We start from the raw sequence: 122,972 nt of genomic DNA on the forward strand, positions 1-122,972 counted from the left end.
GAGGAGAACAGGGAATGTGGAAAGGACAAGAGCTGGCAACTCCCCCCCTAAATTTCCATCCCTTCAATAACAATCTGTGACGCCTGGCAGTAAACGTATTGCATTGCCATTGCCTGTGTGCCTAGACTCGAGCAAATGGTGGCCAAGAGCCGTATCGGGTGAGAGTTGATGCGTAGGCAAAAGTCAGTTCACCATATGCAAATACGACGCTCAACAGCAGAGACCCTTGGCCAAGGAGAGAATCAGCAAATCTGCATTTTGCCTGCAGCCTGAACCTCTAAAGTCATACAAATACTGTACACACCAATGTGCTGTGTTCAGAAGCGGCTCCAACTATTGTCCCACTCTTTCCAACAGAAAGCAAACAGATATATATATATATGTATATTAATAATATCGTAACATCTTTGAGCTCTACAGGAAAAAGAGAATGGGTTCCCATTCTGAAATAATAGGAACGTTCTTGGGATGGCACACCTGCAATCCTTGAAGTCTGCTCGCTGTCTCTCTCTCTCTCTTTCTCTTAGTTTGAGTATGTTTTCAGGCCAAAAGAGCAAGTAGGAGTATGGCAAAAACTGAAGGGTGACTGGTACTTAAAAAGGAGGATGATCCATTTCATCGAGCCAAGAAGCGGGGCTTGTTGGAAAGTCCGGATAACCCACGCTGCTTCCAGTAGAAATATCAGAGGTTGGGCCCCCAGCCATAGCTCTGAGCGTCTGGCTCACTCCCTGCCCTCCATGTGCTATGATTCCTAAATTATTGTCCATTGTATAATCCAGGCCATTTAGCAAAGGAGTGTGTGATGGAAGGGACGATATGGAGGCCGGAGACTGTGGGATTCCATAGGGGCTTCCATCCCTCAAGTCCTGATAGGATTGTCCTGACCCGTCTATGGCAAAGGTGCCATTCATGAGTGGTCCACCAGCCACCTCACTTGCGTTGCTGTAAATTCTATTGTTGTGGCCAAGCTCCGACAGTATTTGGTCTTCTGTAGAGGAAGCAAGGAAGACAAGATTTTAGCTGCAACGGTACTAAGGAACATATCATGCATTTACCATGCAGAGAGAAGGGAAACATATTTTATCAATTATTGAGTGTAGGTTGACTCCCCTAAAAGTAAAGCGCCCTTAAATCCATTAAAAGTTGACAAACACTTAATTGTACATTAGAGTATGGCTTCAGTATGCAAGGCTGCCAAGATGAAGGGATTCAGTGGACAAGTTTCCATGACTCTAATCACAAGACTCTCTGGAAAAGTCAATAATGCTGGGAAAAGTGGAAGGCAGTAGGAAAAGAGGAAGACCTAAAACGAGATGGCTTGTCTCAATAAAAAGCCACACCCTCCAGTTTGCAAGATCTGAGCAAATCTGTTAATGATAGGACGTTTTGGACGTATTTCATTCATGGGGGCGCCACAGGTTGGAGGCAACTTGACGGCACATAACACACAATCACCTTGGATGGAGCTGGGCGAATCACGTGACTGACTTTCACAGGATGTTGGGCTAGCTCTGGGTAGAGTGAGCAGGGCCCAGAGGAAATTTTGGTCTGAGGGGCCTGTAAGAGCTCTCAGCTATGTTAGCCTTCACTTAGAATTGCTGCCATGTGTATTTATTCTGACAGCCATGCCTTATCATTAATTTCAATTTACAGCCACATTCTTACAGAGCTTCTATACAGCACTGACACCCATATCCACTATCCCACTCTAACCAGCAGAGAATTAGAAGCTGCAGGCGTAAAGAAGATGTCAGTGCATGGAGCCCAGCATAAAAATGTCACACCATAGACCACAGCTGTACAAAGTGTGAAATGTAAAATAATTGAATCACAAGCCTTATATGAAATAGGGTTGCTATATTTTTTCTTGCCTCTTCATTAGAAGGGGGGCAGCAGAGTAGCTCTCCTAGCTTTCAAAACACCCTTCAAAACAAACCCTCTGTAGTATGCCAAAACAAGATTCGTTGCATTCGTCTGCGATTACACTATTGTGCTATTCTGCAACAGCTGAACAAAAAGGGGAACACTTAAAAAAATGTGTTGGTATTTCTCTCCCAGAAGTGTTTGCCTTGATTTCTGCTCTGTATCTAGCTGCCTCTTCTGTGTTCCCCCAGCAAGCAGCCACCATATTTATTTACGTACAGTGGGAAAGACTGCCTTCCCTGATGGCACATGTGCGCAAGAGTTGCCTGTCAATTTTTGAAACCCTGTAACTTTGATGGCTCATTGCATATTAATAAGCCAGTTAGGTCAAGGCCCATAGAATATTTGTGCATTTTAACAAAAAAAAAACTAGCTGCAATGTGCAAAAAAAAAAAAAAGAGGTCACAAATCCCAATTCTTCAAGGTGATTGAAACATCAATTTGGCCATTTTGCATCCAACTTTTCTGAAGTCTAAAAAAATCATTCCATTCACTCAGTAGATTCTCTGTGCTGCATTGCAGACTTATGGAACAAAGTGTCTTGATTTTATGATGAACACAATTCTCGAGCATTATAACAATAGCCTGCTAAAAAACTAATATGCCTTAACTATGTAATTAAACCTGTAGATATTCAAATAAATCACGCTGCTTCCACAAGCAGTGGCCGTGTGATTCTCTTCTGAGCACCAATAGCTGGGGACTGCACAAGAGGGAGCCCCTTTAAAAATGTGTGCATCTCTTTGCAGGGGGGGTGGATTCTGCCCCTGCTTTGCATTCCTCACCAAACAACTCAGTGGAGGGATTTTAACTTTTGTGGAAGCATCTATGTCATCCCAGCTGCTTAATTCACACTGCTTGGAAGCAAACCAATTGGGGAGGGGGAATATAAGGGAGAGGAGGGTCAGATGTCCCACATTTAATCTTACAAACCACACAGATTTCCAGGGTTGGCCTATGCTTGTCACCACTGACCATCATAGAAAACAGAGATGCTAGCAGTGCCACTGTGGCCAGTGTAAGCTGTGAAATGTGCAGGGTGCCAAGGTCCTCCACACATACTGTTGAAATCTTCGTGGTGCCAGTGGCACATTGTGGCTAGAATGCTGAACTAGGACCTGAAAGACCACAGGTTCAGATCTACTCTTTGCAATGAAACTCGCTGGGTAATCTAGGTGAGCCTGATCTCGTCAGATCTCAGAAGCTAAGCAGGGTCAGCCTTGGTTAGTAATTGGATGGGAGACTTCCAACGAAGCCCTGGGTTGCAGAGGCAGGCAATGGCAAACCACCTCTGTTAGTCTCTTGCCATGAAAACCCCGATTGGAGGGCCCCTCACACACACAATCTAGGGACAGTTGCACTATCTCAGCCTAACTTCACACTGTTGTGGGGATAAAATAGAGGAAGGGAATGAACTAAGCATACCTCCCATAGCTCCTTGGAGAAGGACAGGATAGAAATGTGCTAAATGAATCAATAAAACCAGAAAGCATCCAGGTTGTCACTTAAATGGCCAAGAGGTCATCCATTAACCCTCACTTCTTATGCTCACTGTTTATATAAAACCAGGCAGCTCCAAGATTACACATCCTACAGGTGCTGCCTGTGTGCTCATTTCCAAAGCCACTCAGCCACATTTTCATCGAGCAACCTGATGATTAGAATGGTTTATCAAGACCGCAAATAGCAACCCTATGACAAATGATTCAGAGAACTATTTGCCATATGCATGGGGCTATCTGGTACAATACACAGAGTAAGGGGCAGGAAAGCAGAGTTCTGGATTTCTCTCCCCTCCACTGCATACAGAAATCACTTGTGACTTGGAGTATATGCATCTGCATGCAATTATATTGCCCTGTCCACGATCTTTCTACCCTATTCTTTCAGCGAAGGATAGATTGTGCATATAGACTGGAGCAACTGTGTGCAAACTGGCCCTAGCACAGGAGATAGTCTACATTCAACAGGGGAAACAAACTCAGGCACAAACCTAATTTTGCACATACAGTGCAAAAGGCCCTATGCAGACTTGCACTGTGCGGACTGGGACCAGAGTATCTATGGGACCATCTCTCCCCATATACTCCCCAGAGGACACTCTGATCAGGGGACAAACAGCTGTTGATGGTCCCTGGCCCCAAGGAGGCCTGCTTAGCCTCAACTAGAGCCAGGGCCTTTTCGGTCCTGGCTCCCACCTGGTGGAACGCTCTGTCTGCTGAAATCAGGACCCGGCAGGACTTACTATCTTTTCGCCGGGCCTGCAGGACAGAGTTGTTCCACCAGGTATATGGCTGAGGCTGAGCCTCCGCCAGCCTGGGAAAAAGGGGTGTATAAAAGCCTCCCTGTGAAGGCTGTCCACCATCTTGTTTTAAATGTGTTGTTCTTAATGAACATGAATTTTTTATTGCATTTTAATTGTATTTTTAATATGTTGTTATCTGCCCTGAGCCCACTTGCGGGGAGGGCGGAATACAAATTTGAAATAAATAAATAAAATAAAGCGTGAACATAGAAAATGACAGATGCAGACCTAAATATCTGAGCAGGAACCTACTTGAAAGAGCCCTAGTCATTGCCCTGTGAAGGAAAAATGGAAGGTCTAGCATTAGCACTTCCCATTCCCACTCCAGCCTACCTCGGTAGCTCAGCTCACTATCACTAACCCCACAGTCCTCGGCCGAACTCTCTTTTTCATGCTTGCTGCCACCTCTGTTTCTCTTGACACTCTTGTAGAACTGCCCCCAGCGGTGTCGCCCAGCATCTTTCTTCAGACGTTTCTCTTTGGCCCTTCTGTTTTGAAACCAGACCTATAACCAAAGGGAGAATTTTTAAAAGGTTATAGTACAACCAATGTACTATCCAAGGATCACCTTCTACATGTAGAATCAAAGAATCTTAGCATGGCTTATGGGGCACACAGCTGAGTTCTAGGAAGCCTGGAGTCCAAGCCCTGTTTTGATCATAGACTGATCAGGTGGCTGTGAACAGATTGGGAAATTCAGTGACAGTTTTAAAGACTAACACAGTTTATTTCAGCATACACTTCTGTGAGTCAGAGCTCAATTCATCGGATGCCTACAGCATACATTCGTAGGAGATAAAATTATAATTAGTTACAAACAACAGAGGTGCCACTGGCCTTCTGTTTGGCTTTGCTGTAACAAGCTAATATGGAATGATGAAGAGGACAGTATTTGTTTGTTTGAAAATCAAATAATAAAGACGAACAATCTAAAAGTCTTAAATGCATAAAATTAATAACAAAGCAATATGTAAATGGAAATTTTTGTATTAAAAAGACATTATCTCTTAGCCCACTTTTCCTCATCTCAGAAAAGGGGGTAATAGCAACTTCTCTATATAAGTAGAAAAGAGCAAGAGTCCAATAGCACCAAATGAATGAATGAATGAATGAATTTATTTGCAGTCAGAGACCATAACAATGGCTATATATCCTTAGCAATCAATATAATAATTAAATCTAGCATAAAAATGTAAAGGACATAGAAAAATACATTTAGCATTTAAAATCTTATCTTAAAATGTGTATAGTTCTCTGGGAACCGCAGTAATTCTAATCAATAGCACCTATAAGACTAACAAAATATGTGGTAGGGTATGAGCTTTCGTGAGCCCCAACTCACTTCTTCACAAAAGCTCATACCATACCCTACCAAATTTTGTTAGTCTTATAACAATTTTTGTTAATCTTATAGGTGCTACTGGACTCTTGCTCTTTTCTACTTCTACAGACAGACAAACACGGCTACCCATCTTGATCTATTTCCCTATATAAGTTATTGATTGGTAGTAATGGGATTGTAGGCACGAGAAGGAAGTCAAACCCAAGACATAGTGACATATGACCAATCAGCCTTCCAAGATAAACCTAAATATTATCCTCAAAGACTCACAGTGTTGTATGATTCAATCAAAGCCATTTCATACCTTCCTGAAGAGTTTAATGAAATCCTAAAGCTTCTACATACTCAAAGAACTGTACTTGATAGTTACTATAATGATGACCATAGGGGGAAAAATTAAGGGGAACATAGTGATACCCAATGAGTAGGGGCGGGGGGAAAGAACCCTTGGAGCTTCTATTGAAGCTTGCTTATAGACCCATTCAGGATTCTTTATGTATAGCCATCCGAAGTACACCTAAATCATAATGGATTCTGTCCTCGGAATTCTTCATGACTAGAAGCTTTGCAAGAGCCATTTATCTTTGTTCTGATGCGAATTTCCGGAATAGATGCACAAGATTCTTGAAAGATACATAACTGGAATTTACCACATTTCTGATCCTTGTAAGACGAGCGGCATGCCTTGCCTCACAGTAACTACTGATGATAAAGGAGCCCTGACCACTTTTACATTTATTCTCTCTCACGTCATGGATCCATACCTGCTTCTGGTATACAGTAATGTGTTTTCTGATGTCCATTGACCCTATAAAATACAGTATAATGGGATTTTAACCCGTAAGAAAAAGAGGTTCTGTTGGGGATCCATCTCTGGCGTGACCTCAGCTAGTAGCAGGTCAAGACAGAGAGGTGGGATCCCTTCTCGTGAAGCTGCTTTATATTGGGTCAGACTATTGGTTTAACAAGGTCAGTACTGTCTACTCTGGGAGTGGCTCTCCAGGTTTCAGGGAGAAGCTGTTCACCACCTACCACTTGATCCTTTTACGGGACATGCTGGGAATTGCACCTGGACGTCCTACATGCAAAACAGGTGTTCTGCTACTGAGCCATGGTTCCATCCTCTCTGCAAACTCAACCCAGACATTTGACTCATTTTAGGGACTTGTGCCCCATCAAAAAATCTATTCCCTATCCAAGGTTTGAGTTGTACCCGTTTGCCTCTCCCCTAATTAAAAAAACCTGGATATTTTATATACCCCCTTGGATAGATATTAGAGGCACAAGCAATTAATGCCATAAATCCTCTGTTTCAAGAGAGTCAATATTGGGCCAACTGGCTCACCTGCACGACCCGCATGTCCAATCCAGTCTCAGAGGACAGCTGCTCCCGAACGTGCCTGGCTGGCTTGGGGGAGTTTTTATAGGCATTTTTCAATGTTTCCAACTGTTTGGCTGTAATGGTGGTTCGGGGCCTCTTTGCTCCAGCTTCCGAATCATCTGTAAGAGAAGCTTCCTATTATTTTGGAACACAGGGCATGAAGCAAACATGCAGAAAGGACAGCAGGTAAATGTTGCGGGTTTTGAAAGCCTGCAAGAATGAACACAAAGAACTAACCCCATACAAGTGGAGACTGGGGGGCTTTGTCATTTGTACTTTTAAAGGTCACTTTGCATATGTGGTTCTGAAAGTGGCACAAAGACATCAGCAAACCACAGCAACTATACAGGTATCCTTAGCAGGGTGTCCTGACTGGCCCCATGTTGGGTGTCTGTACCCAGGTTTGGGCTACATAGTGTCTGAAATCGCCTTTCATATGTAATTACTGCTAGGGCTGGTAAATGAGGGTTTGAAGTTACCTGTGTTTGACATTGGTGTTCATTTGCTTTAGTCATCATTTTTATAGGTAGAGGGTACAGGAAATACTCACTGGGTTGGATCCAGACCAAATTTTCCAGTGGCAGAATGCAACTTCCCTGCCTCCCACCTCCCACCGCAGTCCATTGATCTCTATGAAAAGCTACTCTTTGGGGATGGCGGACCCAGAGGAATGGGGAGGGGCCTGCAGCAGGAAAGCAGAGTCAGCCAAAACTGCCAGTTAGGTCTGGATCCCACCCAATGGCTCCCTCACTCTAACAGAAACATAAGGAAAGATCACCCCCTCAGACACAGCTTTGAGAAACGCTGTTTAGTTGGCAACACATCTATGAAAATTTGACTTGCAGGACTGCTCTGCATTCTCCACATTTCCCCCACTCCTATTCCACTGTTGATTTTATTTACAAAGCAATTTCTGTGCAAATATATCCACTCTAAACCTTCTGTTCATAGTGTTCCATTGCAATTTAATCTTTCCTGGAGGAAAGATGGGGTAAAAAGTAATAAATAAAAGTGTACGGGTTCTGTTCCCTGGAAGCATACAAAAATGTTGTGGTTGTCTCTTATTCTTTTGCAATCAACAAAGGAGTATTAAGGAGACTACCTGGAAAAGGCATTTTGCTAATTTCTGCTTAGGAAGACAAACTCTGAAACTTGTAACTATCTGCACTCTCCTTTTAATGGTCGTTTTTTGGAATGGAGCTATATATTAGTAATTTGGTGCCAAATCACACATTATTTTGATTGTACAGCTTGCAGAGGCACAAGTGTGCACATTGTAAGTCCTTGTGTAAAAAAGAAAAGCAGGGCATGCCTTTAATAAATAAACATTCAAGTTCCTTGCACCTCATTTGCACCCAACAAAATTAACATTTGAAATGAGATTTTTCACTGCTTGTTAGATCTGCACGTCTTATTTATTAGGATAGTTCATCTGCTCCCTTGAAATTAAATCAAAAGATGCATCCGCCTACCTTCGAATCCAATTCATTCACCAATAACTATGGATAGAGGATTCAAGAACTTCCTTTGAGGGCAGCAATAGTTTTATCATCAAATAGGGTTGAAGTTGCCAGATTGGAATCTATTTTCCTTCTAATTCTTAAAATTGGTAACAGGCTTAGCAGCCATTCTAACAGCACTTATTGCTTGCACTGCAAGCCTTTCGAACTGGCCTGAGTGCACTTTATGTATACGTAGGAAGGAAGCGCAAAAACACAAAAGGAAGCACAAAAGCCAATGTAGCACAAATAGCTCTCTGCCGTGTATGAGCTGGATCCCAACTAAATTTTGCACTAATGGAAAGCACTTCTGGAGCGTCCTGCATTCCATCTCTTGCTACAGCCCATTGATCACCCTGAAATGCGGCTCATAGGGGGACAGGACCTTCAGGAAGGGAATGAGGGGCAGCTCAGGGGATCTACAGCAGAAGGGAATTGACAAAAATTGCCCCATTGCCAAAAATTTAAAAGAGATCCGAGCCACTGTTTGTCGCCTTGCTGCATAGGCAATGCCTCCTTTCCCTTCTTCTCATCCATAGACAGAAGCACTTCTCCCTGCATTCTAGAATTCCGTACCTCTTTCTGCACAGCTCTGTAGGCTGCATTCTTTCACGGCACCAAAGCTATCGATAGCACAGAGTCAATAACAGAAATTAAGCAATATTCAATCCATGATCTCCCCCGCCTTGCCTCTCCCCACCAATCCCCCTCCTCACAAATAGGCATTGCATCACCCTAGCCAAATTGATTAGGTCAAAATAGAGTCCTTAATTAATGAGAAGTCAGGGCTTGTCAACATGAAATCCATTAAAGACCAGTTCAGTTTTAATTTCAGTCAGGCACCGTTTGGCAGTCTCTGTGGATTCATTAGCGTTTGGTGATCTATAGCCGCTTTCTGTCTCACTTCCCTCAACCCACCCCCAATTCTGGGTTTTTCACCTCCAGTAAATATTGGCATTTTAGACCTCCAGATGAAAAATGGGAGACTCTTTGGGTTAAGGGCTAGATTAAGCTGATGTGCAAGAGGCGACTCTGTTGCCTCCGGTGCAGCAGAGCCTAGAGTTGCTTTTGGCTCCTGACGTTTCTCCGTCTTAAACTGAAGAAAGATGGCAAGGATCCTTACAGCTCATTACCAGTTCCCAGAGAATTCTTGAGACGCATTCAAGGGGAAACTGCTGAAAATCTGACCAAGGTTCTAGGCACCAGCAGGATCAGTCAGAGGTCCAGGCCTGTTTCACGCCTATATCCAGGCCTGAAGCCAGACAGGAAAGGTAGTTAACTTCATCCAGAAAACCCCAGAGTTCTCCCACCACACCACATCCTCATGTGTCAACTACGGTCTTCAGGTTGCTGCCTACTGGCTGTTCCCCCATTTGTGGCAGACCTTCCGGTATCAACCAGAGCCTGTTCCTTTTTCAATGTGTGAAAAGGGCTCCCGGAGGAGCTGAGAAGGGCACAGTCCTTGGGAGCATTCACGAAGCTCTGCAACGCCATTTTATTTTCCAGGGTTTTTAATGGGGTATAAACTACAGGTATCTGGGGGGTGGGCAGTATCAGGGGTTTTATTCTAATAATTTTAAACTGTTAATATTTTAACTGTGGTGTGTAAGCCATCCTGAGGTACAAAGAAAGGTGAGATAGAAATATTTTAATAAATAAATGAGGGGAGGGGTAGAATTCCCACATAATTCTTCCTTCTCTTTCACAATTTGCCCAAGCTTGTCTCCTCATGTTTCCCCACCACCTGTATTTTTTCATAATATACAATCATGTCAGCAGGTGGTATATTCATTCAAGAATTAATATTCCCAACTAGTCTATTTACCACTGATATTATGACCCTTTTTTTACAACTGGCAAAAAAATCTGCTTCATGTGTTCACTAGGTATTTTAAAAATGGTTTAAAAGAATGCATGAGGAAGTAAATTACGTGAGGCACAATGAGTGTGGCCAGCCTGTAACTGGCAACCAGTGGGACTCTGAGGGGAGGACACCCTGGAAATGTTATGTCACTTCCAGGGAAAACCAGGAAATGATGTCATTTGTCTCTAGGATCACTAGAAACTCTATCATCACCAACAGCGATTTTTAAAATTTATTTTTCTCTCTCCTGCTGACAGAGCAGTAGTGGGCGGTCACGAACCCCCAAAATATATTTGATCTGTGAAGTATCAGATCTTGGCAGGATCAGGGTCCACCAATTATAGATCTAATCCAGAAGTGGGGTGAAACCTTGTAGCGTGTTCATTCCAGAGGGCAAAACTGGGGAAATTGTACAATTAGACAGGAAATATAAGGCAGGCAGTTTTGAATGGAAGGTAGAGGGGCTGGGGCTGAACTGAAAGAAAACATGACATGCAAGATTTAGGTAACATGACAGAATTCAAGGTAGATAGAGTATAACAATAGAATTTACAGTTTAGAGAGACATTTCCTTATATGGTCCAGTGTTAAGGAACTGGTAATTTGTGGACTTGCCCTAAGATCACATGACCTCAGTTCAGTTGCTCTTCATAAAAGCTGTTTTCGGCCATTCCTCATTCTAGTGGTCTTTATCTATCGACCCAGAAATGTTAGAGAGTAATGGCCCAAGCGTCATTGCTCTGGCCCCGCACCAACATGTAAAACAGGCCCTGTATATATATACACACACAATCCCATCCTACATACATGAGGAGGGTTCTCAACACTGCCCCAGAAAATGCTGGGAGATTTGGGGAGCAGTGCCTGGGGAGGGAAGAGTTTTGGAAAGATTTGATGTCACTTCCAAGTGACACTCTAGGCTGCCTCCCCGTCCTAGGATTGCCGGGCCCCCTGAAAATAGGGAGTGGTGAGGTGCTGGGCGATGTGTGGGTGCCAATTCTCTTTTTCTGCATGCCTGCAAAGCACACAGACCCCCCCCCCCCCGACATCATTTCCAGTTTAAACTGGAAGCTACAGCATCTCAGCAGGCCCAAAACATAAGAGTTTTTGCTATGTTTCTGGCCAATTCTTGGAGAACGGTCCAGTTGAGACACCATAGTTTACAATTGTGGAGCTCCTCCATTCACCTTCTTCTCCACCCCCTGACCTCTCATGAGTTAGGTGAACACTGGATGGGGCTAAAGCTGGGGGCAGTGGATCCCCTGCCATGGTGAGAGACCCAACAGCCCTACCCCCTAGTGTCTATGTTCTTTACTTAGAGTGTTGCTATGTGAAGGCCATTTTTTTAAATTCCTCAAATTCTCAGGTTGGTAAATGGGAGGCCTACACATGACTAACCGTACAATCCTATGAAGAGCTACTCCCATATAAACCAGCTGATTGCAATGAGTTTAGGCTGGGGTAACTCCACATAGGATTGCATTGTAACACGTATGTGTGAGATGTCATGAGTCATGAAAAAAGTTGATTTCTGAAATTATAATATATATATAAACCCTATAATATTATTCTTGAGGGCCAAGCCCCCATGAACACTTCAGTGCTCAAGCCCTGGAAGGATTTGGAAGAAAATGTTGGGACAGCGACCAAAGTTATGTCAGAAAAAGTGTACATTACGTCATTCAAACAAGCTTTATGCTCAGCAAAAATTTGGCAATGGCAACCCAAGCTGTTCCTCTTTCTCAGAGATGTCAAAATACCATCAGGCACCAGTTTGTGTCTGGAGGGCATTTACAGTCGAAGAGCAGGGCAGCTTGACTTTGTTCCAAAAATATAGCCAACACTCGCTACAACTTCAGGGATCAGAGGCAACATGGGGGTTCCAGGTGAGATCTCCACACCTACATCGTTATACAATGCTCCATGCTCACAAACTCAGCAAGCTCAAGACCAAACCACCGCGAGGCACAGGGAGACATACCAACCTGGCACCATCTCATAGTTTAGATTAATAGCTTTGCATCTTGGGATGTCTGAAATTTGCAGGGATGTATCTAACTAACCACTCCCATAAAGGCAAATCAAGACCTCATTCCCAGAGAACTCTTCTCTAGAAATGGCCATGAACCGGAATACGAACCAAAAAAACCCTCATGAACCTGCTTGGTTCGTGGTTCGCGAACCAGTGGTTCATGGAAGCTCGTTTCCACGAACTTCCACTAACTGGTCTAATGGTTTGTTTGGTTCATTTTAAACACCAATGCCCCTTTCCCTGCTGCTGCAAAGTGGCAGGGAAAGGGGCATTTAAACCCGTGGATCAGCTGCTTGTTCAGGAGATCCCCGACAAGCAGCTGATCATTTAAACAGCGGGGCTTGGCTGCCTGGCCAAGAGTTCCCAGCCGACCAGCCAAACTCTGCCCACAGTTTAAATGGCCGTTTCCCTACCGCTTGGAGCGGCAGGGAAATGACCATTTAAACTGTGGGCGGGGCTTGGCTGGCCAGTCGGAAACTCCATTTCCCCGCTGCTGGGAGCAGCCATTTAAACAGCCCCGCTGTTTAAATTTAAACAAGCAGCTGATCCACGGGTTTAAATGCCCCTTTCCCTGCCACTGCTAAGTGGTTGGAAAAGGGCATTTAAACCCCATGAACCATAAACTGGTTTGTGAACTTGCCCCAGTTTGTGGAAGTTTGTGGTTCCTGGTTTGTGAAAACGCCACAAACCACGAACAGCATGGTTTGGTTTTTTCATGGTTTGTGCCCACCTCTACTCTTCTCCTGGCTCACAAATAAGTTTCCCCCAAAGGGCCTAGTTCACAAAAATTCTTCCTAGCCCACCTGCACACACAGACTTTCACAAGTTATTTCTGAAAGGCATTTCCACCTGTCTTTCAGTTAACAAAATCCTTTTGGGTAGTTTAAGGTAGTTCTGACTCATCACAGGCAAACCAGAGTCACCAATCTGAATGATCTGATTACATAAAAAATATATCCCATTCATTTTTTGCGAACACCTGAATCTGCTTTATCCTGAACCAAACCCTTGGTCTATCAAGGTCAGTATTGTCGATTCTTACTGGCAGTGGCTCTCCAGTGGTGGAAATCTTATACATCCTCTGGTTTATTTTTTGTTTTTACTGGGAAAGCTGGGAACCAAACCTAGACCTTTTTGCATGCAAAACAGATACTCTACCACTGAGCCATGGCCTCTCCTGTGTGACTGGTATATTTTGTATACAGTGCTGGCATCTTTTTCCTTAGTACCTACCATTCTGCTTGGCTGTCTCATAATCCTCCTTGCACACCAGGCGCCCGTCTTCCATGAGGTAGAACTCGTCACCTGTGGCCAACTGGCGGTTGCAGATAATGCAAGCAAAGCAGTGTAGATGATACACAAAGTCCTGGGCTTTCCTGACCACCTGGGTGGGTGGGATCCCCTGCTGGCACGCTGTGCATTTCGTACCAAAACGCCTGCAAAGCAAGAGGACAAGAGACAGAGCTGGATACCTGGGGCAAGAAGGCACGGAACAGTGGAACATGGTCTTGGATGCAAAGTTCAGCTTCTGAGAATTTCAACTTTCATTTAAAAATAAAAGATGCTAGCCCTTACAACTATAAAAGTAAGCTTGAAAGTGTGTGGTATGTTGAAAGCTCTGAAGTCAGGGAAGTTCCTGAATAAGCTTTATGAGGTTGAAGGCAGGGTTGCCAAACTCAAGGTAGGGCACGGAGTTCAGCCAAAATGACAACTGATCTCCAGATTATAGAGATCAGTTCCCCTGGAGAAAATAGCTGCTTTGGAGGGCAACATCTATGGTATACCATTGATTCTAGGTGAAATCCCTCCGCAAAATCCCCACTACACATCCACTGCCCCCCAAAATAGCTGCTTCAGAGGGGAAACTCTATGGTATACCATCTGTTCTGGCCTCATGCCACATCTATTTCTCTCCAGGGTTCTGCGTACTTGGTCAAAAAAACCCTGATTCATCTCCAAACTGCTTCCCAGACATTTTTTGTATTCTGCATGCAAGATGAAAGGCTGCATCCGCTGCAGAATCAACCCCCGCCCCATGGTGGGGGAGGTGCGGTTTTTCTCCCTGTGCACATACTCCAATTCCCCTCCCCCCCAAGAGAAGTCAAACTACTTTTTTGAAGTGCAGAATGCTTTCTTCGGTATAAGGGCTGGCCCTTCCCTTTCGCCCTCCCCTTTATCCCCCTGCATCCTGAGTGGTTGAACAGCAACCAATCCAGTTTTTTCTTTTACATTTTTTTAAAAACAACAGTGTTGCAATGTCGCAACTTTGGCACATTAAAAAAAAAAAACCTTGCACATTTCTTCAGTCAATCGGCTGCAATATAGCTAACAGAAATTTTATGAACGGACTAAAAAGTGTGTTCTGTGTGCACACTAACCTCAGAAGTAAAAAGTAAATCCTTAAAAAAATTAAACAGCAATGATGCAAGGTTGCTCCAATTTTTTTTTTTTTTAAATAAACCTTGCAAGTTTCCTCAGCAGATCTGCTGAGCAAACTGACCTGTCTTCAACCAATCAAGTAACAAAAATGACCTGTCCTTAGCTGATAAACTGATGAAACAGAAAGCCTGAAGCATAAACAGGGCATTTTTCTAGTGCAGAAAAAATAGACACTGCTTCGGTTCGAGTCCCTCACGTCCTGAATTACAGAGGCCTACAGTGGATCTGATCCTTATGCATCAAATATCAAGAAAACCCGGTGTAAGAGTACATGATGAAAACATCTCGTTGAAACTGAGGTTTCTGTTCCCTTCGGAGCCCCTTGAACCTCCCAAAGTTAAGCAAAAGCAGAATACATTACACCTTTTTTTAAAAAAAGGAAAAAATATGCAAAATAAGAATTATGCAAATACAGAACACAGAATCCAGTGTTTCCTATATTGCCTGGAGACAGATTTTTAAGTTGGAAGGGGCCTGGAGCGTCCCCGCTCTGCCTGCCTACAGCCAAACAACAGTAAAGAGTGATTCACCATCATTAGCAAGAGAGGCCAGAAGAGTTTTTTGGAGGTGGCCAGCCCTCAAAACTGGCAGAAAGCGCTGTGGAGGAAGGGGCAGAGTTTAAAACAGCAATCAACCCAATTATGCATGACATTTCACACCCCAGGGCTTTATCTTCTTCACTGGGAAGAGCCTCGCCTAATGCATCAGAGGAAGCGCTGGTTTTAATGGCCCTTTTAACTCCAGCCTGTGCCACTGCCCCCAAACGAACAGTCAGTGTTTAGTTATAGTTGTAATCTCGCTTTCCAGCTCAAAAAGAAAAGCCTTTCAAAGCAACCCGTATCAATTAAAATTCTGCAGACCAGGCTGCCGACCAATGCTGCATATAAACACGCATCAGACTCCAGGCCCAGCTCTCCAGTTTATGGACTGCATGGCTGAGCATGCAGGGGAAGGGAAGTGGAAGGAAAGCAGAGCCACCAGGTACATTGCTAGTGAGTATTTCAACCCCACTGAGGCCACAGTTACCTTTCTTTGCTAGTCATATTCCTGCTGTGAGATAGGAGGTGTGCGCATTCCGTATTTCATCCCCATTAATTCTAAAAAATTAACTGTGGCTCCTGCTGGGATGACATGTCTAAGGTTGGCAGTTCCAGGTTGGGAAATACCTGGGAAATACCTGGAAATACCAGGGGCCGGAGCTCAGCACATACTAATGCTATGTCTTTGTGAACTTGTATCTATTTACCCTACGGGATCGTTTATGGAAATGTTCCTGATATGACTGTACTAATCTCACACTGTGTAAGCTGCCTTGAGTCTCAGTGAGATAGGCAGACTATATATGACATAAATAAAATAAATAAATAAATATAAAATGCCATAGAATTTGCCCTCCAAAACAGCCATTTTCTCCAGCGGAACTGATGTCTGTAGTCTTGTGATCAATTGTAATTCTGGGAGCTCTCCAGGCCCCACCTAAAGGTTGCCGATATCCAAGCAGAGAGAGTAACACGGTACACACCCACAGAGTCAAACAACAATTCCCGTGTAAACTTACTAATGAGCGTTATGTACACAATGAAACTTATCAATGCTGTAATTTAATGAATATTTATATATTTTTACCACGGACAATAAAGGCTAACGGAATTATATGACTGTCACCCCATTGGAACAATCATTCATATAGGTGTTGTGTTTAAAGAACCCCATACTTGAGTATACATAAAGTACTTTTGCTAAAGTGCTACTGTGAACATAAATATAATCAAAGTGCAAGTGCATATACATCAATTAGCACCTGTGAAGCCAGCATGTACCAGTATAGAAAAAGTCCAACAATTCAAGGGTCAGAAGCACTCAATATCCACACCATGGGTGATAGTCCAAAACGCTGTCTCAATTGAAAGCCATTTCAAGTGACTGTGAAAGAATAATCTCCTTAATTTTGGTTCTGCTCTGACAGGTTGTCTAGATCATTATTGGTCCTGTTTCAATTCATATCTTTGTCAAAGAATACACAGACAAGAATTCATTTGTAGCAATTTCTTATAGCACGGCCATGCATATCATTTACAGAGGTATCACTCACATATACTGTAATAATAGTACCTCGAACCATGCATCTGCTATATGGGCGTGTGTGCAAACATGACCAGGGAAGCACACATGTCCTCGAATATTTTTAAAGCATGCGTCTGGGGAAATTGGACTCCTGCTTCATTTTGCTGCTGCAGACTAACCCAGCTACCCATCTGGAATGATGCTTTCCTTCATAGAGCAAGTGGATGATATGTGTCAGTGCTAAAGTCAGCAGGCTTTCGTATCAAGCACAGCACAGTGCGACACCATAGCAACATAAACACTGGTGGAATGCTGTGGCTGTGCAACAAACTAGTGTACTCTATATCGGAGAGGGAAACTACACGAGACGCCCAGGTGTGTGTTGGGTCCCACAAGGTTCCCTGGGAAGTGTAGTCTTAAAAAGAACAGCTACTCAATGCGATTCTCGACCAGCAAAAGAGAGAGAGAGAGAATCTGTGATGTGATTCTCTGCCTAGGAGAAGAGTAGAGGGATTCTCTCTCTCAAAAAAAGCTGCCCTGGATTTCCTGCCTCCTGTTATGTCCCATCCCATACCACCACCACCACCCCATTCCCTGAGATCCCAGAGGAAAACCTGAGCTGAGGCTTTTTGAAAGAGAGAGAGAGAGAGAGAGAGAGAGAGAGAGAGAGAGAGAGAGAGAGAGAGAGAGAGAATCCCTCCCGTCGCTCTTCTCCCAGCAGAGAATTGCATCGAATGGCTGTTCTTTGTAAAACTACACTACCCAGGGAAACTTGCAGGATCTGATATGTGAAGAACACCTATCTGGCATCCCGTGTAGCTTGGCTCACAGCAGTTCCAATGCAGGAGGTGACCACGTGTGGCCTGAAGGGGCCACAGTAGCTACCGCACCTGCAGCTGCCTGTCTCCACCTCTGCTCAGGTTTCCAGCACTGCACCGAATCTCACATGGACGAAAGGCAGCCACACACATTGTCCTGGTTCCAAAGAATGCCTTGTAGCCTCCCTCACCAGATTGGATTGCTTCAGGCTCACAGCTATAAACCACAAACAGCCACTAGTTTCCCACCAGCTTCCTAATACCTCTGGGAGTTACTGGTAGCCTTTGTCACCCCTTTTTCATTTTTCAAATGTATATAAAAATGTATCAAGCATACCCCTTTTTTAAAAAAAATTAAAAATAAGGTGTGAATCAATCTTGAAAGCTGCCTCTAGTGCAAGAGCGCCCTAGACACCCTTGTGAGCATGATTTCTGGCTGGCATGCAATCCGCAATGTCCTTCTCTTTTCCCATCAGAGATGGACTCTGTTCCTATACTCTGGGACTGCATATACCCATAAAGTCATGTTAATGCAACATTAAGGAGTCACATCTATTTTAAGCGCCGGAAAAGCAGAGTCAGAATGCTATAATTCAGCTGCACCGCGCTTTGATTTTATGTCCTGCCCTGCAAAACCTAAACTGAAGATAATTAAGCTGCAAAGACAGGAAAAGAGAGCATAAAAGCAATGGGTGCAAATGCTTCACTCAGTTCTTGTGTTATCATGAGAATGCTGGCTAGCAGCACAATTCAGTAGAATGCGAACTAGTAATTTACTTCCCATTTACAAAGTATGTACCCCCAAATGGTTATGTTATTCAGGGCCTCTCCACAATCACCACTTATGCATGAAGGAGTGTTGTAGCTAATATGCCTTTATCAAAATCCGTGGGATATATAAGTGTGTGTGTGTGTGCGCGCGCGCGCGCACGCGTGTACACACGCATGTATTTAAATATAAATACTAGGGCTGCTTGTTCCCATCCTGCAGTGGCTCTTGAAATCACCCTGTGATGAGATCCATAGAGAATGCAGTCCTGTGAGATGATTCCATGTGTATTTTTGGGCAGCTGCATCCTAAGACCCCCAGTATCAGCTGTGTTTACCAGCAGCATATCACCAGATACACTGGCATATCTTCAGGATAAAGCAGAGCAACTTGGAAATACGCCAAAGTAGCATTTAGTCATCATCCTATGCAAAGGTTTTTTTGAGGAGGAATGTTCCAGAATGGCATTCTGGCAGCTCTAGAATCTCCCCACATGATTCCTTCCTCCGGCCCTGTAGGCTCTGCAGAGGAGGTTTAGCTGCTTTGAGTTCATTCTGCTTTTTTCATTCCTCTGTGAGAGAGAGAGAGAGAGAGAGAGAGAGAGAGAGAGAGAGAGAGAGAGAGAGAGAGAGAGAGAGAATGAGCAGAGGAGGTTAAGCTGCTTTGAGTTCATTTTGCTTTCATTTCATTCAGGGTTTTCTGTGTATGTGTGTGCTGCTTTGAGTTCATTCTGTTTTATTTTCATTTGGGGATGGGTGGGTGGGTCTCTGTGTGTATGTGTACTGCTTTGAGTTCATTCTGCTTTCTTTTCATGGGGGTGGGTGGGGCTGTGCATGTGTGCATGTGCGCGCGCACGTGCTACTTTCATTCTTTTGTTGACTGAAGTTGACATTGTTATGGTTCCCATGGCTTTTGAATGCAGATTGGTTCTGTGTTAGTTAAATACATCAGTTACGGTCATTTGTATTAGTTAAAATATCAGTTATGGTTATTCCAGTTTTTATGCTAGGAAAGGATAGCTGTGTCCAAGACACAGAATGCTTTCATCAATATATTCATCAGCATATCGGTGGTCTTATGTCTTCATAGCTGTAACTCAAATGGTTCTCCCCACCCTCAGCTGATTAACGTCACTGAAATTGCAGTGGACATATGGGTGTTAAGGAAGTTTTTATGAATATTGTTTGTCTGGGACATTGGAATATTTATGAACGTTTCACAACATCACAGCAGCTTAACCATTGGTAAGGTAGAGTTGGCAGGCAATTAAAAAAAGCCATTTTAAACTAAGTATACATCTAATACAGCTAAAGCTGAGTATCTAATTTTAAATTATTCCAGTAAAGCAAAACTCTCCCTGAAAATTTGAAAATTCAATATTCATTAGATTAGGAATTTCAGACTGTGTAATTTTGAGAAAGAATTTTGGATTTTTTTTTCTACGCTGGCAGAGAGAATCTGTTAGAATTTAGATTTGTGAGATGGGTTTTGGATTTTTAGAGGCCCCCTCCTTCTTGCCTATTTTAAAATATGATTCCAAAGAAATGAAATGTTTGGAAAAGGGAATGGAAGATTTCACTTTTTGTAGAGGATACAGAAAGGAAACAAACCCTTTCTCATAATTGTGTAATTTTCCAATTTTACTAACATTTATCTTGTCGTAATGCATTGTGCTGGATTCCAGGAAGTTGTGTCACTTCCAGGAAGCGATGTCACTTCCAGGAATGATGTCACTTCTGGGAGCGATGTTATCACACGTTTCCGGGAGCATGCGCACACTTCGCATGCACACATGTGATAATAGAGAGTTCCACCACCTCTTTTCCCAGAAAAAGCCCTGATCCTATGCCCTTTCAAGTCAGGATTTAAGAGGGGGCTATGAAGGACTACCTCCACCCATATGAACTTACCTGTGATCTTTCACTGTTCTGCACATCCTCTTTGACTAAAGTGAGAGAGGAGTGGAGTGGGACACACAGAAGATGAGGCCTTTTCACTATTACACCCCTATCACTGAACTTGCATCTCTCAAGTGGTTTGCCAGGCTTCCTCCCATCTTGTCTTTGCACGCCTGCTAATACATTTTTTGTTTCTTCAGAAGGCATTTCAGGGCAGGCAAACCTCTGTGCAGCTGCTGATGGCTGCTTGTAATGGGTGGGGCATTTATTCCTCGTTACTTTGGCTGCTGTTTAATTGTGCAGCCATTTGATCTTATTTTTGAGGTAGGTTGTTTTATTATTTTAGGTGCCAGGGCTTTAAACAGTTTATAAACTGCAGTTATCTCGTGGGAGTGGTGGTTTTTTGTTATTGGTTTTAAATTCTGATGTTTTGTTGGTTTTAAATTATGGTGTTCTTAGTTATGATTTGTAAGATGTCTTAAGCTACAAGGAAAGGTAGGATATAAATCTATTAATGAATAAATAAAATAAATTATGTAATTGTGATGTATCATATTGTCTGTTTTGATACTTGCCTTGAGTACTGGGTATATAACAGAAAGGTGAGGGGGTATAATAAGCATTCTAAAATAAATACAAATTCAAGAATTGCATGGCTAGACTAGACCGAAGGTTCCATCTAGTCCAGAATATGGTTTCCAAACAGCAGCCAGCCATATGTCTCCGGGAAGCTCAGAAGATAATGGCTAATTGCCTCTTGTTGATCCCTAGCACCCTGTTAATCAACGGAACTCTATACCACTTCCATACATGAAAGGTGCGTTTCCATGGGTAATCGCTGTTGATACACTTTTCCTCCAAGAACATACTCGTCTCCCCAGCTACCACACAAAACAGCAGCTAAAAAGGGGAATTCTGATTGCCCGGTGGCTGGGAAACCTTAGCCGGTGCTGGCGTCTCTTATTACCGAGCGAAAACACAAATTGTGCCATGTAGTAAGCCAATGCCATCATGCTAACCTGTTTTTAGCTTTTCAGATATGCTTTACATGATCTGCTGTGCTTAGGAAACAAGCCCTTGAACAATTTCAGCCCTGCTTATATCAAGGGGTTAGTAAGTGGCTGAAGAGTGATTAATATACAGAGAGCTCCTGAATAATTGGGAGACGTGAGCTTGGTATCGCCTCAATAAACCTCTGCAAAGTTTAGTTTTCCAGAGGCAGACAGTGTGAAAAAAACGGGGTCAGAGTAAGGTCCTTCCTGTCCTTTCTAATTACTAGCATGTTTTTATGGCCAAACATGTACAAATGGGCTACAGAGACAGCCCCCCCAATGGGGCAAATAGAGCCCCCTTGGAGCCAGTTTGGTTGGCAAAACAGCATAGAGAGAAGGCTGAGGCCCCTATCCATCCCTTCTGATGATGTCCTAGCTTACTGCACCAAAATCCAACCCCTTCCTGTGATGTCACTTTCAGGACACTCCCCAAAACCCACATCTGAAGTCACTTCAATGTATCATGGTTGCAGTTCTCAAACATCTGACGTTTATTCTATGTGGCACTTACATTAAGCAAGTTTGGCCACCCCTGTGCTAGAGCATCCCCAGTAATGCACTGGTTTCAATTCCAGGAACACACAGAGTGATGTCATTAAGTTGCTGGCAAACCCCTTCCTCCAGCAAGCTAAGTCTCCTACTGGTTGCCCTGGGGGACCTGACAACCTAAGCCATATACATGTGTGTAGAGGGGGAGAAGGTATGAGCATGCTGGCTGCACCCATATTATGTATCTATTCATGAGCACAACATCTATGCACACAGGAAACATCCATTCACTACATTTCATCCCTTTGATCAAGAATACTGCTTTTTCAAATGTTCTCAATCATGATAATGGTGCCTACATGCTTACACTTCCTACATGCATAGACGCTGTGCTCACAAGCCAGTAAGCAGGTCCAGTGCACTCATGTCCATTTCTCCTCTACACATGTTGAATTGATAGAAAGTTAGCATGCCAAAATCATAAAGAATGCACAAGGTTAGAGAGTCTCTATCAAACTATCCGGTGACTTGTCTCCAGCTGTGATTGGCTTCTTGTCAAGTCCTCCAGTTTTCCAGACAGATCCATGTCAATTCCTTGAGTCTGAGTGTGTCTGGATCAGGCCATAATACCCAAATATGGATATGAAATGTTCTTCAAGGTTCCTGTGGTCTGGGGCCAACAACTCTTAAAACAATTGACAATAGGTGCTGCTGCTGCATAGAGCAGAAAACAGCAGAAATCTGCTTATCACTTATGGACTAGGGATGCTCGAACAACCCGCCAAATCGCTTCACATCCTGTTCTCTGGCCATAAAGAGGGAGCTGATTTTTCAATGATGGTTTGCACGCTCATCGATTCACTCGTGGCTCTTTGGCAGGTTGTTCGACTGTATTCCTTCCTAACTATGCACAACTAGGTTTTCACACATGCGTGCTCTCACACAGCCTGATTGAGTTCTACTACCCACCCCCACCATCCTTGCTGCATAACAATCTGATCAGCAGGCAATTGTATAAATAGACAAAGCACACATAAATCATATAAATCAGTCATAAATAAAAACTGTGTTAAAAGAAAATCATACTCATTGAGTTTTGTCTAATTAGTCCCTAGTGATAACAATGGCTGCTGGTAGGTTTGAATTGGCAGTGTCTTTGCACATGTGCAGTTTTACAAAAACCTGATGCAAAAAGTTCATCAGAGATTCGCAGCTCTGATCAGCACCTTTGAATACAGTAAGTCTGGCTGTCCAACACACTCATGCCAAAATTCGCAGAATCTCTGTTATGGACCTGAAAAGGGCTCTGAACACTCCACAGCCCCAGGCAGATCACTAAACTAAACAGCCCCAGGCAGATCACTAAACTAAATACCGGCATATGGCTTTGGCCATTACTTCCCTGCTCGAGCTTCTGAGACCCTGACATCTCTTCAGCCCTGGACAAGATGGCTGCCTCTTTATTAGTGCTACCTCCAACCTGACTCTGCTGCCTACTCTTCTTATCTCTTTTCTAGCCACCTCTCTTGACCAAGTATTTGCATCCTAGTTGCCAACCTCCATGTGGTGGCTGGAAATTTCCAGGAATTACAACTGATCTCCAGGCCACAGAGATCAGTTTCCCTGGAGAAAACAGCTGCTTTGGAAGGTGGACTCTATGGCATTATACCCCATTAAGGTCTCTCCTCTCCCCAAATTCCACCCTCCCCAGGCTCCCCCCCCCCAAATCTCCAGGAATTTCCCAACTCAGAACTGGCAACCCAAGTCCCCAAGACTGTTTCCCAAACCTTTCCCCCTGACTCAGACCCTATGCACTCCCCCACCTGGTAGCCAAGTAACCTTCTACCAGAATGCTTCAAGCGCCATGATTACCCTTTAATAATCTTTTTGCCCCTCTGTGAAAAATGTCCTGCTCTTGGGAGTGGAAAAAAACCCATGTTCTTTAATGGCATCTGTCAAGAGTCTAACAACCGTCAGGAAATGTGGCTAAGTAAACACACCATTTGTTATTGTGGGCAGCCGCGGCAATTGCTGGACATCAGATCAATCAGTTTTTAAAAGGCAAATTAATAAAAGGGTATGTGGCGGCATCAACACATTAAACATGGGAAATTAATTCCGTTCCCTCCCATAATGAATGCCCCTGTGAGTGAAATAGCAGCCGCTCAGGAGAATTGTCAGCTACAGCCCGAATCCTGCAGCATCTGGCAGCCACAGGGTTTGCCGGGGATTGTGGTGTAATAGAACAGTGAACATGAAACAGGCCTCATCATATGTTTTGGGGTTTTTTAGTAGTACACTTAGGATATTGCACTTAAATAATGTTTGCAAATGGGTGTCTCCATGCAAGAAACCAGGAGGGGCTGGGAATGCCCAGTAACAAAAGCCAGATTTGCTCTAACTAGTATGTGAATGATTTGGGGGGCAATAGTTGCTTAAAGGCCATGTCAGAGCTTTTTTAAAATGTGCAAGCAGACACAACATATACAGTTCCAGGAAGTGGGGAAACGCGCTATTCCAGAGAACATTTGTGCAGTTCCAAAATCTGAGTCATGCATTACCATGTCCTAAGTGATTGATAATAATGTGAAAAGTCAAGCAAGCCATCAGGGCTCATCTATAACCCCAGGCTCTCTATCAAGCATCCCCAGTGGAGACCCAAAGTGGTTTACGACATCACTCTCCCCACCTCCAACTTATGCTCACAACAACAACCTGGTGAGGTGAGTTAGCTTGAGAAAGAGAGACTCGCCCATAGTCATCTGGTAAGGTTTCAAGGGAGAGTGGGAATTTAAATCTGATCCTCCCAGGTCACTAACCATTGCGCTATGCTTGCTCTTTCTGTTCCCCCCGCCCGCAAATCCAATAATGATTGCATATCCCTGTGTAGTTCCAAATTTTCCTTTTTAAAAAAACAAACACCCTTGTCTTAAGCCAAATAGCACTTCTTCCTCACCAAAATCCCTGCACGGGCTTTCCCCTCCTGTCTGCATCCCAAACTTCGTATCATTACCTTAATGTCAGGGCTGGTTTATGACATGCTGAGGCCTTAAACTATGTTCGGTTTAAAGGGCACCATAACTCCCACAGTGCACTTCAAAAAAAAATTAGAGGTACTTCATAATCTATAGCCCCAGGGCTAATTTCGAGGGGGAACGCGCAGGAACGCAGTTCCGACAGTTCCCCAAAGAGGTCACAAGTCAGGTGGCCCCGCCCACCTGACTCCCAGCCATTTTGGGCCCGTTTCAGCCTGGAATGGGGCTGAAATGGCCCGGATCGGGCCTCTGACGGGTGGTGGATCAGTCTCTCACTCAGCAGCGGCCCGATCCTGACCATTTGGGACCCCTTTTCGGCCATTTTCAGCCCCCCTTTTCCATTTTGGGCCCAATTTCGGCCCTGAATGGCCAGGATTGGGTCCAAAACAGCCAGGATAGGTGATGCCAGGGGGTATGGCATATGCAAATCAGTCATGCTAATGACACACTTCCAGTGATGGCAAGGGGCATGGGCAAATGCTAGTGAGTTATGCGAATGAGTTATGTTAATGAGTTCCTCCAGCTTTTTTTCTATGAAATGACCCCTGTATAGCCCTAAACAGTAGCTTACTTAGTATATGCATGAAGCCTGCTCTGCTTAAAGCTCTCTGATATCTTACCCTCCCCTTCCTTTTTATTTCCCATAAACCAATTGGTGTTGCTCATTAATTTCACATCTCTGGTACTACAACATGGAGATTCCAACCATCTCCTGCTATGACTATCCATTCTCCCCCCCATGAATCCATCTCCCATGTGAACACTTCTGGGGTAACACATCATGTTCCTCCACTCCCAAACAGCCTTTCTATGAAACTGAAGCCCCCCACACACACACACACACTTCTGTCCCTCCCCTCCCTCCCGTCTTTCCTTTCCTTCCGTCTATTGACTGTCCACCTCATCTAAGCTTCTCAGGATAGGGATTGGTCTTTAGTTCCGGAGAAGTGCCAACCCCAATGGTGATATAATAAATAATAATTAACCACAATTGGGAAGAATAGTAGTTCTAGAACCGTGAGTTAGCTTGTAGTAGCGCATAACAATTGTAGCTCATCTTGGAGCACCAGCTCACCACCACAAGATTGCTATGAATGAAATGGAAAGCAAGTGTCTGTCCTGACTTTACCCTCAAACAATCTGATCAACTGCAAGTGTGGAGTATGTGGCTGTCCTGGTGGAATTTCTAGCCATCCGATGCTAAAGCCTCCCCCCACCCCCGCCCCAGGTCACAGCAGAGGCTAAAAAACACACATTAAAGGCACAGAGGGGAAATTCACAGCGGAACTGAATTCTAGAGAATCTGTCAGTTGATCATCTGCCAGCAAAACCACATTAGCTGTCCAAGGACAGTTGCTGAGGAACCATGTGCAGTAATGGGAAGAGAGGAGTGCTACAATTAGGGTTGCCAACTACAGCTTGATAAATTCTTGGAAATTTGAGGACAGTGCCTGGGGAGGGGAGGGTGCTCAGCAGGTATGTGATGCCAAGAATTCCTCTAGTGGAACTGACCTCTGTAGGGAGATCAGTTGTAACTCCAGAAGAACTACAGGCCCACTAGAAGGATGGCCATTGGTACAATCTGAATAGAATCTCTGCAGTGTCCAAAAGACAGAAGCCAGCCTTCCTACCTACGGAACCAGAGTAGTATTTTAACTATAAGCTTTATGGATCAAGGATCTTGGGTTTGGCTTAGTCTGCAAAGCACTGTGTATATGGGCGTTACGGCACCCCAAAGCACCTCTACATACTCAATCATCTTCTAGCATGGACAAAAACCATGGATAATGCTGTCTGTCTGTCTGTCTGTCTGTCTGTCTGTCTGTCTGTCTGTCTGTCTGTCTGTCTGTCTGTCTGTCTGTCTACTATGTTTTTAGCCTGCCCTCCCCACAAGCAGGCTCAGGGCGAGGTACAACATTGATTAAAATACAACATAAAAACAATAATCACAGCATAAAAACAACAATCAATAAAACCATTCCAAATTAAGCAATTTAAGAGGCAGGGAGTAAATGGGCTGTGGTCAGAACCATGGTAATGAGTGTCACAAGGTCAAAGATCAGCCTTTGCCTCTTACCAAATGATGTCTAGCAAAAATAGCCATTTGGCACTGCAGTGGGGGACAAACATATGGTTGGGAAAGGATATGCCCTCTATCCCTGACATCGTACGCCAGCCTCCTCCAACAGGCTAATGGGCACAAACTGCATTCTATGGGGTCCCTGCAATACAGAAAGCCTCACACACTACACACACACACACACACACACACACACACACACACACACCAGTTTGGTATAGTGGTTAAGAGTGTGGGACTCTAATCTGGAGAACCGGATTTGATTCCTCACTCCTCCACTTGAAGCCAGCCGGGTGACCTTGGATCAGTCATAGCTTCTAGGAGCTCTCTCAGCCTCATCCACCTCACAGGGTGATTGTTGTTGTGGGGATAATAATAACATACTTTGTAAACCGCTCTGAGTGGGTGTTAAGTCATCCTGAAGGGCGGTATATAAATCGAATGTTGTTATTATTATCATGATCATAATGACTGGGTTAGCTACAGAGGGAGGCCGCAGCTTAGAGGATGCTGACAGTCCTGTGTTCGGTCTCTGGCATCTCCAAGGCTGAACCGGGTCAAAGATCTCTGTCTAAAAGAGAGAGAAAGATAGGTTGCCACTTGGGGCTCTGGTAAGGTAGCTTCATACAGTCCATGCATGCCTATATTAAATAATACTTTTGCCCACATCCTAATTTTCTGGACCGGTTTGTATCATGCAGACAGCACAACTGTCTTGGAAAACCATTGCTTTAGCAGCAACCAGGGGGAAAAAAATGCAGATCCTTTATTCACTTGCTTCTTTCTCTACCAGCTGGGATTCTTTATTGCCCTGGCCTCATACGCTCTGCCACATCCGCTTGTGCTGAAACCTGTGAAGCACTTTGTCTGATTCATCCCTGCCACATGACTCATTGCCAAAGGTGACAGTGGCCTGACCAGGAAAGGAAAGAGCCAGGAAGTGAGTTTAGCATTCTCGTAGCTTGACGACGAAAGTATCAGTGATCACATGGGCCTGTATGGATATGCCTCATCGCAATGCCTTAATAGCGAATTTAGCATAGCTGGTTTCTACTTTGGGTTTCCCAGGGAAAAAAAAAAGCATTCAATGAGATCCTACAGTGCAGCACAAAAATATATGGGTTAAGCTGCAATGAATTCCTCTAGTCCGATCCTCTTGTAATAGTAATAACATGTCAATTTTACACTGACCTTCTGGACAAGTTAGCTGGACAGCTGTGGGCAAAGTCAGTGTTATTACCCCCATGATACAGCTGGGAAGCTGGGGCTCAGAGGAGTGGCTTACTCAAGGCTCCCTGGTGATTTCATGGCAGTAGTGAGCTGAGTGCTGCCTCGCACATCAATTACTTAACCATTAAGTTACCAGATTTGTTTGCGTGTACAGAAAGGCCAAATGGAGTTTATGGGAAAGAGACAAAGAAAGACACAGTTATGCAGTAGGAATGTCCTGAAGAGTCTGGAGTTGGCGATTGCCATTCAGTGCCAAGGCAAATGCCCTCCTGCCTAGGGCAGCACAGACTGTGCCCATAAACCACCCCAAAGTTAAGTATGCAAACTCTGATGTATCAAATGTTGTCCATCTCTGTTATAAGACTTCACTGAGACTATATAAGATAATACTAAGGCATCCACACCAAAGTAACTATGATGTCATAGTTACCTTGTGTTTCAGAAAGGTTTCATCTCTGTATTCAGCTTTATGCTTGTTTTGAAATTTTTTGCTACTGTACCCTATTGTATCTGTACATGGGAATATACTAACTGCAGATCCTATTGTATTTTGCTCAAGGAATGTCCTAGGTGTTGATTATATTATATTTATGTAATCTGTCTTGGGTCTCAGTGAGAAAGGAGGACTGAGGGGGCCTCAGATGCTCCGTTAATGAGTTAGGAACCATAGACTTTACCATTATAGACTCATCACTATGTTGAACTGGATTCCTGCTAATGCTATGTCCTTGTGAACTTGTATCTATTTACCCTATGGCATTGTTTATGAAAATGTTCTTGATATTAACTGTACTAATCTCACACTGTGTAATCCTCCTTGAGTCTCAGTGAGAAAGGCGGACTATAAATGACATACATACATACATACAATTAATCCAGTTGCTAATTCCCCTGCAATAAAGAAGCAAAAGGACCACTCCTTGCAAAGATCCCAAGGCAGCTATTTCCCCTATCATTATTATGTGTGTGTGTGGGGGGGGGGGGTTCATTACACCCACAAATGCTTTTAAAATAGGCTGCTTTTCCACAATATAATCTTGAATATAATCAAGAGCAGACCTTTGAACTTGGCTATATATCTTCCCCCACTTCCTCCCCTTGTGAGCTCCTAGATGAATGTGCAAAACAGCAATCCTAGGACAAGCAGTCTGATCTGTTAAATAACTTTATACATAATTTTAATGCCATCTGTCTAATTGCCAAAGGCTGACCCTGCCCTCATATCTGCAGATAAACAAATTTGGGCAACGGGGCCAGCCACAGGTACCAATTACAATTCTGCATAAAAATCTTGATTATGTGCACTTATAAGACTCGATCAATTTTAGCAGGAGAAAGTTAAGCAAGCGCTTAATTTTCCTACAGATGTCAAAAGGTTCTTAGAGTGCTTAATGTTGTCTGGGCCAGGTCTTTTGTTTGTTTTAGTTTTTATTTTTTTTTATTTTTTTTAATAAAAGTTTATTAAAACTGTAAAGCAACTATAAACTGTTAAACAATAAGCACACAAAATTTAAAAACATGCATAAAGTCAAAGCAAGTAATAAGTAACACTTAAATATACAAAGATTTATAACTCACAAGAAGTCTATGTTAATAATGAGTAGTAATTATACTAAGTAATGCTTATTACAGTATAAGGAATTATAGTTGATCTAGTAAAGAGAAGGAATTCTTACAAAGTACACCAGATACTCTATGAAACTAAGAAATATTTTATATATTTGCATATGTATGAAAAAATTTTAGGCCGGGTACGGAGCTGTTATATTCCAGATATTCAAAAAATGGATACCATTTCTCCATAAAATTAGTTGTTCTTGGGAAGTGTTCTACTTGATAGATTTTATCATACAACTTTTCTGATATATAATGATCCCAATAAGGTTATCCCCAATTGAGGGGATAGCCTTAGATTTCCAAAGTGTAGCTATTGCACGCTTTGCAGCTACCAGTAAGGTGGTTATTAGGTTTCTCTTTAGCGTGGGAATATGGGTCTGCCAATTATCCCATTGATCTAACGGGATAATTTCTGGTGCCAGAGGAATTTCATATCCTGTTATTTTCCAGATTTCCTTTAGCACTTCTTTCCAAAAGTTTCTATATGCTGGCACCTCCACCAGCAGTGTTCAAAATCTCCTTCTTCTCCACAATCTCTCCAGCAATTAGGGGAGGATGAGGAAGAGATCAGGGATATTTTCTTTGGTGTTATATACCATCTGTTAACTATTTTGTAGGTTTGCATCTTAGTGACAATTGACTTTGAGGTATAGGCACTGGAAGACCAATTTTCCCCCCATCTTTCTGTAGACTGCTCTATTTGACAATCCTTGTTCCATTGGGCTTGAAATTTCCATAATTTATGTTTTTGGATGGACAGCATTATATTGTAAATTTTGGATAACAAACCTTTTTTATGAAGATAAGGAGAGTCTAATAGGCATCCAAACTCTGTTTTGGGGGAAGTAATTATTTTTGATAAATTGATGTGATCAGCCAAATTTTGTAATTGGAAGTACCTAAACCAGTGGATTTTATGATTCATGATATTCTCTATTTCCGATTTTTCTGCTAATCCTTTATGTGTGGTTATATCCATTAATAAAGTTATTTTTTCTCAGTTCCAAAATTCTGAAAAGGATTTATCATGACTCTGAGGTAACCAATGTTGGTGCGTGAATGTAGAATATCTTGATATCGCTGGAACTAGGTACTTTCTATTTGTGTCCCATATTCTCAGTAGGGAAGCTAAATAATTGGTTTTTTGAATTTTCTTAGGACGGTCTATTGAACGTTTCCAAATTATATCACTTATGGTATATTTTCCCAAGACAGGTTGAAATATTTTATCCCAAATTGGGGGATTTGCTTGATTGAGAAGATGTAGTACATTAGCCAATCTAGCTGCAGTATGATAGTCGTAAAGGTCTAGATATTTAAGACCTCCGTTCGGCACGTTTCTGGCGCAGTATTTCAAAGGCAATTCTCAGCCTTTTGTTTTCCCAGAGAAATTTGTTTAGCATACTTTGCCATTGGTGTAATTGTTTTCTTGGAATATCAATTGGAATGGTCCTCAACAGGTAGAGTATTTTGGGAAAGCAAATGACAGTTCTTAAAAAGTTTAATTTGTTTCATTATTTCTGTGTGATTCAGTTTAATGAGTGAGCTGATGTTGGATGAAATGTTTACTCCTAAATAGTGAATTTGCTTCAAGGCTATTTGATATTTGTAATTTTTTGAGATTTGTTTACACATTGTTTTATCCAAATTAATTGGGAGAATATGAGATTTTGTGATATTGACTTTCAGGCCTGCAATGTTTCCAAATTCTGTTAGTAGTTGCTGTAGATGGTATAAGGATGAGTGTGGATCTGTAAGATACAGTAACATGTCGTCAACGAACATGATAATTTTAAAAGAGGAGGCCCAATATCGATACCTCTTGTAAGTTGGTGGTTCCTAATTGTTTTAATATTTATATCATGCCATTTTGTTTAAAAATAAATACTGGAAGCATATAAAACTGTTAAAACAGGTAACAGCTGTTCAATCTGTCCCTGTTATTTGTAAGTCTTTAACTCAGAGTCTCTCTACACAAGATATCTGACACATTAAGAACACGTGTTGGGAGATGCAATGGTAGCTGGGAAGGGTAGTTTAAAAAGACAGAGCTGGCAGCAGAGCAAAGGCTTTGCTATACACTGGAGCAGTGTGAAGGGGCTGTGAAATGCCAGGAGGGAAACTTCAGCCCGTTATAACCTCTCCAGGTCCAAGCCTGTCTCTGGAAGGCAGCTCCAGCCCATTTCCATTCCTCACTGCCCTCTGATTGCAATCCCACACAGTTTCAGACTGGAGAGGTGAAATTGACAGAACCTCTGGGGCAGTGAAGATGAAATTAACAAACCCTCTGAGGAGCTGTCTCTTAAAACTATGCTTCTCAGCTAACATTGTGTCTTCCTACACTTGACGAACATGCGCCAAGGCGAGCGACTCTAAGTTAAAGGCCTTATTCAAAGTTTTCAGCTGACACCAGCAGAACTCTAAAGAAGGAAGTGTCTGCAGTACAGGAGACAGCAAGTTCCAAAGGGCAGGGGCAGCTACTGAGAAAGCCCATTAATCTGTCACATTAACACACACCTTTCCATCACTGAATGCTCACAAGCTGATTTAAATGTTAAATGAAATATTTTTAGCAAAATTTTCTAAAAGATGGAGTGCCCACCAATTTGATCTTAGGCCCAGAAAATACATATGAAGCCAACAGAAGCAAGAGAGAGAGAGAACAACCTATATAAGGAAGGAAATACAAGCATCTGACTCCTTTTTCACACACCATGGAGGCAATGAAAGACAACTACCACCTCCATCCCCTGTCAATCATTCAGATTCCAAACTATTAGAATGCAGGGTCAGTCTTACTTATGGAGCACGTGAGTAGAGTGCATTCTTCCCATTTCACTTTATTCCTCTGTAAATAAAGGGAAGTAGAAAATTCAGGGAAAGGGGCTAGAATGTCACTGATGACCAGCCCTCCCAGCTGGTCCAACCCTCCTGCTACCATCTCAAAGAGTTCCCCAGTGTTGTGCCCATGCGGACCCCATGGTGCCCACCACCAAATTTCCTGCGCCCCTCCATCTCACTGGATCAGCCTTCAGAAGATCCCAGGAGGCATTAGCTTTGGATCTGCACTAGAGAGCTCCCATTTGGAAATAGCTCCCCCTGGATCATAGGACGCTTAACTTGATGCCTCTCAAACTTTTATCATTCCTCTCCATGATGGACTGCTCCTTGTTGCCGCTCCATAGTGTGCCCACTATGTTTTCTCAAAACTCCAGAAGTGCCCACATGCTCAGCGAGGATAGCATAGAATATCTTGCCCACAACCAAATCAATGTGCCATAAGCAGAGAGAATTAAGAAGGAACACCTGTGCCATGTGGATCTGGAGGGCATAAAACTTATGCCCATGAAGTGTTCCAAGTGACTTTCAATGCACTTTAAACAGCAGCATAGAACAAGATAAAAACAATATCCATATATTATCTCGGCTCTCATATTCTATTAAGATAATGATTTATGGTGATTTTATTGTAGTGATCCTATATGTACATACTGCTGTAGGCTGCTTTAAATTGTGGGCATGCGTGTTATAAGTTCTGAGCTTGAGACCTTGGGTCAAATGAGCCAATAAATAAAGGAAATAAGTAAATCCTCAAGGGCATTGCCAGTCAACAGCTTCAGCACAAAATATAGAAATCCTCTGCAACTAATTCCTAAAACCAACTAACCCCTCCCGACTAACTCCTGAGTCAAAAAGACTTCATATATATCCCAAAGGCCCACCTAGCCAGCAAAGGCTCGTAGCCTTTGGAAAATAAAAACAAACCTGGGGCCTGGCAGGACTCTTTTAGGAGTTCAACAAAGAGGGTGCCACGACGGAAAATGCCCTGCTTCTTGTCATCAAAAGTCCAGCCTCCAAACACAGCTACCTTGGGTGATTTCAATGTATTAGCAGGGTGGGCAGGAGACATATTGTATCTACCCAGCTGATTCTAGCAACAAATTATATCAGGTTTTGTCCAACAGAACACAAATACTCACAAGTCCCAGAACAACCTGCAAATGCTTTGGAAAGACCCACTTGGGGAAAGGAAAAAGTAACAAAGCAAGCTCTTCGGTTTCCTCCAAGAGGTCTCCTCTTTCAAAGCTGAAGGGTTAAAATTCTGCATCAAGCTCAGCTCCTCACAAAACAACAAAGCTAAATCCAGTTCAATGGGGCACCAAACAAGCCTGAAACGGCAGCTTTTTGGGGTTGGGCCTTAATGTGGGACTTACTCTGGCCTGTTGCCACCAAAGAGACGTCTCTGCTGAGCCAATCTTGTGATTTCCTGCTTTGACAAGAGTTTGGTAACAGTACATGACATCATGGCCTATATCAGTGCCTGTGAATGCCACAGTACCCACTAGGGTTGCCAGGTCCCTCTGTCCTCCTGGTGGGAGGTGGGAGACCCAACACCTACCTGGCTCATTGTGGGTGCACTCCCGGTCCCTGCAATGACATCACTTCTGGGAAGTGAAGTCATCATGCGGGCCGTGGCCACCCCCAGGAATACTCCTGCACTCCACCGGGGGGGGGGGGGTTGAATCGGGCTGCTGCGGAGCATGACAATGCTCCTGCATTCTGCAGTGGCCCAATGCGGGCCTATTCATGACCGAATTGTCCCAGATTGGGACCGAATCAGCCTGAAATGGGCTGCTGTGGAGTGCAGGAGCGCTCCCACGCTCCGCAGCGGCCCAATCAGGCCAGACCTCTATGAACTACATCTTTCTATAATAGAGACTAGAATGCAAAATCCGTTTCAAGAATGATCCACAAGCCAGGGTGGGTGGATGGAAGATTTTATTTCTGTCTGCTTCCATTCATAGGCGTCCCCTGTAACTTCCTCCTGGATCCTATATTCCTATATAACATGTTCTGTTCTTCCAATATCAAAAAGAGTCCAGTAGCACCTTTAAGACTAACCAATTTTATTTTAGCATAAGCTTTCGAGAATCAAGTTCTCTTCGTCAGATGCCTGATACAGAGACTGGTCTCTGTATCAGGCATCTGACGAAGAGAACTTGATTCTCGAAAGCTTATGCTAAAATAAAATTGGTTAGTCTTAAAGGTGCTACTGGACTCTTTTTGATTTTGCTACCACAGACTAACACGGCTAACTTCTCTGCATCTGTTCTTCCAATGGAATGCTCTTCCATGGGCGGGGGGAGGAATACAACTGTGGCACTGTGGAATTGATTCTTACCCTGCTGAGCAACGCTCACACAGGAGTCATTACTTCTTTTTTAAAACCTGCTTATGTAATGCCATTAGAGAGGTTTTAAATAAAAGCAAACACCCATTTCTGCAGGTTAGATCAAACGGCCGTTTCCCCTGCTTCCACCCCTTGTCTCCAGAGAGATCCAAACAGCTGGCAAAACGAGGAGGATATTAACTGCTAGATTAAAACGCTCATTAATGCCAGTAAAGGGGCACTGGGGAGTGGTCTACAGGGAGAAAATATTATCTATGGCAGTTCTCAGAATACTGTTCTATTGGGAGTCTTAAAGACTGCCTAAGATCTTTAGTGCCAGCACTCGTCTGCCCTTCGGGGGCTTCGAAAATGAGATACAGACAAAAGGGGATTCCTCAAGTTTGCCATTATTTTGGGCTTTCCTACATCAAGACCGTCATTGCTGGAGCTTTCCCTAGGGTTGCATCCCTAAGGGCCAGTTCTCACATTGTTTTGAGATATGGTTACAGCTGAGGGGGAAAATTCATAATAAGTCTTCAGTAATTTTTTTCTTGGATATGGAACACGGCAATTTTTTCCCTGTGTATAATGACGTGAAATGTACACAGTAATCTACCCCCCAGAAGACTCAGATGAGAATCAGCCTTCTGCAGGCAGGCACAAATAAATGAAAGTGATTCTGCTGCTGTCGAAACACACATCAATTTTTGTTTATTTCACGGGAGTTCTAAACAAACAAACAAAATCCCGATACTCCAGATTTTCAGAATGATGCTTGATACATTAGAAAGGGGAGGCAGCTATAGGCCAGTACCTGTACCCTAACACCCCCTAATCCCTAGAGTAATTTTAAAAACTGGGGTGTTTCATAAGGCAAAGGCTGAAAACACATACAAGTAAAGATACACCTGCTTCTTTAAAAAAAAAACTGGAAAGCCTGCCTGACTCAAAAGATAGGGCAGTACTGGAGACGTAGCCAGGGCTGTGTGACATTTTAAATACATGCAATGTAAAATATGAGGCACAAATGGCAACAGCCGACTCCGATCACAGGTGAAAAATCCACTGTCATCACTCTTTAGTTATTTATTCATTTTTATGTAGAACATGTCTGTGTCACCTTTCCACCCAACTTATTGTCCCCAAGGCAGCGAACAATCAAAATCATTAAAACAGCGTTTAGAAATTCATATTATAAAACCAATTAAAAACAACAATTAAACAAAACACAGAAACATGCACAGGAAGGAGGGTCAGTGAGGGAATGCCAAAAGAAACCAGCTGGCAGAAGTCAATACTCGTGGGGGGAAGATTAATCTCCCCAGGGAAGGAATTCCATAATTTTGATGCCATGACTAAGACGGGACTTTCTTGGGTTGCCACCCATCAGATGGCAAGGGCACCCAAATAAGGGCCACTGAAGATGCCCACAGTGATCAGGTAGGTTCATATGACAGTAGGCAGTCCTTTAAACATTACACAGTTTGCTCCTTGTTGCCCAAGGTCTATAAGTGAGTAGATCAGAAGAATGGGGCCTGCCTAGACATCTAGGAAAAGCAAACCCTTCCCAAGAGAAGAGGTCAAGGGCTGTCCCACTGATTGCTAGCACTGACAACACAAGAGGGAAGCCAAGCCAACCACCCTTGTGTCCCACCAATTAGAAAGAATTAGCTATGAGTTGCCACTCCGTCAGTCAGGCCTCTGAGATTGTGAGGGGGTCATGGAGGAACTTATCCGGGCAACTGCCTATCATTCTCTGTACAGGCTTTCCCCCTGTTTTGAGAACCATTGCCAAATACATGCCCCTTATTCAGTTGCATTAGCCATTGCTAGGGAATACTGCAGGCCCATCACAAATGCTTCTTTTAAACTGGAAGCTGGTCCTGGTTCCTTCTGTCTTAGGGGTGACAGGTCTCCCACTATAGTGGAAGAAGTCCCATGGGCAGCTGCCACCCTCCACAGTTGCCTGGTAGGCTGATGGAAGAAAACATAAAGAAAAAATGATGTCGATGCATGACATACTTTTTTTAAAAAAAAATTATTTTTTATTTTTAAAAAAAAAAATTTGATGCATGACATACTTTTGAGGGCAAACCCAGAAGTGGTGTCATGTTGCTCTAAGATTTAGCAGGAACTCTATGGTAAAAACAAAGAGTTTCTGCTGAATCCTAGAGCAACATGACATCACTTCCAAGTTCACCCTGGAACTGACATTACACCACTAATGCAACAGCACCCCCCCATTTACTTGCTCCCCTAGGCTTCTGCTGGGTGCCAGCCACTTGTTGGCTACTCTAGCCTTACTGCCTTAAATTTAATTTAATTAAAGAATTTCTACCCAATGAACGCATTAACCCATGAAACTGGTTTATCAAGATCATTACTGGCAGCTCAGATTGGCAGCCACTATCCAATGTCTCAGGTGGAAGTCCTTCTCATCACCTACTTACTACCTGATCCGTTTAACTAGAGATGTCGGGGATTGAACCTGGGACCTTCTGCATGCAGAGTAGGTGCTCTGTCCCTGAGCTACAGCCTCTCCTTAAAAGAACTGCTCCGCAACAAATGTACAGCTGTTTGCATACCTACGTGTTGCATCCAAATGTTACATTTTAGTTGTAGGGTTAGATCAGGAGACTGAGAAATGCCATGCGTGAAGTGACCCCTTTGGGTAGCCAGCCACATGATCTGACCCATAGAAGCAGTTTTAAAAAAGTATTGCTTCCAATAGTGCTTCCAATTCATACTGAATGTGGTACTGGTTTGCAGGCAAATTTTGATGTTTCATAGCAAATGTATGTTGGGCAACAGGCAAAAATCTAAGGAAGAAACCTGTCTCAGAAAACAGCAGGGCAATCAACAGTAAGCATTAATGTGGATTCCTTCTGCCCTTTTGCATGGATCAGAACAGATGTGCTTTGATGCAGGCAAGGCAGATTAAATCAGACAAAGCTATAGTCCAATTTTGGTTTTAAAACCGCACTAAGGGAGAGGGAGGACGTATTAGAGATTTGGACCTCTAAGAAGGTAAAATTCCCACAAATAGCATTCATTCGGTAGGGAACTCTAAAGCAGTACTTGGCTTTCCTAGTGAACAATCTTAGAAATCCTACCAGGTTGAAGAAAAAACGTTCAAGTATTTCCCACAAAATAGTTTGGTGGGAATGCTGTAAGGAGATTAAGCCCTGGGCGCAAAAGAACCACATTTCCCAGAGGTTGTTTAGAAGATGGCATGATGGTTAAATCAATTTCAGGCCCAAAATAGAGGCCACAGATAAAGCCTTTACTTGCATAAGCCCTCTGTGTGCTTCCCCCTCACAGGTCAATCATTTAATTAATCAAATTAATTAATTTAAAGCATACGTATCCCATCTTTCCACTCTGGAGTAAGTCTAGCTTCCAAATATTAAAAAATCAATAAATTAATTAAAATTTAAATGTACTTGTGCCGTGATGATCCTAGGCCTAAGGCTGAAGAATGAGGGGCCTGGAGGCCTCAAGTAAGCCTCTCTTCCACAAAGGCCTGAGGCCTTTGTGTAAATTTTCCAATAGGCCTACTGTATCCAAGCTCCTTGCAAGAATTATGATTGGACTGGGGGAAATCAAAAGGGAAAGCAGAAGCCAATCACTGGTGAAAAGTAGAGATTTGACAGAAAGCAATAAAGAGGGGGTTGTCTGGGGGCTGGGTGGGTGCTCTTGGCCCTCTCTAGTAAAGCCCTAGAACCAGAGTGGTGGCAGTCAGTTAAGGTCCTTGCCTGCTCTAGGCAAGAGAAAAGGAGGAGGTGTGTGGGGAGGGAGAGGTCCCTGGAAGGGACGTCCCACCTGTGGCAAACCTGCATGGTTCCACCTCTTTCTGCCTCAACCATTTGAGAGCCAGTGTGGTGTAATGGTTAGGGTGTTAGGCTAGGATCTGGGAGACCCAAGTTTGAATCCCCACTTTGTAACTGCGTGACCTTAGGACAGAGACACATACTCTCTCTCAGCCTGACCTACCTCATAGGTTGGATGTTGAGAGGATAAAATGGAGATGTTGTGAGCTGGTTTGAGTTGAGAAGAGCAAGATGTAAATAAACAAATAAATAAATAAATGACATGCCAATAGCTTATTGTAGGGTTGCCAGCCACAATTTGGGAGTGAGGACAGGCACTCTGTTGTCACAGCAGCGCACAACATTATTATTTCCAATGAAAAACTGGAATTGACATCATGACATCAGGGGTGATGCTCTACGATTTGCCCAGAGAGTTGCCCCCAACATCATGATGTCACTTCCAGTTTTTCTCAGTAGTGACATCACTCACTGGAATGCCAACAGCATACCTCCCAATTCTCCCCCCCCCCACTTCCTGGCCACATTTTCCACCCGACTAGCCTTTGAAGCACCAGCAGGGAAGAGAAGGAATTGCCAGGAGACTATAGCACTATAATGGGAGAACTCCCCGCCCCACCATGGCTATTGTAGTGCTGATATGTTAATATTCCATGCAAATATGGCCTTGCCCATTTCAAGTGCATTTAAACATGATGGAGTACTTACGCAAAGCTTACATGGGATTTAGACATCCTGTATGAATCACACCTAAGCCTGTGGAGTGCTCTGAAAGGTCAAATGACTCATCTTCCATTTGTGCAGGTGTTGGGTGAACAGGCATTCCGGGTTTCATATGGTGGAGGGCAGAAGCTTATTGCTCAGGAGGGGAAAAAATATTCCATGTGTACAGAGTACAGTAAGCCTTTTCATAGGGGCAGATGATTGATGCTTATGCACCAGGTCACTGAGGCCTTCTTGGTGCAGATCTGTTATGGCCAGAAGCAAACTGCCCTCTTCCAAAGCCTGCCTGTTGCTGTTTGTTCTCCTATTTAGTGTATCCCTTGAGCCAATGACCAATGTCAGGTAAACACTGCCTGCCACATTGAAATGGGTGGAGTGCAATGGGAATAGGAAGTGAAGGCTCAGTTTCACTAGCATCTCCCTATGTCCCATCCCTATGGTTTCTGATGAGACCCAGGTGGTTTTCACATGTACTTTCCCCTGAACGGGAGCTACCGCTTTCCAGGAGCGGCAGCTGGGAGTATTTCCTAACTGACCCAGATGCAGGGGTGGGACCAGGGCTTTTTTTCAGCAGGAACACGGTGGAACGGAGTTCTGGCACCTCTTAAAAATGGTCATATGGCCGGTGGCTCCGCCCCCTGATCTCCAGACAGAGGGGAGTTTAGATTGCTCTCCGCACCGCTGAGCGGCGCAGAGGGCAATCTAAACTCCCCTCTGTCTGGAGATAAGGGGGTCGTGCCACTGGCCGTGTGACCATTTTCGCCGAGGGCAATTTAAACTTTAAAAAACTCCCCCTTTGTTCCAGCTGACCCAAAGTGACATCATTGTGAAGTCTTGAGTTCCACCACTGAGTTCCACCACCTCTTTTCCCAGAAAAAAAGCCCTGGGTGGGGCTAATCCCACAGGTCTTTCCCACAGCATGTGAACCTCCTCTCCCAGCAGAGTGCTGATTCTGTGACTGATGCACACATAATCAGCAGCCCCTGGCCACGTGACTGCATCATTTAAAATAAGTGTCTTTCTCCCACCTGCAGCGGAACCTTTCAGAAAGCTGCAGCTCTTTTGCAGTCAGAAGAATGTGTCAGTAACGCTTTAGAGACATAATGTTAAAAGGGAGTGGGAGAGAGCAACTAAAGCCGGTATTACCTGTGAGTTAAGAGGGGCCAAGATACAAAATAGGAAAGATTTTTTAAAATTAAACCTGCTTCAGAGGATGAACCAGGGTGCAAGCTTAGAGCAGAACTACACGAGAGGACTACTAGAGTTCTACACGTGTTCGCTTACCTCAAGATTTGATGGGAAGTGTAGCATGCAATGGAAATTTCAAAAAAAAAAAAGGAAAAAGAAAAAAGAAAAAACACTTCCATCTCTTTACTCACACCACAATACTACTGGATTTTTGGATAAATAAGTTCAGTTAAACAAGGCACAGCAGATAAGGTGCCTGGCCACTGCTAGCGCAGCTATGGGCGGGATCCAGGCAAAGAGGTCAGCAGACAGGGCACCCGGAGCATTGCTGCATCTCCCCCCTGCTCGCCCAGCCCCCACAGAGCGCCACTGAGCTATGCAGCTCTGGGTCATGCAGCACGGCTTCAGGTAGGGGCGAAGCGAGTGGGGGGAGATGCAGCAATGCTCCAGGCACCCTGTCTGCTGACCTCTTCACCCTGCCCCCGCCCGAAGCCGCGCTAGCAGCTAGCAGCAGCCAGGCACCCTATCTGCTGTGCAAGGAAGGTGGGTAGGAGAGGGGCACCCAAACCCCCCCCACACACACACACACAGTGGATGGGAAGGGGGGGCACCCAGCAAGAGCCCAATGCCTGCACTCCCCTCCCTGCCGCTTTGTAAATGTTAAACTTAAAGCTACAAGGACACCTACACTTCCTACACTTTACATCAAACCTTGAGGAAAGCAGACACGTGTAGAACTTTAGTAACTCGTCTCATGTAGTTCTGCTCTTAGGAACTACACATGCAGAATGATACATCTGATGGAAGATATTGAAATCTAAACTACAAAGAGAGAACAGTTAAGTATTATCACAAAACAATGTTGTTTAACTGAACTTATTTATCCAAAAATCCAGTAGTATTGTGGTGTGAATAAAGAGATGGAAGTGTTTTTTCTTTTTTCCTTTTCCTTTTTTTTTTTGAAATTTTCATTGCATGCTAAAGAGATCCTTCTTAGTTAAAAATAAAACTTTCAAATTGAGAAGCAGCTTGCCTTTTCAACTGGCCAAGTGGCTACATTGGAAATATCCCAAAAAAATGGCTGTGTGTGCAGTTCTCCCCACTGGCTTGGCTGTATCTCTATTGGACTAAAACTACCAAGGACAAAAACAGCCATTTCCATTAGAAAGCATTCCCAGCACCCTCTCCTGGCTGGTCTTAAGATTAAATATGAGGTGCGCCACAAAGACGAAAAATGCCAGAAGAGTAGCTCTTGGCACCACATAGTTTAAGAACTAGTACTAAGGCTCCATCTACATATTACAAAGTCTTTGCGTTTAGTGGGGAACAACACAAGAATTTTACATCACTCATGCTATGGGCATTTTCTGACTCCTGGACCACACTGGCTCATCTCAGCTTGCAACCAAAGCAGGCAGGGAGAAAGCAGATCTATCTTCTCCTTGCTGCAATTCTCATCTCTGCAAACCTCCCCTGGAGCTGCTATTGGCTCCATTATGAAGGCTATAAGTAGCCATGTAAGTAACGTGGTATTTGCAAGGAAGCCAACAGCGGCTTCAAGGGCAGCCTCTATTCAGTCAACTTTGTATATCAAGGTCTGAACTGTTTATTTTGACTGGCAGCAGCAGGTCTCCAGGGACTCAGGTAGAGGTCTTTCACATCATCTACTGCCTGGTCCTTTTAGCTGGACATGTCACAGATCAAACCTAGGATCTTCTGTATGCAAAGCCGATGCTCTACCACTAGGCCACAGCTCCCCCACCAGCAAATATGTCTGAAGAACTAAGCATTTATAATTAACAAAGGGCATCTCCCCAGTATATATCTGAGAATGTGTCACCCCCCGCCCCACTGCCCCAGTCCAGTTCTTCCTGATGAATACTGCATCATTCAAAATCTTCCATCCTCTCTGACCAACAGAAGCCGTCTCAATGAAACAGACAGCCCGGTTCCTGATTTGTGCCTTTTATTCCCTGGGCCTGACAGGACATAGGCTGTTTACCAAACTAACTGGGTCACTGCGTTACTTGGAGCTGATCCCAGAAAGGCTGTGCCCTTGTTCTCTCCAACCTGTGCCGTGCCTAGATCTCCACCCCCCACCCCGCCAAATGAGGCAAAGCAGCTGCAAGGAACAGATCAGGTTTTGATTAGAAGAAATATTCAGTCAAAAGGGATTTATTTCTAATGCAAAACAGCTTGCAGGGATTGCTGGATGCGGGAGGGTGCCTTAGGTTAAGCCGCAGCACAGCTCTCTCTCTCTGTGGGAGGGGTGTTTGCACTAGCAGTTCTGCCCCCACTTTGAATGCTGGAGCTATGGCTTGTCAATTTCCCTTCCCCTGGAGGGTCTGCACTTCCGGATGGCTAGTTGGATGCATCAGAAGGGGACCTTCAAGAGCTCGGTTCACTTGGGCAAATTCCTGCCTCTTTCCTAAATTTCCTCTCTAGCCAAACAGCTTAGTGCAGTCCACACACACACATACCACATCTTATCTTCACAACAACAGCATTGTAAGTTAGATTAGGCTTTAAGAGAATGACTGGCCCAAGATCTCCATACAAACTCATCTTATGGAGACACACTAACCACTACACCATATGGGCCCTCAGTTCAGCATTCAGCTCTTTAAAAAGAATAAAAGGGTAGGTATTTTTTTAAAACTTGGGGAATTGTGAGGAAAATAATTTGGACACTACAATATCCAGTGGCTCACTAATGAGTAAAACCTCATCCTGGTTTCTTCTGTTCTGAACAGTGAATGCAAAAGTACTGAGACAATTGCCAAACAACCCGGGGGGGGCGGGGGGGGCGGGGAAGGGACTTTCCTTCCTGCTTCATTTTGTTTCATTGTAGAGGTACAGGTAGTCCCCTGTGCAAGCGCTGAGTCATGACTGACCCATGGGGGGATGTCGCATCACAACGTTTTCTTGGCAGACTTTTTTACAGGGTGGTTTGCCATTGCCTTCCCCAGTCATCTACACTTTACCCCCAGGAAGCTGGGTACTCATTTTACCAACCTTGGAAGGATGGAAGGCTGAGTCAACCTTGAGCCGGCTACCTGAACCTGGCTTCCGCCAGGATCGAACTCAGGTCATCGTGAGCAAAGCTTAGCCTGCAGTACTGCAGCTTACCACTCTGCGCCACGGGGCTCTTGTATGCATTAACAAATAAGGTAAAAGGTAAAACTTGCATACTTAGCTCCTGATTTAACTGCATTAAAAAATAAAATTAGTAAATGAATTAAATAACTTTGATTTAAATATGTTAGGGTCCCAGGGACAGTAGAAATGGTTGGCTAGAGGGTCCTTGCCAAAGACACCCTTCACCGAAAGTAGCTTCTGAGCATGCACAGAAGCTCATTTTGCATTATGAATTGATTTAGATTTCGTTTTAAAAAACACTTTGTTTCAAGGGCACACTTCAGCGATGCTCATAATTACTAACTTATAGTAACTCCCAAATTGAACTAAAGGCAGTTTGCCTCTCTGAGATTGTGCCACAAAGAGAAAAAAAAGGTTTAAGTGAAATTTATTGCAAAATGAAAATTAAAAACACTTCATCTTTTTGAATCTTCAAAGCATTTTATATCAGTTATCCTTATCACAATCCTGTAAGGTAGGTGCATATTCTCATCACAGATTGAAGTCCCCTACTGGGAGGATCTATTCCACTAGCAGTGGCGCTTGCAGGAGAGGATTTCACCCCATTAGTTCGGGCTGCCAACAGACTGGAGAAAAAACGTCCTTCCACTTTAATAGAGACAGTGAAATCCTAAGCAGAGTTACTTCAGTCTAAACCCATTGGAATAAATGGGCTTAGACTGGAGTAACTCTGCTTAGGATTTCACTGTTAATTAAGGTGAAGCTTTTCATGCAACAGAGGTAAACAACACCATGTGGTAAACAACATCCCATCGAGCTTTTGTTAATGGGGCAAGATGTGTTTCTTTTCCTCCATATTGGTGGCAGCCTTACTGTTAGGGGAACAAATCCACAGGATCCAGCCCTGTGAGGAGGTAATATTTGAACATTTGGCTTCCCTGCTTATGTCCTTAGCCTCTGACCAGGCCGTTCATTTACAGCACAATCCTAAGCAGAGTTACTCCAGTCTCAGCCCATTGAAATCAATGGGCTGAGACTGGAGTAACTCTCTTTAGGAGAAAAGGGATCTGTTCTGGCGGCAGCAACATCTCCTTTCCAAGGAGGTGGGATCGGGGGGGTGATGTTTTTCAGGAGCTGCTGGGCGACCCCTCCAGTGTCCCACCTACTTCCTGCACCTACTTGAAGAAGTCTTCCTTGCAATACACGCTGCCAGCTCTGGAGAAGCAACGGTCTGCTAGCTGCATTTGGCAGTCTGCACACTTGAGGCAGGAGCTGTGCCAGTGGCGGTCGAGGACTTTCAGGATGAACTTATCCAGGATGTGCTGGTTGCAGCCGGCACATTGGGGGATCTCTGGCAGAGGAAGAGAAAGAACAACACCGTCAGCAAAAAAAGCCTCCCCTCCTCCCCTCCCCACTGCAGAACAAGAAAAGACTGCCAAGAGCAAGCACATTTCACCTGAAGGGATAACAGGAAGCAAAATGGGGTTCTTGCTGCAATTTTGGAAATTTTCCATGCAACACTAAGTCCAACGTGCAGGAAACAGCACAGCAAAGAAAGAAGGTGTCGTGTTGTTCCAGGGATTGTGCAACGCTGCCTGCATTGACCCTGCGATCTTGTCCTCTAGCCACATGAATTAGTGTATAGCAGGACAGTTGCCATCAGGCTCACAGCAACCAATAGTGGAGATCAGCTCTGGCACAGAATCCCATTGCTGGGTTTCGCATGGGAATCCGCTCCTGTGACCTACAGGAATCAGCATCTCTTGTACTGAATTGAAGCATCCAAGCTCTTAAAAAAATCTTTAAGGGCCAGTTCGTGCCTGTATCAGAGTCAAGAAGGCAAGCATTTCTGAGTGTGGCTTCACTATGCAGCTACAAAGGGACTCACCAATTTACTATTAGATATGTATATAAGCAGGGGACCCACCAAAGATTTGCAGGAGACCAACACGGCCTTATACCCCATCCAGCACGGATCTCATTCCCCCCCTGCCACTATTTCCTCTTTCCCTTCCCTGAAAGCTATCAGAGCCTCTCCCTTTTTCCTACTTCCTTCTCTCCTTCCCACCCACCAGCCAACCTGCCTTTATTTGTCCCCTTGCCTTCAGCTGAAAGCTTCCCTCTCCCTGGCAGTTTTATATATATATATATAAAACTGCCAGGGAGAGGGCTGAGACTGGCAGTTTTTTATATATATATATTTATATATATATATAAAAAGATTTCAGATTTTTCTGCAAAGCTAGAAATTTTTCAGGTTTATAGAAAGATCTGTCTTGTCTGTTCATGGCCACAGTCTCTGGATTTAAGTATCCACAGATTTGACCATGCTGGGAATTAAATATATTGATGTACACTGAAGGAAATTTGTGCCATAAAATATATAATCTGACCCAATTTTATCTGAGCTTATCCAAATAAGATAAACGCATCCTTCCCAATATCTTTTTACCTCAAAAGATACATGACAGAAGTTAATTTCTGTTGAAAAGTATCCTAAATATAAAGAGCTTTCTCGAGTCAGCTACCCCTTTCATATAAAAGGCCATTCTCCTCACCTCACGAGATACAGGACTGAAACATGCCCATTTTATGTGGAGATTTTCATTACCATCAAAAGTATAAATACTGGTCTGATTTTAGTGGACCTTGCCCAAAATCAGATGCCCCCACATTCACCCATTCCTAATCATTTTTGTTTGCCTTACAAATTTTAAGATTTAATCAAGGAAGGGCCGTGGAACATGCGACTGGCAATGCAGATGATCGCAGGTTCGATTTCTGGCATCTCCAGTTGAAAAGATACTTCTGCTTGATACCTTGGAGAGCTCCTGTCAGTCTGAGTAGACAATATTGATTCGGTATAAGGGAGCTTCATGTATCAACAATACCATTTTGTGTGCCGATATACCTTGACACATAAAAAAGACCACCTGACATAATTTTAGGGCTTCACATGTACGTTTTTTACACAAAAGACCCTTGTTCAAGCAACTGTGAAAGCCTTTAAATAATATTTAAGTAAATATCCTACCCACTACGGGAAGCCTTTGTTGATCGAAGAAGGCCCTTGCTTTTTGGTCATTTTTAAACATGCGTCAGCAATGAAATCAATGAAATAGCTATCCTGTTTTATCTAAAATAGATCTGGCAAACATTTCAGCTATTACTGTAACAGTGGAACATACAGGTAGCCCTAATAAGTTTTATTCATTAAACATCCCAATGCATTATTCATGTATACTTCACATTAAAATAAGCTCGAGAGCCACCAAAATGAGGTCTTCATTTGCCATGCTGAACGCACATCGAATGCATGACACATCATCTTCACAGAATCATGAAACTGATGCATTATTCCCAAGGTTACCCATCTGCTCGCCACACTCTTCACTTTCCACAATGTAGTTGAGGTGTAAGAAAAATGTTCTCAAGCAATGACTGGGTTTCGCTCTTCTCCGAACAGAAGGGAACTATTTTGCATCTGTTAGCTCCATGCCATTGAGTTGGGAGGGAAGGGATTAGACAGATCCATGGAAGAGAGGTCTGTCAGTGGCTAGAAGCCAAGGTGACTAAGGAGAACCTCCATATTCAGAGGCAGTAAACCTCTGAAGACCAGTGACAGAAGGCCACATCAGGGGAAGGCCTCAGCTTTTATGTCCTATTGCTGACCAGAGCAACTGGTCAGCCATTGCATGAGACAGAACGTTCATCTGGATGGACCACTGGTCTAATCCAGCAGGGCCCATCATATGTTCTTATGGGAACTGGTGGATGGCTGCCTTGATCCAAAAACCCACAAGTTAAATGGATGAGTTGAAGCTTCAGCTGTAAAATGGCAAAGAGCTGTCTTTATCTGATTCCGCACACATTGGATAATGCACTTTCAATGCACTTTATCAATCGTTTGAGGTGGATTTTTTGTTCCGCACATGAAAAAATCCGTTCCAAATGATCTATAAAGAGGATTGGAAGTACATTATCCAACGTGGCTGCCCTGGGATAATCTCACTTGGATTTGTAGATTTTTATGCATCAAACAGGATCAAGCATCAGCAGTGTTGCTATCATACATTCATTCATGGACCTGACGTAGACCAGACAAATTTGTCAGATGTGGTTCCTCTTGTGCTGCACCCAAAGAAGCATAAATTTTTAAAGGTGGCAAAATGTCTTCACCTTTGCTGTTCATGAAAAGGAGGCAATAGAAGCACAACCAGTAAATTCATGAAAAGCAGGAACGACTTTGCCCAGAGAGGAGGATGTAACTATAACGATTTCAGTTGTTAAGTACGGAGGCAGAAACCAGCACATTGATGGACACCCTATAGCCACTACAGCTGCAATCCTAAGAACACTTTCCTGGGAGTAAGCCCACCTAAATAAAATGGGACTCGCTTCTAAGTAGACCTGCTGAGAATTGCACCATTTGTCCCTTTTTGCCACCTTGCAGAGAAGTTTTAATATTCATTTTTAAGTTTAGTGCAGAGAAGTTTCAATATTCATTTTTAAGTTTATTAAGTGTGAGTGAGTGAGTGAGTGAGTGAGTGAGTGAGTGAGTGAGTGAGTGAGTGAGTGAGTGAGTGAGTGAGTGAGACAGACAGACAGACAGACAGACAGACAGAGAGAAACACTTTCCCATCAATTAACAACATAGCTTTCCTTGCATTCTTTTATGCCCAAAGATTCCTACATTTTAAGGTGGCAAGACTTTTCATTGTTGATGGTTATTTTTCCCAAGCACTTTGCTGGTAGCTCTTTCAGGTCCCCCAAACCTTTCTTTCAGGCCCACAGTTCTGCTTCATCTCCCCCACCCCTTCCAATTCCATGCCTAATAGGTTTGCTATTGTTACAGAGCACCCAATGTATGAATTTTGGTATGGTGGTGAACTTCTTGGACTCAGTATGCGCAACTTCTTGAGATGTTTGTGGAAGGGAGTATGAGTTTGCAAAAGCTCCATGTATCAGGATGAAAGTAAGTTACATTGTGTACTAGTATTATCACTCTTGGGTGGATTGAAGCAGAAGACGAGAGGAAGGTACAACTTTCTTACCAGTACTCCCTCCCGTCATTTGCCAGCTTACTTTCACCCCTGCTTGGCATAAAGGTGCCTTTCAGTGGTATATGGCTTTCCAGTAGCGGGGAAGGACTGTGGCTCAGTGGAAGGGTCTCTGTTTAGCATGCAGAAATCTCCATTTAAAAGGACCAGATAGGAGGTGATGGGAAAGACCTCTACCTAAGATTCTAGCGAGCCACTGCCGGCCTGAGTAGACAATACGGACATTGATGGGCCGAGGGTCCGATCCAGCATAAGGAAGCTTCATGCATGTTCATGTGCGAGGCACCAAACCAGGAAAAGCAAAGTCAGAACTTGGCTGGTGGGTAAAGAACTGAGCCAAGGCAGAATCCGTGGGGCCAGATAGAGCCAGCATCAAATTTGGTGAATTAGAGCCTGGCAGAATGAGGCTGGTTGCAAGCAGTGTGGCAGAATGTGGTTATTTGCTGGCTTTCCAGCCATGGCAAAATACACTTACACTAAAGGAGAACCCTGGTTGGGTGGCTGCTGACTATATAAGCAGTGTGACCGTAGACAGAATGGGGAGAGCTGAGTGTTCATCTCTATTTCTGCCTATAGTTCCAAATAATGGAAGGTGTTGTAAAAGTCTGCCGTGGGTGGGGGGGCGGGGGGAGATTACCCAGTAAAAGCAATGCACATAAATCCTTATGTACATGCCTTGGAAAGATTGATTGCTGAAGAAGCAGCTCATGGAGCAGGTATGGTGTAATCTCCCGAGCAATGTTTATGCATCACGACCATCTTTATTTCCTCTCCTCTGGGTTTCTCTGTGCGAGAAGAAGATGGACGAACAGTAAACAGCCAGGATTTGTTGCCTTTTTTATGCCACCACAAATCCTCAGGATGGCCGAGAAAGGCTTCTCGGAAGCAAGAGCGATGGAATCTATTGTATCCAAATCCAAATGAAACAGCCAAGCTGATTGGCTTATTTATTGGAAAGATTCTATTGCAGGAGACAGAACAATGGTTTTCAGGACAGCTGAAGATGCTGTGAAAGAGCCACACTTGCCTGTGCTGTGTGGGCACGATGGCCTCTGCTTGCAGGTTTTGCAGTGCTTCAAAAACCTGCAAAAGCCGTTTTACTAAATGTGCAAGCAGGACAAAGGAAATGAATGAGTCTGTCATAAAGAAAAAAATGAGCTCAACTGGATCAGAACTATGGTCCATCTAGTCCAGCATTCTGCTTTCCAGATGTTTAATGGAGTTCATCTGACCCTTGCAGACTCGGTTAAGAGCCTAGGGGTTATACTGGATCCAGCGCTACTACTAGAAAAACAAGTTAAGGCAGCCGCAAAAAATGCTGACTACAATCTCACTCTAGCCTGGAAGATGGCTTCTTACCTTGACACGGCCGACCTGGCCACCTGGATCCATGCGGTGGTAACATCAAAACTTGACTATTATAATGCACTATATATTGGTCTCCCATCTAAGTTAACTAGGAGGCTCCAATTGGTGTAAAATGCTGTGGCTCGATGGTTAGCAGGAGCATGAACATCACTCCCATCCTACAGTCACTCCATTGGCTTCCTATCAGTTACCGTGCTCAGTTCAAGGTACTGGTTATTACATACAAAGCTCTTCACGGCCTTGGCCCGACATACCTACGGGACCACCTCCCTCCCTATGTTCCTCCACGGCAGCTTCACTCATCTGAAGAGGGTCTCTTGCAGGTGCCAGCCTGCACATGGGCAAAATCAACTGCAGCCCGTACATGGGCTTTCTCTGTGGTGGCCCCTACCCTGTGGAATGGCCTGCTTGAGGGGGTCAGGAGAGCACCCACTCTCCTGGCTTTCCGCAAATGATACAAAACTAATGATTCAAAAAGGCTTTTTACTCAGATAGGAGGGAAGTATTGTAGGAAGGGGGTCTCAGGTGCTACGCTAGTGAGTTAGGGACCATGGACTTCACCACTATGTTGCCTTGCATAGTATCTGATGCTTTGAATATTATCTGTTGCTTCATGTTATCTAATGTCAGTCCTAGAATTGATGATGTTCTGTTTCAGCAATTCTTCAACTTTGTATTGGATCCTTGCTAATGCTATATCTTTGTAAAATCCTATGACATTGTTTATCAAAATGTCCTTGACACTGTATGGAAATGTCCTTGATACTGATTGTACTAATCTCACACTATGTAATCCGCCTTCAGTCTCAGTGAGAAAGGCAGATGATAAAATATGTAAATAAATAAATACAAATGTCCCTGGAAGGCCCACACAGGCCAAAGCCTCCCCAGGTTCTTGCCCCACAACAAGTGGCACTGAAAGTTATACTGCCGCCAAAGAAGGCAAATAAGAAATGCCCATGGGAAACTGCCTTGTACCACGTCAGACCTGCTACCAAGTCCCACTAGCACCATATTGTCTCCACTGACTGCCAGCATCAAGGTGCATCAATTAAGAGATGTCCAGGACAGAACCTGGAAAACTGATGTTTCTCTACTGGGCCATGGCTGCCTGGAAGCTCCAGCACCATGAATGGGAGATGTTCTGCGTGTGGAAGGAGGGAGGGTCAAAAGGCTGTGTTCCCATCTAGGGAGACCGAATGCTTGAAAGGGAGTGTTTGGATAAGCATGCCCCAGTCATATGGGCAAATTTTCACCTAACTCAGCCCATTTTAAGATACATGCCGCCCTACTGGGTGGGTTAGCCATTGACAATGAATGAAGATGAACAGGGTAATCCAAGTCTGCTGGTAACATGCCTGGGTTGGGAGGAGGAGGCTGAAGTAAGAGTAGGGATTTGAATGCCGCTCAGAAAAAGAGAAAAAGAGTATCTGGAGGAATTTTTTTTTACCCTTGAAGCTCAAATGTGAATATCTGAACATCTGGATACAGAAAGTGGAGGAGTGGCTCGAATGTGAGCGAGCATTCACATTGCACGACGGATTGAAGCAAGAAATACTTCAAAGCATCAAGTACAGAAGGGCCCTGAGGATTTTAGAACTAGCTGGTGAGAAGCAATATTGGGAGGCTGCAGAGACATGCTGTTATTTTTGGAGGGGGCTGATGCTGTCGTAATGCCAAAAGTTGGAAGAATGAGGTCCATTGGGTCTAAATCCAGCTCTCAACAGCAGTCAGGCAGCAGCCTCCAGGAAGCCACACATTTGCTCTGCTGGGAACTGGCCTGTTTCCCTCTTGGATCCCCTCAAACTGGATTTACAACTTGCACAATGTCAATTTATTCATTACAGAATACACGGGGTTCGGTCTGGGATCCCCACCCTGTGTCAGACTTGAGTTGTGGGTTCTCCTCAATTCCTGAGCATGCAGCACCCAACTCAGGTCAGGACCAGGGCTTCAGCCCTCCTCCCTTGTGTCATTTTCCCAACCAGAAATAATTCCTGGGGAGCTATTCTAGGAAACCACACGTTCCTTGGGATACATGAATTGCCCCAAAAGGCCAAACAGAGCCATCCCAGGATTGTTGCAGATTGGGAAAATTGCCCAGGGGCGGTGGGGGGGGGGGAGATGCCCCTTTTCCCTGCCACTCACACCTGTGTTTTTTTTTCTTTTTAGATTATACTTCTTAATTGAATAGATAGCCTTTGTGCTGCTTGGTGTAAGTACCAGTTTGTACATTCAGCAACATCAAGGAGTGAACCGTGTCACTTCTGGAGCATACCACTTCAGGCTGCAGGAAGGGGGTTCCGTCTCCTCTCAAGAAGACGCACCCTGAACAAAACAAACTTGGATTGTAAGAGAAAGTATTCCGCCTACTCTGATCCTTAAGATGTCTTTTTTTCCTACGTGCAGGCTATTTTTTTTTGCCTATGAGGAAAGTTTTGCCACTTTCCTCATAGGCATGGCAATTTTCAGAATGGAGATGTTTCCTTATGGGGGGGTCTCAGTAGCTCCACACCCCCCAGTCAATAGAATTGCAAGTTTTATCTGCTGAGTACATTTTTTTATTCCACCTGCCTTTCAAGGACCTCAAAACAGGCACATATAATTCTCCCTTTCTCTGGTTTAAAAACAGCCTTGTGAGGTAGGTTAGACCAAGAGAAAGTGATCAGAATCATCCAGTGAGTTTCATGGCACAGTAGAGATTTGAGCACCGATCTCCCAGATCCTGGTTGGACACACTAACCACTACACTATATAGGGCCAAGCTACAAGTGACGCCTGACACAGGTTGGACACTTGTCAGCTTCCCTCAAGTTTTGATGGGAAACGTAGGCATCCTGGTCTTGCAGCTTGGCTCTCTGACTGCTGTCCAATGGACTTTTCAACTGTCACTTGTCCAACATTCCGCCAAGCTGCCTACATTTTCCCATCAAAACTTGAGGGAAGCTGACAAGTGTCCAAGTGTGTCATTTGTCACTTGTAGTTTGGCCCTGTACTGGCTGTCCAGTCCTCAGTTGGGCAAACCCAACCATTATCAGTGCAGAGTTTCTTAATCTGGCTTACCTGGCTGCCCCATGTGACATAAAGACACAGCCAACCAAAAAGGTATAAATGCCCTTCTACGTGAACAGCAAAAGGCTGGAATCAAGAGGACTCAATGCTAAATCTATATGCCCGCTTTGTCTTTTTAAATAGAATTGTCTTTCACGTAAATGCCTGATGGGTCCGCTCACACATTTGCCATCATACGTCTGGCAAACAGCTTTTGTTTATCTAATTTATTTTAACAAAATTATTTCATATAACACAAGTAATGTTAATGGAATTATACAGTGTGACCAGATTACGGCTGAGTGCTTTACAACAACAAATGTCTCCACTTCACCTCTGTGCTTACAGTCTTCTATATGTTTTTTTTTTAATATAACTATGTGTACTCTCTGCATTTGTCTTCCAGCAGCAGACAGTTAACCAGCACAATACGGAATTAAATTAGGGCTGCTACTTAATTGACTAGCTACAAATTCACCCCCTAGGTTTCTTATCCAGCGCCTTCCTGCTCGTCTTTCCCAGACTTGCCTAGAGTAATTCAGGGTCAGCGAATGCACGGCCCGACAAGAAGAGACTGGGTGAATCAGGTCAACTTGCTGTAGGAAACTGAGGATCTGTTGAACTTGGGGAGAATAACAATATGTACAGGCAACCAGCTTTTTTCAAGAGCACATGAAACTGCCTTATGCCGAATCAAACCATCAAGGACAGTTTAGCCTACTCAGAGCGGGACCACAAGTGACGCCTGACACAGGTTGGACACTTGTCAGCTTCCCTCAAGTTTTGATGGGAAATGTAGGCAGCTTGGCGGAATGTTGGACAAGTGACAGTTGAAAAGTCCATTGGACAGCAGTCAGAGAGTCAAGCTGCAAGACCAGGATGCCTACATTTCCCATCAAAACTTGAGGGGAGCTGACTAGTGTCCAACCTGTGTCAGGCGTCACTTGTGGTCCCACTCTCAGACTGCCAGTGGCTCTCCAGTGTCTCACATCATGGACTGCCTGGTCCTTCTAAACTGGAGATGCCACCTCAATAATCTCTACCCTACCTCTTACTAAAATCGCACTAGTCCTGTCCCTTCAGATACTTTGAGTGAAAGTATTTTTGTGGAGCAGAGGAAGGAATAGTTTTGTGCACCTTGAATTGAACAGGACATTTCCCTGAAAGGAGAACTGGGACAACCCTACTTGGGAATTTCAAGAGAAGACAAAAGAACTTTGGTAACATTTGCAAAATTTCCCCTTGGAGCTTTGCACGGGTCTCCCAGGTTTATACTATAAATCACACACATTACAAATATTCCTTTTAAAAAGTAGAAGTGCAGCTTTTTCAGATTTGGTAGATGGCAGTTTTTATAGTTTCTCTGTGTTTGGTGTTTTTACATCCGTCTCCCGTTCAGTAGTGCAGGGAAAATATGAAATCTTACCTTAAAATGTTAAAAGTGTAATAGATTAATGGTTGCCAAGATTCTTGGAACTGACTAGGACTATGGGAGGTGCCTGGATCAGGCACCGTATGCATCTTTAAGATCAGAACATCGTGCGTACTTTGCTCCTGAAACTTCAAAGTGTCTCATTGATCTCCAGAATGGCTGAGGAAATGGACAGGACTCTGTTCCAAAATCCAAACCCGTAACAAAACCAGTTTCTGTTGGTGGCAGGGGAGAATGTGTCTACCAAACACAGTAAATTGATTGCATGAACTATGCAGCTGATATATACTTGCTGGGGAAATCAAGACTCTTTCCTCAAGAAACCACGTCAGTTGCTGTTTATAAGCACTGAAAGGCACTAACCTCCTTGGGAAAATGTGATTCCTTAACACTGCTACAACCCAGTCAGAGCACCAGTGTGTGTGTATGATGTGCCATCAAGTTGCTTCCAACTTATGGAGACCCTATGAATCTCCAAAACATCCGATCATTCATAACTTTGCTCAGGTCTTGCAAAATGAAGCCTCTGGCTTCCTTTATGGAGTCAGTCCATCTTGTTTTAGGTCTCCCTCTTTTCCTGCAACCTCCCACTTTTCCTAGCACTGTTGCCTTTTCCAATGAATTTTGTCTTCTCATGATGTGACCAAAGTACAATAGCCTCCATTTTGTCACTTTTGCTTCTAGGGAGAGTTCAGGCTTGATTTGATCTAGAACCTGCTTATTTGTTTTTGTGGGCGTGCCATGATGATATCCACAAAATTCTCCTCCAACACCACATTTTGAATTGATCAGTTTTCTTCCTGTCAGCTTTCTTCACTATCCAACTTTCACATCCATACATAGCAATGGGGAATACCATATTGTGGATTATCTCGTTCTTGGTCCCCAGCGACACATCCTTATCCTCGAGGATCTTTTCTAGTTCCCTCATGGTGCCCTTCCAAGTCTCAACCCTCTTCTGCACAGATCATTTTCACCAGTTCAGTTCCCATACTGCAGCATTTTTTGGTGACCATCTGCACACTATTTGCCACCATGAGTAGTCACTCTGGCTACTATGTGGCTTTTCTGCCGCTTTCCTGGAAGCACTTATACCCCGACTTTTAAAAAAAAATCAATTTCCCAGCCTGCTGTTTCCCCTTGCACACTCTTTATCCCATCTTTTAGTGTTCCACTCTCTTCTGCTCACCCTCATCCTCTGCCAGTCCACTTCACTGTGATTGGCCATTCATTGCATATGCAAAAAAGAAAGGAAGGAAGGAAGGAAGGAAGGAAGGAAGGAAGGAAGGAAGGAAGGAAGGAAGGAAGGAAGGAAGGAAGGAAGGAAGGAAGGAAGGAAGGAAGGAAGGAAGGAAGGAAGGAAAGGGCTGGCGCTGTGATGCCACTTATGACAGCATCAGCAATGGAAGTGCCAACACTCATCAATTCCAATGCATTTTGACACAGTGTAGACTAAAAAGAACGGCATCTCAATGACCAAACACGAGAGGTGCAAAAGACCCCAGACAAGCCAATTCCACACCTGTCCATTTGACATTTGTCCCCAGTGCAGAAGGGGCTTCTATCTCCATCTGATTTCTGGGTTACAGTCTCCTAGTTAACCATTGAACCAAGGAATCAAAAATCTTCAATAATTTCAATTGCTTCATTGCTAACCTTAAAACTGTGTAGTTCCTCTGTGGTCATTACTTTTGGCTTTGCCACTTTCTCCCTTAGCCTTCATCAGTAGTTGTTTCAAGTCTTCCCTATTTTCTGCCAGTAACGTGGTATCATCGGCATATCTCATTTTGTTAATGTTCCTTCCACCAATTTTCACTCCACCTTCATCTAAATCTAATCCAGTTTTCCTTATCATATTTTCTGCATATAGATTGAGGGGAAATCAATAGTAAGTGCTATATGAAACTGCGTTCCATACCACAAGGGCCTGTTGGCTAATGCCCATGCCATCACCTATGACAAATTGGCATAATATCCCCTCCTTCCACTTCCTCCAATTTATGAACATGTTTGAAATGTAAATATTTTAAAGAACTTTTAATGAGGCTTTAGCAATCCACTCATCTTGCTTGTTAAAAATCAACAGTAGCATACACCCTAGCAAATTAACCATACAATAACACTTCTCCATTTCATCAACCTTTTCTTTCTCCCATTTTACACAACACTGGAGAACATCTGTCTTCTGTTGCATTCGTGGAAGAGGGTTCCTTCTATGGTACAGTACTTTGGCCAATTACATGTGTAGCACTAACACAATTAGGGTTGCCAAAAGGCCTGGAGAAAAAATCCTGTCCCTTTAACAAAGGCTTAATGCTGGAAATGGGCAGTGGAAGATTTTCATGGCATGGAGGTTAAAAAAAATATCTCCTGGTAAATAACATTACATTAAGCCTCTATTAGGGGATAACACTTTTTTTCTCCAGGCCTCTTGGTAACCTGTGCAGAGATGAGTAACTCCACCAGATATCACAAGGGGAATGCCCATAGGCCTCCCATGGGGAGTAATGGCCTGCTGTGCTCTGAGATGGGGGGAGTTAAAGGGCTGGAGAATCCACTTCTTCATGCACATCTCTGTGCAGATGCAGAATTTCATGTGCATCTTAAGAGTTTTTTGAAGCCTTCAGTCGGGGCCACATTAAGGTACTGGCAACCTCTGGGAAGGTAAGTGGGTCCCCTTGCTTTTCCAAGTTTCCAATTGCTTTTTCTTGCATTAAAAAAAAATCTTCCATGCAGTTGCCAATTCCCTTCTAGGTATGGCAAATTTAACAGAATTAGGATACCGAAGATGATTTTTTTAAAACTCTGTGTTCCACTGATCACATCAAATGTTTGACTGTTGTTTCTCAAAATGGCCCCAGCCCAGATCTGAAGCAATTCTGATGCAGAATTTAACATCTGGTATTGAGATACCCACCCTGACCTGGATGGCCCAAGCTAGCCTGAACTCATCAGATCTTCGAAGCTAAGCAGGGATGGCACTGGCTGGCACTTGGATGGGAGACCACCAAGGAAGTCCAGGGTCGCTGTGCAGAGGCAGGCAATGGCAATCCACCTCTGTGAGACTCTTGTCACCATAAGCCAGATGCAGCTTGATGGTGCTTTATACACTTTTTACACACATAGACACACACACACACATATTGAAATATTCACAGTCATTGATGTATTGTCGAAGGCTTTCACGGCCGGAGAACGATGGTTGTTGGGGGTTTTCCGGGCTGTATTGCCGTGGTCTTGGCATTGTAGTTCCTGACGTTTCGCCAGCAGCTGTGGCTGGCATCTTCAGAGGTGTAGCACCAAAAGACAGAGATCTCTCAGTGAGAGATCTCTGTCTTTTGGTGCTACACCTCTGAAGATGCCAGCCACAGCTGCTGGCGAAACGTCAGGAACTACAATGCCAAGACCACGGCAATACAGCCCGGAAAACCCCCAACAACCATCATTCACAGTCATTGTTTAAACAATTGTCATCATTGTGTAGTGGTTTGAGTGCTGGACTAGGGTCTGGGAGATCTGAATCTCCATTCTGTCATGGAAGCTCACTGGTTGATCTGGGGCCAGTCACCCCTACTCAGCCTAACCTGCCCCACAAGGTGGTTGTTATGAGGATGAAATGGAGAAGGGGCAAATGTTGTAAGTTACTTTGAATCCCCATTGGGGAGAAAAGCAGGGTATAAATGAAATAATTAAATAAGTAAGTAAATAGCCATGAAAACATGCACCAGTCTCTGAGAAAATATATAATTAGAAGTGTTGTGGAGTGAATAGATAGCCCACCTAATAGCTGGGCTTCCTCACATTCTAGCCACTACACCCTTTTGTTACAAATTATTTAAGCTATCTTTATAACAATTAGGGCTAGGAAAGTGGACATGTCATTCCTTCTGCCCTGACAGGGCACCCTCAATTCCTCTGTCCTGGCCCGCTGAGGGAACATGACAAGAGCTCCAGTGCCATTTGTGTGTTTTTTCTAGGGCAAGGGTCCCCAACCTTTTTGACCCTCTGGGCATCTTTGGAATACTGACACAGGGTGGTGGGGGAAACCACAAAATGGCTTCCACAGGAGGTTAAGCTAACCACAAAATGGCTGCCACAAGGAGACAGAGCCACACACACAGAGGAAACCCAAGTGCAGGGAGAAAGAGGGTAACTAAAAATACCTGGGAAAGAGAGGTGAGAGAGAATAAATCAAACACTGTGGTGGCAGCTGCCTCTGAAACAATATTATTTTAATCTGCACAGCCGATCAGGTCTTCAGTGGCCAATCAGAAGCCCTGCTGGATTAGAGTTCCACTTGGACCTACCCACTTTCTAAAAGCACTTGGTGGGCGGCAAGAAAGGTATTGGTGGCTGCTGGTCTAGGGAAGCATAGCCTCAGTTCAGTCAGCCACACTCATTGCCACAGCTTTACCAGCAGCTACCGGCCACCGTGGTGCACCTTGGCCAGAGCTCTATACTTATCAAATCTGTAGTAAGCAGACAGCCACAAAGTCAGAGCACCAAGAAGTCTGGGCTGGGCTCAGCCCACCCTGCCTCTGTGGTATAACTGTGGCTGCAGAGCAACTGGTCATGCTTCCTCCCACCCAGCAGATGTATGCAAGGCTGCTCCTCCCTCCGTTCATGGGGAAGGAGCAGAACTGGGAGTGGTGGAAGTGCTGCTGCTAGGGGGGCTTACTACAGATTTTGATCAGGCTGCCACCTCTGGATTGGGAAATTTCTGAAGATTTGGGGGCATTGCCTGGGGAGGACAAGTGAGGTCAGCAACAACGTGATGTCATACTGTTTATCTTCTGAAGCTGTCGTTTTTCTGATCTCTGTGGTCTGAAGATCAGCTGTAATTCTGGGAGAACTCCAGGTCCTATTTGGAGGTTAGCAACCCTATTGTCACCTGGAAAACGCAGTTCTGACTGTGCATGGTGAAGCACATATCTTTCCTGAATGTTGGAAGCAACATAAGGACATTCTCATATATGTTGGGGGCGGGGGAGAGAGACTGGGCATGTTACTAATGCAGGATCGAAACTAACACTAGATTTTGGGCGAGGGGGGGCAGAATTCCCCTCCTACACTGAGAGAATCTCCTCATAGCTCATAAAAAGTTACAAATAGGCCAATTCCAGTCAGAACCCTGACAACTGTATTTTGCCATACAATCCTCTAAAAGATGGTCCATATCACCATTATCTTTCCACTTGGTTTTTCTGTGCTTCTGTGAACTGACTCCATCCCAAAGCATTGTGCCTGAGGTGATATGAAAGCTCCATCTGTGAGGTTATGTCTATGGTGGTCCATTCACACATGCAAGTTATAGTTATCAAGTAACTGCCATGACTGTCTGAAGGCACGGAACCAGCAATAAGCTCAGTGATGAATACGAGCAGGAGGCGCCTCCCCCACCGCCATTGTTGCTGCCCTTTTTCACCTTTGCATTTATTGGGGGCTGTTTTCCAGGGACCACCAGTGCAGGAAAAAGAAGAGAGCATCAAAATACACAAACCAGACAGTTCACCCTTTATGACAAACAGGCAGAGCAGGAGCAGATCCCCTTCTGCACCGATTGTGTTTTCCCCTAGAGGGAATCGTGGATACAGTACTTTCCAATAACTCTTTTTCAACGCTTGTCTATCTTACCAAAGCAATAAAAGCCTAATTACGTTACGCATCATCCTTGGTGCTCCCCCCCTCACATCTGTCCCAGCCCTGTAGACCAGATGTGTGCTGAGAGTCCCATGCTCGGAATTTAATTCCCAGGAACGTGGGGATTAATTCCGATTTCAATTCTGATCAGGACATTGAGGTAGACATGGGCAGGGGCAAGGAAAATGTGTTGCAGGTTATTTATTTATTACATTACATTTCTAGTTAGGCCCCAATTGTCACTGAATCAAAAATATATGAAAGGAACAATTCAATGAAATTCTGAAATAGAAAATAGGTAAAATTTATCAACTTCTGCATGCAAAAGTTTTTGAGTAACGTATGAATCTTCAGGAATGATGCCTAATGAAGAATTCTGGATAACTCAAAAGCTTGCTTCCCCTTGCGCTAGGAGACATCCGTGATCTTTTCAAATGCATCTCATCGTCTCCATGTAGAAGTGCCGGCAGCTTTTTATACACTAACCTGAAATTCTTGAGTCAATGTATTCTTTGCCATTCGTTTCCGATAAGTAAATTTCCCCCACTCCCGTTTCACAAATGTGAACTGGTTATCTGATGGTTTCCCCCAACCTATGAGTGCACTCTCTCCCCTCCTCTTTCTCTTTCATACTTATACACGCAGAAAGACATTTACTGCTACATGGGTAGCTGAATTTGCTTTCAGTGACCACAAATCTGATTAGATTACCAGCTAATGGACCTACTCCTTTAACCCCAAGTCAATGTCTTGCAAAGATGTGAGAAGCTAACTCTGCTGGAAGGATAGTCCCTCCAAGATTCACTGAACGTGAAAAATAACATTCTCCTTTTCAGTTCTCTTTCCATTAGTGAACTTCCCATTGAAGCTTACGGCATTTTTTCATATGTTATATCTACATATACCAGGTGACAGCCATAGGGTTCAGAGGCATGACCAGGCAACCAGTGGGAGATGGGGGGGCAGGGACATGGGGTGCACCATCAGTGCTGTTGCGATGTCACTTCTGGGGAAAACTAGATGTTGGGTGTTAGAATTAAGGCTGCCAGCCTCCAGGTGGGGCTTGTAGTTCTCCTGGAATTACAACTGGTCTCCGAGTCCAGACTATGGAGAGCATTTCCCCTGGAGAAAATGGCTGATCCGGAGGGTGAATTCTATAGCACTATACTCTGCCAAGATCCCACCTTCAAACTTACCCTCCCCCCAACTCTACCCCCAAATCTCCAGGAATTTCCCAACTCAGGGCTGGCAACTCTAGTTATAATGGAAAGTTAGGAAGATTTTCCAACAAAGATTTTATCCCAAGTGCTTGTTCAGGAACTGAACAGGTTTATTTACATATATACAGTTTGGACCTAGAGGCTCTAACTACAACAACAACTCTGGTTCTTCTTCCCAGCCACTAGCAGGGGGCAGATGGCCTTTCCTTTAACCTTTAAACCTTTCTTTACTGTATCATCTTGTGTAATTTTTAACCATGCTGTCCTGATACATCAGAAAAGGGCTCTTATGAGTACAGAATCACTGCAACAACCTTTATTGGTATCACATCCATATTAATGACAAAAGCACTCTGCCCAAACACAATTCGGTCTACAGATACATAACTCACCTCATAGACACAAAATACAAAAATTTAGCTACAGTTTCGATCTCCTTTTGGTTCTGAATAGCCTGTAGGAAAATGATTTTACATTCATCAGAATGTAAAGTAAGGACCAGTAAAGATGTCAACCAACATTCCAAGTTCCAAACATTCCAGCCTGGTGGATGCTGGGCAGGATTTTGCACTTAAGTATACCCTGTGCTAGCACTGCAAGGGCTGCTCTAAATGTATGAGGTCTTTGAACAAGAGACTATAGCCATGGCCTATACGGTCTTCCATATATCTCCTTGGAGAGCCTGCAGCATCAGCTGAAGCCCCTACCCATCAAACCGAGCCTTTCCCCCACACTCCATACAATTGCAGAGGCAATGAGATTACTTGCATCTGCTCAGCCACGGCTTTGGCTATGCTGTGAGTGGGGGTGCATGTCCTTTTGCAACCACACAAGATATGGAGACCAACTGGGTTTGCTGGCAGCCGGCAGCAGCTCCAGCCTAGCAGGGCTCCACAGATCCATTCCCAGGCAGCTGCCTTAACCAGTAATGCTAGTCATGGAAGGTCACAGTGAGCCCCTAAATCTGGTGTGGGCCTCGGCTGGTAACCAGCAGAAAGGAGACAAGGTGGAGACCACTAGGTCATTTTCAACCAAAAAAACTCAGGATCCAAATATGCCTGGTAGTCCTACCTATTGTAACTATATGATAATGTTTCTGTCCAAATAATACACTTTTTTTACTACAGATTTTTTTAAACCTCCAACTTTTATTTTTTCCTAACTTTCAGATGGCAAAAATTAACATACATGTGCTAAGGTAGCATAGGATGCAGCAGTATTCAATTCTCTCTCAAGTACTGGATATATTTGCCATTTTTCTTACAGAACATTAACAATGCAGTCCTAAGAACATATTCCTAGGAACAGGTGGCACTGCATAGACTTGGGTAGGAATCTGTTTAGACCTGCTTAGGATTGCAGTCTAAGACATTTATATTTTTTAATTCCATAAATAAGACAAATAGTACAATTTTATATGTTAAGTGACTTATAAATGATGCATTTTATTTTGTAAATCAGTAAAATAAGTTTAGATTTGATAGAAAAAAATATTGCATGTATTTCACATTTTCTAGGGTGGGAATCCCAGTTTTTGCCTCTTGGCTTCAAACTTTCCAGAAATTTTACATCTCTACTCGTGATTGTTTTCAGTGTCCTCCTCTGCACAGTTACACCTTTCTAAGTCCATCAGTGGATTTAGGAGGATGTAAGTCTGCTTAGGGTAGCCCTATTTGCTTTCCCAGTTCAGCAGGGGATTGAGGAATTGGGGGGGGGAGGTATCTTGCAAATATGGCAATCCATAAATAGACAGCTGTGGCCACATATATCCAGCTGTTGGAGGGGGAAAAAATCTCCTCACACTTGGAGGAAGACACGCAGTGCTCTCCTAAGCAGAGTTTAACTCTTCTGTATCCATTGAAGCCCAGTGCAAATATATTGTCTGTCTGCATGAATGTGTTGTTGTTGTATAGAAAGCATGTAAACAGTTACAGTAGGGTCCAGCTTGTTCCTGAAAGCTTCTATAAACACAAAATATATGGCCCTCCATTAAGTGGTCCACTGCTATAAACCAGGAGAAAGAGAGGGGGAGAGAAACTCTGCTCTACCCATAGAACAGAGTTGGTACTCCACCCAAGCCATCCCTGGAGTGGCATATTGATGGCCCTGATACACAGGAGAGACCAAGCTGGCCCCCAAGTGCCAATGGGGCAGGAGGAGGTGATAGGCGTGCATTGCTTATGGAGGCAAAATCCCTTGAGCCAGCCCTGCCGTTGAGAGCTTTGAGATCAGGGCCCTATTTCCCCAGAGCACCTGTGTATTTCAATAGGAAATGTGTGTGCCATAATTAATGCAGGCTTGGGCCCAATAAACATTTTATTGCCCTGACTGAATTGAGACTGCTTCGGCTCCTGCAGTGTCATTGAGTTATGCAGCTTTTCCTAATAAGTGGCAATGAAAACTTTATAGCATCCCTGCCATTGCAGATTTTGTTTATGCTACTGATTTTAGTCCTTTTTTAAAAAAAGAAAGAAAGAAAATAAAACCCTGCTCTGTTTTCTCCTTGAAGTGCATTAGTTACTATGGAAACTGTGATGTCAGTCAAGCAGGCAGAGCTTCAGGACACCCAAAAGCGCTGACGGAAGCAAGGAGAGGTTGTGCCTCATCTGCACTTAAGGAATCTGACCTCTGCTTGCCTGCAGGAAGTTGTCATCGGCATGACAGGAAATGATGCACATTGAAGACACATGATGGTGATTTGTTGAGTTCTGCCATAAGAATTATATCAGAAAATTAGGGCTCCAATGTCACCTGTTCAATCACATCCCACAGAGCTTCTATTAAGGGGATAGGACATATTTTCTCCAATTATTGGCAACCCTAACCTATGTCAAATAAAAAACAGAGACAGCAGCCACTAAAATACACAGGTTATGAGGCTTACCAACAGGCCTGGAGAAATATGTCCTGTCCCTTTTACTGGAGACTTACAGAGATGCTCTTTACCTCCATGCTATGAAAAGCTTCAACCTCCAATTTCCATATGTTAAGCCTCTATTAAAGGAACAGTACATTTTTCTACTGGCTCGCTGGCAACCGTATTCATAGGTCCACAGCAAAATCCAAAAAGGGGGGGGAAAGGCAAGTAATACTTATTTTGGTTGATCTTAATGAACAAAACAGTATGCAAGCTCTTAAGTTCTCCAGAACTCTTTAGCAGACTGGATTTTAAATGGGGGCAGGGGGATTAAGATGTTAAAGGTAAATTATCTTAAGGTCTTTGGCAAGCATCCTGCACAGAATTCTGAACAGGGTTTCATTTCACAGATAAAACGATCTTGGCTGGATTCAGTGTCAGGTTGGAACTTTGATCTTTGAGGAACAAGCAAAAATGGATTCATTCAACAGAGAATATTAAAAAGTAGTTAATGAAAAGTCTATTTAAAATACAAAGTTGTCACAATTTGAACATAAGCCCATGGCACCTGCCGACCTTCAGGTGGAGCCTGGAGTTCTCCCAGAATTACAGCTGATCTCTAGGCAGCAGAGGTCAGTTCTCCTGGAGAAAATGGCTGCTTTGGAAGGTAGACTTCATGGCCTTAGACCCTAATGAAGTCTCTCCCTTCGCCAAACCCTGCCCTCCCCAAGCGCCATCTCCAAATCTCCAGGAATTTCCCAACCCAGAGTTGGCAACCTTACACCTTAAATACTTGGGGAGGGGGGAGCAGACTCCTATTTATTTTTCCTGCCAATACAGCTGAGTGGAATTATGACTGTAACTTAAGCGCATCAAACATTCTTGCAAATCAAGCTTTTTACTGGGTACCTAAAAGCTAAGCACGTAGCTGCCTGACAAATATATCTGGGAAAGTTATTCCAAAGTCTGATGCCACCACAAGAAAAAAGCCCCAGCTCAATAGCCCCCTCCCCTACATGCACACAGATACCTCAGAAGAAGACTGCTCTAGAATAAAATCTTCTCAGAGCAGAACTACAAGTGACAAAAGGCACAGGTTAGACACTTGTCAGCTTCCCTCAAGTTTTGGTGGGAAATGTAGGCAGCTTGGCGGAATGTTGGACAAGTGACAGTTGAAAAGTCCATTGGACAGCAGTCAGAGAGCCAAGCTGCAAGACCAGGATGCCTACATTTCCCACCAAAACTTGAGGGAAGCCGACAAGTGTCCAACCTGTGCCTTTTGTCACTTGTAGTTCCACTCTCAGAAGATCTAGACAGTCAGGCGGATTTATATGGGAAGAAGTGGTCCTTTAGACAGTCACACTGCAGTTCATTTATGGCTTTAAAAGTAAAAAAACCCTGTCCTTTGAATCAAGCCCAGAATTCATGGCCCGAGTAAATCCCTAAACTCTGTTGAGATGCTTCACTGGGCGTTTTCTGGGATGTTGTAGAAGGAATCAACTATGCTTTTTGTAAGCAGCCCCATGTACAGCACATTGCAATAATCTAGGACAACAGTGGCCTAGTCCACTCAGAAAAGACCCCAGTCAGTGAGCCAAGAGAGTAGGTGAAAAGTGGTTTGAGCTATGGATTCCACTTGGGTATCCATCCGTAAGACCCCACCTAAGTACACCCTAAACTGCAAATCAAATGTTTTCAGGGCATGCACGCTGGCCATAGCACAGGGGTTAAGTGGCTGGGTTGCGAATCAGCACTCTGCTGGTTCAAATCTCACGACTGCCATGAGCTCTACAGGTGGCCTTGGGTAAGCCACTCCTCGCAGCCCAGCTCCCCAGCTGTATTGTGGGGATAACAACAACCCAGACTTTGTTCATTGCTCTGATATGGCACTAATCCATCCAGAAGGAGAGTATATATGCACACTGTTGTTATTATTATAAGACAGGCTGAATACCTACTCCCTGGTCTAATTTGCCAACAGCCCTTCCTCCTCATCTGGGCTGAGCTTTAGTTTACCAAACCACATCCAGCCCATTACTGACTCCAGACACAGGCTGAAATATCCAGTAGATGGAAAGGAGAAAATAAATGGGTTTCATCTGCATACTGACAGCCCCTCTAGTCCCACTGGGACAGAATGTTCTCTTGAAGAGACGCACGCCATCAACTTAACCCTGCCAGCCAGTCCATCACAACTAATATTATTAGCCCAGGCAGGTGGTGGGACTGCTCCTCTCCAAGAACCCGATCAATATCCTCAGGCTGCCATGGCAAAATGACTAAATGGGACAAGGGACCAACATGGACTTGCATTGCAACCACTGTGGCCTCTGAGCTGAAATATTTTCCAAATAAATCACCAAGGTGTTGAAAGAGGAGGATCCAATGCTGTCTCTCTCCTCAGGTTTCAGAGGGGGACAAACCAAAGAGTTAGAAAGATAGAGAGGTCAGGGCACTCTGTTTACTGTTCTGACTGTCCTTTAATATGCAGATTGCTGTTCTCAAGATTTCCTCCTCCTGACTTCCTCCCTCTCACTCCTTCTCTTCCTGGCTTTGTTCCAGGCAACACCTCTCTCCTTCTCCTCCCTCCATCTTGGCAGCATGGATGCAGGCCTTGCCCTGCTATCCATGCCCATCCTTAGACTAGTTAGGTAGTTAGGATCTGTCTCTCCTCCTTTCCTATCAGAGTATGGAGTTCCTGCAATAAAGAACTCTCACTTCTTTTCTAAATATATGCTTTTATTATTTTCATTCCTACACACACACCAGCCAGCAGAACGAGCTCACAACCACCTATAGTCACGCTTCCTATACCACACAATAGACTCTGCTAACGGCCCAAACATGGAATCCTTTAATTAGTTATCTGGGGCCTACATAACGATTTTTTTATCATAAGGGAAATCAAAGGCATTATACAACCTGTATGCTGGTCCAGTGATAATTCCATCCCCAAATCTCCAAGAAATTCCCAGTCTGGAACTGGCCACCCTGGGGTTGATATGGATCTGGAAGAAGACTTCTGAGGTGACTGCCCAGCTTAGCTACTTTATTGTCTTCTTTCCACCGCCTTGGAGAAAGGGGGCGCTTATCAGAGGGCTTTTCCCAGGACTTATTGAATGGGTCAGCAGATACTAGGAAATGAACAAGCATTATACTCTGATTATAAATCCATGGTATACAGATAATCACCTATGTAATGTTTGGAATACAGTCGTATGCAGAGAAAGCATTGTACAAGTATAATAACTATAAACCCCGACACAGTTGTATGCACTGCCCAAACTGCTTCAAACTGACAATTTGCACAAGGACCAGAGTCCAGGGACGGCCGCCACAAGGCAATCCGTCATTCATCACTGCAATTCCACCCGTGCCACTCGAGTTAAGAGTCTGTCAGCGCTTCCGTTATGAAGAGGTTCATAATTCAACCTTAAAAATGTCACCCCTGGCTGAAGATCAAAAGATGGGAGCAATTAAAAGATGGTTGGGTTTAAATCAGAGTTGTTATCTGTGTTAGGGGGGGGGGCTTCCCCTCCTTTAAAAAAAATTCAAATCCTTTAAAAATTATCTTGCTCATATTTTCTTGCATTTACATTTGTTTTGTATTATTTCTTGGAGTATGGAGTGAAAGACATAAGCAACAAAACATGAACTCTGTTCATTTGAGGAAAATAAAATAGCAGGCATCACGAGAATACCGAGACAGAGAATGCAAAATGAAGATCCGTACCACTGGGGCTAGGAAGCTGCTGTTTGGTGGACAGCAATGCAATCCTGAGTCAAGTTACACCCTTCCAATCCCACTGAAGTAAATGGGCTTAAAATGGGGTAACTATGCTTAAGATAGCACTGCAGTTCTATCAATAGCTGCTAGCTAATAATAACATTCGATAATAATAACATTTGATTTATATACCGCCCTTCAGGACAACTGAATACCCACTCAGAGCGGTTTACAAAATATGTTATTATTATCCCCCCCAACAACAATCACTCTGTGAGGTGAGTGGGACTGAGAGAGCTCCAGAGAGCTGTGACTGACCCAAGGTCACCCAGCTGGCTTCAAGTGGAGGAGTGGGGAATCAAACCCACCTCTCCAGATTAGAGTCCTGTCGCTCTTAACCACTACATCAAATTGGCTCTAAAATGAACCTCTATGTGCAGAAGCAGTATACCTTTAAATATCTAATTCCTGGTGACAAGCAACAAGGGAGGGTTGGGATCTTCATGTTCTACTTGCAAACTTCAAGAGAAAATCTAAACAGCCAACATTAGAAATACACCATTGGATTCCTTGAATCTTCTGCACCAATTGCAATTCTTAGATTCTTTTCTATTTACAATCAGAATAATGATCTTTCCCTTCTAGTTAAAAATAATATACCTTTCATATAGTTACTGGCTTGATTACAAACATGGTAGTTTTTATTCCTAACAGCAATAGAAAGGATACATATACATCTCCTGTTGAAGTAAACCATGCTTCTGATGAAGTGAGCTCTGATTCATGAAATCTCATGCCAGAATAAATGTGTTTGTCTTTAACGTTTAATCTCTGTGTTTAATCTTGCTGCTGTGTGCTAACATAGTTTATTCCTCTGGGATTGTTATCCAGCAAACACTCTTTCTAAAAATCCCAAAACTGCATCACTGGTTGATCTGTTTTTACTCATCTCATTGTATTGTTTTTAAAATTTTGTAATGTATCTTGAGACTCAGTGAGAAAGGTTGACTGTAAATGAAATCAAGCAAACAAACCAAGCTAGATTAGCAAAACAAAGAAACCGTATCCTTGTCAAAGAGCTACAATTCTTTTGGGCTGCATCTTTTCACACGCTGCTTCCCCACACAGTCACCTTCATTTTATAATGATCATGCAAAGAATCTCATCGATTCCAAAAGAAGCCTTGTTTATTTGCATCATAATGATGCCATAATTCACCAGACAGCCTGCCTGCCTTGCCTCTGTGACATTGCATTTGCCTTTGAAAATGCACAAAAAACCCACAATGATGATCCAACCTGCTGATCGGCCACATATTAACTGCTCTGCATCTGTCTCACATAGGATCTCATCAAGTGCATGAGTCCACAGGCTTCTTTGTGTAATATTCCACAGCCTGTTAGCAGGTGGTGACAGAATGGGCTTTTAAATGAAAGGTTTACTACGTGCAGCACCCAGAGAGAGGAAGGTAAAGGGTTACAAAAACTACCCAAAGGGAGAAAGATTAATGGGCTGCTCCCCCTCTCTGTGATTGGCCAGTGAGAAGACAACAATTGGTGCTGACAGAATTTTGAAAGGAGTTGAAGTTTGGAGTCTGACAAGAAGGGTCAGACTAGTAACCCTCTGTGTGAGGAATAAGGGAAAGTTTGCCCTAACTGGGACAGCTTTAGGTTGTAAGAAGAATTTAGTTAAAGTACTTAAGTGTGAAAGCTAGTACAGATTTACACAGACAAGATAGAACTGGGGGAGGGGTGTTGTTGGCAGAGGAAGTAGGTAGTGGAAGGAGACTCTCTTTCAGCCAAATGAACAGGGTTATGTCTTTTGGAGAAGAATAATTCCTGCCCAGGATCTATAAAGGTGGTTTTGGCCCTGAGGAGGACCCTAGGTCTGGTGTAAAGGGAAAAGAGTGCTGTATTGAAGTCAGAACACCTAAGCTGTAAAGAGAAATCTATGAAGGAACCTTGTTAAAGTAACCTAATTCTGAAATTACCAACGTCTAACTTTTAAAATCTGTAACAACAAACTAAGTTTAAGAAGACTATTGTGCCTATTGCTTGTGAAGTTTCTGTTCTACAAGCCTAAATTACCTCAGCTTTTCTTTCCCTTTCTACTATTTACCAACCCTGCTGGTTTAACAAACTTGCTGTTTCCTTTTGAACTTTACGCTGTCTCTAGTGCCATTTCATTTTAAAGATGCTTCTCCCCTACCAAATATTCGGGCTGGGATATAACCCCAAAATATATGTGTGTTAGAGTGTGGGACAAAAAGACCTTTAAATTATACACAGAGACATGCTACCAGAAGCTGCCCAGCCACAGCAAGCAATCTTGACCATTTTGGAGGGAAAGCTACCTCACAATAGGGGAGTGATTAGGGCTTAAGTCATACAGGCTTTCCAACAGCACACCTCTAAAGGCTGTTGAGGCATCTGGAGCCTTCAGGGCCAGTCTCACAGTGTTAGGTTATGTGGACTGTGTTCTGGGTTTTTGATTTTTTTCTTTATGGACCAGCACAGCCAACAACTTATTTGACTCATGAAGGCAGGGTTGTTTGTCTTAGAGTCAGCATATACATACTTTCCTGTCTGGAGCTTAAAATGTGATACCTGCCGGAGATTCCATGAAAATTCACCTTGAAACTATTTTTCGAATGTTCAGCGCTATTATTAATTTGGGTACATGTAGCTTTAGAGGGTAACATTGACAAAAGAAAGGTAACACATAAAAACAACCTAACAATTATCTAACAGGATAAAAACCAAAGGATAAAAACCCAGCCAGATCTGCCAAAACAGTTTACATAAGTATTGCAGTCAAGTTTCAACCGACTTATGGCAACCCCAGCAGGGGGCTTTCAAAAAGCAGAGGGGGGTTTGCCATTGCCTTCTTCTGCAGAGCAGCCCTGATATTTCCTGATGGTCTCCCATTCAAGTTCTGACAGGGGCTGACCCTGCTTAGCTTTCAAGATATGACAAGATCAAGCTATACCATGCTGCCTTCCCATCCACAAAACAGTTTACCCTTTCATCAAATGTCCTCTGGAATAAAAACATCGTACATGCCTTCTTGAATGCTGCAAGTGAGGGCACCCTCCTCCAAGAGATTGGTTCCACTATTGAAGAGGCCATGACCTCACTCTTGCCAAATAGATAATATAATCATATATGGGGTCAGAGGGTGGGGACAACAGAGAGACAGCAACGGAAATAAGAGAAATAAGAGAGGAATGCACACCAGCTCCATTGCCCAGGCTTGGCTTTGTTTGCACAAAGGAGTCAGAGAAATAAGAGGAGAGGCACTGCAAAGTGAGCCGCCCATCACGTGTGCAACCTGGCTCCAGATCCCATGGTCAGAGCTATCATGTTCTGCTTGGCCTTCCAAGCCTCTCTCAAGACCACACATAAATCCTCCTGGTCCTGACCATACCGATCTCCTTCTCATCATTCCTTCTTCCTTGCCAGGGCAACGCTGAATCCTCCCCTGACTCAGATATGGAATTTAGAATGAGGTGTGCAAATGGAGCCCCTTTGCGCAAAACTGTTTACATAGACGTCGCCCTCTAAATATGAAGATCTTTCTTAACACTGTATAATGGGGGCTGTCATACAGAAATCGAAATGTAGCCGATCACAATGTGTATTACGTGTTATCACCCCCTTGCTTTTACCGAGTTAGCCTTTGTAACCACTTTCAGCATCATGGTACGTCATGCCTTAGGCAGGTTTTTTTTTTCTTGCATCGTTTTCCATTCCCTTCATTCTACTCCAAATGCATTGACTATTTTATGCTGTCTGTTTGCACTGTTTTTTATATGTTGAAATCCGCCTGGGGTCTCAGCTAGAAATGCAGGCTATAAATAAATGAATAACAAAAAAAAGTCTCCCGATTTCCATGATAACAGCATACAGTGTTGTGCAGTGGTTAGCATGTTGGGCTAGGATTGTGTTAAAATCCCTGCTTGCCCTAAAATTTACCGAGTCACCTTGGGGCAGATATTCTCTCTCTGCCTAGCCTACCTCACAAGGTTGTTGCAAGGATAAAATGGAAGTGGGGAGAAACATGCATGCCACCCTTGCAGGAACAGTAGAATAAAACTGCATTACTGGCATAAATAAGATGCCATCTGCAGACACAAGCATTAGTCATTCACTAGAGTGAATAAAATGGTACAAGCTCTGCGTCTCAGTAAGCATTTGGTATGCCCCCCAACCATCTTTCCAATCACTTGTGATTATTCTTTAGGACAACATCTCCAGAGTTTTTAAAAAGTCAAATTGAGAAGCGGGTTGTGTATCATTTAAAAAAACCTGAATCAGATTTTTAAATATTGGAATTAAAATTAGTTGGATTAGGAAATCAAGCCAATAGTTGCTTAATCTGAAGAAGTGGCACATTTCTATCTGTGACCTCACCATTCCCACTGAGAGCTGCTGTAGCATAGTGGTTAAGCAAGTGGGTTGCAAGTCAGCTCACTACTGGTTCGAATCCCATGACTGTCATGAGTTCAGCAGGTGGCCTTGGGTAAGCCACTCCTGTCAGCCCAACTCCTCACCTGTATTGTGGGGAAAATAATAACACCAACTTTGTTCACTGCTCTGTATGAGCACTAATCTGTCCAAAGAGCAGTGGAGTTATCAAATTGAGAGGAAATTCTCCCCCTCACCCACATTTCAGAGCAATTCCAGAAAATGTGCCCTATTGACAGACAATTAACATTCCCTCTTGCTGAGCAAATAATGGGCTGTGAGTGATCCTGAAGTGAGGGTTGTGTGTCTGTTATTGTAAACATGAATGGGGTGTGAATGGAGGACAAGATAGAGAACAAGGGCAAGCTTTAGATCCCTTCTCCTCTATGCGCTGGTGTTTCATGAAAACAGAACCCCACCCCACCCTTCCAGCTACCAACCCACAGGATCACGAGAGGAGCAGTTGCCTATCTTTCCTCCTATGGGGGCTTGTAGCAGGTGGAGGAAGGATTTTTATCAGGGGGCTGCTGCAGCTGTTCAGTGCTTTTACATGAAATTACAGACACCAAGAGACCTCAGAGCTCGAAGCAGCACTTCTCTCTTTACACTTTGGCCTTTTTCAGGTGAGTCAGGAACTTGCCAACTGTACATTTTGAGAGTAGGCACTGCCTGCAGCCCTCTTGCTGCATGTGGTTGCCATGTTGTTTGAAAAGAGCAATGCATGCGTGTACTGCTTCCCTGTACATGCTACATGAAACCATGGTTTTAAGACTAAAGTGGGACTTCTGGTTAGAAATCCATATCTCAGATAAGCTCCAAAAGTGATATTGTTGTTATATACTTGCCTTCTTGGCATCCACTACATAATCATTAGCAGACTCTAGTGTTTCTGTAACGTGGTTACTGATTCCCTGATGTGAGATCTATGAGATAAAACCAGTGTCTATAACTTTACCCATCTTCTACTCCTAAACAAATGAACAAAAATTTATTTATTTATTTCATTACATGTGTACCCCACTCTCCCTGTATGCAGGCTCAGAGCTTAGTCAAGAGCACATTAAACCTTTGGTTTGGTGGTGGTTCCTTATTGTTTTGGTGTTTAAGATATACATCGTAGAAACACTTGGCTGTCTATCTGTGAGCTTATCTGGGAAACCATAGTTTTTCAGGGGGTGTGATTCATGTGTACTAAAGTTGAAAATCCTTCCAGACAACATTTGTGATCATACATATTGGGAGGATCCATGGATGGTTGCCAGCCCTCCCATTTGCCTGGACCGCAATGTCTGAAAAGGTCTAGAGAGTTAATCTAATCCTTCCTCGTCACTAATCAAGGTGGTCCCTAGGAGGCTACTGGACCCGAATCTTGTTCCTCATCACTGAAAGTCTCATCCAGTTTAGCACATGTGTATTTGCCGCTGGAAGGGCATGGAGCCTGCCTTTATCCCTCCTCCAGTATGCCTGTAATGCAGGTAGGCTGCTGTTGAGTGGGATAGTGACTGCAAAACCTTGGCCTGAGCATCTGCTTCTATCCCTCTGCCCCATTTCTGCAGCCCTGCCTGCCCACCAGTGAGTACAAGCAAAGTATTTCCTCCTGCCCTCTGCATGCATGCGGGCAGCTTGAAGCTGCAAAGAAAGAAAAGCCTCTTCTTTCCTGCCCAGATGGTATAATTCCCTCCTGCCTGCCTAGCATGCCCAGATCCTCAGAGAACAGCATAGCATAGGCAAACAGGATACAGAATCAAAGTCCTGCTACAGCTACTTAGATGGAAAATGAATCGGCGGGAAGGGGAAACTGAACAAAAAACACCAGTTAAGAAAATACCACCACCCCTTCTCCCCAATAGCTGCACATTCCCTCTTTCCCTTCATTGTGTCAATCTCTCCTACTTTCCTCTGCCCTGGAAATCAAAATCAGACTATAAGTCAACAGAACACACGTCAGATCAGAAAAAAACCCACTTATTCCTGGATTAGGAGATAGCGTTGTTCTGATCCAGATCATATATATGACTGGATCTGATTCTGTTGGATGGAATCGAGCTACACACCTCTAATTTCCATGTGCCCAAAAGGAACTGCAACATGCTGCTTTTGGACCATTTTATCTTGAGCTTTGCTATTAATCTCTTCTACACATAAGCAGGGAAACTTCTTTCTTTACTCCCTTCACTGAAACTCAAAATACCTCCCCTCTCCTTTGAATGGCTGCAGAGTGGGAGAAAGTCAAGTCCATTCCTTGAGGCTCAGTTCTGCACAAGCATTGGTCAAATGCGCCATGCATTCATGAAGAGGAGATGTCACATCGTCACCCTTTGGCGCAACTCCCATTCATTTCAGCAAGGATTGTGCCACAGAAGGTCTTGGTGGAGTGTGCCCATGTTAAATACTGTCATGGGAATTTACCCTATCAATTCTTTCCTTGTTGAAATGGCACTAAAGTCCAAAATGCCCTTTTAAAACTTATCAGAGAAGAAACATTTTAAAATGTATTTATCATCCCCTGATGTGATTTAAAGTCCTTAGTTTTAAAGTAGACTACTGACAACCTTTCAGCAGAATCCAAATTAAGGGTTCCCCCCACCCACCCGAAGGTAGGTGTCCTTGTATGACATAACAAAAATTCTCATCTTCAAACCCCTGACTTTGAACCTTTGCCAGAATGGCTGATTGTGTGGATAACTGGCAAGGTGTAGCAGTGTTAATCTGTTGAAGCAAAATAAAAGTTCAGATATCTGAAGAAGCAAGCTGTATGACTCATGAAAGCCTCATACTGAAATAAATGTGGTTAGTCTTTAAGATGCCACTGGATTTTTGTGTGGGTAATTAACAGCCAGGACAGGTCTTCAACCAGTTACATAGATAGAAATATTTTGATGATGATAAAGGAAATTGGGCTACCCTCCGTCCACGCATAACAGCACTCTCCACCCCTCAGTTTTGCTGATGCAGCAGAGTATATATATTTTCAATAAATCATTTTTCAGATCAACAACATTAATTGCAGGCAGTTTAATACATAAGCAAAAGCTATTGCGCGTATTTTAAATAAAATAACTTTCAGCATTAATAACATTTAAAAAATAAGTGCCAAGTGCAGGTCAGAAATCTGAGAGGCAGCCAAAAAGATGTTTTGCGTTTTGCTGAGAGCAAAATGCAGCCTGCAGAGCCCCACCCCCAGCTTTCTATGTCCCCAAAACAGTAAAAGGGCTTTAAAAAAAACAAAACTTTAGAAAGAGGGTCTGTAATAGCCCAGAGAGAATCCATGTCCCAAAGCCCCTCCCTACATGCAATCCATCAGTCAGCTCAAACTTGCCCCAGTGGAGAACCAGGCAGGCACCACAGCTACAGTAACAAACTGAAGACAATACCAGATGCATCACTGCATTTATCACAGCAATTTAAAACTGGGATCCAGCAGCACCTCAAAGACTAACGGAATTTATTCCAGCAGAAGCTTTCCTAAGTCATTTGCATCTGAGAAAATTCCAAAATCCTGTGCCAGAATAAATTTTGTTGGTCTTTAAGCTACCACTGGACTCTTGTTTTACTTTCTCTGAAGACTGGCGCCCCTTGACCATTGTACCTGTACATTACAGGTAAGATTTCCTTAAAGCAAAAGGTGGGGAGGTGGGACTTCCCAGCATGGAAATGCTGGTCTTTCCCTTTCAATCAGAGTCCGAAGAAGCCATGTCAAAGACAACCGAAAACTGTCTGTAACAAGAATTATGGAGCTATACATAATATAGTTTTGCTCTCAGAACTGGGCCAAGCATGAAAAGTAATTAAAATGTGGTTTGAAGAGAGCGAGAGAGAAAATCTTGTAAACCCAGGTATATAACAGAAATACCCTCAACATTTAATCTTCAATCCCCAAAGTGGGCATAGTGTTCCCATCTCCGCAGTCACACAAGAAGTAGAAATTCTATAAGGCTTGGGGATCTCAGACTGTCCCCTGCATTTGTTCCACTACCCTTTTTGCACCTTCCTTTTTAACAAAATTATAAATCCAAACTTGTTCAAAGTTGGTAATAATACTTTTGCATTTACCCTTTAGTGAGAGAAATTGCTCCTGGGTTAGGATTCCGACTGGATCTCTTGAAGAATGACTTATCCCCAGTTTCTTGGAGAGAGACCCCAGGGTAATTAGACCATTTGCTGTGGCACAGATAAAGAAGTGCTATCAATGATGCAACAGAGTGTGATTCGTTATGTGATAAGAGTGTAACTTGTTATCAGCACTTTTGTGCTAGGAAGGATATGGACTCAAATTCCACTCTAACATAGTTTATTGGCATTGGGCTGGTGAAGAGTTCTTGAAAACTCAAAAGCTTATATACTGTGTTGTGTTATTTTGGTTGGACTTCATAAAAAGTCCAACCAAAATGGGGGAGGATTTTTTCATAGACCAACTTGTCTACCCTTGTTTTTGTTGTTGTTGTTGTTGTTGTTGTGCTGCTGTTATTGTTATTATTATTAGTGTTGTTGCTGTTGTTGTCATCGTTGTCATTGGACTGGCAGTTCCCTTCTACAAGATAGCAGTATTGGTGTACTCCACAAACCTATTGTAATGATTAATAGAAGAGAAAATTCTATATACAATATATATAAAAATATAAAATAAGACCTCAAGAGTGGGAGTCTGAGTTTGAAAAATTGAAGATTTTTTTTATTTTTTCCCCTGAATTATAATTATCTTCCAAAAGAACATCAACTGTTCTTAAACTTAATTATTTAGGGGGCTCATGAAAAAAAAATTATTGTCTAAAGTTAAAAGACTCGGGGATGTGGGTTATGTAATATTTTCAGCAGCTTTTTTAATTGGATTGTTTTCAAAAGATGAGATGATCTCTTTTGCAGGACTAAATTTGTGCAGGGCAAAAGCACACCAGCCTTTCAGGTATATTGAATTCTTAACTACTACGGTGAAATTCTACCTAACTGAAAACCTGAATTCAGTTAAAAGATTTCTCCTCTTCTTTCTGCCTCGCATTCTCTGTTGCTTAGAACAAAAAGAAACGAAAAGAACACCAAGTGCTGAATAAACTGTTATACATCATTTTGCTTTACTTATTCATGACAATTGGTTGTTCTAAGAGAGTCAGATTGTCTGTGAATAGATGAGAATTAGGATGTTGTTGCGGGGTGCAGGTCAACAAAATGTTTTCTCAAATAAAATTAGAAGGTATGAATTTCAAGCAAGTGAGGCGGGCTGGCGAAAGAAATCTGAATGCCTAAATACGAATATCAATGAAGACGATCAACACGCTCAAATCAGCAAAAATTGCAAGCACTACAAATAACAACGTGGAGCCCCGATTCGGGGCCAAATCCTGTTTGATTTCAGTGTTTCGCAGTTAAACATGTGTTCAAACCCCTGGTATTAATATTGGTAGGACTTTCAAGTGCTTCATTTCGGCTGAATCACGTCCTAAATTCAAAGAACATTCATGTTCAGAGAGGTAAAATTAGGCGAATTACCATATTTGTAGGCAGATTAAAATAAAGGGATGTGATTTTAAAACGGTCGATCTGGTACCTATTTTTATTATTTCTGCGCTTACCCTGCTTTTGCATTTCCCCCTGTTTAAGCAAGGGAATTGCTCGATTTTTGCAAGGGAAATATTCTATTGTCACGGCAATTCTCTGTAATTAATGGAAACCCGATTAGGGGGCTGGTGGTGGAAAGTTAAGTGTCCAGGACCAAAATTAGAAAATGCTACTGGTGGGGGAAGCAGGTCGTGTACGCACCAGAAGTACAGATACCTCTTGGGGGGAACCCCAAACGCATCTGTTTCCATGTTGCCCCACCTCCAAAAATATCTTCTTTGTTCTTGCATTAAATGGAACGATAAGAAGAAAAAAATTCCTTGAAAAACTGGAGCCGCACAGCGATTCTGGAGGGTTTTGCTGACCGAATTGAATTAGGAAGCCCCGATAAGGGGAAGGGATCGATGGGCTTAGACTAGAGACGTTCTGCCCAGGACTGCACTGTGAGTCCAAGTAGGGCTGTGGGGTTGGAAAGACTAAAGCCACCTCTTGGCCGCTCCTCCACAGTCAAAGGTAAAGCAAATCAAGCTGATTGTTCCTCTTTTAGGCTGTCAATGTGTAGGCTTCCGGGTGACGCAGAGATCCCGGAGCTCTTGCCTATTTCGCTTCATCAAGGCTGGCCTCTCCACTCTATTTATTTTTTACCTATCATTCTCCGGTGCCTTGCGTTATAAACATGACTCTGCCGAACCCAAAGAATGAGAGCTGTTTAATAGGCAGGGAGATGCATCTTTTACCGGGCCTGATAGACTCGGAGGTGCCTGCTGAAGAGCTCTGTGAGACTCAAAAGCCGTGTTCTCCTATTCCAGCCAAATTGTAACGGTAAAACACAGCAATCGCCCGCTTGCTGCGAGTAACAATGTCCAGAGCCCACCTGGCTTGGCCTTGCGCTTTTCCCTTTTGCGTTCAGCGTGGGAGAAAGGCTTATAAGCTGCGGCCCCGATTCCTAGCACTCCCGACGGTTTGCTAGTCTGCTCAGGCCAGTCCCCAGTGATGCCAAGCACAGCCCTCCAAGACGCACACCCACCCGGGGGCAGAAATACGATGCATTGAATGAGGAGGAGGAAGAGAAAGGGCAGACTTTTCCTTCCTCGGATGTAATGCAATTAGAGGGGAGCTGGAGAGATCCCCGAGGATCCCTAGCGGGGAATCTGCGGGGGGAGGGGGAGCAGATTCCCAAAGAGAGATTGATCCAGAAGAGACGACACTCACGGGTCGGACTCCAGACTTGCCAGGAAAGATAGCAGGGGAGCGCCCTGGGCATCTCCAGCACCACCGCCCAAACCAAGCAGGAGCCGTTTCTTTACCGCAAAATTCTCTCTCTCTGGTCCCAGCCGGAGGCGGGCGGGAGGAAAAAAACCGTGCGAGATTTTAGGGGAAGGGAAGGAGATGCCATTGCAAGATATTTTAAAAGGCACGGGATATTTGGGGGCATCAGACATTAGGCGTTCCAAAGAAGCAAACCCCAAAGGTCGCTAGCTTTTGTGGGTCCCCATGACAGCTTTGATAGGAAATGGTTTCGCGGGAAGACTTCGGGGATGGAAAAGTCCAGGGCAAGGGAGAGAACCAGAAGGGGTCCGAAATGTGGGTTTGCTTTCGCCGAGGGCCTTTGGCTAGCCAAGCCCTCCGTCCGGGCGCAAACGACACGAACGGATCTGGGAGGGCGAGTTTCCCAAAGGCGCGATCCGGCTTGTTTCCTACACACGGCAGCTGTGAACACCGGATAGACTAAGGGCGCCTTTCTCCACCGAGAGAACCGGGCAGCATCCCGCGGGGAACTCCTTCGTGGAGGAGGAAGAAGAAGAGCCGAGGAATGTTGCGCTTTAGGCGCTCGTTTGCGGCAAGATTGTCCCGTCCACACGGGAAAATCCAGCCCCGAATGGCCGCGATTGGAGTTAAGCTGAAGTTGTCGATAGAATGCTAAGCCAACCCTACTCGCTGTGTCCAGCGACAACCGATCGCTCACGGTCCCCTCGATTCTCTGCTAAAATACGCGCACGTTCGGGCATGCAGACCCGAGCCATTCCCCCCTCCGCAGCCTCAGGCACAAAACCTTTCCACCCAGAGGTTTCCTCCCTCGCTGGGAATCTGCATTTACCCAGCACAGCCGGCGCAAACCCAGTGACCACCAACGGGATCCACACAAGGAAATGCACATCTCATTGTAATCCAAATCAAGTACACCTCGGGGGGGGGAGTATATACCGGGAGACAAAAATCGCTTCCCCCCCCCTTCACTTTTAAACCATTTCCCACTTCGGTTTCCTCATTCTCTCTGCAGTTTTTGCTCGAATGTTTCCACGATCAGTGACAATTTAACTCCTTTTGAGTCTATGGCAAGCAAACAGAAACCGACTCAACAAGGTTAACCTTAAAGACTAACCAGAATTGATTCCCGCGTCAGTGCTGGCGGACTAGGGGCCCACTTCATCACGTGCAATGAATAACGACCCGGCTGCGACTCGGAGTCGACCAGTATGGATTGCAGAGCTCTCCCTGCGCTCGAAACGGGCTCCATAAATCAGGGGCATAATATTAGAATAGGTAATCAATGTCGCATATTAATGAGCGCGAAAAATCAAGCTCAGAAAAAGTTCTGGCGCCGCATACCGAAGCGGATTATAACAACGTCGGTAGTGGTTTGCTCATAAAAAGGTGAGGTTGTAAACCAGGTTTAGAAGAGCCAGGGTTTTTTGTTTTTTAAAGGAAAGTGTAACAGGCGGGTCGAGATAGAGAAAGGGGAAGGTGGGCTGCGCTGGTTGAGGAGGAGGATTTTAGAACACCTGGAAATTGTTAGAACACCTGCCAGCCCGCAACCAAACCGGAGCAGAGCGAAGAAAAGGAAAGAAGGGGGCGTCTGGAAGGAAAAGGCCCCGGCGCCGATCCAGCTGGAAGCGGCTTTCCGGGTCTGGGGAGGGTAGACGGGTTGCCAGAGCTGTTTCTAAAAAAGTGGATTGGGTGCTGATTTCAAAACCCAGGCACCCCCGCCTAGCAGCCCCGTTTCCCAGTCTAAAAGAGAGAAAAGGGCCGAGCGTGGGGCACACGGCAATCCTAGGTTTACTCAGAGAAGAAAGTCCCGTTGAGTTCAGTGGGGCTTATTCCCTCGTTAGATTTGCAGCCGCAAAAGGGTAATTTCCCACCCTGACTGCCTTTGAGAAGGCTGTGGGGAGGGTAGGCAGGGAAAGAATTACCCCCTCCCCAGGCACACACGGCATGGAAAGAGATGGAGCCAGGCAAGAGGGGAGAAGCTGCTCGGCCAGCTCTCCAGAGCCTCTTGCTGCTCCGTGGCTTGGAGATCTTGGGTTAAGGAGGGCGAGTTTTGCGGGAATTCTTGGGCTATCGAATTCGCAGGAGAATCCGCATTGGGGCTGGGAAACGGAGACAATGGAAGAGTGAACAGGACACGCACGCCAAATCTTCTATTTTGTCAATTATCTCTCGCCATTTTCGCCAGTTTTTCACTACTTTAGTGAAACCCACTATTTCCAAAACTAACGTGGAAGGAAGGAAGAAACTTAGCTCTTGTTGGGTTCAGATTCGGTTTTCTAGATGCGGAATTCGGAGGAGAAACACAACAGGGCCACGGTCGTCGCGGCTCAAAAAGAAGCCGCCGTTTGGTGACGCCAAATCCGCGGACAACGTGAAGGGTCGTGAATGTAATTCGATTTAGGCCTGTTCATTTGGGGACTGAATTCAAGCAGTTCCGTTTTAACAGGGGTGCGGCGTGCGGAGCAGGGCCGAGGGAGCCGAGCGCTCTACGGAAGGTTCCACCCGCGCCTTTCCCTGCGGCGGTCCTCTGAAATTGACAAAAAACTCTTCGGGCCAAACGCTCGGGCAAGAGTTGCCCGCAAAGGTGTCTCCATTGTCTCTCCTGTTTGCCTTTTGCGGAGGAGGAAGGTGCAGTCTCTTAAGCCTAAACTCCTCGCCGGCAGGGAAGCGACAAAAACGAGCTTCCGAAAAGCCCCTTTGTTGTCGTTAAAAGCAAGCAAGCCGAAGAGGTTGCATTTAATATTATGCATGTGGACCCTTTAAAAATCCTCTGTTTTTCGACTTTGGAAGGGATAGGGAAGTGGGAAAGCAAACATTGGGGGTGGGGGTGGGGGGTGTTTTGGGGTTCGGGGCTGCTGCGGAAGCCTCTGGGCATCCACGGCATGTTAAGAGGCATGTGCTAAAGGAGCCGCCACGTTTCAAAACCAAAAAGAGAAAGGCCGAATCTATAGGATCAAAATGAGAGCCTTCCGGGCCTTCGTTTTCAGGAGGGAATAATGGGGTCGAGCGGCCGGTGGAGCAAGAAGTCCCGGTTCGGCATTTTAGGGCGAGCAGAGGTGAAAGAAAGAAAGAAAGAAAGAAAGAAAGAAAGAAAGAAAGAAAGAAAGAAAGAAAGAAAGAAAGAAAGAAAGAAAGAAAGAAAGAAAGAAAGAAAGAAAGAAAACGTGGAGCTGTTTAGAACCGAACAAAGATTTGAGCCCAAACGCTTAGGTGCCGAGACACAGGCAAGGTTTGCTAGACAAAAGAGGGAGCGGAATCCCCGGCGATCTCAATGAATCCCTGCGCCCTTCTCTGCCTCGGCCGCCGGCCTTTGCCTTCCCGCTCGCAGGACTGGCACTTGCCAAATCTGCGAGGCAATCCTTTTCGTGGGCCAGTCCGACTCCGGCCGGGAGAGCCCGGGAGTGCCCCCCGCCCCGCCCCGTGTTCTTCAAATCTGTCGAGAGAGCGGTAAACGGGTAGATAGAAAGATGGAAAGATGCTCTGGGGTGGCAAGAAAGGCCGGGGAAATGTGGGAATCCGCACACACTGGCGGCTGGATAATTGGAATTTAACGGACTTTCTGAGTTATATTCTAGGCCTAATTGAATTAAACCAATTGACTCTCCATTATAAATACTCCAGCAGTGACCCGGGCTATAAATTTGGGGCAGGCGGTTTGCGGCAAGTTCCTGATCTGCGTTTCCGCAGTCAGTGCGCGTTTCTTTCCGGACTGGGCCGAGCCCGGGTGGCAGAAAAGCCGAAGGGAGGGGCAGAAAGTGGCATTCCCAGGGGGGCGTGGAGGCCCCTCGGGAGAGAAAGGCGGTGCTCGCTGGGGCTAGAGAGGGAGGTCGGCGAGGGGAAAAGACCCAACCGAGGTTGGGAAGAAACTCAGACTCAGAACTTCCCAACTCAGGTTGGGAAGAAACTCAGACCCGTTCGGCCCCGTTCGGCCCAAGTCGGCAACTCGTCGCCTGTGCGTTTAGCGGGCAGCTGTGTCACTAAACGTTTTGAGGCCGGTGGTCGCATTCGCACGTTACAGTTTTAGGTATCTGGTTAATTAACACCTCTTAACCTTGGCACGTGTGAAAACGGTTTGTCAAAAGGAAGGGCCGTCCCCGTGTCTGTTTGCCTGAGATCCCGAGGATGGTAGGGCAGTGCCTACCGGAGACCTAAATCTAGACGGCCTCGGGACCTACCTGTGATGGGCATTTTCATCGGGAAGGAAGCTTCGTGGCACCCCCGGGGCCTGGCCTCCGAGCAGAGCCGCTGGATCCAAGGCTGTCGGAACGAGTCCGGCAGCCTGATCCTGGGCAGGTTTCCTCGGAGGCAAGGCCCATACGTGTGTGTGCCGCCTGACCATCCCAGGCTCAGACCTCCAGGCGCGTCTCTTGTTTAAATGTTGTGGTTTGTAAGAGAAAATACGGATCCATGCGGATGGCAGGGATACTTGAAGGGGAATTAATCCCTTTGCTTTCCATGAGATTTCCGACTTCCTCCCAGGATCGCTCCCCTTCGATCTGGTCTGTGGGATGGAGGCCAGGAAATCAGCCGTGTGGATTCGACCCCGGGTTAAAACCGGAGCTCTCTAGTCTCACCGGGTTTAGGGGCTGGCTCTGGGATTTCCTCCCTGGATGGGGGGCGAGGGATTAAGGCTAACCACAAAGCCTCTGGAACGCTTCCTCGGGTAGGTCGCAAGGAGCGTAGAAGGTCAACCTATTCCATTTCGGCCCAGCCAAACTCGTCGAGGCTGCGCTGCTCTCCCCGCCGAACTATCCGTGAAATCTTGGGAGTAAGCCCCATTGAACGCCGTGGGGCTTGATTCTGAGTAAACAGGCGCAGGATGGCAATGCCCGAAGCTCCTTTACCAGCCCACCCAAATCCGTGACAGACCGCTCGATTCTCCTATCGACCCATGGGGGGGGGGGTGCTCAGACCGTCAGACAACCGCGGGCGATTGTCAGGGGGAGAGAAAAGGGACAACTGGGGACAGCGCCAATACACGAAGGTCCCCTCGCTAGGAAGGCAGAAGAGGAGGCAGCGGCGCTCCAGACGCGCTAGAGTTAACAGGGCGAACACAGCATTCACACGTGCCTCATGCGTGCAGAAGCAGAGACAAACACCAGCGCCTCATTCTCTCACACGCGCAGAGGTGCGCACCGTTCTAGAAAGGAGAGCCATGTGTCCCACGCACACATGTGCTGTGCCATGCTGTGCCCAGCGCCCACAGGGCGCATCCCCCGCCTTCTCAGGTCGGTCACCTGTTGCGGAGGGAGGGGGGCGCCCGGCTGTGGCGCTTCTTCGGACAAGGCTGCAAGGCGCTTAAGGGGGTGGGGGTGGGGACATCCCTCCAGCGCATCGCCCCAGCATGGCCGACACACAGTCGGGACATGATCCCACGGGGTGAAGCACGTTCCTCCATAGAAACGAACAGGACTTTTACAAAATCATTTTTTTAAAAAAATAATTTACACAGGCTGGCCGTCGCGCTGGTTTTCCTGGCCTCCCCTTTTCTATCTCAGACGGGCCCCGATTGGCAAGTAAATGATGCCCTCCCGTCAGAGCCGGCGGCGCCGGGCTCCCGGGCCAGGGTCTTGGCTCCTCTGGAAAAAACTCGCCGTCGTTAAGAGGCGCCGTGAAGCACATCTGCATGTGCGAATGTGTACACACGGTCAACCGGGCGCATCAGCAGGGCTTCGCCGGGGAAGTGTCATTCACTCGCCGACACGCGAGGGGGCCGCGGAAGGTGTTTTTTTTGGGGGGGGGGAGAACGAACCGCCCGATCCTTTGCCTGTCCAGTTGGATTTACTCCCAGGGAAGCCCCGAGAGAAAATAAGGTCGCCGGCCTCTGCGTATTCCCTCCGGAGTTAGCCGCACTGAACCCAACGGCGCTTGTAGCGTTTACCCCGAAGTAAATCCTATTTGCTCCTCTGCCCCCCCCCCGAATCGACGCGGTTTAAGATTAGGCGCACAGGAAAGATCAGCAGATATGGGGAAAGGGGGGGGGGAGTTAAAATCAGGCGGATTATGCCGGCAGACAGACGCCGCACAGAGCTACAGGTACATCGGGAAATGGATGGCTGTTGCTTCTCCTGGCAGCGTGCCCTCCCGGGGCATTCCGGCCCCTTTGCACGTCTGAACGCGCTTGGAACAACAGCGGGCGCCGATCTCTCCTTCCCTCTCAACAGACCCAGGCATTTCTCTGCACAGAAGGACACGCTGTCCGTCTAAGACCACAAAAGCCACGCACAGCCGGCCGATAGGCACGTCGTCACAGATCTGCATAGTTCCGTACACACACACACACACACAAATAGGACGCGGTAGTTTGGCGTGCGCACGCCCAGCACAATTTCAACACAAACGGGGGCCCCCTTGCAGCTGGAAGACACAGGGCTGGGGCGCTGGACCCGGATGCCCCAAGTCCAGAGACTGGGCACGGAGTAAATAAAGGCAAACCAAAACATCGGGACGCAGAAGGGGGCCGAGGCTTAGCACCCATGGAACAGCCGCGCACACACCGTCGGGGTGCACCGTCCCGGATTCCCTTGGCGAGGGACGGCAGCCTGGGGGCTACAGGCAGCTGCAAGCCGCGGAGCTCTGCCTGGGCCCTCCCGTCTCCCCCAGACCATTTCCAAACCGCCTCCCCTATCCGAGATGGGTGGGTTTGTTTAAATGCTACGATGTATAGCTATGGCAGAGTTCCGACGGGCCTGCATGAAACCGAGCAACAGGGGCAGCAACCTGTTCACCTGTTTACAGTCTTCACAAATCGACCCTCCACGGCCACACGCATCACAACTCTCTCTCACTCACACACACTCACACGTCCATTCCTCTGCCTGTCCGGACGGTCCAGCTTCCCAGCACCATCCTTCCTGCGCCATTCAAGCCCCCGAGACTGCCAGTTTTCTTTATTATTAAATCAATGAAGGAGAGAGAGAGAGAGAAAATTCCTTACGTTGCATTGGCACACCAAGAATTTCTGGAAGCCCCTTGACTGAGCCTTCTGCAGGGAGTGCTGAGCTTTGCATCATTTTATGGCCCGAGGCAGAGGGGAGGCGAGCGGCCGGGGAGGGGGGAGACCCCTGGGGAGGGACGCCCGGAGCTTGGGCGCGGAACCGAGCGCAGCCCCCAAGCCCGAGAAACGGGCCCCACGTCTGGCCGGGGCCTGGCTGTGGCAGGAGGGCCGGGGCGGGCCTGCCGGAGCTCCCCTCGCCTTCCCCCGCGCAGCCCCGCTCGAGGGTATCCGGGGTGGCAAGTGCTGCGGCAACGGCAGCCTCCTCGGCGATGGAGCGCCGGCCCGGGGACGGCAGCTTTGATTCATTCACACTGCAGGGGAGAGGGCGTGACGTCACTTTCCGCAGGGAGGCCACGCCCCCTCCAGCCAATCCCAGCGCGACTCCTTTAAGGGGCGGGGGCGGGGGCGGGGAGAAAGGGCAGGGCGGGCCGGAGCGCTGGGATCCTCCTTCTCCGGAGAGACGGACTTGGGAAAAGTTTGCGGGGCTCTTCTCTCCCTGCGGGGGGCGTGGCCTTTGACGCCAAGCCCCTCCCTTTCCTTCCCAGGTTGTTGAAATGAAGGTGGCTTGAAGGGGTGTGTGGAAGCGTTCCTTCCTCGAGGCAATCAGCCCAGGTGCGCTGAGCAGCTGTACTCGCTTGCCCGCCGTCTGTTTTCTTTCTCCCGCCGCGTTCACACGTGCTTGACACCTGCGGCATAAGGGTGTACACGCGAACTGAACTATCAGGCGCCCCAGAGGAGGCCCGCCGGTTTACTAGTTAGAGGGCACAGGGCTGTACATTGTGGAACGCAGCGAGTCAGTCACCGGGGAGTTGGGAATCCATGGGAGGGAGATGTACGTGTGAACCAGGAACTTCGCATTCGCTTCCATCAGACACTTTCTTCATCTGCCACCCTCTGCTGACTTTTCTAAGCCTTTATCGGAACAGTTAAGTCTAGTCTGTAAGGGCTGTACCACTTCAGAGCGCAGACAGGGCTGCACTTGTTATAATGCCTTTTCCACGTAAAACGAATGCGTTGGTAACAGTCTCTCTACACAAGACATCTTACAAGCTCGAGTGACTTACTTTCTGTGCCATCTTATATTCCTCTCTCCCTAGCAGCGCATGTGTACCCAATGGGAGAACACGTGTAAGCTCTTTCACTTGAGCATCCCCATATAAGATGTCTTATGTACAACCTCCTCTCTCTTGGATTTTACAGGCTTGAGGCAAGCGAGGCAGAAAGCGAGAGAGCGCCTCCGACCCAAACGAGTGTCCTAGTTTGATGCTCTAACCAACCAGACTGGCTTTGGGCGCATTGATCTGACCCATTTGTTACTTACCAGAGGCAGGCGTTTATTTGTTTACCTTATTTATAGGCCGCCTTTCTCGCTGAGACGCAAGGCGGCTTACACAGTGTGGGGCAGTACAGTTAATTTCAAGGACAGTTCCATAAACAGTGTAATTGGGTATATACTGTGTGACGATTTAAAGCCAGCAAAAACCCGATACAGAACAGAAGAAATGCTGGAACAGAGCATTAGCAATGTCTAAGACTGGCCTATGAGACAGCGCAGAAACCACCCAGCAGGACCACGCTGACAGCAATCGACAGCACAGAGCAGTATCATCTCCAGTCCCTAGTTTTTGAGCGCTGCCTCGCTTGAGGCCCCCTCCTTGCAGTGCGGCGCAGTTTCGCCCCCAACCGTGGCCCAGGGGCCCCGAGAGCCAGGCTGCGCCAGAGCCGCGATCCCGGGCGCAAATCGCGCTTCTGCTCCCAGCGCTGCAGGCCCTCCGCGAACTCGGACAGCGCAGGCCCGCTGGACAGGACAGCGGCGCGAATTGAGAAGGCAGAGCGAGGGAGCTGCCGGAAGATCTCACTGCTGTCGGCGGGGAGATTGGAGAGGCTCCATCGGCCCCAGGGGGTTGCGCTGGGCCAGTCGCGCTCCCTCCCAGCCCGGCCCTGCCTTGTAAGGTTGCTGGAGGATTCCTAGTGCAACCCTAAGAAGAGTTACTCTCGTCTAAACCCATAGGATAGATTGCAGAAACTCTTCTTAGGATAGTAAAAAGTCCAGTAGCACCTTTAAGACTAACCAACTTTATTGCAGCATAAAGTTTTTGAGAACCACAGCTCTCTTTGTCAGATGCATCAGACGAAGAGAGCTGTGGTTCTCGAAAGCTTATGCTACAGTAAAGTTGGTTAGTCTTAAAGGTGCTACTGGACTTTTTACTATTTTGCAACTACAGACTAACACGGCTAACTCCTCTGGATCTTCTTAGGATTGCCCTGTTAAGGGGGGTGGAAGAGCCAAGCGGTGTTGGTTCTGGCGGCTCCTCTTCACACGTGCAAGGCCGGACTCGATCCTGCAGTCGTCCGGCCATGACAGTTTCTGCGGGTCTAAATTCACCCTGAAGTTTCAAGAAAGAATCTAGGAGCCCGAGGGGAGCTGTGCTTGTGGCGGACGCGCAGCCCGGGGCCCGATCTGGGCCGGGAGGTGGCCCGCAAGAGAGGCGCCGGCGCGGTGCTTCCTCTCCCAATGGCCGGCCCGGGTGAGACGCAGGAGAAGCCCCTGCGGGAGCCGCAGCGCGGATCCCGCTTTGGGTTCTCGTCCCTTCCCGGCCCCGCTTCCATGCAAGTGCAGCCACGGTTGTGCAGCCCCGTCCTCCGCCTGTCCTTACTCCGGAGGAAGCCCCACGGGAGCTCTTTCGAAGTAAACGGGAACAGAGGGGCAACCTGGGTCACAAGCCTGGGAAGTGGCTGTCCTACACAGCCTCCTTCAGGGGACGTCTTGAGCCTCCAGGAGGCCGTCCAACTCCGGCCTGGGGCTGGCGGCTGCTCTGAAGCAAGAATTCTTTCTCTTCCAATAAGCTGTTGATATAACACTTGGGTTGAAAGAGGCCCCCCTCCCATCAATATAAAAGAAAAGGCAGGCAGATCAAGGCTGCAAACCTCTGCACAATGAAGTGGGAGCCTCACTGAACTCAGTTTCAGGTGGGAGCCTGTAGTAGCAAAGCAAGATTCGGGTCTAGTAGCACCTTCAAGACCAACTGGATTTCCAGGGCATGAGTTTTCGAGAGTCAGGGTATCTGAGCAAGGGGGTTTTACTTTCAAAAACTCCTACCCTGGAAATCTAGTTCGTCTTTAAGGCGTCGCTGGACCAGAATCTCACTGAATTCAGTGGGGCTGAATTTCATAGAATTGCGCTGAACCAAAAGGGTTGTGCCAGGGCAGATTCTGCCAAGGAGATGAGGCTTGAAAAGAAAGTGATTCCGTTTTGGCATTGCTCTGTAAAATCCTAAGAGTGGGCCAGAGGTCCATCCAACCCAGAATTCTGATTTCAGTAGCAGCCACCCAGATGATTGCGCCAAGCCCCGGAGAAGGGCATAAAGACCTCCCATTATGTTTTTCTTTTGCATTTGAGACATAGAGGTAGACTGCTTCTGAACAGGCAGGCTCCATTTCGCTATCATTGGCTAAGACAGCCCCTCTTCTAACTGGGTGCTTTCCCATTGCCTTGGGCTCAAAACATAGTCAGAAGGCCCACGGTATTGCTGAAAATCAGCACTTTCCCTTCTGGTCAGCGCCTCTCCGGGAGACCCTCCCATCGAGGCCTCTGAGGATGGTTCCTTGATGCAATAAATACATGCAATAAATATGTAGATTTATTCCAGTGAGTAAATCACTCTAAAAATGCAAGTTACGCGTTTTTGCCTCTGGAGCATGCCTTCTGGAATAGAGGAGACACTGCCTTACTGTCCATTTCAGTTTCATCTTTCCAGCTCAGGCAAAAACTATCCCCTCCCCTGCCCAGGTCAGTTTGTGATTCTCACACATCCTGATTCTCAGCATGTTTACTCAGAAGTGTCAATGGGGCTTACATCCAAGTAAGGGTGGCCTTTGAACCCTTGTGCTGATTTAAATTTTATAAATTCTTACTTTGAATTTTTTTAATGTTAATTTTTTATATTTTCAGCCCTTTCCTGTGTATGTCTACTCAGAAATGTGTTCAGTGGGCTCTTGTAGGCACAGGGTTGCCCCTTTCCTTTGAATTTTGTAAACTCGAGAGGTGCAGAAATGAAGTAGAAGCAAAAACGGCACACAGTCAAAACCTGGTAAAAATCACATGCTTGAAGTTTTCAGATATTGGGACCTGTGAATAGTTTGTTCAAGGAGAAGCCAGGTTGTGGTGGCCAAGATGACTGCAAAAGGGTAACTGTGTTAGTCAGTTGTAGCAAAATAAAAGAAAAGTCCAGTGGGAACTTGAAGACTAACTACATTTTATTTCACTACGAGTTTTTCTGAGTCATAGCTCACTTCTTCAGATATTTGAAGAAATCAGTGTGACTCATGAAATCTCTTATTGAAATAAATGATGCCATTTCAAGGTGTCACTGGACTTTTGTTCTATTCTGGGGACCAAGTATGGGAACAAACATTTTCATGACCCAGAAGCTCTCTTCATAAAGCCAACATTTCAAAACTCAAATGGAGATCTGGAAAATCTGTTTTCTTGTACTTGGAAGGATGTCTTTCCCTGTGTTCTTTGCATCTAGAATACCAATTGAGAATTTTAAGCATTAATTTCAATTTTGCTTGTAATGCCATTGCCTTACTGTATTGGGGGGGCAGTGATCTTCCAGAAACTGACCCCAAGTAAACCCTTCCATTTTCATTCAATGGAAAGGAGGCATTGGCTATTGATTACTTACTTCCACTATGTTAAAATGTTAGCCTCACTGATTACAAATTGCTCTGTTCTTTCTAGCCCCTAGATAAGTAGTGGAATGCTACCAGAGGGAAGGTGAAAGTGTTAAGATAGGACAGGACAGCAAAGGGTTAAACACACAAGCCATCAGGAAGGCTATAAGGAGAGCCAGTTTGGTGTAGTGGTTAAGAGCGGCAGGACTCTAATCTGGAGAACTGGGTTTGATTCCCCACTCCTCTGCTTGAAGCCAGCTGGGCGACCTTGGGCTAGTCACAGCTCCCGCAGAGCTCTCTCAGCCCCACCTACCTCACAGGGTGATTGTTATAGTGATAATAATAACATACTTTGTGAACTGCTCTGAGTGGGCATTAAGTTGTCCTAAAGAGTGGTATATGAATCGAAAGTTGTTGTTGTTATAAGGAAGAGCATTAAAATAATTTACCAGCATTAAAATATTTTGCTCGCTGAATTATGAATTCAGCTAATGAATCTTATTTGTAATAGTCAAGAAAGCAAAATAGGATCAAATAAAACGGAGAAAGGGAGAATGTTGTAAACCACTTTTCATCCCCATTGAGGAGAAAAGTGGGGTATAAATGAAGTACATAAACGAAATAGAAAGTAAAGCAAATGACCACAGAACTGAAGAGGCTGATAATTTGCCACTAACGTTCAACACCTGATTTTTGTTTTCTCCCAAGAGCAGAATGTTAAAATAATGTTCTGTTTTAAAAATCAAATTCTTCAATCATTCAGCTTGCTAACTTGCTCAAGTGGATCAGGGGAAGATCGGATGTACCACATTTCTTGCTACATTTTACTGAGAGATGCTGCATTTTTATTTATGAATTTGATAACTTTTACTAAGAGGAGGTGCTACCTTTTGATTTATGAAGAGAGCAGATTTTATTAAAAAGCTTCCTGTCTTCCTATTTTCCCTTGATTTATTCCTTTGTAATCAGAGTGTAAAAAAATTGTGCACAAATATTGGAATAGTGTTTGTGTGTTATGAGATGAAGATCTAAACAAGAAGAAAAGATAACTCGCACACACATTGCAGTGAGACAAAACAGGGGGTGAAGTAAATACATTTGGCACTATTCAGCCTAAGGGGCATTGATTGCAGTGAAAGTGTTACTCCCAACCCCCAAACTATTACCAGGAAAAGAGGAACACATACAATGCAAAATTGAATTATTCAGAAAGGCTTTTTTCTCGGATAGGAGGGTGGTATTGTAGGGAAGAGGTCTCAGATGTTTCACTAATGAATTAGGAACCATAAACTTCACCATTATGTTGCCTTACATATTATCTGTTGCTTTAAATATGCACTCCTATATACAACCTGTGCTTCATGTTGTTTAATGTCAGTCCTAGAATTGGTTATGTTTTATTTCAGCAATTCTTCAACCCCATATTGGATCCTTGCTAATGCTATGTCTTGGTAAACTTGTATTCATTTACCCTATGACATTGTTTATGGAAATGTCCTTGACACTGTATGGAAATGCCTGCCCTTGTCCTTGCTACTGATTGTATTAATCTCACACTATGTAATCCACCTTGAGTCTCAGTGAGAAAGGCAGACTATAAATGACATAAATAAATAAAATAAAGAGCCAAGAGAAATGAGTTAATTAAATAATTAGACTCTTGTGAACTCAGAATGCCCAATCCCTGCCCATCCTAAGCAAAGTTATACCTTCTAAACCCATCAGTGTTCATGGACTTAGAATGGCATAACTCTGCTCAGACTGGCATAGCTCTGGATTGGTCCCTTTCCAACTGGCCTTCATTGAGGGTGAATACAGTAATTCTAATGCATTGTCTCAGCGTGAGCAGTGACTACCAGAGCCCAGCTGTATGGGTTTATGTGGAAAGGAGGCCCAGCCCAGGCTGTAACCCCATTACTATGACATAGGGGTGTTTCTCCCCCTTTTAGACACCCAGTTTGGCGTAGTGGTTAAGAGCAGCAGGATTCTAATCTGGAGAGCTTCTCAGAGCTCTCTCAGCTCTACCACCTCACAGGGTGATTGTTGTGGGGATAATAATAACACACTTTGTAAACCATTCTGAGTGGGTGTTAAGTTGTCCTGAAAGGCAGTATATAAATTGAATGTTGTTGTTGTTATTTATGGCTCATGCACTGTATGTATGAAATGAGGTCATGAGACTGGGAGAGGCAGCATGTTGCAAGTTTGTACTCATGCAAAAACACAAGGAGGGGCTTCTCTGGAATCAAGGAATTTACTCTAAAGATAAATCTTTTTGGACCTAAGTGAAATCTTCCTCCAATTTTAACTCCAAAAGTGTGCCTTATGGTGTTAGAAGTTTGGGAAATGTTAAATTAAACACATGCTTCAATCTCTCCCATTTAAATCAGTACAACTGAAACATGATTAACTTTATTGGGGTTGTACCCAAGACCTCTTAGGTGCTTAATCAATTACTGCATAGTCATATAAATTGGGCAAATCATTCAAATAGTAATAAAAGGGGAGATTTCATATTAGAAGGCACAGTAGCAACTCTATCTGACACCGTTAGCTTTCAGCACCAGAATCCATGGACAGCGCTCATGCAACCAGTCCCCCTGCCTTCTCCAGAAAATATTTCAAAAGAAAAGCAAACATTTCAGCATTTACTTTCAGCATTCTTCTGTGGAACTGTGTGAGTTTATAAAAGTAGTCAAAGTGAAATGTGATCTTCTCATGAAGATATCGGCCTTACAAGGCAAGGGAGAGAAATCTACAAAACAGGGTCAGCTTCACTTCACAGATAATGTGGGGTGCATGGGATCATGACTTAGGAATAAAAAGAAAAACAAAATTCCTTCCTGTTAACCAAATCACCAAGACTATGAATTTGACCAGAGAGAGCTTTGAAAAAATAAGCGAGCAGAACGATTTCACAAAGCAAAACCCCCAAGGAAAATGGAGGGCATACACTGCCTATATGAAGAACTACAGACTATGGTTAGCTATCTATTGTCAAGTACTTGGTTCGCAACCAATTAATGCTGGTTCGGTGGGGGGGGGCTTCAATGGTTATACTAGGATAAGAGCCCTGGAGGGACTGCAGAGAGCACCCATCCAGGAACAGCTTTCTCAAACATAGCCAGCTGCTTAGCTTGGATCCTCCCAACATTTTGCGATTAGCCCTAGTACCCCATGGCAGTCATTTTGGGGTGGTGCCGACTACCCTCACCCAGAATACCAAAAGAGCCCATCGGCTCAACAGGGTTAAGGATCCCTGTAGGTAAAGGTAGTCCCCTGTGCAAGCACTGACTGACCCGGGTGGAGGGGGGGGATGATGCATCACAACATTTTCTTGGCAGACTTTTTTACAGGGTGGTTTGCCATTGCCTTCCCCAGTCTCCTACACTTTACCCCCAGGAAACTGGGTACTCATTTTACTGATCTTGGAAGGATGGAAGGCTGAGTCAACCTTGAGCCGACTACCTAAACCCGGCTTCTGCCAGGATCTAACTCAGGTCGTGAGCAGAGGTTAGGCTGCAGTACTGCAGCTTACCACTCTACACCACGGGGATCCCTGTAGCTGTGCATATTTATCTCAGTCAAAGTGGAATGATAACTGATCGAGGCTGCTCCCAGAGGTCTGCACAGTTCATTAGAAAGTCTTAGCACCATTAGGTGGCTGATATTGGCTACATCTCCAAGGGGTTCCTTTGACTTCCTCCTCGAATTCCAATTATCAGAAATCCTTGACTAGCCAAATACATTCCCCGTGCACTTTTATGCACACTCCTCCTTGTTTTCATGTGAATTTGTGTACCTATAAGCAGCACGAACAACCCTTTCTGATTTTTCCAGTGTTTAGGATTCAGTGGACTTCTAATGGGTAAGCTTTTGCCATGCTGATTCAGTGGAGCCAGGATTGGGGCACACTGGGAGACACTGGTAGAGATGGAGCAAATATATGCCTGAATCCTGGCTGCCAGCCACTGTCCTTATCAGAATGCAGCTGGCTGACTGCTGGAATTTCTGGCTGGGCCAGAGTGACCCAGTTTGGAAATTCCTACACTTCATTTCTACAGGGGCAACACTGCATAGAGATGTACAGCATTCTGGGCAAATATAGGTTATTCTGAAATCACTTTCTGGTGTCCCAATCCCAGTCTTTCTGTATACTGTGGGCATCCTTTCCACTAGAAATTTTTTTCCCCAAAAATGGCCACTTAATTCACTGCAGAAAAACAGCTGCATGCAATGGAGACTGAAGAAAAGCCCCTCCGGTCATGGACTATTCATCTTTAAAATCACTCTCGTTCAAGGGCTGCCTGATGAAAAAGGAAGTACTCACTGGGGCATTCCCTGCTGATGTGGATGGACCTTACTCAGCCAGTTCAAGCGTCTCCAAGCCAACAATTCCTCATGCAAGAGAATCTGAGGGTTAAAGCACACCGGCAGGGTACCCAGAGACTGGAGAGCTGATCCGCATACTGCAGCATAGAGGGATCTTAAAGTCAGCTCCTCTGGAAAAAGCAAAACAGCAGGGTTTCTTTAGCATGGCGAGAAGGATGCTCCAGCCATCCCTGTAAGACAAGCTCAAGTGCATTAAGACAAGCACCTCTCCCTCTATGTCACACTCATCCCGTCTGCTTGGATTGCAGCGGTTTCTAAAGCAGCAACATCTGGGCAGGACAGCTGCCCTCAGCCTAACAGCAGCCCAAACAAGAGCTGAGAGCACGGGAAAGCCACATCCGAATCACAGTTGACTTGGAAGTTCAAACCAGTCCACAACAATGCCAGTGGCGTTAGAACCACAGTTAAGTTTGACCAACCCCCCCCCCCCCAATTTGGTGACAACCTGAACCCAAACTCTGTACAGTGATTCTGAATGGAAAGCTGAAAGCTATGAAACACATCTGAATGCATGCACTTCTTTTGCATGTCTTGCTCAGCTCGCTATGGGAAGGGACAAAGAACCGAAGCAGTGGCCCCTCTGGTCATTGGAAGCCCTCCCTTGCTTCTGACATCTACTGCTCATCAACTTCACTGCTTGCATCCAAGTTCTAGTATTTTAGGAAAGGAAAAAAGTCCACTCTATCCACTCTCTCTACCCCATGCATAATTTTACAAACCTCTATCTGGCCACCCCCCCCAGTCATCTCTTTTCTAAACTCAAACGTCCTAGACTCTCCAGCCTTTCCTCATAGGATAGGTGCCCCAGCCTCTTAATCATCTTGGTTCCCTTCTTCTGTACTTTTTCCAGCTCTGCAATGCAATCAGTTAAGCATGAGGAGGATGTTGGTCTTGGTACAGTTTGTTGTGTCAACTAATGAAAACATCACTTGTTCAAAAGCTTTCTTGGTTGCTGTGGCTAACCCTGGCTCACTATGACTACAGAATTGTATGAACGATTGGCACAGCGCCTTGTAGGGAAAGGGCTGGGGGTGTGGCTTATGCATGCCAGTGGGAGGGGCTATACTGAGAACACTCAGAGGGTGTGGCTTGTTGATGTCATGAAGGGCCCCCTACCTGAGCACTGGTCCATCTCTCATGTTGGAAAGGACAGAAGCAGCTCAGGGGTAAAATGTCCCTGGGACCAACAGCATGTGTAGGGAGAAGGGAGAGCTGGGAATTGCAGGAAAAACCATGGATAAGTTTCTGCTACCTTCAACCCCCCTTCTGTCTATCACTGTTGCCTCCCCCTCCCTGCAACATCCCACAGTTTTCCTTTGCTAGGAAAGAGGAGTCTTCCTGCTTTCAAGTTCACTAGCATTCCTCTATGGAGCATTTCCTTACATCAACCATCTCTCCAGTAGAGTCCCAAAGCATCGTACAACATCATTCTCTCATTTTTCTTCTCACAACAACTCTGCGAGGTAGGTTAGGCTGAGCGAGGGTGACGGGCCGAAGGTCATCCAGCAGGCTTCTATGGAAGAATGGGGATGTGAACCCGGGTCTCCCAAACCTTTGTAGGACACAAAACCCACTGTGCCGTGCTGTGTCTCAACCTGTTTTGTGCTTGTGGTGGTTAATTGCCTGGACACTGTGTCAGTCGGGGGGGGGGGATCTATGTTGAGAGTCAGGGCTTTTTTCTGGAAAAAGAGGTGGTGGAACTCAGTGGTGGAACTCAGGACCGCACAATGATGTCACTTTGGGTCAGCTGGAACAAAGGGAGAGTTTTTTAAAGTTTAAATCACCTTTGGCAAAAATGGTCGCATGTCCGGTGGCCCTGCCCCCTGATCTCCAGACAGAGGGGAGTTTAGATTGCCCTCCACACCACTGCATGGAGGACAATCTAAACTCCCCTCTGTCTGGAGATCAGGGGGCGGGGCCACTGGCCATGTGATCATTTTCAAGAGGTGCCAGAACTCCGTTCCACTGTGTTCCTGCTGAAAAAAAGCCCTGTTGGGAGTGCAAGGGGGTGTGGAGATGAAATCTGGTTTACGAAGAAGCCTGACTCAGCAGAAGGATTTGGCCTTGCAGATGGCCTGGCAGATCTGTTTGAGCATATGAATTTGTGACTGAAAGTTCCATGTGACTGAGGGCCAGGCTACAAGTGACGAACGATACTTGAACGGCAAGTGAACAGACTCACGTGTATTCCTCCCTGTTCACTTGTGCTCCACTTGCCCTCCACTCAATCAGGAATACATGTGAGTCTGTTCACTTGCCGTTCAAGTGTCATTCGTCACTTGCAGCTTGGCCCTGAAAGTTCCGTGTGACTGGGGCACCCCACAGGCAAGGAGACTGTGCCGAACAAAACCTGGAAAGAAGCTCAAAGTTGGCTTCAGAAGGTCATGCCATATATTTATAGACAGCCTAACATTATTAGTTTAGAGAAGTTAGCTGTGTTAGTCTGTAATAGCAAAATAGTAAAGAGTCCAGTAGTACCTTCAAGACTCTTGCTTTCATGCATCTGATGAAGAGAGTGGCAGCTCTCGAAAGCTTATGCTACAATAAAGTTGGTTAGTCTTAAAAGTACTACTGGACTCTATTATTAATTTAGGTAATATTAAATTTTCAGTTTGTCAAATGAAAAGCCAGGAAACAGCTTGCTTGGAGACTCAGTGAGAGTGGCAGAAGGCCCTGCCTGAGGTGGCTTAAAGGAGATCAACTGTCCGACTGGCTGTGCTCAACACCACCAGCGCAGTTCAGTAGGAACAATATTTCCTCTCAGGATCCCAGCTAAAGTACAAGGCAGCCTCAGGAGCTTCCAAACCTGCCAGCAACTGAGCCTGATTAACTCCCAGCCTACAGGGGTAGGCTGAGGCTTCACAAACCTGTCTTGCTGCCTGGATCAGCTGGGCCCTGTCTAACTTCTGGCCTCCAACTGAAGCTCCCAAGTCTCCCTAGCCAGCCCCACTCCAGGGGCAGCTTGACTAGGCCTGCCTGAAGAGCACAGGACTGTTGATCCAGCCCCATAGGTGGAGAGCCCGGCTGCTGAAAGTGAGGCACTAAGGCCTCGAGGGAGTCTTTTGAGCCAGCAAAAGGCAGCCCTACAAGAACAGCTCCAGCTCTGCAGTTGCCTCCATTTGCCTCACCCCTCAGGACAGAAATGCCAAGTAAGTACCAAAAATTTTTGAGGAGGGCGCCAGCCTGTTTCCACCCTTCCTTGCACAGTGCAACTGTATATGGAGCTGTAACTAGACATGGGCACGAACCAAAAAAATTTATCAAATCCGCGGTTCGTGGTTCGGTGCCGATGATGATCCCGAAGTCGCGAACTGCAGTGGACATTTCCTGTTGCCGAACCGGTCCGCAGTTCGAGGTGCTCAGAACTGCCCCCGTTGCACTTAGAGAGCCCATATTCACAGGGAGTGTGTAGCAGGCTCTCCTCCAGCCAGCATCCAAGTTTGGTCAAGATTGCAATAGGGATCTTGGAGTTATACCCTCTCCAATCCGAGGCCCCCAGGAAACTCCTACAAAAATCCAAGCTCAATTATACTCTCTCTGTCTCTCCCCAAAGACTAGCAAGTAGCAAGCAACAGCTCTCACACTCCACTGCTTGCTGAAAGTGAAAGCCAGCCTAGGAGCGCAGTGCTTTTTATAAGCTGAGGTCCCATAGAGCAACGCAGGAGGTCTGTGTTTGGCCGTCAGAGGTGCCTATCAGGGTTTGCAGGGATGAGATTGGAGTGCCCGTGGCTACAGAACACCCCTCCCCCTCCCTCCAACTTGTCTTCTCCCAACTTGTAACCACTTTGCAGCACCATGGTTGGAAGGAAGACCTGCCGATCAAGGTAAGCTGGGATTCGATTCGTGTTTCCAGGGCGACAGAAGGAGAGCAGACAGAGTTCGGGCATTCCCCTGGCTCTGTTTCCAGGGGAATTTATTGCTGGCGCCTGAGTGTCTGGCTTCCCGAACCGCGGCCAAACGCACTGAACCAGGCTTCTTCCGAACGCTGGTTTGTTTGCCGTGGACAATCATGAACTGCCGGATCGCGATTGCGTGATCGCCAATTTCGTGGGTTTTTTATGTTCGTAATGCAGTTCGTGCCCATGTCTAGCTGTGATAGGAAGTATGTCAGAGGTGTTTATGTGTGTCAGAGACAGAAAACTTTCCCTCAGCTGAGAAATTACTAGCTACGAAACTGGGAAATACTCTTGGAAGTTGAGCCAGTGTGGTGTAATGGCTGGAGTGTCAGAGTTCAAATCCACAGTCTCTCATGGCTGCTCGCTAGACGACCTGGGGTCAGTCACACTTTCGCATCCTAACCTACCTGACAGGGCTGTTGTGGGGATAAAATGGAGGAGGGCAAAATGGTGTTGTAAATTGCTTTGTTTTGCTATTCGGGAGGAAAACGGTAAAAATATCTAAATAAAATAAATAAGAATATGCAAAGAGTCACACTGGATCAAACCAAAGGCCCACCCTGTCTAGTATTCTGTCCACACAGTGGCTGCTCAGCTGCTTCTAGGAAGCCCCCAGCCAAGATTGCTGCAACAGCATCTTCTCCTCCCTGCTCCCCTGAAACTGAAATAAAAGGGCATGCAACCTCTGGTATTGAAGGGAGTAGATATCCATTGTGACTAGTGGCCATTGATAGCCCTGTCTTCCATGAGCCATTTATCCCCTCCCCTTTTAAAATACTTGCATTTTCAAAAAATTGCACAGTTATGCAGAAGCCATATTTATGTTAGCATTCCCTTAATACAAAACGGGAACCAAGAAACGATTTCACCCAGGATCAGGGACCATACATTGGAGAGGCAGAATAGAAGTGGATGGGGGGCGGGTGTGAGGGCAGGGAGAGGGGAGAGCACCCTGTTCAGCTGGGATGAAGGTTCTTGCTAGATTTTCTTTTGTATCAGGGCAAAAATACAGCTGGCTTCTGAATTGCGCTCCTTGCTGCCGGTGCTTTGCTGCAGTGAGTAATATGGACCGGGGCAGAGGGTCTATATCAATCTAGCAAAGCAGAAAAATGAATGAAAATTGAATTCCCTTGGGGGGGAGGAGGGGGGAAGGGAGGGCTGTGCTCCAGACAGAAAGATAAATCAAAAGGATGCTGGGGAGGAAGGAAGAATGATGAACCAGCTTCCAGTCGCAATGGAATAATTAGGGGAACAGGTTGGAAAGGCAAAGGGGGGGAGGGGGGCTGGAGACATGGGGAAGGCAGTCAGCCTCGTATGTCACCCTAGACCGGGGCACACAGGCACAAATCCTTGTTGACAGGGAGCCGAATCCAAGAGAAAACGGTACTCAAATGAGAAGGTAAGAATGGAGTGGATTGGTGCCATTTGGTGGCGCACACCCCCCACCGTCCTATTGTGGAAATGAAATGGAAAGCAAAGTTTGCTCCCTGCCAGCTGAGCATTTTTCCTGTCCTGGGCCCAGAGAACAAGAGCCTTCTCAGGCAGTCTTTGTGTGTGTGTAAGCAAAAAAGACTCTCACATTTGTGATAGGCAATCCCTGACATCCTTCCTTCATGTTGCATTTTCTGTTGCTGCAAGATCGTATTTTCACAGGATTCATACTGCGCTGGGGCCCATTTTATGTTTCTTTCCATATTACCCAAAGGCCCATCGACTCACAGTGATGACAAGAGTCCCCGCCGCCGCCACCACCATGCAGAGCACACATGCCTCATTCTGTGGCAATGCTCTAACTATGAAAAGTGATGCTACCAGGCTGACACTCCATAAAAGGTAGAGGGCTGCTATGAACTCCATTGTCCCACATTCAAACTCAGAGACATTTTGCTGAAACACAGCGTCATTTTGCAGACTTAACAGGAGGTAGAAACTACAAGCTCAGCAAGGAAAATAGATCTGGATAAATGCTGCTATAGAAGCAATCCAGATTTTTACCTTCATTGATCAGTGGAACTCACTGCCATAAGATAGATACAGTCACCAGTTTAGAGAGCTTTAACAAAGATTACATATATTTATGAATTCAACCAACATATATTTGATATGCTAGCTAAGAATGGAAGCTTCTTCATCAGAGGCAGTCTATCTCCAAGGACCAGATTTCCCCCCCGCCCCCCAAGACACTAGAGGGCCCTTTCCACTTCCATGTCCTGCTTGTGAACTTCCGACTAGATCTTTGTTGGCCATTGTTAGAACAGAACTCTCATCTGGGCGGACTTTTGGCCTTAACCAATATAACAATGCTTATGTTCTTACAAGCCATTTGAATTCTCAGCTAAGAAAAATCCATGGAAATCCATAACATAATGTATGTGCCAGGCGTATTCTTCATGCTTTATTCCAAACCCAATATTATGGTGTGAGCTTAACAGAGAAGAATTAGGAAGTGCATGGAGAACAGGGAGCCACCCCACAACAAGCACATACCAACAACAAACCTGTGGCATCTGTTCTGAACACTGGTTGCATGTTTTAATAATGACGATGATGATAATTACTGTGCTTATATACCACTCTTCTAGACAGATTAGTGCCCCACTCAGCAGTGAACAAAGTCAGTGTTGTTATCATCTCCATAATAGCCTCTGGGGGGCTGGGGCTGGGAGGCGTGGCTTACCCAAGGCCACCTGCTGAGCTCATGGCAATAATGGGATTCGAACCCGCAGCGTGCAGACTCGCAGCCCAACCTCTTAACCACTATGCTACAACAGCTCTCTCCAAGATATCTTCACGACCATTTTCTTTTCTTTTAAGGGAAGGAAATCAGAATTCCCAGTAAGCTAAATTCTATGCCATATATCATATTCAGGGAAAAGCCAGGAAAAAAAGCTGCACAAATTGTTTTGCTAGTACATCTAGAAGGTGTTTCTTCCTATAGAACTCTCAAGGAGACCCAGAATTAATGATCTTTGAAAATATCTTAAATACATCCATCCATCCATCTAGCTGGAAGGAAAGCTGCTAATTCCCCTTTCCACCCTGTTCTGCCACAACCAGGCCACTCGCTGGCCCATGGGTCAAACCCACCCCTATCCAAAGCCAAGACAAGTCACTGTGGTTTGGGAAATGTATAATAATTGTCAACATTCTGGACTATTAATTGTTCGTTCCTCTTTTAGGAAAAAGGTATGTGTGTGTTACTTGTGCCATTGAGGATGCAAAGCCCAATTTTGAGCTTTCTTTTTTTAATACAAAAGGTTAAAAGCTAATTCAAAAAATAAGCAGGACTCTTGTGACAGTTTAATGACTCATTCACTTCTTAATGCTTGCATATGTTTTTGTTCCCATCTCATGCATCTGGTGAAGTGGGTTTTAGTCCAGGAAAGTTTATGCTAGAATAAAACTATGTTAGTCTCTAAATTACCACAAGTTCCAATTTACTTTTGAAGTAGTAGATTAACACGGCTAGCCCTCTGGAATTATCTTTTTTAAGCTGTTTTTTTTTAAGGTGAGGTTGTCACAGTTTCAGAATTCAAGGTATTCAAGAATTGGTGTGCTTATTATTATTATTATTATTATTATTATTATTATTATTATTATTATTATTATTATTTTAAAGGCTTGCAATAAAAGTATTTGTAGTGCTGGTCACTACAAAACCAAAATAGACCTAAGACCCAAGTGGCTTCAGGGCTTTTATCTCCTACACAGGAGATAATATTTTCAGAGGAAATGTTTCTTTCATTCCAGCAGGCTTGTGATAGGAAAAGGAGTGCCGGAACTTTTCCCTGTGCACAATTAGCCAGTGAAAATGACTCCCACACGGACTCTGGCCACCCCATTGGCTTGTTTTGTCAGAAGCCTTCCTGCTTTGATGGTCAAGACCTATTGACTGAGTCTCTAGCGGGGAAATTCACATTGCTCATCAGCACTGAGAGCCAGTGCAGTACTTTGGATGGAGAGGTGGATGAAGACCAGAGAGATCGCAGTTCGAATCCCGGCTCAGTCATGAAGCTCACTCGCTAGTTAGCCTTGGGCCTGTTCCTCTCTCTCAGCCTTACCTCACAAAGTTATGAGTTTTTTAAAAAGAAGATTAGGCAGCAATATGTAATGGGACCAGTATATAGCTTGGGTTTCACAAAGAACAAAGAGCTTCTCTCCATCGTCTTGAATTTGCGATAAATTCCATTGCATACATCTCAATTATTGGAATTCTCAATGACTATTAATCCTGTCCACTCAAATAGAGTTTTTCAAAGCCCCACCAGACCTCATGTCATGAGCAACATAGAAGAACTCGGCAACATCATATGGCTGTGCTGGCAGAGGTATTCCAGCCCTTTGTTTAAAGTGACTCCTTTTGCAGTGCCTAGAAAGGAGGAGCAAATAAATCAACCCACACCTTAGCAGCCTTGGGAGAGAAGATTACTACAAAAGCGCACAGGCGTGTTGAGTCAGTCGGCATGGAGGTGCAGGGTGTTATCAGCTCTGCCTAGTCTAAACAATATGAAAAGTGACACTCCACTCTTTGAGAGGCTTACCCAATCCCCAGCTCCAAACCATAATGCCAAAATGAGGACCCACAAATCTACACCTCTTGCAAGAACATCAATCAAACAGGAGGAGAAATGCAACCACCCCTCAGGCATTCTGTAAGCCACTCTTCCTTAACACAGCCTCCATCTCTCATTGGAAGGAATGAATATATATATATATATATATATATATATATATATATATATATATATATATATATATATATATATATATATATATATATATATATATTTAAGTATTATTTCACAGGTTCATAGAATCACAGGACACAATACCATCAGGATATCCGCCAGCCATAACAAATGTGAGCCTCACTAGAGCACCGCTGTTGTAACCTGTGCAATTCCCATTCCATTTTCGCAAGGTTTGAGCTGGAAAACTTCTTCCAGGACTGTGCCTATAAATATTCACAAATGAATAAGAATGGCTGTACTTACCAGGAGGAGGACAAGGAAGATGGGTCTTTCATTTCAAGATAGGTAGAGGAAGTTTACCTAAACTGAGCCTAATGATGAAACCCACTTGCAACGTCCCTGGCTGCTCCCCCACAACAGGGCCTGTTTTCCTTTGGGAGAGGAAAAAGAAAAGATGGAGGTTAAAAAATAAACGCAGAACGCTCCGAACTTTAAAGGGGAAGAGGAGCGCAAAAGTGAAAGGGTGTCAGGTTTCCCTGTAGAGAAGGTGCTGCTATCCCCACAAAGTGGTGTTGAGAAAGTGACTCTGCTTGTGGGTCAGCGGAGGAGGGGCGGGGGTGGGAAAGAACCTCCGAGAAAATTAAATTGCACTTGAGGGCAAATTCTATTAGGGAATAGCAACAGTCTCTCAACGGCCTCCATCCATTTAGGTAATTAGCTGCAAGCTAGGAATCCCCTTCCAGGCCAGGAGATGTTCTTCTTGTTTCGTGGAAGCTTTGCATGACCTGTAGAAGCCCGTTTACATTCCTGCCTCCTGCTCAGCTCTAAAGGGTAGGATCCTGCTTTGTCTCTTGTCTTCTCTTCTTTTTCCCTGCTCAAGACCCATACTCTTCACTCTTTGCATACAGGTAGCATCTAGCGGACTGAAAGGGACTGGTATGGACTATCCACCTTTGAGTTTAAACGAAATTCTACATACATTTAAAAAAAATTTTTTTAAAAAAACCGAATCTTTCAGAAACATTGCACTGTGAAAAGAGGTCATTGTAACATTTCAGAACGGTGAATATTTTTAGAAGGATAAATTTTATGAAGAGGCCCCTGGCCCAGAAATGCCCATTATAAAGCCAGTTTCCCTGGCTACCGTTGTGGCCTGTTTGTGGACTACAGCCCCAAAACTTTATTTATGCTCTGCATTTCTCCCCAGTGGAAACCCAGAGTAGCTTACATTGTTCTCCTTGCCTCCATTTTATCCTGTGAACTAGGCCAGGCTTGAGTGTATGGGACTGGCCCAAGGTTGGCCTCCTTGGCAGAGCAGGGATTTAAACTAGGATCTCCCGTATCCTAGTCTAACCACTTTACCACACTGAGAAGGAGGCAAGTGGTGATCGTGTATGGGGTGGCTGGGTGGCCCCTCTTCATGTCTTAGAGACCTTCATATTCCCCTTCACAGGCAGATGATAAGTGTAGGGGGAGGGAATTGCGCTAAGGCCACAGCAACAATACCCTTAAAGAAGGGAATAACGCCCTTCCCGCAAGATGTTCTCTCGCTGGAAAATTTAGAATTGTGAGTGAAGGACTCTAGCTCACTGACAGAGGACATGTTTTGTATAATTATCCATGGCATCTCCAGTTAAAAGGATGTTAGTCATCTTTCACATTTACTCCAAGTCAGGACTAACAACAACAACATTCAGTTTATATACCACCCTTCAGGACACTCACTCAGAGCGGTTTACAAAGTATGTTGTTATTATCCCCACAACAATCACCCTGTGAGGTGGGTGGGGCTGAGAGGGCTCTGAGAGAGCTGTGATTGACCCAAGGTCATGCAGATGGCTTCAAGTGGAGGAGTGAGGAATCAAACCTGGCTCTCCAGATTAGAGTTCTGCCACTCTTGACCACTACATCAAAATGGGAAATCCATGAACAAATCTTCCAAACTATTTTTTTGGGAGAATATTATTGATGGGGGACTGAATATAGATTGGGACTCTAATATGGTCAAGGGGGCTTCAAGGGACTGTTTGGGGTCAGGAAAAATGATGTGTGGAAACTGGGATAACCCCTCCAGCCCTTACTGTAGCCCCATCCAAACAAGGGCCCCTATGACTGCAAGTTTCCATGTTGCTGTTTTTTTAAAAAGAAGATCTAATCACAGATGTTCCAACATTTCATCTAGTTTGGCCCTCAGATGAGACCAGATGACTCTGTGTTAGGCAGCCTTTTATGTCTGTAATGTTTGGAAGGAAGACAGAAGAGGCGATTTGTAATCATCAATTATTATTATGCACAAATAGGAGAGAATGGACCTTGTCGAATGCCTAAACATAACTGAGAAACATTGCATTGTTTCCAAAATGAAGAAAAACTAAACATTTCAAGATACAGTTAATAAGCTTATTTGCTGTGACCTATGCCCAATATATGCACAATAAAATCCAGCGTCTATGACAATATTGCTAATTCTTATTTAACAACTTTGTTCTTGTACCAGTTCAAAGGTGATGCTTTCCTAAAAGAGACCCAGTGCCATTTGCCATTATATTTAAGATATGGAAGCGTGTTCTCCATTAAGCTTTCCTAAAGTTACTGAGCAAACATCTCTGAAAGAACCTGGGAGCAATGGTGTGGTTCGGTAGTTTTAAAGGGTGCTATGAAGTTTGCATCGATCGTGGTAGACAGGCTAACTGTCTTTGACATGAGCTGATTATCAGATCTGTTCAGTTCTGCATTGAACAACTCAAACACCTGCTGAGGAGGCTTGCAGTGTTCCCCCCGCAAACTACACATGCCTCAAAACACTCACAAATCCAAACATACAGGCAGCCATTAACAACACTAAATAATACTGTGACAAATCCTGATCTTTAGAAAAAAAACAGTGTTTATTTTATGACTGATTTATATGGTTTGTGACTGCTTTAATTCTCTATTTAAACAATTCCCTGGCGACCACAGGAGTAGCATTGCAAGGGGAGGGAGTGAAACTCAAGCAGGCTGTATGAGAACACACATGCATTAAAAACCAAGTGTGCTGTGTTGCACTGTTAAGTTTAATTATTTTAATTAATTAAATTTCTAACCCACCCTCCCTGTGAACAGGTTCAGGGCAGGTAACAACATTGTTAGACTACAATAACAGTAATACAGTATGAAATTCATAATACAATACAAATTACAAAATACAATTAAAAACCATAAAACCATATCCAACAGCAGCAAAGATATTAAAACTATACACCTCTTCAGCAATTGGAAGAGGTAGGGCAGGCAGGTCATAGGTATTTCAGATAAACAACGGACCCAAGCCACAGCAGAGAGGCCGACCAGGCAGCCTGCCCAGACCTCAACCACTGCATAAGCCTGGCAGAACGTCTCCATCTTACAGGCCCAGCAGAATTGTAATAAGACCCGCAGGAAGGAATATGGTGAAGGAACGTGCTGAAAAGCCAAGAAACAGACAAGCAGGCTGTTAAAAATCTGGCTCTCTATTCAGAACTGGCAAACAGGATGCTCAAACAGTAAGGGTTTGAGCATCCCTAGTAAATTTAGATTCTTGAGTTAATGGTCTTATCTCCCCTTCCCCATTTATATGCTTCTAACATGAAGCTACAGTCTGATTTGGGTTCCCCCCTCCTCCATTTTGAGCCCATGGGCCCTGAACTTCTGCCCCAACGTCTGGCCCTATTGACACCACTGGTGCACAGCCAAAGGGAGCGCAGGCTGAATTCTGGGTCTCTCCCTCCAGTTTCATGGGGTAAGACTCCAAAGGACCGGCTGTTGCTCCCCATAAATACAACCCACAATCCTTTGCACAGCACCAGGGATTCTGTGAATGAAGTTCAGGGATTCCTCGGCAGAGACAGTCATGCAGAAAAGCATTTTGGCTACAGAAAAACCTAAAAAATCTTGAGAGCTTCGGCCTCATTGGTGGAATGAAGGCCACTCAGCTGGACTGTGGACTGTGGTCACCAGAGGCTGTCTAGATGTAGCGTGGATCATAATCAAAACAGCAACATACACATTCCAGAAGTTGCTGCCAGTGCCTTTTGTGAATTGCACTGTGAGAAAAGGGGTGTGTGTATGTGTGTGCGCACAGAAATAACGACATTGACCCGGAGTTGCAAAATGAACGTTGAGATGTTGCTCAGCCCAAGAGCCTGGGGTTCCTATTTTTCAGGCAAGCTTTCTTGAAGTATTAAAATGCATGACGGCAGTGAGAGCTCAGGGGGAGAAAAGGAGGCTGTTTCTTAGAATATCCATCCTGTTTTATTTTAACGTTTAATTGATCTTTTCTGCTGAAGTAAGCGATAGCGAGCATCCTTCCTGCTCTTAGGCTCCGCGACTCCCGTTATTATTATTTGGGTCTTTCAAAAGACTGCATGAGAAAAAAAAACCATACCTGTCTTAAGCTGCCTTATATTATTTGATATTTTAACCTGTCAGTAGCCACTCTGAGAATCACTTTTTTTTTGCTAAGTGACAGGACGCAAATTATGATATTGTAGAGTCCAACCATCAACAGAGGCAACTACGAACACTCATGAAGTTGCCTCATATGGATTCAGACCATTGGTCCATCAAGGTCAGTATTGTCTTCTCAGACTCGCAGGGACTCTCCAGAATCTTAGGCAAAGGTCTTTGACATCCCCAACTGCCTAGTCTTTTTAATTGGAGGTGGTGGGGATTGAACCTGGGACCTTCTGCATGCAAAGCAAGTGTTCTTCCACCGAGCCACAAACCGTCAAAGCAAACTATGCAGGTGCCAAAATCCTTGAGGTGCCATCCCCAACTATCCGTGCCTTGGGGATAGCAGCTGCCTGCTCCTCTGCAGGAGTTGCTCAGGCTCTCCCAGCCTGAGGTGACATTCTGGGATTCTCATGGGAAACCTTCTGATCTCCACTGGCTGTTTCGGTCATAGATGTTGGTTTAAAGGGGAAGGAACGAAATAAGCGACAGGCCTTGGGAAGCTGGTCTCCTTGCTCCTTGTAGGCACCACGGTTGTGCTTCTCAGCACATGATAAGGCACAGGGAAGTGGAATGAAGGAAACGAAACTTTAATTCAGTTAGGGCAACAAAAATCTTTAGGGTGACCACACTGGTTCCAAGGAAGAGGGGCTAGGAATGCAACAAGTTGTGAAGGCCTTAGAATCATAGAATAATAGAACCATAGGGTTAGAAGGGACTTCTAGGGTCATCTAGTCCAACCCCATGCACAATGCAGGACATTTACAAGTACTTCCCCCAGCACACCCCCAGGGACCCCTGCTCCATGCCCAGAAGATGGCAAAACACTATCAGAATCCCTAGCCTAACTGGCCTGGGGAAAATTGCTACCTGACCTCAAGGTGGCGATCACCCTTACCCTGGGCATGTAAGAAGGTGCCACGAGAACTAACCCTTGTGGAATTCTCTATAGGGAGGAACCATGGCTTAGTGGTAAAGCATTTTCTTTGCATGTCAAGGGTTCCAGGTCCAACCCCTGGCATCTCCAGTTATGAAAAAGGATCAGGTAGTAGGTGCTGAAGACCTTAACCTGTGACCCCGGGGAGCTGCTGCCAGTCAGAGTAGACAGTACTGACCTGGCCGGGCTCTGAGATCAGTTCAAGGCAGCTTCCTGGAGGCTCATGTGAGACCACCCCCTTCCCCTTGGGCCAGGTGCTGCAGACGATTGGGAATGCACTAAACAGGATTTCTGAAAATCCACTTATAAGACTCTTTCTCCTGCCTTAACCAGCAGCTGCATTTCCTTTGTTCTATAGCTCTCTCTTTCCTCCTGTCCATAAAATACAAACAAGCTTGCCTGGTGACTGGAGTAAGCTGCCCTCCCCTCTTTTAGACAGGTGTGTGCACCTGTCAAGGAACCCTGCTCCAATTCCCAGATGCATGTACATGTTGAAAGATGCTTGTGCACAGCTCTGCGTGTCCGTTCCTTACATGTTAGCTGTGGGAGACACAGGCGTTTCCTGCAGCAATTGTGATGTGAAGAGCTGTGCGCAGCCCTCTCTGGTCTCAGGGAAAGGGGTTCACAAAGAAAAACAGCTCAAGATGGGGGAATGGACAAGGGTGGAAGGGCAGACTGGATCCCCCAGAGGATTTGGTAATGAGATCTACTACCAGGACCTTTAAGGTTGCTGGGTCAGGTCCAAACTAGGTCATTACTGTGTATACACGGCCATTCCTCAGGTGGATCATGGTCTTTGGAAAACAAAAATAAAACAAGAGGTATGGTGCATGTCTCAGCCAGTTTTTGACTGAACAGAAGTCTTGATCTGTATTGTATTATCAGAGGAGAGGATCCTTTCCAAAAGTGCGGAAGTAACTCTAGTGTCCTACTATTACTAACAGTAGTAAGAGCCCCGTGGTGCAGAGTGGTAAACTGGAGTACTGCAGCCCAAGCTCTGCTCAGGACCTGAATTCTATCCTGACAGAAGCCAGGTTCAGGTAGCCGGCTCAAGGTTGACTCAGCCTTCCATCCTTCCGAGGTTGGTAAAATGAGGACCCAGTTTCCTGGGGGTAAAGTGTAGATGACAGGAGAAGGCAATGGCAAACCACCCCGTAAGAAGTCTGCCAAGAAAACGTTGTGGTGCAACGTCCCCCCATGGGTCAGTAATGACTCGGTGCTTGCACAGGGGACTACCTTTACCTTTAGTAGTACCCTGCTGATAGGACTGTGCCAAAAGTGAGGAAATAACTCTAGTACCCTACTATTACTAACAGTGGTAGCGCCTGACTGAGAGTGAGGATAGTCCCAAGAGCACACGCTGAAGAAAGAAAGAGCATGTGCATGGCTGCAAGTTGCCTTGGGGCTATGCAGGAAAAGGAGAACGGGCTTAAGCCTGGAATGCTTGCTTGGTTTTTGCTATTTGAACCTGAGCAAAAGATGTGCCCTTTAAGAATATATTTTTTTTTCTTTTTAAAATTCTAACAACAATGGAAGGATCCCGGTTTTGGGCGGCGAAGGAGTGGAGATGCAAGAGTGAAACTGCCTCCCCCTTCCCTGTATAACCCCTAAACAAATAGAGGCTGAACAAGTCTGTGATTTGCATTTCGGGGACAGAAGAAGACGATGTCGCGCATCCATTTGAGCCCTGAAACGAGACATTATGTGGGAGATGTAAAAGTGCGTCAAGCCTTTTAAAAAAACCCTGAAGAATAATTACAGAACCCTCCCATTCTGAGCAGAGGACCCTAACCCTTTCCCCTCTGGCTGTTTGTCCATTCAAAATTGCTCTGCGGAAGCTGCGATTTTTCTTGTGGAGGAAAAGAGTCAGGGATCCATGGGAAAGCAGATTAGGACAGGAGGTGGGTTTGAATAGAACAATATTGTAAACTGCTTTGGGTCCCCATTGGGGGTAAAAGTGGGATATAAATAAATAAACTTGCTCCAGGCAGCCAGTGGCCCTCTAGGAAAGAGTCCCATTCAGAAACTTTCCCAATAAGTTAAATGGCCTGCCCCGCCCCCCCGGCCCCCCGCACAGTTTGCCACATGGACAATAAAAGATCTAAGATTGAGGCACCGGAGTGTGTTTTGCCTAAAGGAAACCATTATGAGATGACCTGTCAACAGCATCCAGGCCTCTTTCAAAGCTTCAGAGGGGAAAAAAGAGGAAGGATTGGGGCTTTTTTTCAGGGGGAACGTGGGGGAACGGAGTTCTGGAACCTCTTGAAAATGGTCACATGGCTGGTGGCCCCACCCCCTGATCTCCAGACAGAGGGGAGTTTAGATTGCCCTCTGCTGAGCGGCACGGAGGGCAATCTAAACTCCCTTCTGTCTGGAGATCAGGGGGCGGGGCCACCAGCCATGTGACCATTTTCTCTGAGGGCAGCCCACTGAGTTCCACCACCTCTTTTCCCAGAAAAAAGACCTGGGAAGGATAGTTGTTTGCGGCATCTTGGAAGAAAGCATAACACTGTTTAATGAGACAGCAGGGAAAGCATAATTCAAAGCTGACTACCAAAGCATTTTAGAAACCGAAAAATATGTTTTAGGAGAGAATGAATGGACACAGCCCATCACCGTCCAAGTACTCAGGGTGGGTAAGGTTATTTGACTTTATTCCTCCCTAACTCTAGGTATGAGAATCGAAAGCCAACAGGCAGCCACACCTCTGTACAATGGGACTGCCAATTTTTGATCCGGTTGCTGTAGCCACGTCTCTGAGGTACAGCAATGAACATTTTTTTCCAGTGTATGCCAGAGCTCACTTCATCAGATGTCTTGGAGTGCACATACTCATCAGGTCAATGCTTGTATATTCCCAATGGTTTATGAAGAGAGACAGGTTTTAAACAAGATCTATTAAAAAGAGCAATCGGTTCACTCACTGCTGTTAGACAGGCAAAGTAGGGTTCATATAAAAATCTAGTGCAAGAGAAGCAGATACAAAGCATGTGTGTGTCATTAGCACCTTCAGTGAGTGGGCTAGGAAATCTGGGCACCTTTAGGGGGGGATACCAGCAGGTCCAGGTTTCCTCACCCCTGTATGATAAACTGTCCCTCCTGAAATGCCCTCTTCCAAAGACTTCTCCAGGGAACAGGTGTCTTCTTTGCATCTGGCCATGGTAGAAAGAAGTGTTGCTTCCTTCCTAGTTATCTCCTGATCTCAGATCTCGACCTCCGTTTTCCTCTCTGGCCCTGACCCTCCATCTGGGTTTCCACAAGAGTATATGGAAGGCTGGATGCAAATATCTAGCCAGCTGTACAACTAGGAAAGGATTGCAGAGAGACAGGGAGGCAACTGAGAACAGTTGGCTGGGAAGGACAGTATCACTGGACAGAGATTGATTGGGGTTAAGCTGCAGGACAGCTGGGGGGGGGGTGACGCAGGGCTCAGGGGGACGTGGTGATGACCCACAAACTGTCGGGCAGGTGGTCAGCTTTATAGAAGGAGCTGAATGTTAGGGTGAAGAGAGCAAGGGGGAGGGGGAGGGCAGCACATAAAGGCATGTCTTGAATGCAGGGAATGGCAAGGGGGGGGGGAAGGCAACTAAACCATCAGTTTGCTGCAGCGCTGTGGCAAACATACCCTTTCTGAGTGGGCTGCCTGTTGAGTCTCTGCGTGAGTCTCTGCTCGAAGCTTGCCTTTTTTCTAACCAGAAGTCATGCCCAGATTGGTGGCTCAGGTATAAATACTGTGCTCAGTCAGAAGCCATGCATAATATACCTGTTGTTGGTTAGTATCACTTTATAGTGCACATGGGAGATCAAATGCTTGACTAGGCCCTCCTGCATACAAAACATGTTGGCTTTCTACCCGCAATGCGGGAGGGAGAATAAGGGTGGACAGACTCAGTGGGTTAGATTGTCAGACCTGGAAGATCCAGGTTCGAATCCCAACTCTGTCAGGGAAACTTGCTGTATACCTTGGGCCAGTCAGTCTTTCTCAGCCTAACCTGCCTCACAGAGTTGTTATTGTAAGTGTCAAACGCAGGATGAGAAAATGTTGTAAGCACTTTGGGTCTCCATTAGGGAAATCGTTCAGATGGGACTGTTGATTGCATGTTTTGCCAGGGACGTTCACTAGACAGCGATTTTAAAGTAACTGGCATACACCTTAAGCCTACGACAAAACACTGTCCTTATTGTGTTTCCTTGGAGAGATGTTGGCAATGTCTTTTTAATCCCCCCTCCCTTTGATCTCCAGAAGACAGATATCTGAGGTGCAGGTGGGCAAATAGATCATTCCTCTAGGGAATGTACGTAGGCAGAAACTGCCGATATTTTAATCCAAGCAGGCTCCATCTTAGGTGTGGGCTCCCCACTCTCATACAAAAGAGGGAACATCTCATCTAAAATTGTGCCTCTTGTGACATGCATATGTACGGACCAAAGAAAAATGAAGAAATATATGCTGAATTCTTCAATATGATTGGATTCTCAGGTGCAGATTTATGATTTAATAGGCTGGAACCCTTGATCAGTGAACTAAGATATCTTGAATCGCATGACACTCTATTAGGAAGGTTATAATCCTTTGCACACTTTGCAATAAATCCCCATTCAGTGACTTTTACTCCTGAGTAAATATGCATAGGATCCTGCTGGCAGGCTCTTTCTTTGGCACGTTTCTGGCAATTAAAGTGAAGGTATGGATGGGTTTTAATTTGCTGTTTGGCTTTGATTGCTCTTTTTCATTCCTGCTTTGTAGGCTTAATTGTTTTACTGTTTTTTTTTTTTAAAAAACAACCCTGTGGTGTTATCAAGGAATCTGGGAGCTGGCTGTAGTCCATGAAAACTAAGGCCGGAAGAAAAACTTGTTAGTCTTTAAGGTGTTGCAAGATTCCTGTTTATTTTTGCTCAAATGGATCATCATAAAAACAGTCAAATCAATGAAAAACTATGTACAGCTTTGCTTTTGATGCCCATTTTAAGAGTGTTATTCCTCCCAGATCTTCAGGGGTTAAGTCGATCACAGAATTTTCACCAGTCTTATCACTGGGGAATTGTGAACCTGCCATACTTCTAGCTACAAACCAGTGTTAAAGTCCGAGAACAACATTTAAAGCAGGCGTCATTTTTTAAAAAAACTTGGATTCTTTTCGCAAATGCACTTGTTTCCAAGGCCATCTTTTCCTAACATATTCGACACTGCCACAGAACATAATAAAGCCCTCGGGTTTCAAAATCTCAGCAACCTACCATTCTGGGGAAAAAAATTATCTAGTGCCTTTACTCTGCAGATTTTGCTGAAAAGCCCTCCTGGAGAGGATTATTCCCTTTGCATCATTGCTTAGAGTATCGGGGAAAACACTGGAAGCCACAATATTTGGAGATAAAGAGCGAGATTATTTTTTTATAACTGAGACAGTCCCATCCTTTGATGGAGAGCTGGAGGGGGGAGGGGGGAACTAGCTTGTTGAAATGAAGATGGGTGGGTGGGCGTGTAAAACCTTTGCGTTATCATCACTATTGCGAATGCGTGCCCAGGGGAAATCAAGGTGAAAGGCAGCAGTGGCAACTCTATAACGATAAGGGGAGACACACACAAGCGCATACACACACACGCTATTTATCAATCTGTGGGTTAAGGAGGGAACAGGGAAGGCCAGGGATGCTAAGAAGTTCAATGCACCATGAACTGTCTCAAAGACATGGGGCACTCCGTGCATACCTGGGCATGCGGGGGTATGGAGGGTGGGCTATTCAAGCCTTATCAAACAAGGGAGGCTGGTCTAGTAACCAAAGCATCCCCCACAGGTCGCACCTAAGCCCAGCTTCTTTTTTAAAAAAGCGAGAACCTCTTTCCATTAATTGGTTCAACAGCTATCAGATTTTGGCTTAACCTTCCGCCAAGGAACATACGCTGTTCTCCCCTTGTCATATATTTGACTGTTTCTAAGTGAATCTACAGTTCTGTTGCACTTAGTAGCTGGTGATATAGAATCTGCTGTTCTGTTGCGACAACTAGTTTTACTTGCAATGTTTGTTAGAGGTTAGAGTGTTGGTCTAGGGGGTGTGGGAGAGCCAGGTTCAAATCCTCATTGCCATGGAAGCTTGCTGGGTGACCTTGGGCCAGTCTTTCTCTCTCAGTCTAACCTACCTCACAGGGTTGTGGTGAGGATAAAATTGAAGTGAGGAGAACAAAGCAAGCTTTTTTGGGTCCTCGTTGGAGGGGAAAGGAGGGATATAAACAATATCATGAACCCAGCCTTGTGTTATACCATTCCTCCTTTTTATCCTCCCAACAACTCAGCATAAGGTCACTCAATGAAACATAGAGCCTAGTGGGATTTCCTAGTCCAACACTCTAACTAGTCATCTCCAACACAGGCTCCATGGCACCCTCCAAAATTTTTCCTGGCACCCATTGCCTTGTTCCCCAGAGCAGCTCATCCTCAAAGCTTAGAGCCACTCCTGGCTTTCTTGCAGTGCACTGGAGTGAGAGGTGATTCAGAAGATCTCAGCACACATCGCTTCGGTGTCTGCGAGAAGCACCCATTTGGAAACAGCTGCCTCCATCACAGGAGGACTACATTTTGTGATTGCCTTTGGCACCCTAGGACAGTCATTTCGTGGTGGTGCCTGCTACCTGTTGTCCTAATTTTGAAAGTGTCCTCAGGCTCAGCAAGATTGGGGACCGCCCCCCTGCTCTAACCACTACACCACATTGGCCATTAAGCTGGTATTGCTTTCCCTGCATTTTTCTCCTGGTGGGGGGGGGACTTCACTTGCTATATTTCTGAGACTGCTGTAAAAGGTATGGAAGGAAAGCCAGGAGGAAACATCTTAGATAATGCCTTTGCCCATATGCCGCGTGTCCTTCCTAAATTACTGCATCACGGAGAAGTGGCTACTTGATGCAGCCCCATAGGATAAGAATGGGGACTCTTATAGCTGAGTCCCCATCACTGCACACCTCATTTTATCAAAAAAGTTCAGGAAGTAATTCATAGAGACCTAAAGAATTGGAAAGGACCAAATACTCACGGAAACTAACTGTCCCATCTATGCCCTACATCACCATCTCTGATCAGTTTATACAATCCGGTATAATGACCAGGTAGGCTGCGGAAAGTGCCAGCGCACTAACTTAATCAAGACGACTCAAGCAAGCAAGCCAAGCCGCACCTTGCAAGAAAAGGCAAAGGGGAAAGAACAAAATAACACTGTCAGGTTCTACTAGTTAGGAGGCGTAATTTTGGAAAGGACCAGTTGCCGAGGAAGGAGCAAAGGTGCCAACGGATCTGGGCAAGGAAAGTGTACGTCTCAGCTCCTCGGTGCAGGATTTGAGCTATTGGCTTCTGACAACCTCCCATCAGTACATTCTTCCTCCTTGGCAAAGCAGAAGCCAGACCAGGCCAAGGCTCCTTCTTTTGCTGCCTACACAAAAATGTTATCCCTCTTAAAACTGCTTCTGAGAATAGGATACAAGGCAAGGGAGAGACCTGCATGGATAAGAATTGCACATCTGAAACCCTCTAAACGACTGTTAAGTATCTGCCTCTTGGAGGATGCAAAACTGACAGTGTGATTCTAGGGAAATTTACTTGGGTTTAAGCCCACACTGGGGTTGGACTGGGGTAACCCTGCATTAGAATCCTCCTGGTGTGTCAGGAACTTTATCAGACTAGTGGGAGTCAGATGCAAATCCAAAATAATTGACTGCAGGCAAATCATTGCCTCCCTCTTACAGCTTCTTGCTCCATTAGTCTGTAAAATGGGACCAATTGTGATCTACCTTGCAGGGCTGTTTGGAATGATGAATGGTGTTACCTTATCTTGAGACTTGGGGGATAAGGTACAAAGCAAAATCTAATGAAATAAAGATATAAATAAAACACCAATGCTGAACTTTTCAGAATGCTGAAAAGGCCAGAAGCAAAATGCAACCCCTCCACCCCCAGAAGTTAGGCAAACACTTTAATAACACAAGCCTACAGTACTAAAGACAGACAGATAGAGAGTGAGTGGGTGGGATCTAGCAGTAATTTCCACCTAAGCAGAATGGGATTTTCACATCTCCCCCACACCACTGTAGCCCAAAATACTTCCTGAAACACTGATCCTGGAGGACTGGAGGCCCCTCACACAACAGAAGGGAAGGAATGAGAAAAATCCCCCCTCTTCTCTTAATGGAAACCTACTGCAAGACTTTGGGCCAAACCACAAGGCAAGTTCAGTTCAAGGCATCTTGTGGCCCCAAGGAAGAACTTCCTATCATTTCCTTGGCCCCTGTTGCAGGCTCTTGGCTTGCCCCCAGTTGGTGGCAGCGGGGGTCTGGGGCATGATACAAGCCACCTCCCATGCTGTTGATGCTCAGAATGGGCAGAACCCCTGTGGTGCATGAGCACCTTCCACACCGAGCCGTGCCATGCGCTTGCGTGGCCAGAGAACCAGTCCTGCCCTAGGAGACAGAAACAATGAACCTCATTCATTGTTCCTAAGACAACCATGACAGGATTTGCAAGGAGTTTACCCCGCCCCCACCACCACCACGCACACACACACCAAGTTATTTCCCTGCTAAAAAAACCTCCCCTCCCCCCCCCACTGCATCTGCTGTTAACCTCGGCAAGGGAAAAAAGGTACTGGTATACTTAATTAAACCAGGGGCCAAATTAGGCATGTATTTATACAATGTATACAAGCCTTCTCATTCTTGTGTAAAGAAAGCTGAGAGAGAGTTGGGAAGAATGTATATTTTTAAATGAAACAAAATATTTTTAAACAAAAATATGAGTGGAACTAAACTCTGCACTCTCCAATGCCTTACCTTTAAGGTGGCCAACAGGCCTGTGAGAAAAATTGTCCTGGCCTTTTACTAGAGGCTTAATGGACTGTTATTTACCAGGTAATGCTCTTTACCTCAGGGCCTTAAAAAGCTTCGGCTTCCTCTTTCCACACATTAAGCCTCTGTTAAAGGGACAGGGCATTTTTCTCCAGACCTGCTGGCAACTTTACTAACCCTGCTGCTCTCATTTTTTTCCCCTCAGCACCCAACACCCCCATATTATGGCTCTCTTCCAAAATTGGAGCCAGACTGGAAGGGGGGGAAACACCATATGTAGCAAGGCAAGGCATGGGAGGTTGGCAGGGGTTTGTTCCCCTTTCTGATACTTTCCATGTTTGTTTTAAAATACACACACACCCATCCCTGCTTCCTTTGCACAAACAGACTCATAGAACTATTCCCTGAGGACAAACTCACACAGCTGGCTGATGGTGCCTTCGCCAGATCCATGCCTGCCCCCTACACAAATGGCTGCAAATTCTTGCTCAGCATCAGCATAGCGCCCAATAGCATATCTTCTTATTTGCTGCCTCTCTGCCACAGAACTGGCTTTCCTCAGGTTACTGAGAGTTTTGCTCTGACTGTAAAGCAGAATCACTTTCTCCATTTGGCCTGAAATCTGGCAGGCAGGATCTCCTGAGCGAAGGTTATAATCTCTGAGAATTTCATTTCAGTTGGATGGTGGAGAGGGGCTTACAAATGGAAATCTGTTTCCTATTGAAACAAAGGAAGTAAAAGGCTAACTGAATAATGAACAAACACCTTTAATAAGTAGTTAAATAAAATCAAAGCAATTTTTAATAAAAGAAAATAATAATAATAGTAACTGTGCTTATATACCACTCTTCTAGACAGATTAGTGCCCCATAAGGCCCGTGTCGTCGTTATCCCTGCAATACAGCTGGGGAGCTGGTGCTGAGAGGAGCAGCTTACCCAAGGCCACCTGCTGAGCTCACGGCGGCCTGTGGGAGTCGAACTAGTAGAGTAGGTGATTTGCAGCCCAACCACTTCACTGCTATGCTACATCATATTTCTGTACACGGCATCTTTGCTTGCTGAACCATGTGGCTCACTTGGGGCAAGCTACTCTTTGTTAACGTACGCTACTTTGTGGAGTCCTTGTGAAGCTGAGTGGTAAGCTGCACCCAACCTTCGAGGCAGAGATGTGACAGCAATCTAAATACATACATACCACATTCAGAAATACATATTATAGATGGTACAGAACGGTGAAGCCACAGGTTTTTTAGGTTTACACACAGTAGAAATGTGAACAAATCCAGTTTAAAGATACTGTCTTGCTATAGTGCAGTAGCCTGGACTGTGGACCAAACGTATGAGAAGGCCTGAATATTAAAGTGTCTGTAAAATGGGGAAGGTAGAAGTTAGTCTATTTCTGATGCTCATCTGCATAGTCTTAAGTGTGGGCTCTGTGTTAAATGTGTATTTGTTACTCAGTGGTTGAAGGGAATCCAAATGTCATCTCTCAATGAACTGCTCTTGTTTAAAAAGATCTCCATTCCAAATGCTCCATGTTGTCAATAAGAAATTGCCGCAATATAATTCCTCCAGTTTACCTGTTGTTTGCAACAGTATTGTTAGCACCTATTGGCTAACGCCAATAACGTCACTGATGATGAACAGCACAGCTATCTCTGTTCAGTAGAGGCTGGGCACTCTCCTGCTGTATGTTCATCCCTTTCCTTTCCAAGATTCGAGGTAGAACATCAAGAAGAAAACAATGAATTAAAACCAACTGAAATGATAGAGCAGCGGGAAAGGAAGCTGAAAACCCACAAGAACACGGGTGTTGCAGAGCTCAACGAAGTGGTTGCTCCACAGCCTCAAAGCAGTAGCAGAGAATGCCTTACTGCTGGCCACAGCCTCGCATGGTGTGGATATAGGATGTAAGGACCACCATGCAGTGGCTGGGCTCATAGGGGAAGAGACAGACCCTGACATATGCAAGTTCAAAGCCATGACGGGCCAAAAATGTTTGAACCAGAACCTTGGCTTCATCCCACAAGTTAACTGGAAGCCCGTGCGATTTGCACAGTAGAATTAATGTGTGTGTGTTTCCGCTTCACAGTAGCTACCAAGACACAGGCAATGGCATTCTGCAGTGGTTGAAGCTGCTGGATTATCCTCAAGGGCAGCCCCACCGAAAGTGCATTGCAGCAATCAATCCCAGAGGTTACAGAAGTGTGGACCGGTACAGCCAGATCTTTTTTCAATTGGCATTGTTTACGTAACAGATAAAGTTGATTGAAAAAAAACACCTGCTGGCCATGCATTACCTGTCTGAATAGGAGCAAAGCAGGGTCCATGAGCCCCTCTAAGCCCCTATCCTAACTTGACGAAACAGGAAAGCTACCATCCTGTCTATCACAGGAAGAACAATCCCCTCCCTAGCAGCATCTGCGGCTTGTCTGGATCCTATTTCAGCCTGCTTAACATCATTCGCTTCACCACTGGGTTAGACGTGAGACAGGTGCTCCTGAGAGCATGCAAAATACAGACGCCCTTTAAAAACAAATGTAACGAGTATCTCCTCTTCTCCCCCTTTACAGCAAGGCTCTGTCAGTCTGTTAATTATTTTTCCTCCTCCCTTTATTTCTGGAAAGGTTGTGATGCTTCCAGCCCAGGAATGTACCTCGATTGGAGAACTAAAGTTCAGTCTCTCTTGCTGGATCAGTGCCTGTGCTAGTATTTAAAAATAGTTTTTTCGGCTGTGCGGAAAATACCTTGACCTGGCAGCAACTGCAAAGCACTTTCCCTCTCCAGATAGTGGCAATCAACACTTTCTGATAGACCCTCCCTACTCACCCCCAATTCTCTTTCAGTGCAGTGATATCTTTCTTACTCTTCCCCTGAACTGGTACGCCAAAGCAGAAAGTGTCTGCCGAAAACATCATTCTGGAAAAGGTTGGCATCAAGTCATAAACCCTGTCTGCTAATCCTAGATGGGTGGGTAGCAGATTAAACCCTGATCTGAAGTCGGGTTCCAGGCCCCGGTACGTATTGAAGACCTGCTCGTCCCCCACACTGTCACCTGCTCCAAAATGATGCTCAAGCATCCTAGAATTTTCTGAACCTTTTTCTTTTTTGTTGCAGCAGCTGGTTCGCCAACTTCACATCCTACTACAGAATGTGGGTGAGATTTTGAAGACAGATTCAAGGGAGTGTTTAGAAGGGTAAGAGGGTAAAATGAAGGGGGAAGGAGGCTAGAAAGAGGGGGATACAAAGGGAGGGGGGAAATATCCGTAGGGATAGAGATGTTGACACACACACATAACAGAGACAAATCGCTAATCCTATTGAAAATGTATTTAGTTCCCCCTCCCAGTTCACCTTCAAAGAAATTTGGTACCAGCTTCCAGAAACAGGAAAGGGGAGGGGGCTAGATTGCCCTTTTATTAATTCCTTGGCGTCTTTCTTTGCAGCAAGTTGACCAATGAAATGAAAACATGAACTCTCCAAAGAAACACAGCCCACCTCCCTTGTTGTCCAGCTATATCTGGGTCTCTTTCACCCCCTCCCCAGCCCACTCTATCGAGCAAAGTGAAGATGTAAGGGGAGGGGGGCAAAAAAACCTACAAATCGGATTGACACCCACCACCCCCCTTAATAAAGTTTATTATCAGCCGGTCTGTAATCCTTTTAAATCCCCTGCTGCGGGGGTGGGGCTTGGGATTAGAAGAGGTCAGTGTAATCCCGATGAATTGGTTACAGGAGGATTTAGCGAGTGCCAGGAGAGCAGATGGCCCAAGGCCCAGCTCTGGAAAAACAACCATTTTCTGTAATGATTTGTAACAAGGATAAAAGGGCAAAAGAAATGGGAGCATTGGGTTTGGGGATGTGGGGGGAGGCTGGGGGAGAGGAACCAAGTGTTTACTGGAGCCTTTAGAAAACCTTGCTCTGGACATGAACAGCGGGGAGGTCTGTGTGCTGTAACCACCCTCTGCCACTCGATTCTTTGGCCTAGTTTTCACTTCAGTGGTAAACCAGTGTTATACCGCTTTAAGGCTGCCATTTGAGGAGCTCCAGAATAAGGAACACACATTATGAGATCCGTAAGAAAAGATGATGCTGGTCAGAACGTTCACAGCTCTTGATCAGAATCCAGGGTGGAGCAGCGCTTTGGCCGAGAAAGTTCATGGTGAGCAAGAGCAAGCTAAACCATGTGGTCCCTGCAGGGTTGGCACCAATTGCACTATCTGCTGGGCTCTAACCGCCCTGCCCCCTCCTCCGCTGCAGCAATGAGGACAAGGGGTCTATGTTTGCCCCGGTGGGTCAAGGGTTTATCCCTGCTGTAAGATGCACAAATACCTGTTGGCATTCACCACTGCTGTGCTTGTTCAGATCAAGCAGCCTGAAGCTTTGCCAGCATCTCCTGCTCCGGTTGGCCCCAGGGCTGTTTTAATGCCCCCACCCCAAACTCCACCTGGCAATGGGGCCTCTGTTAAATGGCAGGCCTTGACAAATGTTCAGCTCTTCTCTCTGGCCCTGCACCTTCCCTTCAACAACACCATTGTTCAACTTACCTCACCGCCTGGTATTGTTATGCTGTACCTTTCTCTGCCGTCACCCCC

General features: G+C 45.1%; 1 protein-coding gene across 1 annotated transcript; it reads right to left on the reverse strand.

The window, feature by feature from the left end:
- Positions 1-593: 593 nt before the first annotated feature.
- LHX4 (LIM homeobox 4) lies at positions 594-86,503 on the reverse strand. Its single transcript, XM_054981237.1, has 6 exons — positions 86,428-86,503; positions 45,027-45,198; positions 13,580-13,782; positions 6,916-7,070; positions 4,562-4,733; positions 594-988 (listed from the first exon to the last, which is right to left on the reverse strand). The coding sequence occupies exons 1-6, from the start codon at positions 86,501-86,503 to the stop codon at positions 594-596; spliced, it is 1,173 nt and encodes a 390-aa protein (XP_054837212.1).
- Positions 86,504-122,972: the final 36,469 nt, after the last annotated feature.

Source organism: Eublepharis macularius, chromosome 5, assembly GCF_028583425.1.
Source record: "Eublepharis macularius isolate TG4126 chromosome 5, MPM_Emac_v1.0, whole genome shotgun sequence".
NCBI classification, from domain to species: domain Eukaryota; kingdom Metazoa; phylum Chordata; class Lepidosauria; order Squamata; family Eublepharidae; genus Eublepharis; species Eublepharis macularius.

What these genes read in the sequence shown, in the direction of transcription:
- LHX4 (XM_054981237.1), bottom strand. Translation starts at nt 86,503, where the DNA reads ATGATGCAAAGCTCAGCACTCCCTGCAGAAGGCTCAGTCAAGGGGCTT. An exon ending in TCTTGGTGTGCCAATGCAAC is followed by an intron (nt 45,199 to 86,427) that starts GTAAGGAATTTT and finishes TTCCTCTGCCAG; the next exon opens with AGATCCCCCAATGTGCCGGC. An exon ending in TGCAAGGAAGACTTCTTCAA is followed by an intron (nt 13,783 to 45,026) that starts GTAGGTGCAGGA and finishes CTTGCTTTGCAG; the next exon opens with GCGTTTTGGTACGAAATGCA.